The sequence below is a fragment of the Pleurodeles waltl genome, chromosome 1_2, assembly GCF_031143425.1.
Source record: "Pleurodeles waltl isolate 20211129_DDA chromosome 1_2, aPleWal1.hap1.20221129, whole genome shotgun sequence".
Lineage (NCBI taxonomy): Eukaryota > Metazoa > Chordata > Amphibia > Caudata > Salamandridae > Pleurodeles > Pleurodeles waltl.
This window is the reverse complement of record NC_090437.1, coordinates 1067831463-1067975641: the sequence shown is the minus strand read 5'-3', so window position 1 is coordinate 1067975641 and position 144179 is coordinate 1067831463.

The following is a 144179-nucleotide window of genomic DNA, read 5'->3' as shown; positions in this document are numbered from 1 at the left end:
GGAAACAATCATCAACTTACTGCATGTTAGATGTGATTGGCCCCCCCTCCCCAACCTTGCAATATAGCACATGCTCTCATCTGTCGTGCGTTGCACTCCTCATTCGCCCCCCACCAACGTACATCCACCCCACTCCACACAGGCATCGCCCATTCCATGTGCACCCGGTGTACTCACCTGTTGGTCTGGAGGACCGTAGAGTAACGCATACTGGGGGAGGACCCCATCCACGAGCTTCTCCAACTCTTCAGACGTGAAGGCAGGGGCCCTTTCCCCAGTCGCAGCAGCCATTGTCACTTCCAGACCGAGTTCACAGCAGCACTTGCAGTAAAGGTCCTCTCCTGTGGATGATCAGGTCTCGAGTGATTAAGCAGATAGAAAATGGCGGTCACGCCCGCGGCGGTGCGTACCGCGGCGGTGCGTACCGCGACCGCCGGCGCACCTCGTCATTGGCTCCTGAAACCCATAGGCTTCAATGTTATCCAATGCAGCTCCGTATAGCGGTCTTCGACCGCCTACCGCCACGGTGTGCTCCGCCAGCGCAGTGACCTCACATCCCATTGTCCCACTTCACAGGTCAGGCAGCCGCCATTTCAAGGGCGCACATGGCATAATTTCTACTGCGACACACAGGCCTAGGCCTGGCATTGCCACACATACACGCCTTTCAATACCTAGATAACTGTGTGCCATGCAAGCAGTGGTGAACGTACCAGTGATTATCTTGACTCTGTGCTCCATGTTGTCCTTCCTAGGCACCGTCCGCTGGGATTTGCGAGGAGAAGGATGAATCCTCGCGTGTACCGACCGCTGGTGGACCTGTCGACAATGGAAGAACGCCACATCATACTACGATACCGACTTGACCGTGCCACCATCCATGAACTGTGTGCCCAGCTGGAGCCAGCCCTGATGTCCCCCATCCGCCAACCCACAGGAATTCCCCCTCTGGTGCAGGTGCTGTCAGTCCTCCATTTTCTTGCAAGTGGCTCATTCCAGACAACAGTGGCCATGTCATCTGGAATGTCTCAGCCAATGTTTTCTAAGGTGTTGTCTAGAGTGTTGTCTGCCCTGACGAAACACATGCGGAGTTACATTATATTCCCAGAGGAGGTTGATTTGCCCACTGTGAAGGGTGATTTTTATGCCCTTGGACATATTCCCAACATAATTGGTGCCATTGATGGGACCCATGTAGCCTTAGTCCCCCCAAAAGACGATGAGCAGGTGTACAGAAACAGGAAGAGTTACCATTCGATGAACGTCCAGGTGGTCTGTTTGGCTGACCAGTACATCTCCCATGTGAATGCCATGTTCCCTGGGTCAGTGCATGATGCGTATGTGATGCGTAATAGCAGCATCCCTTTTGTGATGGAACAGCTACAGAGACAACGTGTGTGCCTAATAGGTGACTCTGGTTACCCCAACCTGCCTTGGCTATTGACCCCAGTGAGGAATCCCCGGACCAGGGCTGAGGAACGGTACAATGAGGCCCATGGGCGAACTAGGAGGGTCATTGAAAGAACCTTTGGCCTCCTGAAGGCCAGGTTTAGGTGTCTGCATATGACAGGGGGATCCCTGATGTACTCACCAAAGAAGGTGTGCCAGATCATCGTGGCCTGCTGTATGCTTCACAATCTGGCATTGCGACTTCAGGTGCCTTTCCTGCAGGAGGATGGTCCAGATGGTGGTGTTGAAGCAGCTGTAGAGCCTGTGGAGAGTGAAGAGGAGGAAGACTCAGAGGACGACCCAGACAACAGGGACAGAGTTATCCAACAGTATTTTCAGTAGCACACAGGTAAGAATCACACACGCCATTTTAATTTTCCTGACTGCCTCGTTTTTCTCAACTTTGTCTATGACCCCCCAGTTATTTGAAACTGATGTTTGATTCTCCCTTCCCTTTTCAGTGCTGTATGACCCACTGCGTGACTTCTGCTTGGTTAGCCCATGGACTAATGCTTATTGATCTCGGTATGTGTTCAGCACAAAGTTTACAGAACATAATTGATCGGTAATGTTTTTTACATTTGTAAATAATACAGCCTGACTCCAGCATGATTTCAGTGCATTGAGTGATTTATTTTTGGTGCTAGATTATGGTACATGATATAAACACGGTGATGGGTGGGGGTGGAGTAATGGCCATGGCAGAGTCCAGTTCTCAGTCTCACAGGTGCATTGTCCATATGCCTGTGGAAGGATGGAGCAGGGGCAGTTCAAGGTTGGACAGGGTGGCAATGTGGGACAGTGGGATGACTTCAGGGGGTATCTCATGCTGGCGGGGGTCTTGACATCCTACTCTGTCGATTTTTTTGATCTCAGGCTCCTCTTGCGGGGTGGTTGTTTTTCAGCAGGAGGTGGGGTTCTGGTGGCCTGTCGTTGTGGTGGGGCCTCCTGTCCACTAGCGCCGGCGGAGGTGGTAGGCTGTTCCTGGTCCGGGCTAGTGACAGGGGCCCTGTGTGGTGCCACATGGTCCTGCAACGTGTCTTCTATCCGGTGGAGGGCCTGGACTAGGCTCCCCATGGCGGTAGAGATGGTGGTGAGATGATTGTTGAACCCCATGTAGCGTTCCTCCTGCTGTGCCTGGATCGCCTGGAACCTGGCCAGTACCGTCGTCATCGTCTCTTGTGAGCGGTGGTAGGCTGCCATGATGGTGGTGAGGGCCTCTTGGAGAGTCGGTTCCCTGGGCCTCTCCTCCCCCCCCTGTCGCACAGCAGCCCTCCGAGTTGCCCTGTTTCCCCCGGACTCTGTCCCCTGGACGGTGTGCCCACTACCACTGCCCCCAGGTCCCTGTTGTTGTTGGGGTGGTGGGTTAGCCTGGGGGCCCTGTAGTGGCAGACACACCGCTGATTGACCTGTCCTAGAGACAGAGCCATGGGCCCGCTGGGTGGGAGCTGTGCTATTGTTCCCAGAGGGGGTTGGGTCTGCTGTGGCCTGTGTGTGGGGAACTGACTGTCCAGAGGTCCCCGATGGTCCGGGCTGGTCGTCAGGTTCCAGGTCGACAGAGCTGCTGTCATCACTGGGTGCCTCTTCCGGGGGGGGGGGATGGACATTTCTGGACCCTCCTGGCCGGTGTGTTGGCGTTCGGGTCCTGCATGGGGTAAGAGAGTATGGTTATTGTTTCTGTGTGTGCTATTGTGTGCGATTTATGGGTGCCCTTGTCCCCCAGTGCTGTCATTCCCTTGGGGGAGGTGTTGTGGGGGTGTTGGGGGGGGGTATGTGCAGTGGTCATGCTTAGGTGATGGGTGTCCATAGTTTGTGGTGGCATGCAGGGGTTGGTGTTGGGTGGGTTGTGCTGGGGAGACATTCTCAGGGAGGATGTGTGATGGGGGGTTGGGGGTGAGGGTGGTGGTGGGGGTTGGCATGCTGGGGGGGGGTGAAGTTGTTGAGATTGTACTTACCAGAGTCCATTCCTCCGTGTACTCCAGCGAGGCCATCAGGATGCAGGATGTTTAGTACCTCTTGCTCCCATGCTGTGAATTCGGGTGGTGTGGGTGGGGGTCCCCCGCCAGTCTTCTGCACTGCGATGTTGTGTCGCGAGACCATCGAGCGCACCTTTCCCCGTAAGTCGTTCCAACGTTTGCGGATGTCCTCTCGATTTCTGGGATGCTGTCCCACCGCGTTGACCCTGTCCACGATCCGCTGCCATAGCTCCGCCTTCCTGGCTATAGTGGTGTGCTGCACCTGTGAGCCGAAGAGCTGGGGTTCGACTCTTATGATCTCCTCCACCATGACCCGGAGTTCTTGGTCCGAAAAGCGTGGGTGCCTTTGGGGTGCCATGGGGTGGTGTGGATGAGGTGTGGGGTGGTGTATATGGTGAAGAGTGTGTTGGTGTGTGGTGTTTTGTGCTTCTATGTGGTGTGTGTGATGGTGTAGTGTGCCTCTGTGTGATGTAGCTCTCTATTCTGTGATGTGTCTCTCTCTCCTTCGTCTATGATCTTCGGTCGTAGGGGTTTGTGGGTGATGTGGGTGTGTGTTTTATAGTTGCTTGGATGTGTGGGAGTGTTGTTTGTATGTGTGTCAGGTGTGTGTATTTCGAATTGTCCAATGTGGCAGTGTTTTGGAGCTGTGTGTGTATTTTGACCGCGGCGGTGTGTCCCGCCAATGGAATACCGCGGTTGAAAGACCGCTGCGTGGATTCGTGGGTCAGAATGGCATGGGCGTGTTTGTGTTGGCGTGGCGGTGGAGGTTTGGTCATCTCCAGTTTTCCGCGGCCCGCTGATGTGGCGGCCTTCCTTGGATGTCGGGATTTTGGCGGTTCCGCCGTTGTGGGTCAGAATGACCGTGGCGGTTTACCGCGGCCGCGGCGGTAGAATGGCGGACTTCTGACCGGCGGTAAGGGCCTTTTACCGCCGAGGTCAGAATGACCCCCTAAATGTGTTTCCGGAGTCTAGGATTCTCAGAGGGTGATTGGTAATTGATATTCCCTAATCATTGATCATTGAACATTGATTATCCGTTGGTCATCCACCAGCCGCTTCATGGGCTCTTCAAGAATGGGCGCCAGACCTCCTCAAATTGTTCTGCTTGGTCCTGTAGGTTATAAATCACTCGTTCATGGGTAGCCGTTTGATACATGGCCGTCATCCATTCTATGGGTGTGGGGGCAATGCTAGATCTCCAGTGCCGGAGTATGCATATTTTGGCCGTGGCAAGCGCCGTGTGGATTAATCGTTTATGTGCCCGCGATAGGGAGGGATACGGACGAATGTCATGTAAAATGATAAATGCTGGTGGGGTCGGTTTTGGTATCTGTATGAAGTCCGATAAGGCGAGGCGTACCGCGTCCCATAGTGACTGTACCGTTGGACAGTGGCATAAAATATGGAGTTGGTCACAATATGGCTCTGTGCATCTCCAACAGTTCGCGTGAGGTATCAGCCCTGCCCTGAAGAGTTTAACGGGGGTCCAGTACCACCCCTGAAGGATTTTAAATAGGCAAAATTTCAGGCATGCTTCACGTACGCCCCTGTCAAGGGCTTCTAGTATGTCTGGCCATTCTTCGTCCGTGTAGGTTATCTCTAGAATATCCTGCCACTTTAAGCGTAGTCGTTCAAGTAAAGGCTGAGAGTAGAGGTGGTTAGTTAATTCAGCATAGAGGCCAGCCAAGACGCCTTTTTGTCGGCCCCATTTCTGAAGATAGGTGACGATGGGTGAGGTTTTGAGCATCCACGGGGGGTTCCTAATGTTCTCCGCATACAGTGTTTGAGCTGTAGATATCGCCACTCCTGGTTACTTTGGATGCTGAATTCTTCCTGGAGGGAGGCGAATGTGTGGAAGCTATCTCCATCTATTATGTGAGATATATTGTGGATACCTGCCTCGGACCATTGGGGCCATCTGAGAATATTCCCTCCTATTTTAATGCTTTTATTCCCTGTTATGGGAGCCTGAGTATGCAGGGAGGGGTGTACTCCTAGTAGTCGATGGGCTCTGCACCACGCTGTGTTTGTAGCATTGAGGATGGGGTTAGCTAAGGGAACATGGTCGGCGTATGTTCCTCCCATCTCCGTATACTGTCCATATAGGAGTTTCTCTGTGATCACCCATTGCGGTGGATCGGCTATATCCGGAAGTGTATATATTAGCTGTGAGAGTTGTAGGGCCAGAGAGTATTGTTCTACCGAGTGTAGTCCTAATCCTCCGTAGAGCCGCCGTGCCAGTATTATTGCAGGTTTCAGTCTTGGGCGTGAGGAGCCCCAGACGAAGGCCCTTATGGATGCGTCTATTAATCGGAGTGAGGAAAGAGGTATCTGTAGGGGGAGCATGCCTAGCACGTATGTGAAGCGTGGTAAGGTGACCATTCTGACCGCCTGTGTCCTGCCCCACATGGACAGGCCTAGTAGGGACCATTTGGCAAAGTCTTGTTTCATTTTAGATATAAGGGGGTCTATGTTGTCCCTGACCATATGTTCTAGGCCTCTGTTAATGAACGTTCCTAAATATTTAAGGCGGGTCGGGGTCCATTTGAATTGGAGGCCATGTATCGCTGCCCTCGTCGTTATGCGGGATAATGGTAGTGCCTCACTTTTATCCCAGTTTACCCGATATCCGGATAGGGATGTGAAGTCTTCTATAGTGGAAAGTAGTGCTGGGAGCGAGGTTTCTAGATCGGACATTGTTAACAGAATGTCGTCTGCGTAGAGATATATTTTGGATATGCCCCCGGTGATATGGATCCCTTTTATTTGGTGAGAATTTCGTATGGTGGCAGCTAGGGGTTCCATAGCCAATAAAAATAGAAGTGGCGACAAGGGGCATCCCTGGCGTGTGCCCCTTCTGATAGGGAATGGGTCTGACATGATGATCCCCACAGTTAACCTGTGCTGTGGGATGGTCATATAATAAACGCACTTTAGAGATAAATTGTTCGCCCAGGCCAAAATGCTTCATGGTTGTGAATAGGTAGGACCACTCAATGCGGTCGAATGCTTTCTCCGCGTCTAGGGACAAGGCTAGGGCTTCGTCAGGTAATTGTATGGATTCTAACAGTGTATGGCAAAGAGTTCGCATATGATTTCTGGAGGTACGGCCTGGTACAAATCCTACTTGGGTATTGTGAATCAATGATGGTATCACCTTGCGTAGCCGCGCTGCTAGAACACTGGCTAGGAGTTTGACATCCCCATTCAAAAGGGAGATAGGACGGTAACTGCCGCAAAGAAGGGGGTCTCTCCCTGGCTTAGGCAAGATGACAATCGTGGCTTTATTGGATAGAGCGCCCAGGGAGCCTTCTTGACATGCTTCCGTCAGTGCTTCATGTACTGCGGTTATTGCCTCTTCCCCAGCCCATTTATAGAATTCCGCAGGGAATCCGTCCTCTCCTGGTGATTTATGGTAGGGGAGGCTTGTTATAACTTGGGTTATCTCTTCTTTGCTTATGTTACCGTCCAAGAGGGCCCTGCCTGCCTCAGACAGACGGGGCAGATTGGCCGCGATAAGGAATGTCTCCATTTGTGTTTGATCTGTCGTTGTTTCAGGAGTGTACAAATGTCGGTAGTACTTGGCGAACTCGTTTACAATGTCTTGTGGGCGAGTTAGCACTGCTCCTGAAGAAGATGTTATGGCCGCAATGACAGAGGCTGCCTCTCTTTGTCGGAGCTGTGCCGCTAGGAGGCGACCTGCTTTTTCCCCTTGTTAGTAATGGCGGCCTCGCAATTTTTGCAGTGCGTATTCCGCCTGAGATGTATAGAGTTCATTGTGTGCCATACGGGCCTGTTCTAAGGCGTGTCGCAGCCTAGGGGATGGTTGGGCGGTATATTGTTTAGTGAGGTCCTGTATCGTGGTCTCTAAGGTGGTTTGGCGGGCTATTCTATCTTTGTTGGCCAGTGCTGCATCTCGCATCATATTCCCTCTTAGGGTTGCTTTTGCTGCCGCCCATAGGATCCTTTTTGAGGATACAGTGCCTGTATTCTCGGCCATGTATGTAGCTACATGAGCTTTTAATTGTTCCTTCCCTTGGGGAGAGCGATATCTGTGTACAGCCAATCGCCATGGTTTACGACCAGAGAAGGAGAGTCCCACCTGGATCCGGATTAGTATTGGGGAGTGATCTGAGAGCCCGCTATCTAGGATGCAGGTGTCTTGTATATGAGGGATTACAGCGTGTGATACTAAGAAATAATCCAGATGCGATTGGGTGCCATGGACGGTGGATAGGAAAGTATATTCTTTATCTTTCGGGTGTTGTATTCTCCAGCAGTCCACCAGACCGACGTCGGTGGTCAGGTCTGTCAGAAGCGCTCTGTCGTGATTGTTACATATATCAACAGGGCCTGTCCTATCCATTATGGCGTCTTGGACGAGATTCCAGTCTCCCCCGATTATGTATCGAGTAGTTCCGATTTCTGTCAGGAGGCGATTTAGCTGGAGAAGGAATGGGCGTTTTGGGCCGGTTGGTGCGTAAATGGATCCCACGCATAAAACAGTGTCCCCTAGTTTTAGCTTAGCAAATATATACCTTCCTTCCGTATCATTCCAGGTTTTAATGATAGTGACTGGGAGGGATTTACGTACTAGTATCGCCACTCCACATTTGCGGGGTCCGTTACTTCCAGATTCCTGACTCGTCGGACGGCAGCTGAAGGCAACCCTCCCTACCCAATCCCGTTTAAGTTTACTGGATTCCAGAGTGTCAAGGTGAGTCTCTTGAATCAGAGCTATATCTGTTTTTTTGGATTGAAGATAGGACAGTATCTTTTTCCGCTTAACATAGCTCGTCATGCCGTGTACATTCCAAGAGAGTATGCATAATGGTCGCGTCGCTTGAGGGTGGGATTTCGACATATTGGATAATTGTGAATAAGCACCCTCGTTCCGGGGTTGGTGTTGGTGGGGAGGGGAGGGAGGGTGGGAGATATTGACTTAGTTGGTAGAGTGGGAGTTGTGTTTCGATGTGATACCGTGTTTTATTTTATACGAGGGTTAGCGGCTGGTGGAGGCCAAGGGAGTCCTCTGGAGAAGAAAGTGAAGAGAGAGGAGAGGATGAAGGAAGAGAGGCAATATAAGTAGGATGAGAGCCAGATGGAGGGGAAATATGAGGGGAAAAGAAGACAAGGAGAAATGAGAGGGAGAAGAAAAGAGGGAGAAGGAGGGGGAAGGGATGGATGCGTGTGCTGAAGTTGAGATTGAGAGTATAGCAAGAGAGCGTGCAATTTGGGGGAAGAAGTGGAGAAGGATAGGGATGAGGGAGGTTAGGAGTCCAACCTCCTTCGTTCGTTAGGTCTGTAAACGGCGGGACCGATTTCTCTCGGAGCTCTCGTGCCGTTGGGCGATCTCGATCGGGGGGGGCGAGGGGGGAAATAACAGACAGCCAGTTATCAATATGTCGGTGATAAGGAGGGGTGGAGGGGGTACACAGCAGTGCTTATGTTTATGTTTATGTATCGGGAAGTGGGTCTGTTCATCAGTGGTTAGTGGCTAGTGTATTCGTTATATAACTAAAATGTATATTGGCAGAAGTAATGGACGGTTAATAACTATAGTACCTGGGCGGCGCCGGAGAGGAGGGGGGGTGTTGATGGGGTATGGTGTTTAGGATGTTGTGCCTAGTACTTGATGTTGTATGGTGTCGTAGGGTGTTTAGGAGTTCAAAAGATAGGGTCGTAAATCAAAGTAGGGACTGGGCAGACAGAAAGACCGAGACCGGCTGGCGAGGGGGGGGTAGGGCGAAGGAGGGGGGGGAAAGAGCTCAAACAGAGTATTACAGTTCTCGCGTATGCATGGGTACATAAAGATACCAATATACAGTATAATATAATACTTCCTGAGCATTTCTATTCAACTATAACACTGCCTCGTCTCGTCTCGCCTTACAACTTTTCAATGACATATTAGGTTGATCAACATAACATATCCTGGTATCTTATCACATTATCATGTTAGGAGCCATTATGCCAAGCGTCTCTCTATTAATCGTAGGATAGGTAATGAGTGCAGCTGAGCCCCGGCTTACGCAAGGATAATGCGTATCTCATCCTATTGCTAACTCCTTGCCGTGTATTATTACATCATAATACTGACCTACTAAGGTCTTACTTGGTATGTGCCACCATCATAGTCGTTCTATTGTAGATGGTAGGTTAAGATAGTAATAATGATTAGGATGGGGGTAGGTACGAACATCTGGGGAAAGGAATAGCTAATAGTTTATAATTTACATTGTGATGTTATAATGTGGTGCGGAGTGGCAGTGTAGAATGTCATATTATTTCGTTTCGTTATGCAGTATTATGTTGTATTATGTCCTCGTGTTCTATTTTTTTTTTTTTTTTTTCCCCAGTTACTTATTGTAGAATAAAGTAAAGTCAAGTAATGGGAGCTTTGATATGTCTCAGGTTATATCATATTGTGTGTCCCTGTATTGGAGTTAATTGATCTTTACGCGGTCTAGTCCTATCCCTTGGGGTGATAATGGGGCTAAACGGTTCTAATGTCAGCGCTGGTCGAGTGTGGTGTGTATTAGGGAGGTTTCACATACTTTGTTATTTACTACCATGAGATATTTTGTAGTGTGTGGAATATAAGGTAAGTTCCATGATAGTTAATTAGTGTTTATGTTTGTTATCTGTTTAATGCCCCTGTTACCTTGTTACCTTGTTATAGGGTTATAGGGTCGGGACCGGGCCCTTATTCAACATACAGGGAGTTGGTGGGGTCTGATCCCTGTTCTAATAATCATCATCTGTTGTGTACTGAGGGCAAATAATGATTTACTGGTAGTTTTCCATTATAGGGCCTCGGCTCTAGTCATAAAGAGCATAAGTATTTTCATGTATCTGGTTCTAACATTGATATTAGCAGTCTTAGACAATTACAATAGTAAAACACGTATGATCTGGAAAGGTACTCATCCTTCCGCAGAGTCTATAGTTGTTATTTTCGACTCTCTAGCGATAGTCCCACAAGTCGTCTTGTCGCGTTACCTTCTCAAGAAGACCCAGTTGTAGGCTTTAAAGGGGAGCGGGATTTGTCTCTTTCCGATAGTTGGGTGTGGGTTACTACTGCGTGTAAAATCTGACCCCTGTCATCATATGATCTGGTTAGTCTCTCCATGTCTCTACCTCTATGACTGGCTCCGGTGTCGTGTAGAGCCGTCTTCACCTTTTCTATTCCCGAGTGGGGGGTTTCGGCCCTATCACAGCCTCCTACAATGTCATGCTCACTGTCTGTGTTGAGAGAGTCCATAGGCTGGGATTGGAAAGAGTCAAGGAAGAGTCTCAATTCGTCGGGGTTATAAAAGTCCTTGGATACTCCATTTTTGGTAACCCACATTCTTGCAGGGTCAAAGAGACCGTATTTCATCTCTAGTTTGCGAAGCCGGGGTCGTAGGGCTTTGGAAAGCCTTTCTACGTTCGTTGGTTTCCTTGGAGTAATCGGCGGTTATTCGGATCTCGTGCTGGTCTATTCGGAAAGGGCTGTGGTTGCGTGCTACTTGGAGTATTTGTCGGGTTTGATTATGCCGCAGCAAGCATGCGATGATTGGGCGGGGCCTTGAGGAGTTGTCAGAGCGTTTTGGGCCTATCCTGTGTGCCCGTTGGAATTCTAGCGGCGGGTCAAAGTCCAATGAAATCATTTTTGGAAGAGTGGAGGTCAGAAAAGCCTGCATATCCGAGCCTTCTTTGTTTTCCGGGATCCCAAGTACGCGGATATTGTCTCTCCGGCTCCTGTCCTCCATGTCCGTTAGTTTGCTCCTGAGGTAGATGAAGTCTTGTTCTCGCTCCTGAGACGTGTTGATCTGCGTCTCTAGTGATCCCATGCGTTGCTCTAGTCCTGTCACTCTAGATTGAAAGCCTGCAATGTCAGATCGCATGGATTTGCTTTCTAGTGTCAATGAAGTTATAGAGGCGTCCATCCCCTCTATGCGGCGGCTGACGGTTGTGATCTCTTGTAGTATCCTGTCCATAGTTGTGGATTGATCTTTATCAGACATCGCGGTGGACTCGTTTAAAGGTGGAGATGTTTGAGGGTTTATCTTCGTGGGGGTTAGGCGTTTGTGTTGTAGCGCTTCTGAGAATAGTAGTTGTCGTGCAGGCTTGCTGACAGGTTTATGGTTCGGTTTGTTGCCGGGCATCGCCTCAATTGTCCACAGAGTCTGGCCACGCGGGGCCCGAGATTCCCTCCGTGGATTCCGATAAGGATATAGATGTTCGGTGGCTTACACTGGTGCCAATCCTCTCCCTTCTCCTGTATCTCTGTTCTCTTGGCTCCCTCTGCTCTCATCATCTCCAATGCCCCTCCAGTCGCTCACCCCCCCGTCTCCTCGCCCCCACGTGCCTCCCGTCGTGCCCCTCTGCCCTCCTCAGTATTAGTTGTCTGGAGGGAGGGGGGGCGAAAGTTTATTATCCTAGCGGGAGGGTTTTTGTTGTCCCTCTGTGATGGAAAAGAGGGGAGAAGTCGTGCCTCTACCTCCAGCGATGCCGTTCTTAGTTTGGAGAGATTCGATCCTACCTCTCTGACCGGGTTTCTCTCCCGGCTGTCGAAGGGGCCGCACCCCTTTGCTGCGTCTCCCCGTCTCCCTGTGGGGGGTCAAAGGTCCACGGGTGTTTGTTGGCGTTGTAGGGAGATGGATGCGGGTCGTCACGGCTCCCGCAGTCCCTGCGGCCTGTTCAGCTTGCTCCTTGCCGCTGCGGGCACGCCGTCCCCGGTCTTCCAGAGACGCGACTCCGCCCCTTTTGTCAGGCCTTATCGGCCTGGGGCGAGTCGCGAGTTTCCTGCCTTGCGTCCTGCTCCTACGGGGTCCCCGGACATGATTCCGTGTCGCCGCTGTTGTAGGGGTGGAGGGGCACCGAACCCGGTGTGTTGTCCGGCTGTCTTCTCGCCCCCGTCGCCCCTCCGGGACCGCCTCGGCACGGAGCTCTCGCTCTAAGCGGCCATCTTGTTTCGTGGCCCGGCCACGCCCCCAAAACAACTGCATTTTAGATAACAAGGCGTGAGCCGCAATAACCAGAACCATACAACACAGTAGGATTGAAATAGTAACGAGAAGAGTCAAACATAAGAATAACGCTAGCATAGTGCAACTAGATTACGTTCTCTCTTCTAAGTTCTATTTTGAGCACACCATGTTAAGCTCTAAGCCTGCCTTTCAGGTTCCCTGTGATCGGGATCAGCATCTGCAACAGGGCAGTCAGCGTCTAGTTGTGGGCTCCTGGTCAGAATCTCCCTCTTACGTGTACCAGGACTAGGAAGTGTTTTTATAACAACACGCCAGTGTTCTAAGAAACGTCCCTACGTAAGAATGTGTACTTTCTACGAACCCTAAAGACTAAACTTCTACCACGTCTATCAGCAATGTACCAGACTGTATCCTTGACTGAAGCACAGAGCGAGCAAGAATGTATTGTTTGAGAACTTCAGTGCTGAAGTAAGCTAAACAGTGTGATAGAAGAAAATAAAACAAGACCGTGAAACTGGTTATTGTAAAATAACAGTGCGAGGCTAAATAAAATGCATCTAGGGCAAAGTGCACAGAGGCCTAATACTTTAAGCAAACATGCAAAAAGCTACATTAAAAATGGCTACACTACAACAGTAATACAGTGAAACACTACAAAATGAACGACACACCAGTTTAGAAAAATAGGCAATATTTATCTAACTCAAACAAAACCAAAATGACAAAAATCCAACATACACAAGTTAAAATATGAATTTTCAAAAGAATACAAGTTTTACTCCTTAGAAAATAATGAAAATGTTGATTTTGCACAAAGTTAGTGAAAAAAATGAAGCCGCACGGACGTGGGTGCATCGGAAAAGGCAGCAATGGGGCAATTCCTTCCTCACAATGGAGGCTGTGTATCGTTTCTTTTCCAATCCGGTCACTGATGAGTTGTTTTACTCCCTGGAGCGTCGATTCTAGCCTCAAAGCAATTGGTGCATCGGAAATTTCACTGCATGGCGTTCTGTTGGATTTTCAGCTCTTGTCTGCCAACTTCACCTTTCAAGTGCCCAGGGACTGGATAGGGCACCACTTGGCAGGGCAGGAGTGTCAGCAGAGAGTCTAGATGTTAGCAGGGGAAGTCATTGATGGCCTTGAGACTTCAAACCAGGAGGCAAGCTCAGTTTAAGCCCTTGGAGATTCTTCTCAAGCAGGCATGCACAGCAAAGTCCAGTCTTTGTCCCAGAAGCAGCAACTGCAGGGTAGCCCAAAAAAGCACAGACACAGGCAGGGTCAGCACTTCTCCTCAGCTCTTCTTTTTGGAAGAGGTTCCATTTTAATCCAGAAGTGATCTTGAAGAAATCTAATCTCTGGGGTTTTGTGCCCGCTACTTATAACCCTTCCTGCCTTTTGAAGTAGGCAAACTTCAAAGAAAAGTCTCTATTCTTTACAGGAGCCTGCCTTGCCCAGGCCAGACTCCAGACACACACCAGTGGGTATGAGACTGCAATGTGAGAGGGCAGGCACAGCCATTCAGGTGTAAGTGACTATTCTTCCATCCACTCTAGCACAGTGGGCTCATCAGGATATGCAGGCTACAACCCAGCTCCCTTTGTCTCACTGTCTATAGGAGATTGACAAACAGCCAAACTGTCAGTATGACCCAGACAGGGAATCTAAAAACAGGAAGAGTCAAAGAATGGTTTAAGCAAGAAAATGGCTACTTTCTAAAAGTGGCATTTTCATACTAACAATCTAAAAACTTCATTAAAAGATGTATTTTTAAATTGTGAGCTCAGAGACTCCAAACTCCACATTTCTATGTGCTCTCAAAGGGAATCTGCACTTTAATAATATTTAAAGGCAGCTCCCATGTTAACCTCTGAGAGGGATAAGCCATGCAACAGTGAAGACTGAATTTAGCAGTATTTCACTGTTAGGACATGTAAGACATATCAGTACCTGTCCCACCTTTAACATACACTGTACCCTGCCCATGGGGCTACCTAGGGCCTACCTTAGGGGTGCCTTACATGTACAAAAAGGGAAGGTTTAGGCCTGGCAATTGGGTACACTTGCCAAGTTGAATTGGTAGTGCAAGACTGCACTCACATGTTTACAGGGCTACTATTGTAGGTGGCACAACCGGTGCTGTAGGCCCACTAGTAGCATTTGATTTACAGGCCCTGGTCACCTCTAGTGCACTTTACTAGGGACTTACTAGTAAATCAGATATGCCAATCATTAATAATTGAATCAACAATAAAATTTACACAGAGAGCATATGCGCTTTAGCACAGGTTAACAGTAAGGTGCCCAGGGTCCTATAGCCAAGAAAAACAGGTCAGAAAAAATAGGAGGATGGAGGCAAAAAGTTCATGGATGACCTTGCAAAAAGGGCCATTTCCAACAGTATAGAATATGGGGTAGGATTCTGAAGTAGAGGTTGTTTCCATTGTCACATCTACTAAGATAAGAGCCTGATTGCCTGTTCGTCTGGTGTTAAGTGGGACCCACCTGAAAATCTTGGATAGCATTTGCAGGATGTGGAAGCATGATGAGGCAATGGCGTTGATCTATCTGCTCATTGAAATGTCTGTGTCCAGGATGATTCTGAGGTTCTTGGCATTGTCTGCAGTGGTGGGTGGGGGGCCAAGTTCAGGGGCCACCAAGAGGCATCCTGAGGGAGTGGTTGCTGCAAAAGATAAGGACTTTGGTTTTGTCTGTGTTGAATTGGAAGCAGTTGGTTTTCAAACAAGCAACGGCATTGCTCATGCAGTTGCAGAAGTTGGCTGTGGCTGTACTGGTTGAGTCGGTCAGAGAGAATGAAACATGTGTCATAGGCAGAGCATACTATGTTGATATTCTGGGCAATGATAGTGGCAGCAAGGGGCGACATGAAGACACTTCAGATTGTTGGGCTGAGTTTCGATCCTTGAGGGGCTCCACAGATAAATTGCTTGGGTACTGAGGTGTAGGGGGGAGTCTAACACATTAAGTTCTGTCTGTGAGGAAGGAGGATATCTATTTGAGGGCCAGTCTGCAGATACCCAAGTCCTGAAGCCTTCTGATGAGTGAGTTGTTGGAGACTGTATCAAAAGCTGCAGAGAGTTCGAGGTGAAAAAGTGTCCAGTTTTACTCAATTGAGGATCCTTCTGTCATCAGTAGCTGCAATGAGGGCAATCTCTGTGCTGTGGGTGGTGTGAAAGCCAGATTGAGAGCTGTTTAGGGCTTGATTGAGTTCTAGGTGGTCTGCGAGCTGTGCATTGATGGCTTTCTCCTCAACTTTAACTAGAAAATGCAGGAGCTGGATTGATCTGTGGCTACTGAGAGTGTTGGGGTTTCACTGTTTCTTCAATAGGGTATTGACTTCTGCATTTTTCTAACAAGTTGGGATGGTGGCAGTGGTTATGGAGGTATTGGCGATAATGGTGAGTGCAAGAGAGTTGATAGTTTATCAATAGTTGCATATGTAGTGGGGGCATGGGTCTGAGGGGTCTTCTGAGTGGATGGTATTCATCAGGGTGGTGGTTTCTTTATTTGAGGGGGCTTCCAATTGCTTAGCTGCTGCTTTGCAATGAGAAAGGTGTCCTGCCGGGAGATTGCATAGGTATGCTGTGAGCCAAAGGTGTTGTAGATCTTGGAAATCTTCTGTTTGAAGACGTTTGGGAGGTCATTGCAGAGTGCTTGGGATGCAATAATGTTGTTGGCAGCTGAGGGGTTACAGAACTCCTTGATGATGGTGAATAGGTCTTTGACACTGTTGGGGCTGGCTTTGAGTCTGAGAGTTAGGGCCTTTTTCTTTGCATCTCATAGTTGTTGGTGGTAGAGGTTGAGGGCAGTTTTGTATGTGGATCTTCCAGTGGTGTTTTTGTTGAGTCTCCATTTTCTCTCAAGTTGTTTGGAGTGCACTTGGACACCCTAAAGTCAATTGTGTACCAGCTGGGTCATTTGTTGTGTTTGGAGGTCTTTCTGGTGGGAGTGGTATGGCTGAAGTGAACCATTTATTGAAGAGCTTGGTGTCGACGTCTAGGTTCCTGGTGTGGTTGAGTGGGCATTCTTGTAGGGTCTTGGTTTCAGTTTTCTTTGGATATTTTGCTCCAGCGTCTTGATGGTGCTTTGAGATTTTCAGGTGGGGTGTTTTGGTTGGGGGGTATCTTAATATGTATGATGTAGTGGTAAGATCACTTGAGCATGGTCATGGGGGTGGCAGTGATCTTGCTGTTACAGGTGAAAATAGGGTTGCGGTTGTGATCTTTTATGTGGGTTGGTCCTTGGACGAGTTGGGTGAGTCGAAGATTGCTGAGGCTGTCTAGCAGGGCTGTGGAGTTGGGGTCTGTGGTGTCCTCCAGGTGGAAATTGAGGTCCCCAAGGAGGACGTAGTTGGTTGAGCTGATGGAGAGGGGAGTGATGAAGTCTGCAATGTGGTTTCAGAATTCTGCTCTGGGGCCCAGGAGATGATAGGCAAGGGTTCACTTCAAAGTGGCTGTTAGATATTGGGTTTCTGCTTGGCCAAAGTATGTATCCTGCCCAAGTAGGAACCACAATCCTAATCAGGGTAAGTCAGATACAAACGCTTATTTAACCTGTGCTTGCCCTCTGGTAACTTGGAACGGAGCAGGCAGGCTTAGCTTAAGAGACAATTTGTGCAACACTTCCAACAATAACACAGTGAAAACATGACAAAAAGACTCCATGTCAGTTTAGAAATATACCTTATATTGCTAAGAACAAAACAAGACGACAATGACAATGACAAAAATCCAATGAGGATAGCCGGAATTATGAATTTTTAAAGATTAAGTGAAATAGCAGTCCTTAAAAGCTTAAAGAGCCAACAGGGTAAATCCAAAAGTTCAGGTCAACCGTGAAAGAGCGCAGGTGGGAAACAGGGACCACCTTGGCCCGCTGGCCTTGACTCTTTGGCTGCATCAAAGTCGAAGCTGAGATGCGGGGAGCTGAGGAGGTGATGAATCGTCATTGATCCTGCAGATGTAGGTGATGTGTCGGTTCCGAGCAGAGCAAAGTTGGATATGCATCTGAAGCTGGAGATGATGCTCTCTGCAGTCGCTGATGAGGTGATCCTCACAGCAGCGGCAATACATCGGAGTTGAAGAAAATTAGCTGGTTCCGATCAGTGCAACGGCGTCAATGCACATGTTCTGACAGTTGCAGCACCTTTTAATTACCCAGGACTAGATTGATACCACTTGGTAGGACAAGACTTGCAGCAAGCAAAGTCCAAGTACTATTGTAGGTGTATGTCACTCAGATTTAGAGCAGGGGGCAAGTCAACATGCCCTTGGAGTCACTCTGGGTTCAAGTGAGATGGGTCCAGTCCTTCTTCAGCAGAGCAGGGGGTAGAAGGCAGAAGGGCAGCACAGAAGAAAAGCAGTTATTCCAGAGTAGCAGTCCAGAGTGGTAGTCCTTATAGCAGCACAGCAGTCCTTCCTCGTGGCAGAGTTCTTCACAGGTCCAGTAGTGTATTGAGTCGGTATGGTCAGAGGTCCAATACTTATAACTAGTTGTGCCTTTGAAGTTGGGAAGACTTCATAGCAAGGTCTTTGAAGGGCACAGAGGTAATTTATTCCTGTCCTGTCTCCGGACTTACTACAGGGAAATATGCAGGTCTTTGTGTGGGAACAGGACACAGCCTATTCAGGTGTAAGTGTGAGGCTGTGCCCTGCTCCTCTTTCCTATCCTGCCTAGGATGGCCTGTCAGGATGTTGATGGCATATCACTCATACCTAAGGTCCCTTTGTGTGTAAAGGTATCTAGAGGGAATGCACAAAGATCAGCCTACAGCCATCCCAGATGTGTATTGGAGACAGGCTGCAGGCATACAGGGCTAAAAGCAGGAAATTTTAAACTTTCTAAAAGTGGCATTTTCAAAACTGTAACCATGAATCTGTCTTCATCATTAAAGTGGATTTAGCATTACAATTCCACAGGTACTAAACATAACAGATCTGCTTTCTCTCTATTAGGAATTACATCTTTTTGGTTTTAGTAAGGCATTTCCAATGTTAGCCTATGAGAGGAGTTGGACTCTCAATAGAGGAAAATAGTGAAAAACAGTACATGTCCTAAGTTATGCTTACATAGCACCCTACCCTATGGGCTACCTAGGGCCTACCTTAGGGGTGACATATGTGATAAAAGGGAAGTTCAAGAATTGACCAAAGTTTTTAAATACCTAGTCCACATGGAAGTGTAAACTGCACAGGCTCTGCAATGGCAGGCCTGAGACATGTTAAAAGACTACTTCAGTGGTTGGCACAAGCAATGCTTCAGTCCCAGTAGTAGTACTTAATTTACAGGCCCTAGTGCCTGAAGTGCACTTACTGCGAATTTATAAGTACATTAAGTATTCCATTTGTAGATGAACAAGCCATACCATGTTTACGGAAGAGAGCACAAGCACCTTAGCACTGGTCAGCAGTGGGAAAGGGCTCAGGGTCCTAAGGCTAACTAAAGGAAATCTGTAAAATATGATACAAGCAGGCAAAAAGTTTGGTGGAGGCCCAACCTAAGGCTGTCAGGTCTAACCATGCTGTTGAATTCCATTCATATTTTGAAGTGGAGGTGGTCTGTGGAGTTAGTGCAGTTGATTGTGTTTTTGTAGATGATTGCTAGTCCTCTGCCTACTTTGTGGTTTTGGTCCTATTGTATGATTTTGTAGGCAGGTGGGATTGTTGTGGCAAAGTCCAGGTTAGAGCCTGGGTTGAACCAAGTTTTCAGTCAGGAAGAGAACGTAGGAGGTGTTGCTGCTGAAGAGGTCCCAGATTTTGGTTGAGTGTTTCCTAAGGCTTTGGATATTGAGGAAAATGGCAGACAGTTGGAATAGGTGGTGGCATGTGTAAGTTGTTTGGAGGTAGCGGTGTTTGTGTCTGAGGTGTCACAAAAGAAATTGCAATGGGAGCAGTAGAAAGATCATACTGTGGTGCTGGGGATGTACAATATCAGCATATTTGCTGATTTGTGCTGATGAGGTTAAAGAGGAGTAGTGATGGCGTTCATTGCCGCTGGCAGAGGTTACGGATGTGGTGTTGTTTTGGATGGTCACGGGGCAAGGGTTCCTGGCTGTGCAGGCTTGGATGGGAGTAGATGGGTATATCTTTGTGTGCCTTCACACACCAGTGGTGCACCCGAACAACAGCATGCATTAAGTAGGTGTTGGGGTGGTCAGTACTTCTGTAGATAGAAAGAACAGTGAGTGGGAAAACTTAGGCAGCTGTGGTGTCACGCTGAGACCTGCAATAAGTTGGTCCTGGGGTAGGCAGAGCTTCTGTAAGTTGAATGAATGGTGAGCAGGAAAACCCGGGCAAGTAAACCTGGGCAGTGCAGTGTCACTTGTTCAAATGGTGGCAACTGGCTCAGACTGGAAAAAACAGGAACTGGAGGCCATAGGCAGATGGAAGGCTAGATGTGGAAGGCTAGACTCATACCTATTTAATTGTATGGCTTATTGAAGCTGAAACAATAAAGATCTATAAATACTGGAAGGGTACCATTTGAGTAGCAAACCTATGTTCTATAATATGCAGACACTGCTGTATATTTGATTAGCTATGGCACTTTCCTGCTCTCTCCTTCTCTCACTGCACACTGCAGTAACTTTGAGTGCTGGCCTGCCCTGAGTGATGTCTTTTTTAATCTGGGCCGAGATGGCTAAATTTCAAATATATAACTCAATATTTCTCCAATTTAATGTCTGCTCTTTAGACCGAATAAGTCAGAAACAAAGAGAATCTGTCTCTACTCTGTTTCTTGTTCTATTTAACCTTCTTGATGTAACTCGAAGACATTCTGAATGAAATGTTTAAACATCAGACAACTTACATGGAAAAACAGGTACTCTGTTCTGAGCATAGCCATCATGATACAGCCTCTATGTATAATAAATGTCGATCACCATAGACATTAGTCCTCACCAAAGCACCAACGTTGACTTAACTAAGCAAGGAATATGTGTCACCATGCTGTCATTAGGAAACTGTCACTTCTGAATCAAGCGTAGATGTGTAAGCAATGGTGAAGTGTTGACAAGTCACATGATTGCAGCAAGTATGCCATTTTTGTTCTATTGATTGACACCCTTGTATCTTCCAACCTCGCATATATGCCTTGTCCCAATGTTCCCCAGACAACTGGAAATATGTAGCCGATATACGGACACAAAATATAATATCAGGTGTTACAGAGACAATATTAAATGGAGTGTGAAGATTCAGAAATATCTGCGCAATTTTCCTCCTCAAAGTTCAAGAGACAAACTGCTTTTCTCTATTATCAGGCATAATTGGAAGCATGCCTTAGAAAAACCCTGATCTCTGTGCAAAGTCGTCGTCCATTTCAGCTCCAAGGACCATTTAACCCATTCAATATTTATTTGACTGTTTTTTTTTTTTTATTTGCCCCTGTCCAGCGCTCCTCTGCACATCAGATAGGTGACTGCTTTTTAAACACCACATTCATACACATGTACATATTTAACAGGCTTGCTAGTGAAGATGTTACCAGTGCAGAATACAACATAATGGCTTGCAGTGCCATTGTGCAGATACAGCACCAGCGCCAGATACATATGCAGACACTTTCGGTGACCTCTATGCACCACACCTGCTGTAAACCCAGCAGCATTCATTTTTATTGCATAACTGTCTGTTACTCGTGAATGTCAGTTAAATCGCAAGGTGAGCCACACAAGTCAAGCCTCCAGGATGCTGGGTCAGCTATGCAGCGAAGGACCAAAATCCCCAAAAGATCAATTGAGGACCGTTTGGTCTTCCGTGTTAAGTTGTTTAACATAAAGAATTGTCAATCAGCTTACGTTTTTTACGTTTACTCGTTTACACTGAAACATATTTTACATGTTTCGAAAAAACACTTTCAAATTCGGCACTTTGCCTCTCAATGGCTCCCAATCCTTTTTTTTCTTGATCTAATTATGTGTGTAGGACATTGCCACCTCGTTTAGTGCGCGGGTAGCATAATAAAACACCGTGATGCCTTAAGATGGCTTTGTATCATATTTTCTCTTCAGCATCTATATTAGAGTCCTGTCCTGCCTTACGTAACACACTGACTTGAAATGTAGGGGAGGAAGTACCGTCGCTTTAGTTTACTTGTGAAAACAAAATTGTGAAACATTAACACATCATGGGCCCGTATGTACAAAAAACAATGCAAATACATGTTTTATTTTACGTTCACTGGGTAATTTAACAACCATATTTGTTTCACTAAATCAATTATTGTTGTATACTATTAAAGGAGCACAATTTCAATTACATTGCTTAAAAATGAATGTGTGTTGGCGTATGTGTGTAGTATCGCAGAGTTTCGCGTGAGTTCTTCATTATTACTTAATATGATCTGTATAGGGCCTTAAACAAAATCAAATGCATAGAACAATTTCAAAATTCAAGCATAGCATGTAGGTTTTTTTTTCTGATTTGTGTCATGTCACGGTGTAGCCAGCTGTCATTCTCTGGTCACTGCTGTGTTGTATTTATCACTAAGTGTCGCAACACAATGTCTGACAGGGAGGTCACACATGGCAGAAAATCACAGGGCTCTAGTACTCTGCGGGAGCCCCTCTTTCCACAAATGTAACAGCATTACATCTCCTTAGGAAAGTGGAATCTATCATCATGTTACTAAGCAACTCTACTGCTCTAAAGTACTTCTTGGAACTCACTTGTTTCCCCTAATTGATTCAGTCCACATCATTCTGAGCATAAATGGGACATCATGTTTAGAAATATGCTGCGCAAACTACTTTTAGCTAGACTGTCTCGCTGCTACTGCATATCTAAATCAAGAGCTGGCATATAAATGTCATAGAGGAAGCAAATTTTATCTACCTCCCGAGTTGCGTTGACATTTAATACATATAAATTATTTTGACAGCCCGAGATTCTTTCTGAAGTTATCTTCGATCTGTCAGAAAAGAAGGAAACGCTGAATAGCGATTCTGCAGTTTCAACTTTGAGCAGGATAAAGGTTTAATTAGTGATTCTGGCTTACTGCTGTCGTACAAGTTCAAAATGCCCTCCACTTTTGCTATGTTTTCATATATTTGAAGTCGGCAAGCACTGAGGCAAAAGATGCGTTTTAAATATCTAAGGAGATGCTGGAGATCAAAGGCCCTATGACACGCACCGCTCGTGCAACTAAGGCCCATATTTATACTTTTTGACGCAAAACTGCGCTAACGCAGTTTTGCGCCAAAAAAAATTAGCGCCGGCTAACGCCATTCTGAAGCGCCATGCGGGCGCCGTATTTATTGAATGGCGTTAGCCGGCGTTAGCTGACCGGCGCTGCCAGGTGTGCGTGAAAAAAAACCACGTACACCAGGCAGCGCCGGCGTAGGGAAAAATGGCGTTTGGGCGTCCCAAAATGGGGCAAGTCAGGCTGAGGCAAAAAAATCGTCTTAACCCGATTTGCGCCATTTTTTTTTGGCGCCCAGGCGCCATTAACATGACTCCTGTCTTAGCAAAGACAGGAGTCATGCCCCCTTGCCCAATGGCCATGCCCAGGGGACTTCTGTCCCCTGGGCATGGTCATTGGGCATAGTGGCATGTAGGGGGGCACAAATCAGGCCCCCCTATGCCACAAAAAAACTTTTAAAAAAAACTTACCACAACTTACCTTTTTTTCCCTGGGATGGGTCCCTCCAGCCTTGGGCGTCCAACTGGGGTGGGCAAGGGTGGCAGGGGGTGTCCCTGGGGGCTTGGGAGGGCACCTCTGGGCTCATTCTGAGCCCACAGGTCCCTTAACGCCTGACCTGACCCAGGCGCTAAAATCCGGCGCAAATGCGGGTTTTTTAGTCCCGCCCACTCCCGGGCGTCATTTTTGCCCGGGAGTATAAATCCGACGCAATAGCATCGGAGTCATTTTTTAAGACGGGAACGCCTACCTTGCATATCATTAACGCAAGGAAGGTGTTCACGCAAAAAAATGACGCTAACTCCATGAACTTTGGCGCTAGACGCGTCTAACACCAAAGTATAAATATGGAGTTAGTTTTGCGTCGAATTTGCGTCGAAAAAAACTACGCAAATTCGGCACAAACGGAGTATAAATATGCCCCTAAATACCTTATTTATGTTTGGAGACAGAATTAACCCTAATCTGGCTAAAATGAGACAACATACAAAACATTCGGTAGAGCCTCTGTATAAAAATTAAGCCGTTGCCACCCATTGCCCAGTAGTGGCAGGGAAGGAGGAGGAAGGGTTGGGGGCTGTGCCAGAGAAGCTTACTGCTCTTCTAGTGATTCCATGATCAATTGCAACTGTTGAACTATGAAAGTGGTGGGACGTAAGAGGGTTGCTGTGAACAGTGGCATCTGGTGAAATTCTATCATGCAGGTGGCTGTACCATATTGTACTGAGTGTGCAAGAGCAATGCAGGAGTACCGACGGAGGAGTGTGCTCGATTTGAATCTGAGAATTTGTTTGCAAAATTAATGCTACACAGTCCATTTTGAAGTATACTTTTTGCCCAAATGAGATCAAAAGTAACATTTTAAATAGAACTCATGAAATCTTTAAAAAATTTAACGTGTCATGATGGGGAAGTTGGAACTGAATCTAAATATTGATAAGGAAATGCATGGTAACATTTGTGATGCATATTTTCTTTTGTGTTTCATGAATCAATGATTCTAATAAATGACACCAATGAAACTTGAAGATGGCAGGGTCTTCACTACAATATTACATTTTCATTTTTTCAGGCTTGCGACTCCTAGTGCACTTGGAAGGGACTGCATGGAACAATTAAAAGTAGCACACAATTCACCATCTGATGCCTGATTCACAAAGAGCCTACACACTCTTATTGGAGGGTCTGAAGTTGTTGTGAGATCTCTGCAGTCAGGGTGTGATTGCCGCATCAGTGGCAGGATCTTTGCATTGCAGTTTCTCATTGTGGAGAACCCACCACAAGGGCACAGATCTCACAGTGACTGCAGAAACTTCACCAGGAGTGTTGAGGCTTTTTGTGAAGTGGGTTCTCAGGTATGTATGCCTGACGAAGGAGACTTGTTGTCTGGTACAAAAAAGCCATCAGCATTGACTCCCCAAACTCAAGGTGACTTTTCACATATCAGATCTAAACATAATTCCTCCACTTTTAGAAAGTGTGAAAAATCCACCTCTTCAAACAGTATGTTCTCACAGTGAAAACTAGAAGTCACTTAATCCCAATGAAAAGCTTACCTCCTTCCTCTTTCTATCTTTACCTTCCAAACAGTTCCTTCTTTTCAACTGTATCCCTTAATCCGACCACTGAAGGTGTTATACGGTTCTATGAATTAAGTAGGACTGTGTATCAGGTCAACATAAACTACATGTTACAGGGACTCAGTCCTTCTATACCATCAGAAATGTTGACATAATTACTAGCTCATTCACAGTACCCCATTTGAACTCCTAAACCTACCAGGGTAACAGATGGTATCTGCAACCTTGAACATGGCTACTCAGATTCCCAAGGAAATCGTGAAACCAGATCTACCCTTTCTTTTGTTGTCACTCTGTGTACTGAAGATAGGACACAAGAAAGATACAAAAATACCTCTTCATGCATTTATTGCAGCAATCAGATTTTAGCATTGAAAAGCATGAGCTGTGATTATTACACAGATTAAGTAAAGCATGATAACAAGCATAACAAAAATGGTGAAAAAGATAAACAGTTCATCCATGTTAATGTTTCTGTATGGATACACTCCTTTCCGTTACTCCCTTCACTACTGAGAACATAGTGGGCGTACCCTTTCCCAGATCTATTGGGGTTGTCTAACCCCCATATCTAGGAAAGAGGTACTGGGAACCTAGGAAGCTGGTCTGTTGTAGTGCAGGCTATTGTCCCTTGTAGGATGGAGGTCAGAGTCAAAAGGGCTGCATGTCCGTCATAGTGCACTGCATTCCAGAAAAATCCAGGCAGAAGTGCTCCTTTGCCAAATTTAGCTCACAGGCAGTTTTTATAATCAAAGCACCATTTATATCACACTATGTCAGAGATGCAGAGCTGATGCAATGTTATGTCTGCAAGTAAGGGGCTTTCTCCAGCAAACAATCATACTAAGAGGGCACCGCTTTCTGTGTGCCTAGCCTTGGATGGAGTGCACAGACGTCATGGCAGCAACACTTCCAAGGAATAGCAGCATGTACAATGTTCTCTCAGTATATTATTGAATGAGTGAAAAACAGAGTAAAAAGTAACTATCAGAAATAAAGGCTAAGTTAAAATGTGCAATATAAAATGGAGGCTCTATGCAGGCCGTATTGTGTTTTACAAAAACAACAAAGTGATGGATGGAATGCCTAAACTAATCTAAGCCACTGGTGATCCTCTGAACTGTGGCCCAAATTATTGTTTTTTTTGCCTACCATGCCACTCCAGTTTGGACCCTGCTATATACAAATCAGTCTTGACATTGTTCCTCATGGGGACAATCCAGCCTGAACTGTCAGGCAGGTCCTCTATGAAATGGAATTCAAGCGACCCTGGACAAGTTTCCCCCTAGTTTGGGCTTTTCAGCCAGGTATATATTGGTTCTAGTGGCACAGTGAGCTTGGGTCCTTCATCACATAGGGACACCTGTATCTCCCAAAAAAAGAGAGCTCTCATCAGCCCTGTTCTCATCTAATTTCTCTTATGACATGACAATCCCCTACCTCAAAGCCTACCTCAATGCTGTATTCATCGTGTGTTCTCTCCCTTCTATATCACATTTTTCAATGCAATAATCAACCTTTGGCCATTTCTCTATGACCCACAATCAGCAATTATCAGTCTTCTGCCCCAGACATCATCCTGACTAGTATAGTGTCCTTTTGATGATGTTACAGGCCTTCAATAGTGCTCCAAGGCTATTTTCACTTTCCATAGTTTCCATACACACATACATTTAAAAAATACTGTTACTGTGACCGCCAATGCAGCTTGCATATTTATACAATATTTTAATACCTATATCCGGAGGAACATTTGCAGTTTACCTATCAATGGAATATATTAATATATATTTTTTGAGGAAAGGATAACTGAAAGTTGATTCCTAGACCATTACACAATTACCAGTTTTCTGACCTAGTGACATGGGTGGGGAGCATCATCCAGGTTGTACGGCCAGATGAAAGCACAGCCTCTAATCATACTATCCCTATGTTTAGCTCTTCTTCCTTTGATCCGTTCAGTCAAGATAACTTTCATTTATCCAGAAGCAGACATTGTTAAGACATTCCACAATTCTCTTGAGCATCTGCATGCTATTCTTTAAACGCAAGTGAATATTGGTATCAACCTCAATATCTGGAATTTCCTCTGATGTCAAAAATGTTTGCAAGTGAAGAATGTAAATAATAATGAGAAACAAGAGTATGAGAAAACAGGGCTGATTGCAGAGGCCCCCTAACTTTTTGCTCCCATTTTTCACTTTTTCCTAGTGTTTTCCTGGCTCTGATGGTGCCCTGAGTACTGCTAACCACTTCCAAAGACTGTGCTCTGTGTAAAACTGAGTATGCAAATTAGGATAATTATAATTGGCTAAGTCACCTTACCTATCAGGTCCTAGTATATGGTAGGGCATGTAGGTTTAGGGGCCCCAGAATAGGTAGTGCACCCTTAGGTGCACTGCTGAGGTACCCAGGGTCATTTTAAAGGTAGGCCTGTCATGCTGGCTGCTTTTAAATTGAAGTTATGTGCAAATTCAACTTTGAAATAAAAAGTACTTCAAAAGTCTTAAACTATATTATTTTTACATATAAGTCACCCCTAAGATGTGCTCTATGTGCTCCTAGGTGTGGATACCATGTAACTATAAGCAGGGAACTTATAAATATCGTTTTACAAGCCCTGGTGAGGTAAAATAGAAAAAAATCATATTTCTGTTACTGTAGTGAATATTCTACATAGGCTAAAATATGGGGACTTTATTTTAATTAATAAAGTCCCCTTAAGTGTCAGATACCTTGGGTTTGGTATCAAATTAATTGCTATTATAAATCCCACAACTTACAATTGTTGGATCTAATATAACTAGTTCAGGTAAAGAGTTTTACAACTCTGAAAATTGCCAACGTCACCTCTGTAGTGCCCTTGCCTTAATGAGGTGTGAAGTACCTGGGATGAACACAAAGGATGCGCCTGGGGGTTGAGATCTGCCTCAGAAGATGGGGAAGCTGGAAGGGGGGAGGACGGCCAAAATGGTCTTAAAAGGCAGGGAAGGTCATTTGGAGCAACCCAGCACCTCCCTCACATCGGGCAACCCCAGACAATTATGTGTTCTCTTGATTAGATTAGGAGAGGATTTCAAGTCTCACCAGTGGGTGGGCTCAGCCAGATCTAACCTCCAAAATTCACTTTCAGCCAGGCTGGATTTTTGAAGAATGTTGCTCCCTAGGATTGATTTTTGCCCACTTTCCAGGAAGTGGTCATCAAAGCGGGAAGTAGCTTGCCTGTGATTGGATACCTAGGACCCCCCTGTTTTTCACCCAGGAGCAAGGATAAATATGGCAGAGCTCTACTCACACTTGAGATCCCTACAAGGAACAAGACAAAGAAGAAGAAAGACTGCCCTGCTGGACACCTGACCTTCACCTGGACACTGCACTTTGAAGGACAGTATCAACTGCACACTTGGGCTTCACCACTAAAAGGACTTTGCCTGTATTCTACTGCTTCAAGAAGGGGACTCCCTGTTTGCTACAGGTACAAATGAGCTGCCCAGTGTCCCCTGCATCAAGTCCTGCAAGAAGAACCCCGCTGACCAGTGTCCAGTGGCCTTCGAGGATTATGACAAGGTGCATTCTGAGAATTGTAGTCCCAACTCACAAGGAGCAACTCAGAGCTTCTGGAAGCTTGGATCAAGTTGTGGACGCTTCAATGACTCAAAAAGGACCTTTGGAAGAAGGTCCAGCAGTTTGGAGATGTTTGGAGCAACTCCATAAGTTGAAAAGGTGCATTGTGGGAGTTGTAGTCACAGACCCCAAGAGGCAAACCAGAGCCTCTGATCCTTGGTTCGTGCTGTGGACTACTTTCCTGAATTAGGAAATACTTAAGTGTAGTTACCTCATTGATGGTCCGAACTCTGGACTTTGTTCCTGTCCAGTGTGACATTTCTTTGGCCCTTTGAGTGCTTGTTGCTTCTATGCACTAAAAAACATTAATTCTTGAAAAATGTATATCTCTGGTTCCCCTTAACCAATTCTAATTGTTTTGGTGTCATTTTAAAGATAAAAATGTAATCCATTTTTATCAACCAGTTTTGGATTTTTATTGTGTTTTGTGTTTTACTTATTTACTGTTTTGTGATTTTTAAATGCTTTACTCACTTGTCTCCTAAGTTAAGACGTGTCACTTGTTGTCATGCTACCAAGGATTCAGCTGGGTTTAATTTCTTGGGCCCTAACTGGACCTAAGTGCAGGGTTAGTAGCCTATTGCTAGGTGTAGGTAGTTACCTGCCCTTACCAGTAATCCACTTTCCAACAATAAGTCACACCTAAGGTAGGCCCTAGGTAAGCCATACAGCAGGTTGCAATGTCGGTAAAAGGCAGGACCTGTAGTGATGTGTTTTAGATGTCCTATTAGTGAAAAAAAACCTAAATTCATTTTCCACTACTATGAGGCCTGCTCCTCTTAAAGGCTAGCATTAAAATCAGCCTTAATATATCCTTAAGTGGTAGATTCAGATCTTGAAGGAGTAGCCATGTCTTGTTTGGTATTGCCATACTGGTAATAGAAAAATCTACTTAATGGTGAAGTTGGACTTAACATTACTATTTTAGAAATGCCACTTTTAGACAGAGGGCATATCTTTGGACTTGCTGCCATCTGTGACTTACAGCCTTTCTCCAATCCACTTCTGGTCTGTGCTGGTTGACAGCTCCCCTTGTGCATTCCACCCAGGCAACCATAAACACAGGACACTCAGTCACATCTGCATTCATCTGCATACTGATTGGGACTTGCTGGGCAGGAAGGATGGATGGACTCACATTTGCATATCAAAGGCCACCAGCCTGCACTCACTCAAAGGACTGATAACTCCCACAGGGATCCTGGCAGACAGGACTGGCTGAAAGGGGAACGTGTGCACTTCAAAACCTCTCTTTAAAGTTTCTCCCACTTCAAAGGCATTTTGGGGTATGTAAACGGGGTCTCTGACTCCACCAAACCAGACACTTCTGGAACTACACCGGAAATCTGTCAGAGGAACTGTCTGGCTGCCCATAAAACTCATCTGGACTGCATTGTTAAGAAGGACTGCTGCTCTGCTTGTTGCCCTGCTGCCCTGCTGGTCATTGACTCTGCTGGAAGGACTCTGCCTTCCACCTGAAGTGCTCTCCAAGGGCTTGGATTGAGCTTGTCTGCTGTTTTTGAAGTCTCAGGGCCAACAAAAACTTCACCTCTTCAAAGAAACTCCTTGTGCATCGAAAATCTATGCAATGCCTGCAGAAATCAACGCAAAGCCTGCATAGCGGCTGGGAAATCACCACACCTCCAACCGGAACGTGGCAGCATCGACTTCCTGATGGAAAATTTGATGCATTGCCTACCGGATCGACGCAGCGCATGCTCCTTCTACCAGTTTGTAAAGGATTTTCACCCCATAATCCCTGGTGTCAAAATAGCCCTGCATCGCATTGAGGAACCAAGACTGCGTGCCGAAAAACAACGCAAACCCTTGCAGCGTGGTCAGAAACAACACATTGTCTGTGCCATGCCAGAAAATCCAATGCAACACCTTATTTTTCCACGCATCTCCTCTTCTGCAGTCCCCATACGTCATTATTTTTCACACATCCCAGGTGCTGTGTGTTACAAAGAAACAACTATTGATTTATAAGAATTAAAGCTCTTTTAAATCTTTTAAAAATTATATTTCAATGTGTGCTTATTGGACCTTTATCATTTTGAGGTTATCTTATTCAGATAAATATTATCTATTTTTCTAAACCAGTGTGGTGTATTTTTGTGGTGTCTTCACTGTATTACTGTATGATTTATTTCACACATTTCCTTCTAAGTTAAGCCTGACTGCTCAGTGCCAAGCTACCGGAGGGTGGGCACAGGATAATTTGGATTGTGATTTGACTTACCCTGACTAGGATTGTGGTCCCTACGTGGGCAAGTGTGTTTAGCTCTGCCAATCAGAGACCCCATTTCTAACATTAAGGTTATCTTTGCCCAGTCTGGGTATACCCATGCTTTTGGGTTATTTGGTGGTCTTTCAATAGCTTAAAGTTATTTCCCAAGTTTTGGCAATTATCATCAGCACATAGATACCAATGGGATACACTTTTGAAATAGTGTATTCATTGAATAAGGTTGTTTTACGCTATTAAACAAGTAGACAGTAGGATCTGCTAGTAGGCTACTTGACAGTGTTGTAAGAATTTGCTAAAAATGTTGAAGCTTTTTTGAATCATGAGAAGTTGATCACTTAGTATGTAATGAGAATTCTTTTTTTCTAAATAATGAAAGATTGCCTTTTATTTGTCTACAAAGTGATGTATGAAAGAATAGGGGGCAGGTGAATTGTAGCCACAGAATCATAGGTTTCTGGAACAATATAGTTTTTTATAAACCAGACAGCATATGATTATGTTTTTGATTTTATTACATATCCCATTCCATCATTTTGTTGCCTATGTACAATTGTAAAAGCAACAATGTTACATGAGAAAGGGGAAAATGCTATGAGTATCTTTCCTATGTTCATTGTTTGCTTTTGTTTTTTAAGGAGGTTGTGCACTGAATTCGTCTTTTGGACTTTAATGATACTGCGAGGTCAAAATGCATTGCCAATAAAATCTTTCTTCATGCTTCAGTGTTTTGCATATTGACGCACACACGACTGAAAAAAAACAAAGATTATTGTGATATTATAGTTATAATATAGAATTAAAAAAGCATTGACATTTGCTCCCAATTTTAAATGTACAAAACCATGGAAATTGAGTTGTTATACTTAGAGTTATTTCAAGTAACTATAACTCGTGCCCTGAGGGAACTACAACTCACGCCCAACTAGGCACAGAGTGGTGTAATATTTGATGTAATTAGCAGTTCATGGCAAGGACATGAGTTATATTTACCCTAGGGAATCAGTTATAGTTACTTTAAATAACTCTACCTAGAACTGCTGAATTTTTATATACATAAACAGAATTTCCATAGGAAAAATGTTTTTGACTGTCTATATCTTTGCCACTGTTTAATGAATCTTCATTACATTTTCCAAATAAAGTGTCCTCTAGGATTATGCTGTACACAGAAAGTTTCAGAGTGATCCGTGAAGGAGGGGCAGAGAAAAAGAGTCTAAAATTGTTTCCCATGTTAAATCCTATGTAGATTTCAGACACACCTACAGCCTGAACCGCTGGACACAATTGCACCAAATTTGTCAGAAAAGTAGCTCTTTGTCCAGAAAGTACCCTTTTTGTTATTTGATATAGATCCATTCAGTAGTTTTTGAGAAATTCAAATTTGTATATCTATGGTTGTGACACATTTGTGACTAGTCCCGATCTAGTGCAGAGAATAGATTGGCTGCCAACACTTCAACCAGGAGATGTTAGCAGCCATTTTGGGACTCACTTTCAGCTGAGTCAAAATAATATACACAAAAAAAGGAAAGGGGGCAGAGTACAACTACCCTAACCCTCTATCCTTGGTCCTGTGGTCCCCCTTGGAAGTTTTTTTTCTTTAAATTTGTGGCAACATTTGTGAATATCCATGAAATGTTGCCATTAATTAGAAAAAAATTGTAGTCTCCTGTGCTTGTTTTTCTCTTAGCCCCCGGGTGGACACGGTTCTGAGGGCAAGCTCTACTTCTGTAAAGTACAAATCATTCAGGTGGGTTTTCTCTGCAGTTCCACCTTGAAAAGTTATCTAATGAAGATGTTCAAGGGACAATCACATTGGCAAAGTTACTGACACATAAGGTCACTGGAGACATTATCTTGGCGTCCTTTATGCTGCTGTAGTATTGGAGATACAACATACATACACCCAACGAGATAGCCCTCACTAATTAACCAGTGGAAAGTACTCCTGTTATGTAGACATTCTGCACAAAACAGTGGTCTCTTCTTGGATAAATACCCAGGGCAAGATTCATTTTGGCACAATGCTCATTTCACAGAAATTAAACTTCAACGGCAAGCACTGAAGATATCAACAAAGCAGGTGCCCAAGTTGAAGCTCCACTTCTGTGAAGTAATAACCATCCTAATTTCATGTACAAGGTCAAGGCAAAGCAGCTGTTTTTTCTCTGTATTTCTACCTTGAAAAGTTATCTATAAAACTTGTTGGAGGTCTTTGCATTCTTGCTTTTTTAGAGTGCAATACCTCATGTAGTGAGTATGACTATTGGGTTTTTTCTTGTGATCTGCTGCTGAGACCAGAGATTGTGTTCTCCCTTTTAAAAATGACAAGTGTGTAAAATAGCCTAGAAGCTCTGGCATTTTGGCCCCACCCCATATATATTTGTGGCATGCTACGCCTTTCTGTCATTTCCCCAGGATGATGGGCAGCTTATAAAAAAGCACCCCCTAAGCTAGTTTGCCACTGAGCTTGGAGAAGAGTTCTTGATGACACAGGAATATGATTACATCTCCACCAAACGAAGAAGCACTTCATGAGTAGTGAGGGGTTGCACTGCCGAAGGCCCTGTGTGGCACAGGGTTGGGTGGTTATAGGTGGATGGCCACAGGGCCTGGAGGCAGGCGGCTGTGTGGAGGTTAGATCAACGTGAAGTTTTTTACTTCATGTTAAAAAAACATAGATATTTACTGAAAGAAACAAAGCTTACAAGGACATTATAGCTGGAGAAGTAGAATTTAAAAAACATAGAAATATATATATATATATATAAATATATATATATCTCAAATAAAACGATTTCCTCAATCTAGGAAAAGGAATCCGAACACCATGGCAATGCAGTCTTATTTTATTGACGCTTTTCGGCCGTAGCCTTGTTCACAATAACATTCCAAGTCATTCTAACCACATAAATACACAAGTATAAAAACATGGACAAGGGACCAATTTCGAAAACAAATTCCACGGGACAAGCTACTACGGCAGCCATTTTGGAGTGCTGCCTGTCACATAACAAGCCCACCAGAGATGGCATATTATTATCAGAGCTCCATCATAAAATACTATAACATTGCATTCATATTATATTATTCATTTAAATTTTGTTCATTTTTAGAATCCAAATGCAATATTATATTTTCCATAATATTTTTAATAATATTTTTAAAAAGACTTATGTTGAAAGGAAACCTAGTTGGCTTAATTACTTGTTTCAAACTAACAATTCTTCCACTGTGCCTGTTTTTCAAATTGTCACCTAAAACAAATGTCTTCTAATTTGGTCACAAGACGTCTACTCATACTAAAATTCTTCAAAAATGCAAAGAAATACCCAAAGTGTAAAATTTCCAAAATACTATAACCCTAAAACTTACTAAATATAAATCCATATAGAACTATCCTATCCAATTCATTATTTTCTTATTCCATTGATACAACATCACGCCTTAAACAATCTTCTATTAATGTATTATCCAGACTCCTGATAGATAACAGCACATGAATAAACATATATGAATATATGTATAAATATATAAATAAATATAGGACTAAATAGGTATATAAATGGATCAGTTCTTTCATAAAACACCAGTGCTATAAATACCTGCAAAAAAAAATAATAAACCCTAATATTGATCACTTATCCCACCGTCCTATTATGAGATACTAATACACACTTATATACATTCAATATTCTGAAGTCGTGTCAAACTGAAATATGATTTGAACTCATCTTATTCTCTCAAATGTACAGCTAGTTCCTCACTCAGATTTAATCCTTGTGGAGCAAGGGTTTCAAAGTCAATAATATATTTTGACTCTAGAATCCTCAATTTTACAACTCTATCACCACCACGTGGATCCCTTTTCACCTGATCGATCACTAAGAATTTTAACTTTTTCTCATCTCCATTATGCATAATGTGAAAATGTCTTGCCATCAGGTATTTCTGATCATTGTGTCTGATGGCTCTCATATGTTCAAGAACCCTCTTTTTTGCTCGATGAATTGTAGTGCCAACGTACAGCTTACCAAAAGGGCAGACTAAACAATATATACATTAATTAGTGTTGCAGTTAAAAAGACCTCTGATCTTGAAATATCTATCCCCTATCATAAGGGTGCTACAGTTTTCACTTCTTCCACATGCTTTGCAATTCATGCAACATACAAAACCTAAACTCTTGTTCCCGCTTACAGAATCATTTGATGTAATCATATTGTAGTTTAAATTATCTTGTAAAGACTTGCTCTTCCTAAATGTAATTTGTGGTGTCTCATGCACATATGGTGTCAGCACAGAATCTGTATGAAGAATATGCCAGCTTTTACATAATATAGATCCAACTTTGTTAGATTGTTTGGAAAAAGTGGTAATGAATCTTATATTCTCATCCTCCATAGATTTAGTATTACGGGTATTTCTCTTGTAATCAAACTCACTTTATCTATAGCTTGGGCAACCAGCTGTTCACTATATCCTCGTTCTTTGAATCTTTTACACATACTTTTTTGTTGCTGCTCATAATCTTGCACAGTACTACATGTACATTTTGCCCGTAGAAGTTCCCCATTCGGAATACTGCGTATAAGACTACCCGGGTGTGAACTTTGTGCACTGAGGAAACTATTCCCTGATGTTTTCTTTCTATACAGCTTTGTGGTAAGTCCCTCTTCCCCTACATCAATCTTCACATCCAAAAAGGTATTACTAACTGCTCAACTAAAAACCAAATTACAATTGTTCACATTCAATTTCGATATGAAATTATCAGCTGAGATCTTATCACCTCTCCAGATGACAAATACGTCATCGATGTACCTGCACCATAGGACTACATGTTTCTCAAACTCGGGCAAACTGATGGACATCTGCTCCTCCCACCAGCCCATGAAAAGATGTTATTTGCAAAGTGCCTACCTGTAGATTTTGGCCTCTAGCTCAGCCGGCAGCTAGGAAAACCTACCAAACCTGTGCATTTTTTAAAACTAAAGACGTAGGGGAATCCAAGATGGGGTGACTTGTGGGGCTCTGACCAGATTCTGTTACCCAGAATCCTTTGCAAACCTCACAATTTGGCTAAAAAACACATTTTCCTCACATTTTGGTGACAGAAAGTTCTGGAATCTGAGAGGAGCCACACATTTCCTTCCACCCAGCAGTCCCCCAAGTCCCCGAAGTCTCCCGATAAAATTGATACCTCTTGATACTTGTGTGGGAAGGCCTAGCGCCCGCCACAGGAAATGCCCCAAAACACAACGTGGACACATCACATTTTTTTACAGAAAACAGAGGTGTTTTTTGCAAAGTGCCTACCTGTAGATTTTGGCCTCCAGCTCAGCCGGCAACTAAGGAAACCTACCAAACCTGTGCATTTAGGAGGAGTGGCTGCCCCTCCCCCTTGGAATGTGTGTGCACTGAGTCAGCTGTTATGGCCAGTCGAAGGCTTAGGCCGAAACGTGTTGCCAGTATTTTCCTGATGGGTATCACGCTTTTGTTTTGATAACGTAATAATTTTTTGAAACATCGAAACGGAGAGTGCTGCCATCTTTTGTGGGTTTCTGTGAGGTGATAGTTGTAAGTTAAAATGAAGAACCTCACAAAGCCCGCTTTGACTTTGTTTCACTATATATATATCTATATATATATCTATATATATATATATATATATATATATATATATATATATATATATATATATATGTATATATATCTATATCTATATATATATGTATATATATATATAGATATAGATATATATATATATATATATATATATATATATATATATATATATATATATATAGATATATATATATATATATATATTATTAATGTCCTGTCTTAGGAAACAAATGTATTTATTGAACAGCAGAGTTTGGAATTCTCTGATGCATTTCAGCTGTGAAACAGCTTTTCTCGCTTGTATATATACGATGTATTTTATTGGCACTGCTCCTGCTTCTTCTAGTATACACACTAGTATTTCAATTCCAATTTTCTCCATTTATATCTCCTGTATAATGCTATGAACCTGTTCAGTAAATATGTCTCTTTGTAGTGGTTAACCAAAACAATGAAAGCAAATATGAACATAAAAAGAGATAGCCTTACTCATGACACCAAATTGCCACAGTCAAACACAGACAAGGGACTAATAGTCTTCAATATTGAGCTCCAGATTTTCAACCTTCCACATCTAAATAGCGAGTGGGCTTTGAGACATAACCTCTATTTGTAATTCACTTAGGACTAGTATTGTGTATCACAGGAAACTTGTGACATTTCCAAATTCAGGGTTCATATGTATGAATGGCATAGAATATGTTACATTCAAAAGATACGTTTGGAGCCAATCAGGATATTGGGTGAAAGGGTCAATATACAAGTAGCTGCAGGCCTATTGACCTTATCAAGGGGTCAGGATATCATCATGTAAATCAAGTAAATCCATGGGCTGTGTTAAAAAGTCAGTAATAACTATAATCATTTGTAGATTTCATAAATCCACACATTGTGATGTTTGATGGTAGTGTTTATCTCTCTTAAATCATTTTTAATACAGCTTTTTTTTTATTTTTAAAGCATGTGCTTTTAACTTTTTTCAAGCCACGAAGTGCAGCCATAGGACCAATCTAACAAAATGACGCCAGACTTGTTAAATGCATAAAAAAATGCTGTTAACCTGCCTAGCATAAAAAAAAAGAGCAATACAATAATTTCAAAGATAATATTTATAATGTGTGTATGTACATAAAAACAAACAAGAATATCTTCACTTTGGAAATATACAAATATTATACAGGGAAGTGAACATAACTGGACTTGAATCATATCTACAAAAATGAAAAACAGTTCAATACAAAAAATACAAATAATCTGCAAATATAAAAACATATAACAACATTAACTCACAAGGACAAAGTGTGACACAAGACAAGACAATATAATTGTGATATCTCAACAGTTAACAAACATGAAGCTTTAAACCTCACAAATACATTTAAATACAATTAAATACAGTTAATATAAATAGTTCTTGTTCTGCTACAGCCGTAATACATCTCAAACTGATATAAACCTATTATTTTGATGACAATTGTCATTTAATCTTGTCCAGTAGTAACCAAAAATCATTCATGGGTCATCCACACAAACAGAAGTAGGAACCAAGCCTACGTGCGTTTCGGCGGAGATCCTCTCATTTAGGAGGCCGCCTTTATCAGGGCAGTTCCTTTAATGCTTCAATACAATATACCATAGGCTCTACCAATTCTGTGATCCTTCCCAATGATGCATAACCTGACAAGAAAGTACAACAAAGGATATAGAAGATAATAAGATAAATATAAACTCTTGAGATACAGTGAACCACCAGTGCCGAGCCCGTGTCAACGCCATCACCAAAGCAGATAAAATCAAGAATTAAAATCAAAAAGTATACGTGCTCATATAGACAGTCCGTACAAACACCACGTGAGCAAAAGATCCCAACTTCCAACTACCTAGGAGTAAATACCTGGAACAAAAGCAAAGATGGAAGTTAATTCCAAACAAGGGGATGTAGACACATCAACTTTCTAATTCAAATGCTGATTCGCGGAGGCTCCTTATGTGAAAAACATAAAATACCTAAAATTACCAATCCACATTGAAACACTTCATAATCACATTCAAACCCTCACTATGTTAACCAAAGATAAAAAAAGAAGAAAAGAAAAAAATGTGTCATAAACATTCATACCTATATAGATAATGGCCTTCTGATTCAACACCAATAGTAACTTTTACGGTAATGAAATATATCAGGGCATCTTTCTCATAACTTCTATTCATCGGGCCCTTCCATCTCTGAAAGAGGGGGAGAGAAAAACACCACAGGGGGGCTGAGTCCAGAAAAACTTTCCAACATTCATATTTCATATTTTCTAACGTCAAAATATAAATATGGAGTTGTGTGCACCGAATTTGCATTAAAGAAAATTACGCAAATTCGGGGCAAACATAGTAAACATATTTCCCTTACTGTTTTTTTTTTTTTTTTAAATGTTGCCTTTAGGCTGCATCATTCCAAGCAGTACACCACAAAATGAAAACAAAAGGTTGGTACTTCCCCTACTCGTTCTACGAGCACCACCAAACATATAAAATAGATATTTTTTAAATCAGCTTTGTAATTTTGGGTGCTCCTTCCAAAGAACAGTGAATAAAAAATGTACGGCTCCTACTGCTCATTTATTATTATTTTATTTCCTTTTCTTTTCAAGTGGGTATCCTGGACCCCACCTGTGGATCACACATGTCTTTATTTGAATGGATGAAAATGGTCAGATGCCTGATTTCTTCTTTTGTTTTAACTGGTGTCATGGATCTTAGGCAAACCAGCAGCACTGATTAAAAATGATTAGGTAAATTAAGTATTTGGCCCCAGGGACCCAACACCAGACTTACAGGGTCAGGGAATCCCTGCCCTCACATGTTTTTTAACGGTTTTGATAGGAGAGGGGACTAAGCATAAAAATCATAAGATGGCTGCTGCCACATCTTTCTTGATATGGTAGTAGCCAATCAGATCTTACCTAGAGATCTATCAACTTTGCAGATCCTCTGCAGTGTGAATTGTTTTTTAACCTTAGGGCCTGATTTATACTTTTTTAGCGCTGCATTTGGGGCATTTTCTTATGCAAAAGCGGCACAAACTTACAAAATACAATTATATTTTATAAGTTTGTGCCACTTTTGCGTCAAAAATGATGTAATTGCAGTGCTAAAAATGTATAAATCAGGTGCTTAGTTTCTTAAAAACTATTGAGCAAATTCATGCAATATCACAAAAAGCATATTTTCTGCACCAAGTTGTAGCTTTCTTTTAAATTTGGTGTAATTCCCATCAGCAGTTTCTGCAGTAATAAGGCTAAAAAAAAAATTGGAGATCTGGACGGTTAGGATTGAGGAACTCTTGCGAGAGTCTCTCGAACTCAGTATAAGAAAATAGAGCTTTCTGATTGGCCCAAGTGGTTATTTACGGAACAACTTGCTTCCACAGAAGGTTCTAATTAGCTGCCTGCAACATGAGAAAAAATGTCACAGGCAGCCATCACTGGACTCAGGAATTTGGTCCCATGTCCTGTATCTAATTTTATAGAAATCTAAGGTGTCAGTGTAATGCTACTCTTTCCCTCTATGCCCTGTGGAGGATCCCAAAGAGAACCCTTAACCCCTGGGGCTAAAATATATACATTTTTAAAAATGTTGTGACTTAAAAAAAAAAGGTTTAACACCAGTTGGCATATTTAATTACATAATTACATAACTATGTGCAACAGGTGGGCCCCAGACACCTCATCCCCCATGGCCAAAAGTTATTTAAAGGGGAGGGGGCATGTTCAGTCTGTGCCACAAATGGGCCCTCGGGACCCCATCACCCAGGACCAAAATGATTAAAAAGGGAAAGGTGGGAGTCACCCCCTTCAATGAGCCTCTTTGGGCCGTAGGCACCCTATCCCCAAGTTCAAAAATACAAAACAGAAGGGGGCCCCTCCCTGTGATGGTATCTACCCTGGGAACCCAATTATCTGAAGCACAATACATTACAATGTCCTGGGAAGCACACTCCTAGCATTGTGTGGTTCCTTGCTTCTGGACAGACCCTGCCCACACTCTCCCAGGGAGGGTACATTAGTTTATTTTTGTCTAGCAGTAGAAAAATGCTGTTCCTGCTCGGGCAGAATCAAACTGAACTGCTGGATCCAGGCAGCACCTAGTATGGTGCTGGCTGGGGAGATGGCTGGGGCTGTGGTGGCCCTGAGGCTCCCCCATGGTTCCCAATGTACTGGTTTGTGTGTGCTTGGAAGGGCACTGGGGCATCCACTACAGACCCCGGTTGAGAGAGTCCCTAAACCCATTATGCCTCTGAGAAGGGGGGCCCTTGGTGGAGCAGGGAGGGGGGCTGCAGCCCCCTCCGGTTAGTATAGAATGAAGGTCCATTCACTGTGTCAAATAATGTTTAAGTTTGATTGGGTTTCCATCACATGTAAAAAGATAGATGAATATTGTTTAGTGATTGATGTGAACAGCAGTGTCTCGTGGTGCCCAGATCCTTGTGTATCTCTACCATGTTTAGTGATTGATGTGAACAGCAGTGTCTCATGCTGCCCATGTCCTTGTGCATCTCTACAGTGAGAGTTCTGAAATCTCATGGGACCGCTACAAATCTCAGTGGCTATCTTGGGTGTCATAATATTTAAACGATGCCCAAGGCTCTGCATGGGGTTTGCCATGAAGATATTGAAAGAGAAGCATCTTCAACGACTTACCTGCAGCTTTATGGATCTTCTATGATCACCCTGTTCTGCCTGGAATCATCAGTCATGGAAGGCATTATCCTGAAATAGAAATACAATTTCTAAATAAGCACTTACCCTCTCTTCATGGGGACATTATCAGGTGCTTTACAAACAAGTGCACAAGGATTATTTCAATCAATAGAGAGAAAGACTCAGTTGTGATAACAACTGGTGTGATGACAACACAAAAACTTTTTTAGGCTTAACATTTTGTTACTGATGTGTGCATGCTTGTATAAGTAACAACAGATATTGATATGCAGTGTTTAATGGGCCTTTGAGGGGCTATACTAGCATAGTAAATATTTAATATTTTTCCTTTGTAAATACACACATACACCTCTAAATACCAAGGCAAATCTGAAGTAAATAAGGAAATATTACTGTGCCATTCAGGGCATTGAGTAATCAAGTGTCATTGTTTTGCAAGGTTCGACAACCAGAAGCAGAATAGAGGAAAACTCAACAGACGACCCTCCTCAACATGCTTGATCCATTTTACTGGCAGTAATACTTCTTCTTTAGAAGGATTGTTAGGGCATAGAGGAGATGGGTTCATGTCATGTGTGTGTCGCCGCAGTGCAAGTCCATAAGATGAGAGTTTTAGCCATAAACATTGCATTGGGTGAAATATTGAAATATACATTTGATTACAAATATTAGTGATTTTTGGAGAAAGATTGTAGATCTGTCTTATATATCTTGATATGCTCACCCCTTGATAAAGCCAAATAAGCTCACTTTTTATATTTTGGTGTTGCAGAAAGCGGCATATGTGGGAGGGTTGGCTACTCACAGGTCAGGACCTGCAACCAACTCCCCTGCCATGCATGGCCTTTGGCTGTAGTCACCCAACACAGTGCTCAGAGGAAGGTTGGCTTTAGGTATGGTAATAAAATATTACTTTACATTAAAAAAAAAAAATAGAAATTCACTCAAAACAAGAAACATAGTTTAAAGTGATGTTTAGTTAGTTGAAAATTTCAGTGACAAGTTATCGTTTTAAACTAAAATATACACTAAAATTAACCAGTTACAATAATCTCTAGTAACAATAATGTGTGCCCTCATCATGCACTGCTAATGGTCTATAACTATTGATGAAGCCTCTATATATGCTTCTAAGGAAAAAACAAGTCTACAGCAAAAGAGGAAACAATGCGGAGAAGAAGAGTTACCAAAAATAAAGTGAATGTAAGATGCGAGTCCAAAGAAGATCGGTTGAGGAAGGGGCCCAGCATCAAAAAGTGTAGTATGACATACCTTGCAAGCGAAGTAAGTAACTCCCAAGACCGAAGTTGTACAAGCATATGGAGAACCTTTAGTGAGCCCCTCAGCAATCTATAAAAACTAACAATATAATTTTATTGGGAGTTATTTGGTAACTCTTCTCCCCCCTGTTGTCTCCTCTTGAGCCATAGACTCGGGTGGTCATTCCGAGTTTGGCGGAACCCAGACCACCACACTGGTGGTGGTGGTGAGACTGCCGCCAGGGTGTCGGTGCAGCCACCCATATAACGAGTAAGGTGGTGAACCCAACGCAACACAGACAATTTATCGCCAGTACTGCCACTACAGACGAGCATCAGTCAGCGGCAGTAGCCAACTACAGGCTGGTGAGCACCAATGTTCCACCCGCCATATTACAAGTCACCAGACCAACAGGATATGTGGGGTGGGCTGACCGTGATAAAAATATTGGCGGAAACAGAAAGTATAAAAGGACACACTCACCTCCAGGCACACAGAGGTGTCTGCGGCTACCATGGCAAACACACTGCAAACAGTGACAGCGAGGAAGACGACAATCATAAGTACGCCTAACACATAGTGGAGGAAATAGCAGTGATACACACCCACACATAACACACACTCCCGACACGGACAGCGAGGGCCACACACACATGCAAACAATCGTACCGTACACACAAACACGCACACACAAAATACGTAAAAGCCAAGTACCCAATACACACACAAAGCCAAGCAATAACGTGCCAAACACACAGCACAATGCACAAAAACACCAGCAACAGTTATACACATCCATACACAATACCCCATATTCACACAATGAGAACTAGACACAAAAACTTCAACACAGTCATAGACAAGCACGTTGTGAAACACCATACATCCACACAAACAAAAAACTGTATGTGGCAATGCTACGTAGTCAATAGCAGTGAACACACATCCAAACAATGACACAGGTGACACATCACGTACACCTAACATACAAAGAAATCCATTGATGCAGCACCATATACATGGACGCACACAACACCTGATACAATACTACAAGCAAGCAGTCAGACACATTACAACATGCACATGGCACAAGTCATCTACCTAGTGCATGCAACACAGACACACACCATACACAGACCTCCCACACCGTTGCACACAGATGTCACACTACCATGTAGAAGGAAAACAGGACACGCATCTCATCTTGCCAACCACAGCAATGTGGGCAGATGTTATAGAAAAATAACAATTTATATGAACTATATACAGAGGGTGCTAAATGGCAAGTCCAGTGTGCAGAACTGCATGACACATAGTCCACATATCTTGGCCCCATCGTGACTCCTGACAGCAAATAAGCCTCCATGTCATATGGGCATCAATTGGACATACAAGCACCTCACAGATTTGGGGGTCTTGGTGATGGGGGTGGCGTTTCTCTGTTTGGGTTTGGGAGGAGAGGCTTTGGCTCTGGGAGGGGTGGACATTTTGCTGGGCGGAGGTGCAGGGGGAACACCAAAGGGGGCACTAGAGGAATGGGAGGTAGAAGGGCCTTGGTGGGGTGGGGGAACATGACATTTAGGAGCAACACCGTGTGGGACAGGAGTAGGGAAGTGGTCAACGGCTGCAAGGAAGACTTTATTAGGTCTACGGGGCAGTCACATGAATGAGTGATGGGAGTGGCAGTAGAGGGAGTGCTTGTCTGATGTGTTGGTGTTCTGTACGTAGATGCTGGTGTGTGCAATGTGTGTGGTGGGTGTATGTTGTGTAGGTGAGTGGGTGCATGTGTATATCTTGGGAGGAGGGGGTAGAGATGGAAGGAAAGGGAATGGAAGACATGTGAGTGAATGTGGGGTGGTGTGTGCAAGTGTGGGAAGTGTCTGTTGTGTATGCAGATGTGTTTTGTGTGTGCATGCATGTGGGTTTTTTGTGGTGCTTATGTTTGTGCACCTTGTCTGTTGTGGTGGGTGGATGCTGCTCTGTAGGTGTCCCCTGGATGAGTGAAGAAAGAGGGGTTGTGGATTGGGAACAGGTAGCTGGAGGGGGGACGGAAGAAGAGGGGACACTGGCTGCCATTGACGAGGTGGACAGAGCCTGCAACGCTCTCTGTAGGCCAGACAAGGCACGCTGAATGCCTTCCAGGTAGGCATTGGACTGCTGCATCTGAGATGCCAGTCCCTGGATGGCATTCACAATGATTGTCTATCCCACAGAGATGGACCTCAGGAGGTCAATAGCCTCCTCATTGAGGGCAGCAGGGTTGACTAGGGCAGGGGCAGAGGTGCCTGCTGTGAAGGAGACATCCACCTTCCTGGGTGAGCGGGCACAGGCAACTGGGTGGGGAGCTACAGGGAGGACGGTGCAGGTAAGGGGGGTGTCAGACAAGGATGGTGCTGGGGTGGTCCCAGAGTGGTCCGCCACCACCAGTGAGCCACCATCAGAGTAGGAATCTGAATCAGATGTTATGGTAGCGCCAGTCTTCCTCATGGTACTCTCCTCACCCTCTGTCCCCTCAGCTTCACTGGTGCCAGCCTCATGGGGCCTGTGGGCTGCTGCATCCCCACTCGCCGATGCTCCTTCTCCTTCATCAGATGCTAATGCACACATAGACAGAGGTGGACAGGGAAGGATGGTAGGAACAAAGAAAAAGGGAGAAAATGGTGAAAACACATCTACTTCACATACAAACAATACACACATTTGCCCCTGTTGGGAAAACAAGAGCCCATTTTGCAGTCATTAACAATAGAGTCCTGCTAGCCATATCCAATCTTATCACTGATTACCTCATCCCTGCAGCCTAGACACCTAATTGAAAAGTCCTACATGACTGTCAAGTGGCTAACTGACTAATCCAAAAATTTAGTCCGTTTACATACCCAACTACATGTCAGTCATGACAGGATGAAACAAATCTGACCTCAGAGGAACTGTGCACACAAACTAAATGACAGGTATATGTGGATTACATTAGGTACAGATGGCCATTGATATTGCAATTAAATTTATTGCAATGTTAACTAAACATACCTGTCAATAGCCATGTACAGTGCCAACAAGATCACTTTGGACTACTACAGCATTTGCAGGGATGGAGTATGAAGCCAGCAAAATGTGAGTAACCCATATGTACAGTTGAATGTGTGTTACAGTACCATCACGTTTGTTCCTGCATTGCTTTACATAGCTAACGTATCACACTCCAACATGATTGGTGTGACAACCAGGACTGTACACTCCCCAAATTTCATCTGACCACGTAAATTCCAAGTCCAGTGAGGGTCACAGTAGACAACAATGCAGAAGTTACCTAACAGTCTACACTTACCCATATGTGGCTACTGTGCTGCCTTCAAGTGCCCATCCAACTCTGGGTAGGCCACTGCCAGTATGTGGGTCATTAGGGGGGTCAGGGTCCAACGGACACTCCTTCCACATTAGGAGGCCATCCCCAGCAGGGCCCCTGTGGTTTTCCGTGACCAGCATCTCAGGTTCTCCCCGCTAGCTTCCTGCAGTGAGTGTTCTGCCAGCTATGGACCCCTAGGGTCCGCACTTCCTTGGTGATGGCTCTCCACAACCGTTTATTCTGGTGGGTTCTGACATGCATGGGAAACATTCAGAAAATGGAGAACATGATATAAATGATGCCAATACAGCGACAAAAGACTGCCAGTGCTTTGAAGACCTTGCTGGCCACATTACTAACATTCCGCTGGGCCGGCAGGCGGCAACAGTGTTTCTGCTAGCCCGCCCAGCAGAATGCAGGGCCTGTGCATTGACGCTGGCTCCACATGGAGCCGGCAGCAGTGTAGCAGTGCGGTGGGTGCAGCAGCACCCATCGCGCATATCACTGCCCGTAAATCGGGCAGCGGCATGTGCGACGGGGCTGGACAAGGAGGCCCCTGCACTGCCCATGCCAAGTGCATGGGCAGTGCAGGGGCCCCCAGGTAGGCCCGAGGCAGCCATTCCGCCAGCCTTCCCTGGCGGAGTAAACCGCCAGGGAAAGAATGGTAAAATCAGGTACATTATCCGGCGGGCATCGCTGCTTGCAGTGCTGCCTCGTCGGATATGTAACTCCGCCACTGCAAGGCTGCCTGGCAGCGGTAGCCTGTCGGTGGCAGAGTTACACCAGTGGCGGTTCTGCCACATATATTATATGGTGGTCTGGGCCACCATGCCGGTGGTGGTAATTACCACCACCGCCGGCATGGCGGCCCTCACTGCCATGTTCATAATGAGGCCCAAAGTCTGCAAGATCGTTGTTGCATGCTGAATGCTCCATAGTCTGTCCCTCATTAGGCACATCCCACTGTTGGAGGAGGGGGACATTGATTCTGGAGCAGTGGTTAAGGATGGTGACTCTGATCCTAAGTAGGAGGTAGATGAGGATGAGGCACATGACAGCAGGACTGACCTGATTTGTCACTACTGTCGAAGATAAACAGGTATGTGTGATTTGGATATTATGTGCATTTGGACTATGTATTGGTAAAGCTAGTCTGTACTCAGATTTTGCATGCATCAAGATGTGTCTGGAGACTACTGCCTTTCATTTTGGTTTCCGACCCTGAAAGGTAGCTGACTTACCATGAGGGGTAGTGGAAATGCATTGCTACCAATTACATATGTGAAATGCTGGTGCCATAACGAAACATCCTTATGGTTATACCAAAGGTTTTGGATCCTCAGTCTGACTGTTTGGGTAAATGTAAGGGAATCAGTCTTATCCTGCTGTGCAGGCCTATCATGCTGCAATGTCAGCTGCTGTGTGGCAACTACCTGCTCCTGACTATGCAAGAAGGTGATCGGTCGAGGATGTGACCTTTTGCAATCAATCAATGTTAGTAAAACACGGATACTGACCCGTGAGGGTATCAAGGCACTGGGGGAGAGGAGAGGCCTCATCCTAAAAGCTACATCTTGGGTTATTCCTGAAGATGGTAGGCGACGGGCTTTGTCTGAGGCACAGAGGGAGGTTTTTACAGCTCTTTGCTGCAATGTAGGTGAAAGATGATCCTCCGGTGGTGGTTTTGCGGATGCGAGGCATGGTGACCAGGGCCATCTGGGCAGAGCGGAGGAATCTGGGGTGTATGGAAGGAGACGCATTGGTTCATGTAGGCTGGCCCTGCGTTGTGTATGGCTTTATACGTGGGGGTGAGAAGCTTGAAGGTGATTTGATTCTCGACCGGGAGCCAGTGGAGGGCCCTCAGGTGTTGGGAGATGTATTCTCGGTGAGGGAAGTCCAGAATGAGTCTGGCAGCAGTGTTCTGGATGAGTTGAAGTTTTTTGATGTTCCTAGTTGAGGTGCCAGCATAGAGGGTGTTGCCGTAGTTGAGCTTGCTAGTGACTAAGGCGTGGGTGACTGTCCTGCAACAGTCTGCTGGGGTCCATCTGAAGATCTTCCAAAGTTTGCAGACAGTGGTAGGTCATGGATAGAGAGGAGTCGAGGATTATTCCTAAGTTGTGGGCATGCTCAGTCGGTGCAGGGGGGGGGGTGGTGAGGGATGTGGGCCACCAGGTGTCATCCGAAGCTGTGGCGACGTTTCTGAAGATGATGAGCTCAGTCTTGTCAGAGCTGAGCTTGAGGCAGATTTCTCTCATACAGGTAGCAAAGGCTTCCATTCCTGAGTGGAAGTTCCTTTTGGCTGTGTCTGGGTCTTTGGTGAGGGAAATGATGAGGTGTGTGTTATCAGCATATGACACGATGTTCATACAGTGGCTTCTGACGATGGCAGCATGAGGGGCCATGTATACATTGATCAGTGTGGGTCTCAGTAAGGATCCTTGGGGGTCTCTGCAGTTGACTGCTGTGGGTCTGGAAGTGTAGGTTCAGGAGTCTGACACTCTCCATCCTCCCGGAGAGGAAGGAGTAGATCCATTCCAGGGATCTTCCGCACATTCCTCTTTTGTGGAGTTTGGTGCACAGAGTGCTGTGGAAGACTGTGTCGAATGTTGCTGACAGGTCGAGGAGTACTGCAGTGTTGCCAGAGTCTAGGAGTAATCAGATGAAGTTGGTGACTGCTAGGAGGGCTGTCTCCATGCTGTAGTTGCTGCAGACGCCAGACTGGGAGCATTTCAGGGAGTTGTTTGCCTCAATGAAATTCTGTAGTTGTGCATTGATTGCTTTCACCAGTACTTTGGTGGGGTAGGGAAGGAGCAAGATGGGCCAGAAATTCTTTAGTTCTGATGGGTCGGCTGAAGGTTTCTTGAGGAGATGGCATAGTTCGGCGTGTTTCCAGTACCCGGGGAAGGTGCCCGTAATGCTGAAGCAGTTGATTGTGTTCCTAAGCTCTGGGGCGATGGATGAGCTGGCTCTGATGTATATGTGGTGCACGCAGGGATCTGAGGGGGCTCTGGAGTTGGTACTGTTCATGATGTTGTTTCCTCCTTGGTGAGTGTGGACCAGCTGTGGATGGTCTGGGTGGATTCTGGGGGGATGGGTCAGTCACAGGTTCCGGTGCCAGGATTTTCCGGGAGGAAGCTGTCATAGATGTCCTGGATATTGTGGTGGAAAAAGGAGGCGAGTTTGTCCCAGAGGTCCTGTGATGGGGGAATGCTGGTGGCTTCAGAGGGGGGATCTGTGAACTCTTTGATGACTGAGAAGATTTCCTTAGAGTCAAGTGTGGAGGATTTGATGCGATCCAGGATTGCGTCCTTTCTTGCGTTCTTAATTTTTCATCGGTAGTGTTGCAGGTCTGAATGAGGTGAGGTCTTCGCTGGTTTGGCTGTTCCTCCTTTGGCTGTTTGTTGGCACACTTTGATTCTTGGAGTTTGGTGGTGCAACAGCTGGCTTTCTTAGAAAGGCAGGAGGGACTAGAGTGTCGGCACATTCAATGATCAATGCGTTGAGATTGGGCACTGCTGTGTTGGCGTCGTCGGATGGAGGAGGAAGGGATTTGGCGAGCGATGCAGTGAGTTGCTCATTGGTGATTTCGTTCCATTTCCTGTGGGGGGGTCCTGGAGGTGTGGGTGCGGCTGCTCGATGCAGTAACTGTGAAGTGTATGTAGCAGTGGTCGGACCAGTCTGTGGTGGAGATGGACTCAATAGTGATACGGTTACTTGAGGTGAAGATGGGATCCAGTGTCTGTCCTGCGATGTGTGTGGGTGCGGAGACCAGCTGTCTGAGGCCAAGGGTGGTGAGGCTGTCGAATAGAGCGGTGGTATTTGGGTCGGTGCGGAGCTCGAGGTGGAAATTGAGGTCACTGAGGAGGAGGTAGTCAACTCATGCCAGGGCTTGGGGGGTAGCGATGTCTACAACGTCATCTATGAAAGCTGGGGGGGGGGGCTGATGACCTGCACACCAGGGTGCCGAAGATGGAGGAGTTGTGGTTGGAGTGGACCTGGAAGTGAAGGTGTTCCATGGTGGTGCAGTGTTCTTCTGGGATGGCCTTGACAAATAGTGAAGACTTGTGTATGGTGGCGAAGAATGCACCTGCAACTTTTCAAAGGTTGGTGAACACAGTCCTTCAAGGGTTGGAAGCTTTTAGTGCAGCATATCTGGATGATATAGCTGTCTTTAGCTCCACCTGGTATGATCACCTGGTCCACCTGTGGAAAGTTTTGGAGGCCCTGCAAAAGGCAGGCCTCACTATCAAGGTCTCAAAGTGCCAGATAGGGCAGGCGAAAGTGGTTTATCTGGGCCACCTGGTAGGTGGGGAACAGATTATACCACTGCAGGGGAAGATCCAGACTATCATGCAATGGGCTCCCCCTACAACCCAAACCCAGGTGAGGCCCTTTTTAGGCCTCACAGGGTACTACAGGAGTTTTATTAAGAATTATGGCTCCATTGCAGCTCCTCTTAATTACCTCACAAGTAAAAAGATGCCTAAATAGGTATTGTGTGGTTAAGTTAAAAGGTCAATGCAAGGGGGAAGTAACCTAGACTTCCACAGTGATTAAATGACTAAAGAAATTCTCTGTGTACAACTGATGTAACATCAATAGAAAGTTATTAAGTCAGATATTTCTTTGGACATATTATTGCAGACATTTGCATGTAATTATTGTTTGAACATGTTATTCTGAACATAAAATTTGCATTCGTCAAATAGGTGCTCCTAATAAAAAGAGTGAAGGTGATGAAAAGGTGCAGGTAAGTGATAAAATCTTGGGCTCGATTTATCTAAAAACCAATGGTGGTATATACTAATTATAATAAGTGTTACTCAAGGAGTAAAATTGAATTAAAATAGAGTGAGTGTGTGAACACTTACTTATCAGGCAAAGCTGATGGTGTTACATTAAGCATGCCTGGGTGAGTCATGAGCGAATATTCCTCTATCCAGGGCAATTCAAAGACTCCTGGATATGCACACAATGTATCTTGTATTGCAACAAATGAAGCCGCACGTATGGTGGACGTATCGACTTAAAAATGCTGCCCATCTATTTTGGAGCGAGCATTCAGTCTAGTGATTGGTCCTTAGAGCAACCAATCACAAAACGAGGTCTTGGATGGCAGGGCGGTGACAGGAGAATACTGCCGGCCGCCGGAGCACCGTGAAGGGAAGGTTTGCCTTCTGGTCCGCACACCTTGATTATGCGCACGTGTGGGCTGCGAGATCTGTGAAGGTCCCGTACGGCCAAGGTTTAACGAACAAGCAAAGAGAATTTCTTTAGTCATTTAATCACCGTGGAAGTCTAGGTTACTTCCCCCTTTCATTGACCTTTTAATTTAACCACATTAATTACCCTGGTCATAAGGGTTAGAGGGTACTTGCCTCATTGCTTTACATAAAAAGGTATTGTGGACAGCTAGCTGTCAAAAAGCTTTTGATGAGCTCAAACAGGCCATGTGCTCTGCACCTGTCCTAAAAAGCCCTTGCTACTCCAAAATGTTCATAGCCCAGACTGATGCTTCTGAATTGGGGGTTGGGGCAGTGCTATCACAGCTTAATACTGAGAGCCAGGATCAACCTGTTGCTTTTATCAGCAGAAGGTTGACACCTAGAGAAAATCATTGGTCTGCCATAGAGAGGGAGGCCTTTGCTGTGGTCTGGACACTGAAAAAGTTAAAACCATACCTGTTTCATACTCACTTTATTGTTCAGACAGACCACAAACCTCTATTATGGCTAAAACAAATGAAAGGTGAAAACCCTAAATTGTTGAGGTGGTCCATATCCCTTACAGGGAATTGGCTATACAGTGGAACATAGACCTGGGAGTACCCACTCCAATGCAGATGGACTCTCCAGATATTTCCACTTAGACAATGAAGACTCCTCTGGGCAAGGTTTGCCTTATTGTCCCTCGTTTGTGGGGGGGGTTGTGTACCATCTTGCCTGGCATGTTACCCCCATTTTCACTGTATGTATATTTGCTTTTGCCTCTGTCATTGGGATCCTGCTAGCCAGGACCCCAGTGCTCATAAAGTAATGCCCTGTATGTGTTCCCTGTGTGGAGCCTAACTGTATCACTGAGGCTCTGCCAATCAGAACCTTAGTGTTTATGCTCTCTCTGCTTTTAAAATTGTCACTGCAGGCTAGTGACTAATTTGACCAATTCTGATTGGCACACTGGAACACCCTTATAATTCCCTAATATATGGTACCTAGGTACCCAGGGTATTGGGGTTCCAGGAGATCCCTATGGGCTGCAGCATTTCTTTTGCCACCCATAAGGGGCTCAGACAATTCTTACACAGGACTGGCACTGCAGCCTGAGTGAAATAACGTCCACGTTATTTCACAGCCATTTTACACTGCACTTAAGTAACTTACAAGTCACCTATATGTCTAACCCTGACTTACTGAAGGTTAGGTGCAAAGTTACTTAGTGTGTGGGCACCCTGGCACTAGCCAAGGTGCCCCCACATTGTTCAGGGCAAATTCCCCGGACTGTGTGAGTGCGGGGACACCATTACACGCGTGCACTACATATAGGTCAACACCTATATGTAGCTTCACCATGGTAACTCCGAACATGCATATGTAACATGTCTAGGATCATGGAATTGTCCCCCCAATACCATTCTGGTATTCTGGTATTGGGGGGACAATTCCATGCATCCCGGGGTCTCCAACATAGAGCCCGAGTACTGCCAAACTAACTTGCCGGGGTTTTCACAGCAGCTACTTCTGCTGCCAACCCTCAGACAGGATTCTGCCACCCTGGGGCCTGGGCAGCCCAGTCCCAGGAAGGCAGAACAAAGGATTTACTCTGAGAGAGGGTGTTACACCCTCTCACTTTGGAAATAGGTGTGAAGGACCTGAGAGGAGTAGCTTCTCCTGGCCTCTGGAAATGCTTTGAAGGGCACAAATGGTGCCCTCCTTGCATAAGCCAGTCTACACCGGTCCAGGGATCCCCCAGCCCTGCTCTGGCACAAAACTGGACAAAGGAAAGGGGAGTGACCACTCCCCTAACCAGCAGCTCCCAGGGGATGTGCCCAGAGCTCCTCCAGTGTGTCCCAGACCACTGCCATCTTGGATGCAGAGGTGTGAGGGCACAATGGACACCTCTGAGTGGCCAGTGCCAGCAGGTGACGTCAGAGACCCCTCCTGATAGGTGCTTACCTTTCTCTGTAGCCAATCCTCCTCTGAGGGCTATTTAGGGTCTCTCCTGTGGGCATCTCACCAGATAACAAATGCAAGAGCTCACCAGACTTCCTCTGCACTTCCCTCTTCGACTTCTGCCAAGGATCGACTGCTGACTACTCCAGGACGCCTGCAAAACCGCAACAAAGTAGCAAGAAGACTACCAGCAACATTGTAGCGCCTCATCCTGCCGGCTTTCTTGACTGTTTCCTGATGGTGCATGCTCTGAGGGCTGTTTGCCTTCACCCTGCACTGGAAGCCAAGAAGAAATCTCCTGTGTGTCGAAGGAATCTCCCCCCTGCCCATGCAGGCACCAAACTTCTGCATCACCAGTCCTCTGGTTCCCCTCTCCTCCTGACGAGTGTGCTCCCTGGAACACAGGAGCTGGGTCCAAGTGTCCCTAACAGTCTAGTGGCCCTTCTGTCCAAATTTGGTGGAGGTAAGTCCTTGCCTCCCCACGCCAGACAGTAATCCTGTGTACTGCGTGAACTGCAGCTGCTAAGGCTTTTGTGCACTCTTGCAAGACTCCCTTCGTGCACAGCCTAGCCCAGGTCCCCAGCACTCCATCCTGCATTGCCCAACTCGCTGAGTTGGACTCCGACTTCGTGGGACTCCCTTTAGTTGTGCTGAGTCAACCGCCATCATCAGATCTTCTACGCGCCTGTTCCAGTGCTTCTGCGGGTGCTGCCTGCTTCTGCATGGGCTCTTCCTGGTGCTGAGTGCCCCCTCTGTCTCCTCCTCCAAGGGGCGACCTCCTGGTCCTTCCTGGGCCCTGGGAGCACCCAAAACCTTCAACCGTGACTCTTGAAGCTAGCAAGGCTTGTTTGCGGTCCTTCTATGTGGAAACAACTCTGCATCCTCCAGCACGCCGTAGGACATGTTCTGACCAAAGGAGAAGTTCCTGGCAACTTCCGTTATTGTAGAATCTTTGGCTTCTTCCACCCGGAGGAAGCCCTTTTGCACCTTCATCCAGGTTTTAGTGGGCTCCTGTACCCCTGGACACTTGAGTGACTCTTGGACTTGGTCCCCTTCCTTTACAGGTCCTCATGTCCAGGAATCCGTCTTCAGTGCTTTGCAGTCAGTTATTGTCTTTGCAGAATCCCCTATCTCGACTTTACTGTCTTTCTGGGGTAGTAGGGTAACTTTACTCCTACCTTTCAGGGTCTTGGGGTGGGGTATCTTGGACACCCTTAGTGTTTTCTTACACTCCCAGTGACCCTCTACACACTACACTAGGCCTGGGGTCCCTTTGTGGTTTGCATTCCACTTTTGGAGTATATGGTTTGTGTTGCCTCAGGCCTATTTCTCCCTATTTCATTCTATTGTGTTCTACAGTGTTTGCACTACTTTTCGAACTGTTTAATTACCTGATTTGGTTTCTGTGTGTATATTTTGTGTATATTACTTACCTCCTAAAGGAGTATATTCTCCGAGATACTTTTGGCATATTGTCACTAAAATAAAGTACCTTTATTTTTAGTAACTCTGAGTATTGTGTTTCTTATGATATAGTGCTAAGTGATATAATTGGTATGGTAGGAGCTTTGCATGTCTCCTAGTTCAGCCTAACCTACTCTGCTATAGCTATCTCTATCAGCCTAAGCTGCTAGAACACCTCTAATCTACTAATAAGGGATAACTGGACCTGGCACAAGGTGTAAGTACCACTAGGTACCCACTATAAGCCAGGCCAGCCTCCTACAGCGGAAGGGTGGGAAATGTACTTTGGTGGGCAGAGGAAAGAGGGGAGAAAAGAAAAAGGAATAGAGGAAAAATGAGAGAAGATAGAGAAAAAGGCAGAAAAATAAAGAGTGAAAGAGCGACAGAGAGAAAAAAATACTTACTTGTGATGGGCACTAGACCACCAGGGATTAGAAGACTCTCAGTTTGTCCTTTGGCCCAGCAAAAGGCAGAGGCAGTAGCAGCAGTAGCCAGAGGAGATGGGGAAGGCAGAAGACGCTGACTAGGAGATCAGTGCAGTTGCCCTCTCACAGTGCGAGAAATCTTCACTTTACTATACATGTGTGTGAGTGACAATGCAGGCCCTTACATATGTGGTATCATAGCTGCTTCGGGAATCACCCTGTATTTGTGTTCTATTACTGTTGATATATATATATTGACTACATGCCTTACAACATTGAGTCTTATTCCATGTCATTTTCCCTCTTCAGGTCACATGTATGTTTCAAAGCTGATTACTGAAATGCCTGTTGGCACCCTTGACAGTGGATGTTAGTACAATATGGATGTACTTGCACACCTGCTGGAGATTTCTACTACATCTGTCAGTTTGACATTCTTGTAGAGCCAATATGTGTATTTGATGGTTGCTTGTAAACAGAAAGGTAATTTAAACAATGAAGACACATCCACCATGACTTGTGCTAATTGGTGTTTATTGAGTGTTTTACATTATAGTCCAGAGGAGTGGAGACTTGGTTTAGGTGAAGATCAGAGTGGATGGTCCAGCTGTTTGTTTCACGGGCCCTGTATCCATTAGCTTTGGGATGATGGGAACTTGTCATTGGACAGCCAACAGGGTGTAACTGTGGCACAATGGGATGACAGTTCAGGAGAGGGATCACTTCTTGGTTGGGGGATTGCTCTTTGCCTCATGTTCTGCAGGATGTCCGAATGGCCAACCTCTTTTATGGGGGGTCCCTCAACTGCAGGGGTAGGGGTGCTGTTGGCCTGTGGGTCCTCCTGCTGGGCCTCCATCCAGTAGAAGGTGCTGATGTAGAGGGCAGTGGTGTTGTGTGACTACTAGATGGGGCCTGCTATTGGGTGGAGGATGTACGCAGGATGGTGTTGAGTTTCTTGAACTCCCCTAACATGGAGACCATGGTGCCATTGAGTACCTGCCACTGCTATATGGCCTACTTGTGGTATTCCCGATGCAGCCTTTGGGCCTCCAGGAAGGTGGTGAGTATCTGGCCCATCTTGTCCTGGGATTGCTGGTAGGATCCCAGGAAACTGGAGACAGCCTCCTGGCCAGTGGTGTCTTGTTACTGCCTTGTCCTTTGGCCCACAATTGCCCCCCCCACTGGCTGTAGGAGGCTGGCCGGGTTTTTAGTGGGTACCTAAGGTACTTACACTGTACACTAGGTCCAGTTACCCCTTATTAGTGAAATGTAGACAGTGTCTAGAGGCCAGACTCTCTAAGGGTAGTGTGGATGAGCAACCAAGTCCTAAGTAGAGACATGCAAAGCTCATGCAATACCACTGTAGTCACGAAGTACTCACACACATGAAAGAAAATACTTAGTGTTACAAAAAAAAGGTACTTTATTTTGGTGATACAAATGCCAAAAATACCATAGAGACTATACTCCCTTATGAGGTAAGTAATATACAAATTATATACACTAGTATGCATAAATAACTGAAAAAACAATAGTTAGAAATGGGGCTCAGGGAACACAAAACATATACTAAGAAAGTGGAATGCAAAAATTGGTTTCCCATCTAGGCAAGTGTAGTGGGGTGCTGGGAGTATTAGAAAACATCAAAAGTAAGTAATGGAACTGTAGGAGGCTGGTCTAGTTTGTAGTGGGTACCTTGGGTACTTGCACCATACACCAGGTCCAGGTATCCCTTATTAGTGAAATGTGGTAGTGTTCTAGCAGCTTAGTCTGATAGAGGTAGCTATAGCAGAGCAGCTTAGGCTGAACTAGGAGACCTGCAAAGCTCCTGTACTTATACACAAGTAAAGACAATATTCAGTGTTACCAAAAATAAAGGTAGTTTATTTGGGTGACACAAGGCCAAAAATATCTTAGAGCAATACTCCTTCTGGAGGTAAGTATTATACACAATATATACACTAGACACCAAAATAAGGTAAGCAATTAGATATAGGATAGTGCAAACAATAGGAAATGCTATAGAATGCATTAAGAGAATATAGGTCTAGGGGCAACACAAACCATATACTAAGAAAGTAGAATGCAAATCACAAATTCCCCCCTAGATAAGTGTAGTGTGTAGAGAATTGCTGCGAGAATAAGAATGCAGTAAAGGTAAGTTATTTACCCCATCCCAGAACCCAGGAAAGTAGTGATAAAGTACTGCAAGTTTCCTCAGGACATACTACAAGTCGTGATTGGAGTTATTGCAAGAACCAAGCAAGACTGCAAACAACAAATGGTGGATTCCTGGACCTGAAGACCTGCAAAGGCAGAAGATCAAGTCCAGAAGTTGGAAGAAGAGGGTACAAAAGTAGAGTCCCCGGTTGGACAAAGACTACAGAAATGCACCCAAGAAAGATGTCAGTGGGTTCCTGCATGATGCACTGAATGTCCTATGAAGGGAAGTTGGATGCAGGTGAGTTTTGGCGCTGGATTCGTCCAACAAGCCTTGGTTCTGGCAAAGTTGCATTTTGTGTCAAAGTGGTGCTGTCTGGACCCTGCTCTATATGAGCAGGAAGAGGGGGGTCTCAGCACTTTAGAGAGCCCTCGGAACACCAGACAGCACCCACGGGAGTCCCAGTACATGGGGAAAAAAGAGGTGCAAATTCTGGTTGGTGCAGCACTACAAATAAAGGTCCCACGCCGCTGGAGATCTACTCAGTGAGATGAGCATCGCAGGATAGAGTGCTGAGGACCTGGACCAGGATGTGCACAAAAGAATTTTGCAAATAGTGCATAGAAGCCTCACAAGGTGAAGAAGACGCAGTGCACAGGGGTACTGTCATTCTCAGGGAAGGCAAGGTCTTACCTCCTCCAAATTGGGACAGTGGGTCATCAGGGCAGTCTGTGTTGAAGGGGTCCATGACCTGTGTTCCAAGGAGCAGGCTCGTTGCCAGGAGAGGACTCCAAGACAACCAGTCATCGACTTAGAAGGTTGTGAAGAAAAGGGGGGGAAATTATAGGGATAGGCGCTAACAGAATATCACCAAAACATTTCTTTAACAATAGATAGTAAATACGGTGCTCCCGAACGGAGGGTCCTCCCAGCACCTCCAGTGTTTCTCCAATAGGAAAAACCAAACTGATTCAAAAGGCTAGGGCACTCATAGGATATAAGATAAGAGTCTGTGCAGTTAGGTTCTTGGTCTTCGGAGAATCAATATATAATCCAAACAGAGTTAAAGTTCAGTGTCTTTATTCTTGTGCGAGGTTTTCATACATGTTCATCACATCAGAAAGATTCCATATGTGGTTATGTTTCTTACAGCCCTGAGGAAGTCAATGAGATTAATTTCTCTGAGACGAAACACGTGTTGGCTGTTGGATGTTGTTGTGATGACCACATATGGAATCTTTCTGATGTGATAAACATGTATAAAAACCTCGCACAAGAATAAAGACACTGAACTTTAACTCTGTTTGGATTATATATTGATTCTCCGAAGACCAAGAACCTAACTGCACAGACTCTTATCTTATTTTATACGAATGCCCTGGCCTTGTGAATCATCGACTTAGAAGGTGCTTGCTTGAGCAGGGAAGTGGCTCTGTCACTCCATGGGAGATTTATTCGGTCCTTCTGGTGCAGGGTGACGACAGGGAGTCCCCATAACATAAACATTGTGGAAACTGTTGCAGTTACTGGTTGGAGCTGAAGTTACAGAGGAAAAATAGCCCTTCTGGATACTTTGTTGCTGTTACAACAGTTCCTTGAGCAGTCTGTGGTTGATCCGAGGTCAGAGGATGAAGTAGTAGCTGCAGAGGATTTGTGCTGGAAATGTGCAAGTAGAATCTGAAGAGAAACCCACAGGAGAGACCCTAAATAGCCCTGAGAGGGGGATTGGCTACCTTATCAGGAAGGGTCTCAGATGTCACCTGCTGGCACTGGCCACTCAGAGGCCTCCAGAGTGTCCCCACACCTTGGAAAGCAAGATGGCTGAAGTCTGGGACACACTGGACACCACCCCTGGGGTGGTGATGGACAGGGGAGGGGTCCCTCCCATTTCCTTTGTCCAGTTTCACGCCAGAGTAGGATCGATGTAGACTGGATCATGCAAGGAGGGCACCATCTGTGCCCTTCAAAGCATTTCCAGAGACTGGGGGAGGTTACACCTATTTCCAAAGAGAGAGGGTGTAACACCCTCCTTCCAAATGAAATGCTTTGTTCTGCCTTCCTGGGACTGAGCTGCTCAGACTCCAGGAGGGATGAACTCTGCCTGTGAGGTGGCAGCAGCTATAGATGAACTGCAAGCCTCAGAGAGCTGGTTTGGCAGTACTGGGGGTCTGTGGTGGAGCCCCCAGGATGCATGGAATTGGCTCCCCAATACCGGATTTGGAATGGGGGAGAATTCCATTATCTTAGACATCTTACATGGCCATATTCGGAGCTATCATTGTATTGACCTATATGTAGTGCAAGGGTGTAATGGCGACCCCACACTCACAAAGTCCTGAAAATTGGCCCTGAACTATGTGGGGGCACCTATGCTAGTGCAAGGGTGTCCTCTCACTTAGTAACTGTGCACCTAACCTTCAGTAAATGAAGGTTAGACATATAGGTGACTTATAAGTTAATTAAGTGCAGTGAAAATGGCTGTGGAATAGTGTGTGCACTATTTTTCGCAGGCTGCAATGGCAGGGCTGTGGAAAGGTTTGTCTGAGCTCCTTATGGGTGGCAAAAGAAATGCTGCAGCTCATAAGGATCTCCTAGAACCCCAAAGCCCTGGGTACCTAGGTACCATATGCTATGGACTTATAAGGTGGGTCCAGTGTGCCAATTGAAATTGGTAAATGAAGTCACTAGCCTATAGTGATAAATTTAAAAGCAGAGAGAGCATAATCACTGAGGTTCTGGTTAGCAGAGCCTCAGTGACACAGTTAGGCACTATACACACACACACAATAGGCCATAAACTATGAGCACTGGGGTGCTGAGCAGCAGGATCATAGTGAGACAGGCAAAAACATACTGACATACAGGTAGAATTGGGGGTAACATGCCTAGAAAGATGGTACTTTCCTACAGGAACCCACCCCAGAGCCCAGGAAAGCAGGAGTGAATCACAGTAACTTTCCTAGAACACACAGGAACATGAGAAAAGACACCAATGATGGATTCTTGAACCTGAAGACCTGCGGAAGAAGTGGACCAAGTCCAAGGAGCACTGAAGAGTCCACGGAGAACAGGAGCCCCTGCTAATATGGATGAAGGTGTAAAACAGTAACCACGGGTGAGGAACAACAGTCAGTATTGCACCTAAGAAGAAAGATGCAGGTTCCTGGTTGGTGCAGAAGATGTCCCACGCTGGATGGATGAATGCAGTCTGGTTTGCATTGCTGGATTCCGCCAACAATCCTTGGCACACACAAAGCACATGGTTAGCAGAAAATGGCTCTGCCCGGGACCAGGAAAAACCTGGTGGACTCTACCCAAGAGCGGAAGTCAGTGCGGGCTCTCAGCAATTTAGAGAGCCCTCTGAAGACCAGGCAGCACACACAGGAGTCCGACAACACGGGGGCAGAGAAGGAGCAGAAAGAGGCCCATACAGCACACCACTGGAGAACCACTCAGGAAGCTGTGAATTGCAGGATAGTGTGCTGGGAGATGGAGCTGCACAGTGGGCGAAGAATTTTGTGGAAAAATGCTAACAAGCCTTGGCAACTGCACGGGGTACTGTCTTGCGTGTGAAGGCAAGCTCTTACCTCCACCAAAGTTGGACAGTTGAACTTCAGTCCACCACCTGTGTTGCTGGATCCACACACTTCATTAGGAGAGGGGCGCCAAGGCACCAGTTGTCTTTGCAGAGGAGTGCATGCTGAAGCAGGGAACTGACTTCTTCACTTCAATGGAGATTCCTTCATCCTTGTGGTGCAGGCTGAAGACAGGCAGTCCTCAAAGGATGTACAACCTAGACAAAGTTGCAGATGCAGTTTCGTCTGTAAGAAGGTGAAGTAGAGAATGCAGAGGATTCCTGCTTGAGTTTTGCAATCCAAATCTGAAGAACCACCCAAGAGAGAGACCCTGAATAGCCTTGAAAGGGGGGGGTTTGGTCAGCTAAACAGGTAAGCACCTGTTAGGGGAGGGCCCAGACATCACCTGCTGGCACTGGCCATTCAGATACTCCCAGATTGCCCTGCCAACTTGGAATCGAAGATGGCAAAACCTGGGGATCCTCTGGAGAAACTCTGAGCACCACCCCTGGAGTGGTGATGGACAGGGGAGTGGTCACTCCCCTTTCCTTTGTCCAGTTTCGTGCCAGAGCAGGGAATGGGGGTCCCTGAACCGGTGTAGACTGGATTATGCAAGGAGTGCACCATATGTGCCCTTCAAAGCATTTCCAGAGGCTTTGGGAGTCTACCCCTCCCATGCCTGTAACACCTATTTCCAAATATAGAGGGTGTAACACCTCTCTCCCAAAGGAAATTCTGTGTTCTGCCTTCCTGGACTCGAGGTGCCTGAGCAACAGGAGGGCAGAAACCTGTCTGTGTGGTGGCAGCAGCTGGGGCTGCCTGGAAAACATCAGAAGGTTTTATTGGCAGTACTGGGGGTCCTCTAAGTAGCATCCAGAGTGCATGAAATTATATAACCAATGCTTGCAAAAGCCTTGGGGTATGATTCCAACATGTTTGATACCAAACATGGCCATATTCAGAGTTACCATTGTGAAGCTTTACATAGACAATGACCTATGTCAAGTCCATGCATAAATGGCGTCTTTACACTCATGAAGTCTGGGAAATGGTCCTGGAGGTTGTGGGGTCACCTCTGCCAGTGCAGGGGTGCCCTCACACACAGGTACTCTGCACCCAGCCTTCAGGGCTAGAAGGTCTGCAATGTGGGTGACTTATAAGGGACCCTGTGCAGTGTAAATGGCAGTGAAATGGTGCATGTACCATTTCACACAGGCTACAATGGCAGTCCTTTAGAAGCCTTCGCATGGGCTCCCTTTGCATGGCAGAAGAAATGCTGCAGCCCATAGGGATCCCCTCCAACCCCAATGCCCTGGGGACCTAGGTACCATATACTAGGGACTTCTAAGGGGGAACCAGTATGCCAATTTATGATGATATACTGGGTTACCAGTATGCAGTGACAAAATGTAGAGGAGAGACCGCATAATCACTTGCGCCCTGGTTAGCACGATCCCAGTGAACACAGTCAAACACACTGACATCAGGCAGAAATGGGGGTAACATGCCAAAAAGAGGGTACTCTCCTACACTGGCCCTTGACCCCTGTGCCTGTGCCCGTGGTGCAGTGTGCCCCCTCCCACTAACACCAGGACCGTCATTGTCTTGGGATTGCAATGTTGACTCATGCACCTGTACTATAGGACACACTGAAGGTTGATGTGACCTTGGGACACACATTTGGGAAGGTGGGCTCTGTTGTGCAATGAATGCCACAGGGTGGTGGTTTCAGTTATGGGGAGGGTGAGTCTTGTGGTGGTGGACTGACCATTCCTGCCTGATGGGCCATGTACGTCATCCCTACCAAGACATTCAGGGGATTCCTCCTCTATTGGATCTGCTTCCAGGGCTGGTCTTTCTGTCACTGACATCCCCTGCCGTGTGGCAATACTTGGGAGATCTGTGGAATGAGAGGTATTGTGTCACATGATGGTATTGTACAAGTGATACACATGGTTGTATGACATCATTGTCTGGATTTGCATGGTAGCAATGGCATTAACAGCTACTAGACTACTGTTTGTGTTTGCATCAGTAGGTTGCAATGGTCCTATTTTGATCAATAGTTGGTATTGGTCTTGCTACTTTCATTGACATGTACTGATGGGCATTCCAATTACTTGTTGAGAAAGGGGTAGTGAGATGATTCTGTGTGCAGGTGTTGCATTGTAGTAGTTGTAGTACTTGCTGTAGTGTGGGGGTATCCATGTACTAGGTGGGCATGTGAGGGAATGGTTTTAGTAGGGAGCTATGGCATGCAAGGGTAAGTATTGGGTCAATGGTGAGTTTGTGTATTTTAGGGTGGTGTGAAGGGGTGAGAGGATGGTGGGGGTACCTTCTGTGCAGGGTTACATGTTGACAGGGAAGTGTAGTTGACTTACTATGTGTCCAGTCAACTAGGTATTCCCGTCAGCCCCTCTGGGTGTAAGATGGCCAAGACCTTCTCCTCCCACGATGATAATTCTGGAGGAGGTGATGGGGCCCACCAGCAGTCTCCATGATGGCAAAGTGGTGTCATGATGCCATGGCCCCTACTTTCTGCCATAGGTCTAGCCACCTCTTCCTAATATCGTCCCTTGTGTGAAGATGGCTTCCCACTGTGTTCATCCTGATTATGACCCTCTGCCACAACTCTGTTTTCAGGGGTATGGATGTCTGCTGGACCTTTGCTCCAAACAGTTGCGGCTCCACTCCGACTATTTGGTAGACTATGACCCTCAGCTGCTGATTTGTAAATCGTGTTTTTTATGTGGTGTCATGGTGGTTGTGTTGTGGGTGGCAGGCTGTGTGTTGTGCAGGGATGCTGGGTGTTCTGTTTGTTGATGTGGTTTGAATGATAGGATGTGCGTGTGGTTTGTGGTGTTTGTGTGCAGTGGTGATGTGCATGTTTTGTTTCTCTTGATTTTGTGTGTTGTGTGATGCATGTTCAGTGTGATATCTAGGTGTGGCGCCTTCTGTCAGTGTTCTCTTGCCTTGGTATGTCAAACTTTCTGGGTGCAAAAGATTCTGGGTATGCGTGAGGGTGTGTTTTGTAGTGCTGTTGTCAGGTGTGGGTGGTGTGTGTGTATGTGTATCATGTGTGCGATATTGATATTGTTTATTGTGGTGCAGTGTTTTGGTGGAGGTGCTTTTTACCCACCGCGTTTCGGACCCCCAATAGATTGCTGCCGTGCTAAGACTGTGACGCTGATTTGTGATTCATGATTTGGAGGATGGGATGTTGTAGGCGTGGCAGTGCTGGTGGTGCAGACGGCTCTTTCACGCCATCTTTCCGGCAGGCGGTATCGTTTCTTTGGTATTTGTTTGGCGGTGTTGTGTTAGTGACTCATAATACATCAGTCTTCAGACCGCCATCACTGGTGATCTTTAGGTGCCCACTTACACGGCAGTCTTCGGTAAAGACCGACAAAGTCAGAATGACCACCAATATATGCTCAGTGTTTAATTCGAAGCATATAAAGAGGCTTCATCAATAGTTGCAGACTCAGAACCTATATTGCCTTTTGTACATCACTCTGACTTTGTCAACATTTGACCAGTATCAATGCTTTGCGTAGGTAAATGGTTATGTTACGATCCTTTTTGCCAACTTTTCACTGGAGCCCTTTAACCACGCTGGGTGTTTTTTTTATTGTTCTTCGTTCAATGTGTCTCTCTCCCTCTGGCTGGACAACTGGGGTTCACTTTCTGTGCACCTTTTTTTCTTTCTTGGACTGTCTCTACTTCCTATTAGCAATAATTGTACACACTTTGGGTCATTATTTCACTTTTTTGTCTTGTGGGTTCATGTATACCTATGACACCTATGGGCGATGTTGAGTATATTTTTGCCTCAGATAAATATGTTTTTTACTTACTGTGTGTTTTGCAGCCTTGAAAAAGGCTTCATAGACAAAGCACATGATGGTTGCTTGCTTTTTCTGGAATAAATACTTTAACTCTACCAATAGACTGCCATGTTCTTGTGTGTTACGTGGACGTACTTCATGTCTTGAAAATTGTTTTGACTTCATGTGTTCTGGTCTGGGTACTCGACTTCCCTTTTTGTTCCTGTTCTACTTCCAGATGTCTAAACCCTCTTAAGCGGCTGGCTGCTGGCATCACTACTACCTTCCTGGGTCCAGAGTCCAATCCATTGTATTTTTGTTGCAGGGATCATTACCTCGCAGCCATAAATGTTTGCTGAGCTTTTGAAGCAGAACCGAGAGCCAGACAGCACAAATTGCAAATTAGAAAAGTGAAAAATATTTTTTCTGGTATTTTTCTATGCAGAAATAGGAACTATGCACACATTTAGGACTGTTTATTTACATAGAGGAAACAGCTTTTAGATATTTTTTCACTCCGTGGGCACACTACTCCCATTAATAGTATGCCACATTTTTATATAACACGTACCCAGCCATGTGGGCTTATAAGGCACAGTTTATGAGTGAGACTCATATATTTAGTAAGTTATTTTACATGGCAAAGGCACATCTCTTAGCTATGAGTCTTTAGATTGCTTTTAAACTGCATCCCAGCAAGAACACAAAAGTGATTTTAGGTCACTATTAAAATGATCCCTTGAACCATTTTTCTAGCTATTCCCAAACTGGAGTTAGTTTTTAATAAGTGCAATAATGTAAATTATTAACCACTGGAAGAGCCAGCCTTGCCACAGTGAAACATGAATTTGGAGGTTCTTCACCATGTTAACAATACATATAAATGCCCTATCTTTTAAATGCCATGCACTCTGCCCTATGGGCATTAAGGGCCTACCTTAGGTGTGACCTTCATCATTAAAAGGGAAGCTTTTTAAAAGGGAACAGAAGGCTTATCCTTTTAGTCCTTCCTACAGAGACTTTTGCCACTTACCTCAAACAGGCTGGAAGATCCACCAGTCCACATAAATAGAACTCAAAGAACTTCCCCACCAGATGGCCATTCTGAATCTCACCAGACATAATTATGAAAGTTCACTTTTTAAGGACAAGGAAGAAATCATGGGGCTAATTTGCAATTAAAACACTAGCGTGTTCAAAGTACACATACTAGCCTGTTGTGGACTTCATAGAATGGATGTTTCTGGGAGTTTTGCCATGGTGATTGTTGGAAAGTGGGTTATTAGTAGTGATAAGCAGGGACCTACCACTAGTAATAAGGCCACAATCACAATCTAAGGTTCAGTCAGGGTCTCAGTAAATGAATCCCTTGCTAGCTGGCAATGAGCAGGCAGGCTAAACTTAGGAGACAGGTTTGTAAAGCATTTAAACACACCAGTATGTTAAATAAGTAAGTCACAAAACACAAGAAACATTCAGCAAGAATTTACAAAAAAAATGGAAATATTTTCATCATTAATATGACACCAAAATGAATACAATCCAATGTAAGGAACCATAGATAAGTATTTTTAAAGACTAAATCAAACATTTTGCTTTCTACTGCCTTAAACCAGTAGCCCCAACTGGGACAAAGTCACAATTTGAGGTTGACCCTGATGAAGCCCTGCTTGGATACACTGAGTGGTAGGCCTGGGTCAAAGTTTTACTTCTGGACTTTGTATTATTTTTTAGCTTTTTCTCTTGTGGTCGGATGAGGCTCCTCTTCTGGTTGGGATTCAATGCAACATTGTAGACTTGGGTCAGCTTGGTTCCCGGTCAACTCCTGGAAGCCTTGTTGATGGACAAAAGCTCTGGAGCTTCAGCGGGTCGAACCTGAAATTCAGGCTGGGTTGCTGTTTGACACCGGTAGCTTGACTCTCGTCAACCGGTCGGTCACCTTACAGAGCTTTTTGCCAAAAGTTCTCCAATATTCTCCATACATCTGGATCTCCTTCCAGAAATCCTCCTTTGGCTTCCAGTCATCTACAACAACAATCCAAGGGTCTAGACGCCCTGATATGCTCCTTGAGATGTTGGGATTACGTTTCTCAGAATGCACCGGGCAGATCCTCAAAAGTCCAGCTCAAGGTGGTCAGCTGGGTCTTCCTTGGTAGGGATGTTGCAGGTGGAGCTCTTTTAACCTGCTGCTGTCAGGGAGTCCATTCCTTTCCTCTCTTGAAGCCAAGCAAAGTCCTTAGAGCTGTAGTTCCTCAATGTGCAGTGGTGCAGTCATGTAGAGTGCAGTCCCTTGGGGTGGAGACCAGGGCTCTAGCAGGGCAGTCCTTCTTCTCCTTGTAGTTAAAATCTGGCTGAGTCATTCCACTGGTGTGGCTTATTTCTCTAAACACACCTACTCCAGTCTATCTGCTAATCTCATTATTGGGGCTCCATCTGGCTGGGCTGGCAGGAAGAGGGGGTGAGCCTGTGTCCTGTCCTAAGTGTAATTATGCATTTGAAGACCAGTTTGGCTACCCATCCCCTTCCATTTGTTTGCTCTGCAACTGCAGATCTTCCCTCACTAGATATCCCATTGTCTCAATGCAGGCCACTTCACTCCTCATTAGGGCAGCTTGGCTCAGCCTGGCATAGGCTGACTATTGGAAATGGCCTTTCTGCAGGGTCACCCCCAAACGTATTGCCTTCCTCCTGCTCTTTTTCTGACCTCATTTTTTCTGGCTTTAGGACTCTGCGCACTTTACCACTGCTAATCAGTACTAAAGTGCATATGCTCTCTCCTTAAAACATGGCAACATTGGCTCATACCCAATTGGCATACTTAATTTACTTATAAGTCCCTAGTCAAGTGCACTACATATGCCCAGAGCCTGCAATTAAATGCTACTAGTGGGCTGAAGCACTGGTTGTGCCACCCACATAAGTAGCCCCCTAACCATGTCTCGGGCCTGCCATTGCAGGGCATGTGTGTACAGTTTCACTACCACTTCGACTTTGCATTTAAAAGTACTTGCCAAGCATTCCCCATTTTCTACATATAAGTCACCCCTAAGGTAGACTCTTGGTAGCGCATAGGGCAGGGTGCTATGTAGATAAAAGGCAGGACATGAGCATGTGTGTTCTATATGTTGTGGTATTGTAAAACTCCTAAATTCGTTTTACACTACTGTGACACCTGCTCCTTTCATAGGATAGCATCAGGGCTACCCTCATATACTGTTTAAGTGGTAGATCCTGATCTGAAAGGAGTAGCCAGGTCATATTTAGTATGGCCAGAATGGTGATACAAAATCCTGCTTAATGGTGAAGTTGGATTTGATATTACTATTTTAGAAATGCTACTTTTAGAAAGTGAGTATTTATCTACACTTAAATTATTTTGTGTCTTCCAATCCACCTCTGTCTAGGTTTAGTTAAAAGCTCCCTTGTAGATTCACTCCGACAACCCCAAACGCAGGATGCTCAGTCACACTTTCACACATCTGCATATTGAATGGGTCCTCCTGAGCCGGGAGGGGGGAGGGCCTGACACTTTCATGTCCAAGGACTGTAGCCTGCCCTCACACAAAGGACTGGCACACCTCCTACTGGGATCCTGGCAGACAGGATGAAACTGAAAGGGGACCTTGTGCACTTCTAAGCCACTCTTTGAAGTCTCCCCCACTTCAAAGGAACATTTGGGTATTTAAGCAGGGTCTCTGACCCTACCAACCTAGACACTTCTAAGGCAGACACTTCTACTTCACAGGCACTTCTAGACAAAGTACTACTGGTGAAGAATCCCTGAACCAGAACCTGCAACCTGCCAAGAAGAACTGTCTGGCTGCCCAAAGGACTCACCTGGACTGCTTTTCTGAGAAGGACTGCTGCCTTGCAGTTGCCCTGCTGCCTTGCTGTCCTCTGGCTATGCTGAGAAGTGCTCTCCAAGGGCTTGGATAGAGCTTGCCTCCTGTTCCCTGAAGTCTCAGGACCAAAAAGACTTCATTCCTGCAAAATAACTCCTTTTGCGGCGAAAATCGATGCACAACCTGCAAGAAATGATGCACAGCCTGCATCGCGGTGAAAAAATCACTGCACGCCGGACCAGAATGACGAAGCCTGACTTCCTGTAGCAGGATTGTGAGAACCCTCCGGTGGAACAAGGAAGTAGAGCCGATATTATCTTACCATGGGGGTTCTGGGGAGAGAAAATAGGGCCAGACTCTACTCACAAACCCGGATATCCGGGCTAATGTGGGGAGAGAGCGCGCCGGAGGAGAGGAAGATGCGGAGGAGAAGGAGGAAGCTGAGCACAGCGGGGAAGAAGTAGGAAGACCGACCAGCGGAGAAGACGAGGTTACCCAGACAGAGATGGCCAGGATGAGCGAGGACGAATGATCCACAAAGAAATTACCAATGCGGCACAAGGCGAAAGAACCAGCCATGTCCCTGGAGGGACGTGGTTCATATAGGTAGGTGCCTGTCTACAAAATCCTACGGGATATTGGTGGAGGTGGGGAGGAAGTAAGAACAAATTGTTGGAAAAGAACGAGCAGGCCTGAAGCAAGAGAGAGAAAGGATTCCTGTACACCTGGGCTTCACCTTTTCTCTCCTTTTTTTTCATAGGAAGGAGACTTCACTGAAGCACTATTCTGCCATAAGAGTATATTATCCTTACGCGCACAACAAGGTGCCCACACTATATTTTTTCCTTATTTCTTTTCCCACACAGGATTTTCCCCTCTCAGTATTTTTCCTTTCATCCCCACCCCATTAATAAATAATGATAAAAGAAGAGAAAAGAGTCCACTTAGCTTTATCTCCTGTTTTTAATTGTGTCCGCATGGTCCCGCCAACATTGGAGGTGTTTCAAGAAGCTCTAGCCCTAAAGGAAGAGAAAAACAAAGGGACATCAGAACAAGTAACTAGAGAAACCCAAGTCTAAACAAGACACGAGAATGAATGTGAAAAGAGATAAAGAAAGGAAATGGACTAAGACCACTTACCTGTACATACACCACTTAAATAAAATCCACTCAGTATAAGATTTGGTTGAGTCTATTCTTGTGCCTTCCACAAATTTCCAAAAGAACCCCCCATCACACTTCCCGACGAGGAGATTGACGCAGCACCAACATTGCAACCGGAAATTCAACGCACGGCCCACTAAATCAGCTCACAGCCGAACCGGAACAACGCAGCCCAACTTCCTGAGAGGAATCAATACAGCGCCTGCCATGCAGCAGAAATTTCCATGCAACACCCACAGGATTGATGCAACCTCTGTGACTTCATCCTGCACGCCCAGGATTGAAATGCATCACCCTTGGTGTGTCTGAAAACCCCGCAACCCGAAGAAGATCCCAGTCTACACGCCAGAAATCGACGCAAAGCCTGCCCTGTGTGAAAACTCACCAATGCATTGTCTGTGTTCGCCGGAAAAATTGATGTACACATTCCCATTTTCCACGCATCTCCTCCTCTGCAATCCCTTGCGGAGAATTTGAACAAAAAACAGGTGCTTTGTGCTGCAAGAGACATTTGCTGATTTTTTAAGAACTAAAGACTCTTTATATAATTTTCTAAGTGATATTTCAACATGTACTTATTGACTCATGTTTGTTTTCACCTGCAACTTACCAGATAAATATTATATATTTTTCTAAACACTGTGTGGTGTATTTTGGTGGTGTTCTACTGTGTTTTTGCATGATTTATTTCACAAATACTTTACACATTGCCTTCTAAGTTAATCCTGACTGCTCAGTGCCAAGCTACCAGAGGGTGGGCACAGGATAATTTGGATTGTGTGTGACCTACCCTGACTAGAGTGAGGGTCCTTGCTTGGACAGGGGGTAACCTGACTGCCAACCAAAGACCCAATTTTTAACAATACAGCACTAAACACACATGAACAGACAACAACACTTGTGCCACATGCCACACAACACTGCGACTTTATTGCAAAAAAATTAAAAACTGCTTTTTAGCCCTGGTGAGGTTCTAGGGGGACCCTAACACCAAGGCTAGGGGTCAGGGTAATATTACCCTGCTCCCATTCTTTTTCTTAAACTTTTTTTTGCACCGTGGCAGAATCAGACCTCTGCACAAGATCCGGATTTGCAATGTGTCCACACCTCTTGATATACATTTTTTTTAAATATCTTAGAAACTACTGAACAAATTTACAACAAATAACATAAAGGGTGCTTTATAGATGAAGAGCTACCTTTGTGCCCACTTTGGTGTAGTTCCATCCAGAAGTTCGGGCTGTCTTAAATCCGTAAAGGAAATTACATGGCCCCCGCTTGATGAATCACACCAAAAGAGCAGCTGAAGTGACTATCATACGAACTTTTAAAATTTCCTGAAGCTTCATCAACAAGCCATCCCCCTGGGATGACCTCATCACCACCAGCCTTTACATGGTGGTACTACCACCATGTAACCACTGGTGTAGGGGGATTCGTAATCCCCAGGGCAGCGTTGCTTGCAGTGCTGCCCTGGTGGATTAGGACCATTGGCATCGCCAGCCTCTCCTGTGGAGGTAAAGTGGCAGTGCTGGTGGTCCGACCATGGCACATCCGCCACAGTTGTAGTGTGGTGGTCGGACCCCCACATTGGCCTCGGTTTGACCGCCATCATGACCCTGGCCCAATGTGTCAGTGGTCATTTCCATCCTTCAACTTTAAGGTACATGCCAAAAGGTGATCTCACTCTTTTTACCTCACAAATACATTTTATTTTTCAATTTGTCCATAAATAGCTCTTTATATTATACGTCAGAGTTTTTAAAAAACTCCCTTTCTCCTTCTCTCTCTCTCTCTCTCTCTCTCTTTCTTTCTCTCTCTCAATCTCTTTCTCTAATTCTCTCTCTGTCTCTCAATCTCTCTCTCTTTTCCTTCCTATAATGAGTGTTTATAGGGGATTGCCCTCAAGGCCTGGCTGCAGGACAGGCACTGGGACCTATCACTGCCATGCATGGCCAAAGGCCATGTATGGCACAGGGTTGGCTGGTTATAGGGACTTGGATGCAGGGCTTTGGCTTCATGCCCAATGGTCAACACCAGCAGTACACAACCAAAGTCCATGTGAAGTGGTGGTCGGATGAACGTATAGTAATTAAATTTAAATTACTTTGGGGGTCATTCTGACCTCGGCGGTAAAAGGCGCTTACTGCCGGTCAGAAGACTGCCATAACAACGCTGCGGTCGCGGTAAACCGCCACGGTCATTCTGACCCGCAACTGGCAAACAACCCGACATCATTAAAATTCTGCCACACCAACGGCCAGCGAAAACCTCCACCGTCACGCCAACAGAAATACGCCCATGCCATTCCGACCCAGAAATCCCCACAAAGGTCTTTCAACCGCGGTATTCCATTGGCGGTACACACCGCCGCAGTCAAAATACACACACCTTTACAAAACACTACCACATTGGACAATTCAAAATACACACACCTGAGACACATACACACACCACTCCCACACACCCAATACAATATAAAACACACACACACCCTTACGACCATAATTGCGACTGAAGGACAGAGAGAGACAGCACAGAATAGAGTAGACCATCACACAGAGGCAAATCACAACATCACCCACACAATATCCACGCACAAAACACCATACACCACCACACTCACCACACTCTACAACACATACACCACCCGTCACCTCATCCACACCACCCCATGGCACCCCAAAGACACCCAAGTTTTCTGACGCAGAACTCAGGGTCATGGTGGAGGAAATAGTTCGGGTAGAGCCCCAGCTCTTCGGGACACAGGTGCAGCACACCACCATTGCCAGGAAGATGGAGCTATGGCAAAGAATAGTGGACAGGGTCAACACTGTGGGACAGCATTCACGAAATCGGGACGACATCAGGAAGCGGTGGAACGACCTACGGGGGAAGGTGCGTTCCATGGTATCAAGGCACAACATCGCGGTGCAGAAGACTGGCGGCGGACCCCCACCTACTCCCCCAGAATTCACAGCATGGGAGGAGGAAGTCTTGCACATCCTGCATCCTGAGGGCCTCGCAGGAGTAGGCGGAGGAATGGACTCTGGTAAGTCAAATCTTCACTACTTCATTCCCCCCACCCCACCTGCATGCCAAATCATACCCCCACCCTCACCCCCACCCCCATCACACCAACTCCTTGCAAATGGCTCACCATCACAACCCACCCACCCATCCCAAAACCTAGCCCTGCATGCGTCCCCAAAGCATGGACACCCATCACCAAAGCATGCCCACTGCACATACCCATCTCCCCCACAAGCCACCGTCACAAAAGCCCCCACAAGGGAATGCCAGCACTGGGGTACACAGCCACCCACCCATTACACGAAATGGCACACAGAGAAGCAATAACCATACTCTCATACCCCTGCAGGACCCGAACGCCACCACACCGCCCAGGAGGGTCCAGAGATGTCCATCCCACCCCCAGAAGAGGCCCCCAGTGATGACAGCAGCTCTGTCTCCCTGGACCCAGATGACCAGCCCGGCCCATCGGGGACCTCGGGACAGTCGGTTCCCCACAGACAGCCACAGGCTACAGCAGACCTAACCCCCTCTGGGAACACCAGCACAGCTCCCACCCAGCGGGCCCATGCCTCTGTCTCCAGGACACGTCAATCAGCGGCGTGTCCACCACTACAGGGCACCCAGGTTGACCCACCACCCCAACAACAACAGGGACCTGGGAGCAGTGGTAGTGGGCACACGGTCCAGGGGACAGAGGCCCAGGGAAACAGGGGAACTGGGAGGGCTGCTGTGCGACAGGGGGGGACAGGCCCAGGAAACCGACTCTCCAAGAGGCCCTCTCCTCCATCATGGGAGCATACCACCGCTCCCAGGAGACGAAGGCTACGGTAGTGGCCAGGTTCAAGGAGATCCAGGTACTGCCAGAGGAACAGTACATGGGGTTCAGAGAGGAACTGAGAAACATTAGTTCCGCAATGGGGACCATCGTCGTGGCTCTTAACCAGATAGTCACCACATTGCGGGACCATGTGGCACCACAAAGGGCCCCTGTCACTAGCATGGACCCAGACCAGGCTACCACCTCTGCCGGCGCTAGTGGACAGGAGGCCCCCACACAACGACAGGCCCCCAGAACCCCACCTCCTGCAGAAGAAGAACCACCCCGCAAGCGGTACCTGAGATCTCAGAAGAAGACAGAGTAGGATGCCAAGACCCCCGCCAGCAAAGGATACCCCCTGATGTCATCCCACTGTCCCACATTGTCACCCTGTCCAAACTTAAACTGCCCCTGCTCCATCCTTCCACAGGCATATGGACAATGTACCTGTGAGACTGAAAACTGGACATTACTCCACCATCACCCATCACCGTTTTTCAATCATGTCCCTAAATTTAGCACTTTAATAAAATCACTTATTTCACTTAAAAAATCTGGAGTCTGCTTATATTTTGAACAAATGTATTAGACATAACGGTGCCAAAATGTTCAGTTACATTGTGATGACAACATACCACTGTCACACAGCTGTAGTCCATGTGCAAACAAAGCAGAGGTCACGCAGTGGGGCCCACAGCTCTGAAAACGGAAGGGAAAGTCACAACTCAGTTAACAGGAACTGGGGGGAAACACAGACAGTAGAGAGGCAGGAGACTTTAAGTAAATGTAAAATGGCGGGGTTGATTCGTACCTGTGTGCTACTGAAAATACTGTTGTATCACTGTGTCCCTGTTGTCTGTGTCGTCCCCATCGTCTTCCTCCTCTTCACTCTCCACAGGCTCCACAGCTGCTACAACACCACCATCTGGACCATCCTCCTGCAGGAAAGGCACCTGGCGTCGCAAAGCCAGGTTGTGAAGCATACAGCAGGCCACGATGATATGGCACACCTTCTTTGGTGAGTACATTAGGGATCCACCTGTCATATGCAGGCACCTAAACCTGGCCTTCAGGAGGCCGAAGGTCCGCTCGATCACCCTCCTAGTCCGCCCATGGGCCTCATTGTACCGTTCCTCTGCCCTGGTCCGGGGATTCCTCACTAGGGTCAGTAGCCACGACAGGTTGGGGTAACCAGAGTCACCAATTAGCCACACACGGTGTCTCTGTAGCTGTTCCATCACGTAAGGGATGCTGCTATTTCGCATGATGTACGCGTCATGCACTGACCCAGGGAACTTGGCATTTACATGGGAGATGTACTGGTCAGCCAAACAGACCACCTGGACATTCATCGACATTTTTCTGTTCCTGTACACCTGCTCACTTTCACTGGGGGGAACCAAAGAGACATGGGTCCCATCAATGGCACCAATGATGTTGGGGATATGTCCAAGGGCATAGAAATCACCCTTCACTGTAGCCAAATCGCCCACCTCAGGGAAAACAATGTAGCTCCGCATGTATTTCAGCAGGGCAGACAACACTCTGGACAAAACCTTGGAAAACATAGGCTGAGACATCCCTGATGATATGGCCACTGTTGTTTGGAATGATCCACTTGCCAAAAAATGGAGTACTGACAGCACCTGCACCAGAGGGGGAATCCCTGTGGGTTGGCGAATGGGGGACATCAGGTCTGGCTCCAGCTGGGCACACAGTTCCTGTATAGTGGCTCGGTCAAGTCTGTATGTCAGTATGACATGTCTTTCTTCCATTGTCGACAGGTCCACCAGCGGTCTGTACACGGGAACATTCCTCCATCTCCTCGCAAGTCCCAGCGGACGGTGCCTAGGAAGGACAACATGGAGCACAGAGTCAAGCAACCCACAGGTACGTAACCACAGCTTGCACATTCCTCCATCTCCTCGCAAGTCCCAGCGGACGGTGCCTAGGAAGGACAACATGGAGCACAGAGTCAAGCAACCCACAGGTACGTAACCACAGCTTGCACATAACGCTATGCATTGAATGGCTTGTATGAGTGGCAATGCAACGCCTAGGCCTGTGTGACGCAGTAGAAATTAAGCCATGTGGGCCCTTGAAATGGCAGCTGCCTGACCTGTGAAGTGTGACAATGGGATGTGAGGTCAATGCGCTGGCGTGGCACACCGTGGCAGTAGGCGGTCGAAGACCGCGGCGCAAAGCAGCATTGGTTAACATTGAACCCTATGGGTCTCAGGAGCCAATGACGATGTGCGCCGGCGGTCGCAGTACGCCATTTTCTATCTGCTTAATCACTCGAGACCCGATCATCCACAGGAGAGGACCTATACTGCAAGTGCTGATGTGACCTCGGTCTGAAAGAGACAATGGCTGCTGCGACTGGGGAAAGGGCGCCTGCCTTCACATCTGAGGAATTGGAGAAACTTGTTGATGGGGTCCTCCCCCAGTATGCGCTACTCTACGGTCCTCCAGACCAACAGGTAAGTACACTGGGACCATGCTTTGTGGGCAATGCCTGGGTTGAGTGGGGTGAATGAACGATGGTGCGGAGGGGAGCGTATGAGGCATGCATCAAACGACAGATGAGAGCATGTGCCACATGGCAAGTGTGGGGATGGGGGGACACTCACATCGAGCATGCAGAAAATTCTGATATTGTATTTTCTCTCCCTGTACGTGTCACATAGGTCAGCGCCCATCAGAAAGTCGACATTTGGCGTGGATTCGCCAAGGACGTCCGGACCCTGGGGGTCCACAACAGACGGGGCACCCACTGCCGCAAGAGGTGGGAGGACATCCACCGCGGGAGCAGAAAGACCGCGGAGGCTCTGCTGGGGATGGCCTCCCAACGTAGGAGGGGTGCCAGTCGTCAATTGACCCCTCTGATTTCCCAGATCCTGGCGGTGGCCTACCCCGATTTGGATGGGCGCGTGAGGACATCACAGCAGACACAAGGGGGTGAGTACACTCTCATTCTGCTGAATATGCGTTCAGTGGAGGTGTCTGGGTGGGGGAGGAGGGTTGTGGGTATCCCTTGGCCAGGGCGATTTCTGTAGGCTAGGCCCCTCCGTAAGGCATGGCCCTGTGCCCCCGCCCCCCACCTCTGTAGGGTGCCAAGTACAGCTGTGCATGGCCCTGTGTCACCTATGTGTGCAGTTGTCGTCCATAGGCTTGTAGGCCATGTCCCACTGATTGAGTAGTGTACCCCAAGTGCGCGGCGTAGTGCAGGGGGCCTCTGTGTCTGTCCACTCCGCCAACTGTGTTGCCAATGCATGCACTCAACATGTCTTTATTCTTCCCCCCCCTTTTTTTGTCTGCTCTTCCTGTTCATGTGTGCATTAGCATCATCTGGCGGAGGAGAAGTGGCATTGGAGCACGAGGGAGCTGCATCTCACATGGCCCCGGAGGGCCATGCAACGGACTCTGATTTGACCAGTGAGACGGAGGGCGAGGGGGGCTCCACAACGGGGACACGTGGAGACATCAGCGACACCGATACGTCCTCGGAAGGGAGCTCCCTTGTGGTGGCGGCAACATCCGTGCCCACCGCAACAACAGGTACAGCCGCCACCAAGCGCACCAGCTCTGCCCTCCCATTAGCCCCTCAGCGTTCGCCCCGTGCCCGCTCGCACACCAAGGCGGGCATCTCCTTCGCCCCAGGCACCTCAGGCCCTGCCCCAGTTACCCCTGCTGCCCTCAGTGAGGAGGTCATCGACCTCCTCCGGACGCTCATTGTTGGGCAGTCTACCCTTTTGAATGCCATCCAGGGGGTGGAAAGGGAGGTGCATCGGAGCAATGCATACCTGGAGGGCATTCATTCGGGTCAGGCTGCCCATCAGCGATCGTTCTACGCTCTGGCCTCAGCACTGACGGCAGCCATTGTCCCTGTCTCCTGCCTCCCTCCTCCAACTCCCTCCACCCAGTCCCACTCCCCTGTTCCTCTGCCTATCCTAGACACACCTACAGACCAGCCTGCACACACCTCAACACCCAAGGTCAGCTCATCCAAACATAAGCACCACACATCACAGAAGCATTCACACAAGCAACATCCACATACAGGCATGCCAACAGCCACTGCCTCCTCTGTGTCCCCCTCCTCCTCGTCTCCCTCCTCCCTCCCTGTGACATCCCAACTCACACTTGCATGCACCACTTCATCAGCCACTACGACCATCACCAGCACACCCACCAGAACACTCCGCACACGTACAGTCACCACCCCCACTGCCATTTACACGTCCCCTGTGTCCTCTCCCAGTGTGTCTGTCACCCCCTCTTCCAAAGCACACAAACGCAGGCAGCCACCCACCCAACAGCCATCCACCTCACAACAGCCTCCGTCACAAGCACCTGCACCCATAGACAGCACACTTGACTCTCCTACAACCACATCTTCTTCCTCCACTCCCATACCCACTGCACCTACCCTTCCCATTGCTCCCAAAAAGTTTTTCCTGTCCAAAATTAACCTCTTTCCATCACCTGACCCACCCCCTCCATCTCGTAAAAGTCCAATCTGCACCTCAGCCACCACAACCCCTGGACCTACAAGGACCATAGTCCAGGGATATTGGAGTCCCCCACCTTAGAGGGCGGCCACATCGGCCAGCAGCAAAGGGACAGCCAGCCCAACCCCTGGGAAAAAAACAAAAAAAGCCAAGGGCCGGCCCGAGAAAACAGAGATGGCAGCCTCCACAGGCACCACCCTGGCACCGTCAGGGAGTGGGGTGCCACCTGGCACATCTCCAAAGGGAGGCAAGGGCCACAGAGGATCAGGCAAGGATGGCAAGGGCAGCACGGCCGACAAGTCCGGCAGCAGGTGAGCTGCCCATGAGGGCCCCACCAGCCCCATTCCGGGGGGTGAAGGAGGACACCCACAGGCACGGGCCACCAGCACAGGAGGGCCCAGCAAGCGAGAAGTCGGATGGCGAGTGAACACCATCTATTGGCTGGATCTGGTGCCCTGGAGACACATGTGAAGCACCGCTGAACAGGGCCCTTCAAGACAAGCACCGCTGAACAGGGCACCGCCGTCTCAAGAACCGCTGAACAGGGCCCTTCAAGACAAGCACCGCTGAACAGGGCCCTTCACGACAAGCACCGCTGAACAGGGCCCTTCAAGACAAGCACCGCTGAACAGGTCACCGCTGTGTCAAGCACCGCTGAACAGGGCCCTTCAAGACAGGCACCGCTGAACAGGGCACTGCCGTGTCAAGAACCGCTGAACAGGGCCCTTCAAGACAAGCACCGCTGAACAGGGCCCTTCAAGACAGGCACCGCTGAACAGGGCACCGCCGTCTCAAGAACCGCTGAACAGGGCCCTTCAAGACAGGCACCGCTGAACAGGGCCCTTCAAGACAAGCACCGCTGAACAGGGCACCGCCGTGTCAAGAACCGCTGAACAGGGCCCTTCAAGACAAGCACCGCTGAACAGGGCCCTTCAAGACAAGCACTGCTGAACAGGCCACCGCCGTGTCAAGAACCGCTGAACAGGGCCCTTCAAGACAAGCACCGCTGAACAGGGCCCTTCAAGACAGGCACCGCTGAACAGGGCCCTTCAAGACAGGCACCGCTGAACAGGGCACCGCCGTGTCAAGCACCGCTGAACAGGGCCCTTCAAGACAGGCACCGCTGAACAGGGCACCGCCGTCTCTGCACCGCTCCGCTTGGCCCTTCATCTCAAGCACCGCTCCGCTGGGCCCTTCATCTCAAGCACCGCTCCGCTGGGCCCTTCATCTCAAGCACCGCTCCGCTGGGCACCGCCGTCTCTGCACCGCTCCGCTTGGCCCTTCATCTCAAGCACCGCTCCGCTGGGGCCTTCATCTCAAGCACCGCTCCGCTGGGGCCTTCATCTCAAGCACCGCTCCGCTGGGCCCTTCATCTCAAGCACCGCTCCGCTGGGCACCGCCGTCTCTGCACCGCTCCGCTTGGCCCTTCATCTCAAGCACCGCTCCGCTGGGCCCTTCATCTCAAGCACCGCTCCGCTGGGCCCTTCATCTCAAGCACCGCTCCTCTGGGCACCGCCGTCTCTGCACCGCTCCGCTTGGCCCTTCATCTCAAGCACCGCTCCGCTGGGGTCTTCATCTCAAGCACCGCTCCGCTGTGCACCGCCGTCTCTGCACCGCTCCGCTTAGCCCTTCATCTCAAGCACCGCTCCGCTGGGGCCTTCATCTCAAGCACCGCTCCGCTGGGCCCTTCATCTCAAGCACCGCTCCGCTGGGCACCGCCGTCTCTGCACTGCTCCGCTTGGCCCTTCATCTCAAGCACCGCTCCGCTGGGCCCTTCATCTCAAGCACCGCTGACACATTGGCAGAAGGGGCAGGCCCGGATCAGTGTCGGACAGGGCTGCACGATACACTCTGGACACCAAGAGTCCTCCAGTACCGCTGGAGTCTGTCATCCACTTGTGAGACTGTGGCTTTGCACTCCCCAGGATGGCACAGTGGGCAACCCACCCACTGTAGAGACTTGAGAGACTGTGGCTTTGCACTCCCCAGGATGGCACAGTGGGCAACCCACCCACTGTAGAGACTTGAGAGACTGTGGCTTTGCACTCCCCAGGATGGCACAGTGGGCAACATTGGCCGTGGAGGCCCCTCGTGGATCTGGCGTTGTGGACTCATGTGGCTGAGGTGGCCCCCCTTCCCTTCCCCCTGAGGTGCCTGTAGTTTTCCTATCTGATGCCCCTGCAGTGTTCTCTCCAATGGATTCGGGTCTCATGTGTGGGCTTTGCCCATGTGTTGAGGACCATTGACCCACGTACAATGACAGAAAGCCAATTCTGACTGGACAATATACATATGTGTATATAGTTATGGGATGTTCGTCTTACTTATTTACTTTGCCTTACAATATATTTGTATTACAATTACTTATTATTTTGTCTTTGCATTCTTCCGGGGGCTCTGGGGGGGTGTCACTCTGAGTTGTTGCTCTGCATTGGTGTGTAGGTAGTTGGGGGGGGGGGTGTTGCGTATGTGTGTGCCCGTAATCTTTTCTCCTCCCCCCTCCTGTGTGTCGTAGGTGCAGTACTCACCGTTGTCTTCTGCGCCGGCGTTCCTGCTCCTGGTAGAGGAGCAGGTAGACAATAGCTGGTAGGATGTGTAGTTCTGGTTCCATGCTGTCCAGATTCCTCGTGGAGTGTGTAGAGGTGAGCGTTTTCCCGTTCGTAGTCTGTTTCCGCCGTGTTTTTATCGGCGGGGCTCCCGCCCCGGAAAAGGTGGCGGATTGGTGAGTTGTGATAGGGTGGGCGGTACATTGTCTGCCGCCTGTCTGTTGGCGGTGACCGCCGCGCTGCTTGTCTGTACCGCCGTGGTGGTCGGAGTGTTAAAGTGGTGAGCTGTGTTGGCGGTTCCCGCCAGGGTCGGAATTCAATTTTTTTGGCCGCCTGCCTGTTTGCGGGTTGGCCGCCGCTTTAACACCGACCGCCAGGGTTGGAATGACCCCCTTTATGTTAAAAAAATAAAAATTCACTGAAAAAACAAAGGTTACAAGGACGTTATAGTTAGAAAATAGAATTTAAAAAAAACATAGAAATTCAAGTAAAAATACAAGGGGCACATTGAAGAAAAGTGGTGCTGCACACAGTGTAGCACCACTTTTCTTGAGCCCTTTAGCACCCCCCTACCGCCACCATGTGTGCGCCATATTTAACATACAGCGCACCATGGCACAGGGTATGGGGCAATTTTTTGTATCTGGTACAACATAAGTTTATCTACATTTTCCATTCCAGCAAGCCTGCAAGGTCTACATTTTCTAAAGCCCTCAAGGTCAGAAATGCACATAGACCTTTCTCAGAATTAATAAAGCTATGTATAAAGGTGCCTTTCAGAGTCCTTGCTCTCTTATATACTACATATGGTAGGGCCTGTAAGAAATTGGTTTATTGGTTGACCGGGATGTAAGTCCTATTCAAGAAGTAACCACAACCTTGTACGGGGAGGCACAAGCCAACCCTAAATTAACCTGTGCTCAGCCCTCTTGTAGCTTGGCACAGAGCAGTCACGTTTAATTTAGAGGTAATATGTAAATTGATCATACTACTCCCCAAACAATAATAAAGTGAAAAACACCTCACAAAAAGGTGCCCACACCATTTTGGAAAAATAGAGTTTTTTTGCACAAAAGAAGATCAACACAACAGAAACCAAATCAGTAGAAACTGAGTTATGCAGGTTTAAAGATTTCAGTGAAAATGGTGCCAAAAAGCAGCAACTGAGGACATCTGGATGCGCCATACCAACCAGTCACAAGTTCAGGCTGACCTCAATGAAGCGTGGCCTCGCTGCAGGGACCCAGTTAGGCATGCTAAACAAAGTATCTTAAACCCTCAGGGCATGCTGCAAGGTTGGAGGTAGCATGAGAAAAACAAAAAGAATATATATATATATATATATATATATATATATATATATATATATATATATATTTATTTAGAGAGGTAAAATTAAAGTAATACATTATTAATAATAACTGTTATGATTTATAATTAATTATGTACATACTAAAAAGAAGAAATTGACTTTAAAATAATCCTAAGCAATACAAGTATAATGATAAAACATAACAGAAAAACAGTTAACATATTTTTTTAATATGTTAACATGATTAATAAAATATTTAACTATGAAAAAGTATTAAAAAATCTATTACCACCTAACTTTTCTACAACCCCATAAACCCACATAAAAGTGAAAAAACATTAAATCAAAACTAGAAAGGTAAGAAAAGAAATGTAAATAATACATCTTAATCAAGAAAAAATTACAATAACAAGTAAAATAGTTGTATGCAACAATAATAAAGAAATACTTGTTTTATATCTCAATATATCCTTCTACAGTGCAAAAAAAGCTATCTTTGTTTTCAGTGTTATGTCTGACAATATTCTGAACATCATAGACTTTCCACATAATTGTATGTACTAATTATATTCTGGAGTCAATTCTAAGGTGAAGAAAGATGGGGAGGGCAATAGACGACATGTGATCCTGCACATGTGGAGAAAAGAATGACTGAAAGGGCATACAAAGATTAAGATGTATAGTTGTGGATAAAGCTTAGGTACAGGAAATGTAAAACCAATCGGTAATGTTTACTTAGTTGGCCTGATGTCATTGATAAGGAATGTGCCACATGGGTAATCAAATTGTACAGTGGGTCTAGGTTGGGACTAACCCAGTGTTTCCATAATGCTTATAGGGTGAATGAATGTTGAGACTCAACTGACATCTATTGGTGAGCATTGTCTCTTATCCGCGTCTCAGGAAGGGAGCAAAGATTTAATTGGGCCATGGTACTAAGAGGAACAAATTGAACCTATTTAATATTTCCTGTGGGGCTTACCTTCATTATCATCATTCCGTTGTGGTCCCAAGAAGTTGTATATTTTGTTGTACAGGTTGTACCTGAGCAGCTCTCATGTTAGGTATTGCTTCTGTTTGGCGAGAAGGAAAAAGTTGTTTGTATAATCCCCTTTTAAAGGTCATGTTAAATACATCATGAGGCAACTGTAAAAAATTGTGTTAATAGTTGGGGAGGAAATCAGTCCTTTCCATTGGACGCCACCATTTGGGAGTAACCATGCAAAAAGAAGCACAATTTGACCTTGTCCTCTCGTGCTAAATAGCCAAGAGTAACTATCCATTAATTGCTTTGTGTCCCACTGTAAAGTGTAATCAAACTGAGTAGTGACAGCTTAAAAAGAGACAATTGGAATGGAGAGGGGAGATAAAGTGTTTGTTAAGACAATATAAAAAAAATATCATGAAAGCTCGAGGGCAGCCAAAGATGTTTGCATTCAGTTGACATATACGAAAATCCCCATGGTCAAAATAATCCATTATTTTCCCACATAATGTGAGCTCGCAGTGGGTTTTCAGTGGTGATAGGGATGGTAGACTCTATTTGAACTGTTCTGCATTTGTGTCAAAAATCCGTAAATGAGCTATTCAAAATATAAATTCGGTCTGATTTCCACAATATTTTACTTCTTACGGGGAATGAAATACATCATTAAAATGTCTGCAAAAGACATTGTTTTTTCTACTAGACTCAACAGAAAAACAGAAATTTGGTTTCCCACCGTGAGTTTTAAAATTAAAAAGGGCTTTGAATGACAATTTTGAAGGGAAAAAATGCAAATACACGAGGCAATACTTATTGGTTTCTCAGTTGTTAAATTCAAACTATCTTTCATAGTGTACCATATTCCAAATATGTTAATAGAAAATATGTTTATAGTACTGAAAAATGTCAGAGAGCAAGATAAGAAATTAGCAGTTATATTTGGAGTTCTTCCAACTACATGCAGTTGTCTCATCAATATGTTTATTGCAAATGTTGCAGTAAGCATATTCTGTAGTACGTTTTAATGCACATCACTTCTCTTCCTTTCAATTTTTTTTTTCATATTAGTTTACACTCTGAACTCTCAACACATCCTTGCTCATCAATATAGGTTGCAAGTTCCTCCTAAAACATCCGCAGAAGCTTCAAGGTGGAAGGGGTTATAGCCAGCATTCTGATTAGTTATCACACCAGCGAGGAGGTTCCCTGCCTTAAACCCTTCTGGCCACAGACCCATGGGGTTTTATAATGATGTATAGAGATCTTATTGGTTGTCAGCACTTCAAACAAAAAGTAATGGAAGCCATCTTGGGACCAATATACATGATAGCACACCATTCAAAGGCATTGCTGTGAAAGGCAGGTTTTGATGTTCAAAAAAAGGAGACCCTATAAAGAGTGCTAACAAATTTTAGTTACAATATAAATCATTTGTTGGTAGTACAATGCTAATTTTAGGAATTGTGATGTGTTCTAAGGTGATTTTAACCTGCTGGGATTTCACTTATAGTAACCTTGGGACAAGAGTTATAGTTGCTTGAGATGATTCTGTCTATGACAAGTGAACTTCTATGGTTTTGTATGTTTAACATGTGAGCCTAACTACAACGTCCCTGTAATCTTTTGTTTTTTTAGTCAATTTCTCTGTTTTTTAATTCTATTTCCTAATTATAACCTCAATGTAACCTTTGGTTTATTCAGTGAATTTCAAAGTTTTTTTTAACATATAGTAAGTTTCATTACTATATGTTAATTCAAACACCACCAGGTCCTGTGGCCAACCCTCTATAACCACTCAACCGTGTTCCGTGCAAGCCTTTCGGTAGTGTGCGGTGGGGTTGGCCAGTCACTGCGGCTAACCACCCAACCCTGATAGAGAGAGAAAGTGAGAGATTGAGAGAGAGAATAATCTAGGCTTTGTGGAATGATACTTAGAATTAGATATTTCCGGATAAATTGAAAATAAAAATGTTTTCGTCAATTAAAAAGAGTGAGACCACCTTTCAGAGTGTAACCTAAATATTTAAAGTTAAAATAAAACGAAAGCAGGAAATGACCCTTAGCTCATCTAGGGTACAACCCTTAACCTTTAGGATGCATGTCTGAGACCCTAACCACAAGGCAATAGGTGACTCCTTTCAGGACCATGTCCAGACTTAGCTATCAACCCACAGATTCTGAGGGAAATAGACTTCAAGGCTCCATCACCAAGGATGTCTAACAGTGAAATCACTAGAAAATACACAAACACTGCCATGCGATACTAGGATTTGAACCTTCAGCCTACTGAAGGACAGTGCAAGACTTGCCCATTAGGCCAGAAGTGACTCTGTTCTGCTCTGCATCCGAGTGTAGCTATAACATTCTTACCAAGCATCTTACTAGTTTGACTCTTTGAAGTCATTTAATGGAGAGACTGCAATAACAATCTCTTTCTCATTTCGATTCCATTATGGGGTGGAGGAGAAAGAGAGAGTGATGGGACCGCAGGGAGAGACTTAAGGCCCCCCTGGTCTTAGTGGGCTCCCATGTCCTGCGAGAGCCAGCATTGATCCCACAAGAAGGGGGGGGGGGTGCTTTAAATAGCAGCTCCCTGATTGTGGGAGCAAAGTTTTCAACTGTTTCCCTGAACGCATATTTGTATGCAGGGAAACAGATGAAAAGTTTGTTTTCTGCAAGTGACATCTGTTTGACAGCTCTTACTTGCAGAAAGTGAAGTGTTTGGTCTGACTTTGCAGGAGCTGTCAAACTCCTGCAGAGTCAAAGCGAACAGCTATGTCCTGGGGGAGGACAACCATGGATATAGCAGGAGCTGCCACTGAGAGGTAGAGGTCCCCAGGGCCATCATTGACTCCATGTGGGAGGGGGCACACAGCCCATACTAGCACCGCCATCCCAACAGCCACTCATTGAGTTGCCCGTGCCTGCTCACCCAGGAAGGTGGGCATCTCCTTCGCCCCAGGCACCTCAGCCCCTGCCCTTGTGAGCCCTGCTGCCCTGAGTGAGGAGGCTATCGACCTCCTGAGATCCATCTCTGTAGGGCAGTCAACCATTGTGAATGCAATCCAGGGGCTGGCAGCCCAGATGCGACAGTCTAATGCATTCCTGGAGGGCATTCACACTGGATTGGCGGCCCAACAGAGATGAATCCAGGCTCTGGCCTCCTCTCTGATGGCAGCCATTGTCCCTGTGTCCATCCTCCCCCCTCCAACTTCCCCTTCCAAATCCCATTCCCCTCAATCCCAATCTATCCCAAACACACAGGCAGATGAGCATGCACACAAGACAACAGACAAGAAAAGCACAGGCAAACACAAGCACCACACATCATCCCACAGGTACTCACACAAACACCATCCAGATACAGACATACCAACATCTACAGTTTCCACTGTGTTCCCCTCCTCCTCATCCTCCACCTCCCTCCCAGTTACGTCTACACTCACACCTGCATGCACTACATCCTCATCCACTACCAGCATCACCACCACACCTAGCAGAATACACACCTCACTGGCAGACACCTCCAAATCATCCATGCACATGTCCCCTGTGTCCTCTCCCACTGTGTCTGTGCCCCCCGCCCAAGGTACACAAACACAAGCACTTAGAAACCCAACAGCCATCCACCTCACAACAGCATCCAGCCCATGCACCTGCACCCAAAATCAGCAGACAGATATCTCCTCCCCCCACCAGCAGCAGCAGCACCACCACCACCAGTGGGCAGTCATCCGAGGCTGCAGGGGATGGGATAGAGCCTCCCGGCACCAGCAGCAGCACCACTACTCATCAGCTGTCACCGCCAGCGGACGGTATGTAGTCCTGCCTCCATGGGCTGTGTGCGGCCTTCCCCCTGCAAATCCAGTGGGTATGACACCCACCTGAGAGACTTTGACCTTCTACTCCCCAAGATCAAGAGCACAGGGCACAATGCCCCCTCCAGAACCAGTGGGTAAGACACCCACCAACCCCAGCCTGCCCAGGATCAAGAGCACAGGGCACGATGCCCCCTCCAGAACAAGTGGGTAAGACACCCACCAACCCCAGCCTCCCCAGGATCAAGAGCACAGGGCACAATGCCCCCTCCAGAACCAGTGGGTAAGACACCCACCAAACCCAGGCTCCCCAGGATCATGAGCACAGGGAATGTTGCCCCCTCCAGATCCAGTGGGCAAGTCACCCACTTGAGAGACTGTAGCCTTGTACTCCTGAGGACCAAGCACAGGGTATGTTACCCCCTCCAGAGCATGTTGGCTAGTCACCCACTTGAGAGACTGTAGCCTTGCACTCCCAAGGACCAAGCACAGGGCATGTTGCCCCCTCCAGAGCATGAGGGCATATCACCCACTTGAGAGACTGTGGCCTTGCACTCCCCAGGACCAAGAACAGGGCATGTTGCTCCCTTCAGAACCAGTGGTGTTCTTTCATCTGCCAGCTGAGGTGCCTGCCTATTTACCAGCTGATGCCCCTGCAGTGTTCTCTCCATGTTGATGCAGGTGACAAGTGGGGCCTTGGACTTTGGCCTGTGGCCCTGTGGCCCTCCCACAATGAGGACTGGGCAGTGTCCCTTGAACTGTACATATGTATATAACAGTTACATTGCATTTTCTTATTTCTACTGTGTTGAACTTATTACACTCACTTTGGTACATTCCTGTTGTCCTTGCATTATTCATCAGTGGTATGGGGTAAATATGTTTTATTACTGCAGCTGAGTGTGTGTATGGTGTTAGGGGTGGAGGTGTGTGTGTGTGTGTCACTCTCTTTTTCCTCCCCCCTCCCCTGTGTGCTAGGCGGCTGTACTCACCATCGTTCTCTTCGCCGTTGTTGGTGTTCGTGATGGAGCAAGACTTAGAAAGTCATTGGGAAGACATGCAGCTCGGGCCATATGGCAGCGTGGTTGTCCCTGTGTCTCCAAAGGTGAGTCCTTTCCCTTCTGTGCAGTGTTTCCGCCAGGCTTTTGACGTTCCGTCCTGGAAAAAGTGTCTGTTTCCAGTGTCCTTATATGGTGGGCAGAACATTGGCTTTTGCCTGGCTGTAGGCAGCTACTGCCGTGGTGGCTGTTGTTTCCGCCCTGGCAGTCAGTGTCGTAAAGTGCTGTCTATCTGAGTTCTCACCGCCATGGTCATAATTTGGCGGTAGTTAACTCCAGCCTGTTGGTGGTATTACTGCCACTGTATCACCAACTGCCAGAGTTGTAATGAGGGCCTATGGGCCTAATTTTGACATTGGTGGTCCGAGGATCACCAATGCTGAGGTGGCTGCCGGACCACCGCACTCCAGGACATCTGACCGCCACATTACGACCCTGGCAGCCGGACTGCCAGGTGACCACATAGCCCCAGAAACATGGTTCCCGATGGGCTGACAGTGGTTGCAGTCTTGGTCAGCCACAGTGGCACTGAATTAAGCAACGCTGTGCTGATCACAAGTCCAGTTTTCACCAGCCTTTTCATGATGGGGACCCTGTGATGAAAAGGCTGGCGGAAACACAGTGCAGGGGGCCCAGGAGGGTCCTGCACTGCCCATGTTATAGGCATGGGCAGTGCAGGCCTCCCCTGCCCAGCACCCTTGTAATGCACACTGTCTGCTTTTCAGACAGTGTGCATTTCCGACGGTGCTGGTGTGCTATGGTATTAGCCTCGCCTCCCTTAAGGGAGCCCCCAATGAGAACATCGTAATATGATGTTCCTGCCAGTCAGCCTGGTGAGAACATTGTAATACAGCGGTGGGTGAGGCAGCCAGGTTGATGGCTGCCTCATCCCCACGAGTTTGGCAGTTGGCTCATCCAACTGCCAGACTTGTATTGAGCCCCTACATTTGTGTCTATTGTCACCGCACTAACTACAATAGCCAAACTTGTAAATTAATTGTATTTTCTAATATTAAGGAAGAACAAACATAGATAAATGGCAGGGATTTGGTGCATATCTATTTTTAGAAGAATGCTCTGATTTAGTCACAAAGCATGCAATATTTAAGTATTGATATGATGAATTATAGGATAATAAAATGTCAGCTAGAGAAATACATAACAGGTTAGAATTGGTATCGATCTCTGTACAACTTCAACATTTAAATGTTTATGAATCAGTTCTCATTCAAACTATACATCCATTTCAGGCAATAGTTTGAAAGGAACCAAAGACAGGGCACTACCACCAACCGAGCTACAGAAAGGACTTGAAGGAAGTATACTGTACTTACCTCTAGATTAAAAAAGAAACATTGAGACTGTGGGCATTGATAGAGCTATTGACAAATCACTCATCTTTCTAGTACATGGTGTGCTCACCAAAAATAAAAAATATGGCAAGGATTTCTTGCAAAGAAAGTAATGTTTTTTTACATAAATACTGATAGTATTGGAAATGTAACATGTATTGATGATGAAGTGTTCAATCAAGTGGACAAATTGAAAAGGTAGATAAAGAAAAGTCAGAAGAAATTCATTCCAAGGAAGCTGTTGGGGATGCTGTTGATCTGTTTGAAAAGAAACAAGCTAGAGTAGCACTGGGGAGTGTGGGGAAAAAGATTAGAGGTTCACTGTTTTTTACAGCTATTTCCTACAAGTGTAGGTGGGCAATATGGTGAGTGGCCTGTACAGATACCAGCAGCTGAATACACGTCAACAAGACTATATTCAGAGGACCTAGGTTTTGCCAGTTTATACCTTATATATTCCATCTATTATTTGAGAATGACTTGTCAGTTACACTGTGAATCATATTCTAAAGATAGGACTTAGGGGGTCATTCCAACCCTGGCGGTCGGAGTTAAAGCGGTGGCCAACCCGCCAACAGGCAGGCGGTAAAAAAAATGGAATTCCGACCCTGGCGGGAACCGCCAACACAGCCCGCCACTTTAACACTCCGACCGCCATGGCGGGACAAACAAACAGCGCGGCGGTCACCGCCAACAGACAGGCGGCAGACAATGTACCGCCCACCCTATCACGACCCACCAATCCGCCACCTTTTGCCGGGGCGGGAGCCCCGCCGATAAAAACACGGCGGAAACAGACCACGAACGGGAAAACGCTCACCTCTATACACTCCACGAGGAATCTGGCCAGCATGGAACCCGAATTAAACATCCTACCATCTATTGTCTACCTGCTCCTCTACCAGGAACACGAACGCCGCTGCAGGAGACAACGGTGAGTACTGCACCTACGACACAGGGGAGGGGGGAGGAGAAATGATTACGGGCACACACATACGCGACACACCCACCCACCCCCCCAAATCTACACACACCGATGCAGAGCAACAAGTCAGAGTGACACCCCCCAAACCCCCCAGAATAATGCAAAGACAAAATAAAATGATCATTAAAATTGAAGTATATTAAAGCATATTTGAACTTAAGTGAAATATGAAATCCATAAAATAAATATATTACAACATGAACAATGTATACATAGTCCAAAAGTACGGCACATATTGGCTAAATGCCATTGTTCGTGGGCCAATGTGCATAAACACATGGGCAAAGCCCACACACGAGACCCGATTCCATTGGAGAGAACACTGCTGGGGCATCAGATAATAAAACCACAGGCACCTCAGGGGGAAGGGAAGGGGGGGCACCTCAGCCACATAAGTCCACGACGCCAGATCCACGAGGGGCCTCCATGCCCACTGTACCATCCTGGGGAGTGCAAAGGCACAGTCTCTCAAGTCTCTACAGTGGGTGGATTGCCCACTGTACCATCCTGGGGAGTGCAAAGCCACAGTCTCTCAAGTCTCTACAGTGGGTGGATTGCCCACTGTACCATCCTGGGGAGTGCAAAGCCACAGTTCATCAGGTGGATTACAGACTCCACTGGTAATGGAGGAGGCATGGTGCCCAGAGTGCTTCGTGAAGCCCTGCCCAACACAGATCCGGCCCTGCCAATGGGCCAGCGGTGCTTGAGATGAAGGGCCCAGCGGAGCGGTGCTTGAGATGAAGGGCCCAGCGGAGCGGTGCTTGACATGAAGGGCCCAGCGGAGCGGTGCTTGCGATGAAGGGCCCAGTGGAGCGGTGCAGAGACGGCGGGGCCCAGCGGAGCGGTGCTTGAGATGAAGGGTCCAGCGGAGCGGTGCTTGAGATGGAGGGCCCAGCGGAGTGGTGCTTGAGATGAAGGGCCCAGCGGAGCGGTGCTTGAGATGAAGGGCCCAGCGGAGCGGTGCTTGAGATGAAGGGCCCAGTGGAGCGGTGCTTGAGATGAAGGGCCCAGCGGAGCGGTGCAGAGACGGCGGGCCCTGTTCAGCGGTGCTTCTCTCGGCGGGGCCCTGTTCAGCGGTGCTTCTCATGGCGGGGCCCTGTTCAGCGGTGCTTCTCACGGCGGGGCCCTGTTCAGCGGTGCTTCTCACGGCGGGGCCCTGTTCAGCGGTGCTTGTCTTGTGTTCCTAGGGAACCAGATCTGGCCAATTATTCTCGCTCAGTCGCCATCCGACCTTTCGCTTGCGGGGCCCTCCTGTGCTGGAGTCCTGGGCCCATGGGTGTCCTCCGTCACACCCCAAATGGGGCTGGTGGGACCCTCCTGGGCAGCTCGCCTGCTGCCGGACTTCTCCGCCCTGCTGCCCTTGCCTCCCTTTGTGGATGGGCCAGGTGACGGTGCAAGGGTGGTGTCCTTGGGGGCAGCCGTCTCAGGCCTGTCGCGCCGGCCCTTCCCTTTTTTGGTTCTTTTCCCAGGGGGTGGGCTGGCTGTCCCCTTGCTGCTGGCGGATGTTCCTGCCCTAGGAGCTGGTGGACTCCAATAGCCCTGAACGATGGTCCTAGTAGGTGCAGGGCTTGTGGTGGCTGAGGTGCTGTTTGGACCCTTACGAGATGGAGGGGGTGGGTCAGGTGATGCAAAGAGGTTAATTTTGGAGAGGAAAAGCTTTTTAGGAGCAATGGGAAGGGTAGGTGCAGTGGGTATGGGAGTGGAGGAAGAGGATGTGGTTGTAGGAGAGTCAAGTGTGCTGTCTTTGGGTGCAGGTGCTTGTGCTGGAGGCTGTGGTGAGATGGATGGCTGTTGGGTGGGTGGCTGCTGGCGTTTGTGTGGCTTGGAAGAGGGAGTGACAGACACACTGGGAGAGGACACAGGGGACGTGTAAATGGCAGTGGGGGTGGTGACTGCACGTGTGCGGACTGTTCTGGTGGGTGTGGTGGTGATGGACGTAGTGGCTGATGGTGGTGTGCATGCAGGTGTGAGTGGAGACGTCACAGGGAGGGAGGAGGGAGACAAGGAGGAGGGGGACACAGAGGAGGCAGTGGCTGTTGCCATGTCTGCATGTGGATGTTGCTTGGGTGAATGCTTGTGTGATCTGTGGTGCTTATGTCTGGATGAGCTGCCCTTGGGTGTTGAGGTGTGTGCAGGCTGGTCTGTAGGTGTGTCTGGGATAGGCAGAGGAACAGGGGAGTGGGACTGGGTTGAGGAAGTTGGAGGGGGGAGGCTAGACTCAGGGACAATTGCTGCCGTCAGTGCTGAGGCCAGAGCGTTGAACGATCGCTGATGGGCAGCCTGACCCGAATGAATGCCCTCCAGGTGTGCATTGCTCCGATGCACCTCCCTTTCTACCCCCTGGATGGCATTCAAAAGGGTAGACTGCCCAACAATGAGCGTCTGGAGGAGGTCAATGATCTCCGCACTGAGGGCAGCAGGGGTAACTTGGGCAGGACCTGAGGTGTCAGGGGCGAAGGAGATGCCCGGCTTCCTGGCCGAGCGGGCACGGGGCGAAAGCTGAGGGGCTGCTGGGAGGGCAGAGCTGGTGCGTTGGGTGGCGGCTGTACCTGTTGTTGCGGTGGGCACGGATGTTGCCGCCACCACAAGGGAGCTCCCTTCCGAGGACGTGTCGGTGACGTCTCCACGGGTCCCCGTTGTGGAGCCCCCCTCGCCCTCCATCTCACTGGTTAACTCCAAGTCGGTTGCAGGGCCCTCCGGGGCCATGTGAGATGCAGCTCCCTCATGCCCCGATGCCACTTCTCCTCCGCCTGATGATGCTAATGCACACATGAACAGGAAAACCAAAAAACGGGGGGGGGAGAAGAAAGAAAGACATGTTGAGTGCATGCATTGGCGGCACCATTGGCGGAGAGGACAGACACAGAAGCCCCCTGCACTACGCCGCGCACTCGGGGTACACTACTCAATTATAGTGACCAGGCCTACAAGTCTATGGACGACAAATGCACACATAGGTGAGCCGGGCCATGGATAGCTGTACTTAGCACCCTACAGAGGTGGGGGCACAGGGCCATGTCTAACGGAGGGGCCTAGCCTACAGAAACCGCCCTGGCCTAGAGATAGCCACAGCCCTCCTCCACCACCCAGACACCTCCACTGTGCACTAATATAGCGGAATGTGCTGATACTCACCCCCTTGTGTCTGCTGTGATGTCCTCACGCGCCCATCCAAATCGGGGTAGGCCACCGCCAGGATCCGGGACATCAGGGGGGTCAATTGACGACTGGCACCCCTCCTACGTTGGGAGGCCATCCCCAGCAGAGCCTCGGCGGTCTTTCTGCTCCCGCGGTGGATGTCCTCCCACCTCTTGCAGCAGTGGGTGCCCCGTCTGTTGTGGACCCCCAGGGCCCAAACGTCCTTGGCGATGGCACGCCAAATGTCGATCTTCTGATGGGCGCTGACCTATGTGACATGTACAGGGTGGAAAAAGAAATATCATCACTTTTCTGCATGGTCGATGTGAGTGGCCCCCCTCCCCAACCTTGCCATGTGGCACATGCTCTCATCTGTCGTGCGTTGCACTCCTCATTCGCTCCCCTCCCCACCATCTTACATCCACCCCACTCAACACAGGCATAGCCCATACTACGTGCTCCCAGTGTACTTACCTGTTGGTCTGGAGGACCGTAGAGTAGCGCATACTGGGGGAGGACCCCATCAACAAGTTTATCCAATTCCTCAGATGTGAAGGCAGGGGCCCTTTCCCCAGTCGCAGCAGCCATTGTTTCTTCCAGACCGAGTTCACAGCAGCACTTGCAGTATAGGTCCTCTCCTGTGGATGATCAGGTCTCGAGTGATTAAGCAGTTAGAAAATGGCGGTCACACCCGCGGCGGTGCGTACCGCGACCGCCGGCGCACATCGTCATTGGCTCCTGAGACCCATAGGGTTCAATGTTAACCAATGCTGCTTTGCGCCGCGGTCTTCGACCGCCTACCGCCACGGTGTGCCACGCCAGCGCATTGACCTCACATCCCATTGTCACACTTCACAGGTCAGGCAGCCGCCAATTCGAGGGCCCACATGGCTGAATTTCTACTGCGTCACACAGGCCTAGACCTTGCATTGCCACTCATACAAGCCATTCAATGCATAGCGAATCGTGTACTGTGCAAGCTGTGGTTACGTACCTGTGGGTTGCTTGACTCTGTGCTCCATGTTGTCCTTCCTAGGCACCGTCCGCTGGGACTTGCGAGGAGATGGAGGAATCCTCCCGTGTACAGACCGCTGGTGAACCTGTCGACAATGGAAGAAAGACATGTCATACTTACATACAGACTTGACCGAGCCACTATACAGGAACTGTGTGCCCAGCTGGAGCCAGACCTGATGTCCCCCATTCGCCAACCCACAGGGATTCCCCCTCTGGTGCAGGTTCTGTCAGTACGCCATTTTTTGGCAAGTGGATCATTCCAAACAATAGAGGCCATATCATCAGGGATGTCTCAGCCTGTTTTCTAAGGTTTTGGCCAGAGTGTTGTCTGCCCTGATGAAATACATGCGGAGCTACATTGTTTTCCCTGAGGTGGGCGATTTGGCTACAGTGAAGGGTGATTTCTATGCCCTTGGACATATTCCCAACATCATTGGTGCCATTGATGGGACCCATTTGGCCTTGGTTCCCCCCAGTGGAAGTGAGCAGGTGTACAGGAACAGAAAAAGTTATCATTCTATGAATGTCCAGGTGGTCTGTTTGGCTGACCAGTACATCTCCCATGTAAATGCCAAGTTCCCTGGGTCAGTGCATGACGCGTACATCATGCGAAATAGCAGCATCCCTTATGTGATGGAACAGCTACAGAGACACCGTGTGTGGCTAATAGGTGACTCTGGTTACCCCAACTTGTCGTGGCTACTTACCCCAGTGAGGAATCCCAGGACAAGGGCAGAGGAACGCTACAATGAGGCTCATGGGTGAACTAGGAGGATTATAGAAAGAACTTTCGGCCTCCTGAAGGCCAGGTTTAGGTGCCTGCATATGACAGGGGGATCCCTAATGTACTCACCAAAGAAGGTGTGCCATATCATCGTGGCCTGCTGTATGCTTCACAACCTGGCTTTGCGACGCCAGGTGCCTTTCGTGCAGGAGGATGGCCCAGATGGTGGTGTTGTAGCAGCTGTGGAGCCTGTGGAGAGTGAAGAGGAGGAGGACGACGGGGACGACACAGACAACAGGGACACAGTGATACAACAGTATTTTCAGTAGCACACAGGTACGAATCGACCACGCCATTTTACATTTACTTAAAGTCTCCTGCCTCTCTACTGTCTGAGTTCCCCCCAGTTCCTGTTAACTGAGTTGTGACTTTCCCTTCCGTTTTCAGAGCTGTGGGCCCCACTGCGTGACCTCTGCTTTGTTTGCCCATGGACTACAGCTGTGTGACAGTGGTATGTTGTCATCACAATGTAACTGAACATTTTGGCACCGTTATGTCTAATACATTTGTTCAAAATACAAGCAGACTCCAGATTTTTTTTGTGCAATAAGTGATTTAATTAAAGTGCTAAATTTAGGAACATGATTGTAAAACGGTGATGGGTGATGGTGGAGTAATGTCCATGGCAGAGTCCATTTCTCAGTCGCACAGGTGCATTGTCCATATGCCTGTTGAAGGATGGAGCAGGGGCAGTTCAAGTTTGGACAGGGTGACAATGTGGGACAGTGGGATGACATCAGGGGGTATCGTTTGCTGGCGGGGGTCTTGGCATCCTACTCTGTCTTGTTGTGAGATCTCAGGTTCCGCTTGTGGGGTGGTTCTTCTTCTGCAGGAGGTGGGGTTCTGGTGGCCTGTCGTTGTGTGGGGGCCTCCTGTCCACTAGCGCCGGCAGAGGTGGTAGGCTGTTCCTGGTCCAGGCTAGTGACAGGGGCCCTTTGTGGTGCCACATGGTCCCGCAATGTGGTGACTATCTGGTTGAGGGCCACGACGATGGTCCCCATTGCGGAACTAATGTTCCTCAGTTCCTCTCTGAAACCCATGTACTGTTCCTCCTGCAGTACCTGGATCTCCTGGAACCTGGCCAGTACCGTAGCCATCGTCTCCTGGGAGTGGTGGTATGCTCCCATGATGGAGGAGAGGGCCTCTTGGAGAGTCGGTTCCCTGGGACTGTCCCCCCCCTGTCGCACAGCAGCCCTCCCAGCTCCCCTGGGTTCCTGGGCCTCTGTCCCCTGGACGGTGTGCCCACTACCACTGCCCCCAGGTCCCTGTTGTTGTTGGGTGGTGGGTCAACCTGGGTGCCCTGTAGTGGTGGACACACCGCTGATTGACGTGTCCTGGAGACAGAGGCATGGGCCCGATGGGTGGGAGCTGTGCTGGTGTTCCCAGAGGGGGTTAGGTCTGGTGTAGCCTGTGGCTGTCTGTGGGGAACCGACTGTCCCGAGGTCCCCGATGGGCCGGGCTGGTCATCAGGGTCCAGGGAGACAGAGCTGCTGTCATCACTGGGGGCCTCTTCTGGGGGTGGGAAGGACATCTCTGGACCCTCCGTGGCGGTGTGGTGGCGTTCAGGTCCTGCAGGGGTATAAGAGTATGGTTATTGCTTCTGTGTGTGGCATTTCGTGTAATGGGTAGGTGGCCGTGTCCCCCAGTGCTGGCATTCCCTTGTGGGGGCTTTTGTGATGGTGGCTTGTGGGGGTGATGGGTGTGTGCAGTGGGCATGCTTTGGGGATGGGTGTCCATGCTTTGGGGACGCACGCAGGGCTAGGTTTTGGGATGGGTGGGTTGTGATGGTGAGCCATTTGCAAGGAGTTGGTGTGATGGGGGTGGGGGTGGGGGTATGATTTAGCATGCAGGTGGGGTGGGGGAATGCAGTAGTGAAGATTTGACTTACCAGAGTCCATTCCTCCACCTACTCCTGCGAGGCCCTCAGGATGCAGGATGTGCAAGACTTCCTCCTCCCATGCTGTGAATTCTGGGGGAGTAGGTGGGGGTCCTCCGCCAGTCTTCTGCACCGCGATGTTGTGCCTTGATACCATGGAACGCACCTTCCCCCGTAGGTCGTTCCACCGCTTCCTGATGTCGTCCCAATTGCATGGATGCTGTCCCACAGCGTTGACCCTGTCCACTATTCTTTGCCATAGCTCCATCTTCCTGGCAATGGTGGTTTGCTGCACCTGTGCCCCGAAGAGCTGGGGCTCGACACAAACTATTTCCTCCACCATAACCCTGAGTTCTGCGTCAGAGAACCTGGGGTGTCTTTGGGGTGCCATGGGGTGGTGTGGATGAGGTGAGGGGTGGTGTATGTGTTGTGGAGTGTGGTGAGTGTGGTGGTGTATGGTGTTTTGTGCGTGGAAATTGTGTGGGTGATGTTGTGATTTGCCTCTGTGTGATGGTCTACTGTATGCTGTGCTCTCTCTCTCTGTCCTTCACTCGCAATTGTGGTCGTAAGGGTTTGTGGGTGATGTGGGTGGGTGTTTTATATTTAATTGGGTGTGTGGGAGTGGTGTGTGTATGTGTCTCAGGTGTGTGTATTTTGAATTATCCAATGTGGTAGTGTTTTGTAAAGGTGTGTGTATTTTGACCGCGGTGGTGTGTACCGCCAATGGAATACCGCGGTTGAAAGACCGCTGCGGGGATTTGTGGGTCGGAATGGTATGGGCGTATTTCTGTTGGCGTGACGGTGGAGGTTTGGTCATCGCCAGTTTCCCGCTGACCTTTGGTGTGGCAGACTTTTGTTGATGTCGGGTTTTTGGCGGTTTGCCAGTTGTGGGTCAGAATGACCGTGGTGGTTTACCACGACCGCGGCGGTGTTATGGCGGCCTTTTGACTGGCGGTAAGCGCCTTTTACCGCTGAGGTCAGAATGACCCCCTTAATCTGCAAAATCTCTCTGCAAATGAGTTTGTTATCAAAGTACAAGGTAAGGGCAAAAACCTGGAATGTAATTTAATTAATTTGATGGCATGTCAATGTGATACCAATGAGTATTGGTATTGTTGTCATTGAGAACTTAAATGTATGCTTCGGAACATAGGTGTGCCTCTTTGATTTCTCACATGTAGTTGTGCAGAGTATGCTTGGGATGGTTTGCTTGAGTTTATAACAGAAGCAAGCTCTACCATTAAGGATATTAATTTCAAGACAGCAGGAAAACTTTGCTTTTTAGATCCTGCTACACAAGTTTCAAATGATTCTGGGTTTCATATGCAATGAAACAAGTCTTCCGCTTGGGGATGTTATAGATTTGTTGCAGCTTAAAGAGTACAGGCAAGATGTGCTCCTCATATACACATGCTTCTATGGATGAACAATGCACCAAAACCTGAAACTGACAGTGATGTCTTGGTACTGTGTTTTATTGAGCAGTATGTTACATGCACTATTCCAACAGACAAAGATGACTAAGGCCTAAGACAACACGTTCTACATTTCCAAACACATAGATATGATAAGTAATGTCAACCAACATAAAGATGTGAAGGAACATTTTATACAAGGTGCCATTTTAGATTTCCAAGACCTATAATTTCCAAAGGAAGAATGAACTGCTTTTTATCTGCAGTCAGGCATACACTGACATGAAAAACACCAAAAAAAACATGTAATCAGAGAAGTTCAGAGGCCTGCAAGTATACTATTAATTATAATTATGTTGTTTTAAGGATATGTAATAGAAATATAGACCTACAGTTTGGGGCAGACAACTCTGTAGAAATTTGTAACCAAGAAATTGTTCAACTTCAGCTTGAAAATGCTTTCACACAGGGAGATAAGTTCCTATGAGTGCTGTGATAGGTTGAGTTCAACTAGCTTCCAGTGACACAAAGGGAGCTGGGGTATAGCCTGCATATCCAGATGAGCCAACTGTGCTAGGAGCGAGGGGAGGAGTGGTCACTTACACATGAAAGGGCTGTGCCTGCCCTCACACAATGCAGTCTCCAACCCTCTGGTGTGTGTCTGGGACTTGGCCTGGGCAAGGCAGGATTTCACAAACAAGGGAGACTTTCCTTTGAAGTAGACCTACTTCAAAGTCCAAAATGGGAATAAGAAGAGCACCCAAACCCCTGTAAAATTAGATCCCTTCTGGACATCAAGAGGAATCTCTGCCTGGAGAAGAGCTGAAGAGCTGAGGAGAAGTGTTGCCCTGCCAGTGACTGTGTTTTGTGGAGCTATCCTGCAGTTGCTTCTTCTGCCTATGCAGGGGGACTAAACTGGACTGTGTTGTGCATTCCTGCTTGTGAAGAAATCTCCAAGGGCTTGTCCTGAGCTTACCTTCTGTTGTTGAAGTCTCAGGGGCATCAAAGATTTCCCCTGCTAGCACCTGGACTCTCTGCTGAGAGTCCTGCCCTGCCAATCCAGTTCCTGGGCCATGGAAAGGTGAAGCTGGCAGACCTAGATTGAAAATCCACGCACAGACCGCCATGTGGGGAAAATTAAGATGCACTTTCTGAGACGAGGCTGAGAAACGATGCGCCGCTAGCTTCGCAGATGAAATCTATACTTCACCTCCATCGCGGCTTGAAGATCGACACAAGTGGCTGGAGAAACGACACGGGACACCCGCCTGATGGAGGCTGATAACATCGCATCCCACACAGCGCGGTTTTGCTGATACTGTGCGGCTGGATTTTTGACGCAAACCTTGCTGGGCGTGGAAAAACAAGGCAAAGCCTGTCCAGACCTGAGGTGCTTGTCCGGATCTGCCGAGAGAAGAAATGAAGCACGCCAACCCGACCAGAGGAGGAACAACGCATGGTCTTGCTTGCGGGTGTAAAATCGATGCATTGCTGCCCTTTTACAACAGACACTCACCCATGCTGTGTTATTTTGATGCTACCCAGGTACTTTTGAACGCTAACAGTGTTAGTACTGTTTTCTAAGGATTTAAGACTCTATTTGCTTTTTAATTCATAACTTGACTTGTATGTGTTGGATTTTTGTTGTTTTGGTCTTGTTTTGTTTATATAAATATTTCCTATTTTCCTAAACCTGTGTTATGTCATTTTGTAGTGTTTTCACTGAATTACTCTGTGTGTTGGTACAAATACATTACACCTAGACTCTGAAGTTAAGCCTGCCTGCTCGTGCCAAGCTACCAAAGGGATAAACTGGTGTTAGCTGAGGGTGATTCTCGTTTACCCTGACTAGAGTGAGGGTCCTTGCTTGGACAGGGGGTAACCTGACTGCCAACTAAAAGACCCCATTTCTAACAAAAGGGGATGACTGCCATCTATCTAGGGTACTAAGAACACCTTTATAGTTAAACCAATGGTGTGTCCTAGCCCCCTGCTGTTTAATCTGTTATCTCTGACCTATCACCATTCCTTGCTGAAGTGGTGTTGCACACACTGAGCCTCAGTGGCCAAGAGCTGTGTAGCATTCTATGTGCTGATGATCTGCTAATTGACAACAGAGTAGGCCTTTAAAGACTAATCAATAGGCCAGCAGAGTACTCGGCTAAAAATAAGTTAGAAATTAATCTGAAAAAGACCAAAGTTATGTGTTGGAAAACGGGTTATTGGTAAGGGCAGGTAAGTACCTACACTTAGCAATAGGCCACTAACCTGCCCTTAGGTCCAGTTAGGTCTCAATAAACTAAACGCAGCTCAACCCTTGGTAGCTTGGCAACGAGCGACAAGGCTTAATTTAGGAGACAAAGCAAAAAGCATTTCAAATATCAAAAAACAGTAATTTAATAAAACACAGGAAACAGTTTAAAAATCTGAAACCAATTGATAAAATAGAAAATATTTTTAGCTTTAAAATGACACCAAAATGAATAAAATCGGAAAAAGGGAACTGGAGATATGAATTTGTAAAGAATTAAAGTTTTTTAGCGCTTAGAAATTAATAGCGCCAATCTGGTCATCTGGTCGCACCTCGACCGGGCCAAAGTCAAAGCTTAAGGCTGACCACGATGGAGCCCTGCTTGGCTACAGCCCGCAACAGGCCTAGTTCGAAAGTTTACCTTCTGACTTAGTCGTTTTCTTGAAGATTTTCTTGAGCGGGACCAAGTCGCCAGTCCAATCCGACCTCCTGGAACTCTTTTTCGGATACATGTCTTGCGAGCCCTTGGTGGAGATTTTTACCTTCGGACTTAGGCCCATATTTGTACTTTTTTTGCACCGCATTTGTGTCATTTTATGATGCAAAAGCGGTGCAAACCTACAAAATACAATTATACTTTAAGGGCCATATTTATACTTTTTGACGCAAAACTGCGCTATCGCAGTTTAGCGCCCAAAAAATTAGCGCCGGCTAACGCCATTCTGAAGCGCCATGCGGGCGCCGTATTTATTGAATGGCGTTAGCCGGCATTAGCCGACCGGCGCTGCCTGATGTGCGTGAAAAAAAACCACGTACACCAGGCAGCGCCGGCGTAGGGAAAAATGGCGTTAGGGCGTCTTAAAATGGGGCAAGTCAGGTTGAGGCAAAAAAATCGCCTCCACCCGATTTGCGCCATTTTTAACGACGCCCAGATGCCATTTACATGACTCCTGTCTTAGTAAAGACAGGAGTCATGCCCCCTTGCCCAATGGCCATGCCCAGGGGACTTATGTCCCCTGGGCATGGTCATTGGGCACTGTGGCATGTAGGGGGGCACAAATCAGGCCCCCCTATGCCAAAAAAAAAACAAAAAAAAAAAAAACAAATTCTACTTACCTGAATGTCCCTGGGATGGGTCCCTCCATCCTTGGGTGTCCTCCTGGGGTGGGCAAGGGTGACAGGGGGGTTCCCTGGGGGCATGGGAGGGCAGCTGTGGGCTCATTTTGAGCCCACAGGTCCCTTAACGCCTGCCCTGACCCAGGCGTTAAAAAGAGGCGCAAATGCAGGGTTTTTTTGCCCCGCCCACTCCCGGGCGTGATTTTTGCCCGGGAGTATAAATACGACGCATTTGCGTCGCAGTCATTTTTTTAGACGGGAACGCCTACCTTGCATCTCATTAACGCAAGGAAGGCGTTCACGCAAAAAAATTACGCTCATTCCTCATACTTTGGCGCTAGACGCGTCTAACGCCAAAGTATAAATATGGCGTTAGTTTTGCGCCAAATTTGCGTCAAAAAAAATGACGCGAATTCGGCGCAAACGGAGTATAAATATGCCCCTAAGTTTGCGCAGCTTTTCCGTAAAAAAATTACGCAAATGCGGCACAAAAAATGTATAAATATGGGCCATAGTTGTTTTTTCAAGAGGAAAATCCTTCAATCGGGGTAAACCTGAATCTTGATCTGACGTCCCTGGAGCCCTCTTCGGATACACTGCCTGGGAGGTCCCGGTCAACTTTCTACATTCAGGCTCAGTCATTTTTCCGAGATTTTCTTCACTGAGATGAACCTGCAAGTCAGGCCAGGTCGTGGTTGTGGCAAGTCGGCTACAGTTGCCCCAGCAGGTCGGTGCTTATGGAGATTTATGAAGCTTTTTTCAAAAAGTTCTCCAAACTTCTTCAAACTTCTGGATCTTCTCCCAGATGTTCTTTTAAGGTTCTTTTGAGGTTCACAGCTCATCCCAAGGTTCAGACGCTCTGAGATGCTCCTTGAGGGTGCAGACTACAACTCCCAGAATGCACCTGGCGCAAACTCCAAATTGGCTACTGCACAGTGGTCAATTGGTCAGTTTCTTCAGGAGCCGCTGTAAGGGACTCTGATTAGAATTTTTTCACCTGTAGCAAACAGGGAGTCCCTTCTTGAACCACTTGAAGCCAGGCAAAGTGTGCAGCTGGTACAGTCCTCCAGAGTGCAGTGCCCAGGTGCAGGCCAGGGGTCCAGCAGGGCAGTCCTTCCCTGCCTTTGAAGTCAAGTTTGGCAGCCTTCCCCTGTTCCTGCCTCTCCATCTGCTGAGGGAAGCTCACCTCCCCCAGGCTCCTCTTTGTGTTTAGCCCAGGCTACTTCACACCTTATCACCTTATCTGATTGGCCAGGCTGCCAGAGGCTGGCCAATCAGAGCAAAGCACTACAGGGCTGAAGTTGGCAACTTTTTAGGTAAAGTTTAAAACTCTTTACCTGGACATGTTATATTAAGTCCAAAAATGAAAGTTGTGGGATTTATTATAACAATTAACTTGATAACAAAATTGAGGTATCTGTCACTTACGGGGACTTTATAAATTAAAACAAAGTCTCCCCATTCTAGCCTATGGAGGCCATTCACTACAATGAGGGAAAAAGGAATTCGGTTGTTTTACTTCACCAGGGGTTATAAAAGTATTTTCTATAAGGTCCCTGCTTATAATTACATGGCAGCCAATTCTAGGGGCACATAGGGCACACATTAGGGGTGACTCATATGTAAAAATAAGGTTGTTTAACACTTTGGAACTACTTTTAATTCGAAAGTCTAATTGGCATGTAACTTTAATTTAAAAGCAGCCATCAAGGCAGGCCTGCATTTAAAATAACACTGGGCAACTCAGCAGTGCACCTATGGGTGCACTACGTATGATGGGGTCCCTAAACCTACATTGCCAATTATAATTAACATAATTTGCATATCCACTTTACACAGAGCACTGGCCCTGGGACTGGTAAGCAATTCCCAGGGCACAGCCAAGAGTCAGTAACCACCAGTGTGTGTCCAAAAGGTTTGGGGGTTACCAGGACAAAAAGGAGGACTTTCCCACATTATGCCTTTAAAATGTCAAATTTCAAAACATGGAAAATGGCACCTCAATGGGTCAATGATAGAGGAAACATCACCATATACATACCTAAGGTTCATACTAGACTCATGAGGGTCTTTTTCAGCCCAGAAAAACGCCATAACAGCCAAAGTAGATGTGCTAAACTTAGACTTTTCTAGCCGAAGGAAATATGTTGGGTCAGAACCTCAAGGTACTACTCATGGTGATAAGATCACAACTGATCCAACCCTATCGTACGGAGGGGAGATAATACTAGGGGAGCACGCTGACATTCTGGAGAAGCTCCCAGCCCAAGAAAGAGTAGAGTTCTGTTTGCCAAAGCAAACATTAGCCAAACAAGGGACTTTCATGAGACGCCACCACAGCTTGGGGAATTCCCCCAAAGGTACCCTTGCGCTTTTAACCTGGGATGAAATTTTCCTTGGACAGGAAAAAAAGACACTTTACCATATATCTGTAGAATAATTCACAGAATTTTGGTCTTTCAGACTTATGGCAATTAAATGTTAGTGACTCCATCTTTAATAAAATTTTGAACAAATGTATTCAGCAGAAAAGCCATTTGGAGGATAAAACATTACGGGCAAATTATGAAACCCAGAAGGAGCAACTCCACTTTGATTCAGCTTTCTTTAACCATCAAGAAGGAACAAATGAAAATACATTTTATCCTCCTCTCAACACTAGAGTTTACACCCAAATGGCAGACCAAGGGGAAACTAGAAGACAAACTGTGCTGGATGTGCCATCAGTTAAAAGAAACATTCATGCACATACTAGGTATATTCCCAAAGCTATTAGCAGATCAAAGTGTCCTGCTCCATAAAGAATTCCTAGCCCTGGGAGTAAGATCTTGCAGGGGGGCAGTGATAGAGTCCCTCAATCCTCAAAATCTTATGCTGAATGTTCAGCTGGTGCAGTTTCTAGCAATTTCTAATAACCTGAAAACATTACTATCTGGGGCCTTAACTGTGTAGTCAGAGTTGGGAATCAAAGGGTCTTTCAATGCTGTATAAAGGGCAGTTATGAGATATATTAGAACTACCCTTCCCCTTTCCACAGGTACCAAACCAAATTCCTACTACTTGGAGTCTGTAATTTGGCATGGCCACTTATGTTATTGTGAACCATATGTATAGTCAAGCTGCTAGGGGAAGGGTGTGAGGATTATAATCCCTTATCTCAACCATCCAGGCCACTTAGCCCAGGGGTTCATGTCCCCTTAGTAAAGTAGGCCTGTTTTTATTGTTTGCGCAATGCAATTTTTGTACGAATAGCCGTGCAATGCTTCATCAGCAATGTGTGCACCATGCACTTTTTTACTTGGTTGGCATGTTTGTGTGTTCATTTAAGCCACGAGAGGCTTGGTTCTTTTTTACCTTGTTAAATAATGCTCTTTTGCACCAGTGATTAGACTGAAGCAGGACCGACAATGGTTTACTCAACCAGTTGAAAATTATTTTTGAAACTCAAATAAGATTGCACAAAATATGGTAGAAATAATATGAGTATGTAAGGCCTCATAGTTCTGCCAAATCTTGATGCTATGATGTCGAACGCTTATGCTGAATCATGTGATGTTTTAGTTTTTATTGAATGCATGCTTTTAAGATTACTGACGTCTGTATTTTTATAGTTTTTATTAACTAACAAACTCCATTTTCCATTCATTCACTCATACTAAAAAGGATGCAAATTTAAAATGATTTCATGTGTTGACACCTGCAACACATTTTTAATGTGTGTTAATTATTGAATGAGCTCACAATTATTAGTATACATAGCCATTGATCAATATGGCAAATTTAATTAACGTTGCACAACTTACTTGATTGTAACATGCAACATTTCTGGAGACATCCCGGAAGGGTAGCAGTTTTTTTGGGACAGATACTAGTGTTTCATCATGAATTATTATGGACCTGCTCTCATTCTTTCCTACCCCATCATGAGTGCTACTTTGATTATGACTCCGGGCTGAGTTCCGCACTCCATTCTCCAACCAAAATAATTATTTACAAATACTTTTTATCTTGGCTATGGGGCAAGTAAGTGATAGTGTAGGACAAGGTAAGTTAAGAAGAGGTCCTGGGTTATGTTTATGTTTGGCTGTAGACTGGTTGGGTGTCAATCAATCAGTGGATTTGTAAATTGCATTTGTCACCCATGAGGGTATCCAGGCACTGAACGCTGGTGAGGTCAGTCAAATAGCCAGGTCTTGAGGCCCTTCCTGAACTCCTGGAGGGACCAAGATGTTCTCAGGTGGGATTGGAAGCAGTTCCAGGCTTTGACTGCGATGACAGAAAAAGCGCAACCTTTGTTGGAGCTGCAATGGATGTAGGGGGTGCGAGCAAGGGAGATTGTTGCTGAGCGAAGGTGTCTGTAGGCTTATTAGAAGTTCAGATGCTGGTTGCTGTAGGTGGGTCCAAGGTTGTGCTGGGCCTTTTATGCATAGGTCAGGATCCTACAGACAGCATGAAGTGTGGTACAGTGTGACCATGTTAAATGTGTGTGTGCTGACTGTATGATTTTAAACTAACGTACAGTACAGAGAAACTCCAGTACTGAACAGGGTGTGCAGAATGAATATGTGTGCTGCATGTGGGTATGCTGGTGGAAGCACGATACATGAGTCTCACAGCACTGGGCAATAAGTGTGATGTGGATGTACATGGAGTGCCTGCTGTGACAGACATCCTTCAGGAGGAAGAATAAAGGGGAAAGCTGCCCATTTCAGAGAAGCAGAACCCCAACATAAAACTTTAAAAACCCAGACACTAAATTACATTTTGTAGGAAAGTAGCCTCTTTCTAGCAAAGTTACCCTCATGTTTGCCCTGTTTGTCAGTGTGTTTGACTGTCTACTGGGATCCTGCTAACCAGGACCCCAGTAGTTAGGCTCTCTCCCTCTAAATGTGGTTGTTTGATACTGTTAACACAGTATTCCACTCATAATTGGCATACTGGTGCCCCCTTATAAGTCCCTAGTGTATGGTACCTAGATACCCAGGGAATTGGGGTTCCAGGGAATCACTGATGGCTGCAACATTACTTTTTTTGTCACCCAAAGGGAGCCCATGCAAAGGCTTTTACAGGGCTGCAATTGAAGCCTGCGTGAAATGGTGCATGCACCCCTTTGCAGCCATTTACACTGCACCAGGTCACTTATCAGTCACCCACATACCAGGCCTTCCAACCCTGAAGTCTGGGTGCAGAGTACCTGTGTGTGAGGAACCCCTGTACTAGCAGAGTTGCCCCCACGTCATCCAGGACCATTTTCCCGAACTTCATTAGTGTGGGGACGCCATTTTACGAGTCCACTGGACATAGGTCACTAACTATGTACAGCTTCACAATGGTAACTCTGATTATAGCCATGTTTGGAATCAAACATGCTGTAATCGTACCACGCATTGGTTGTATGATTCCATGCACTGTGGGGGCTCCTTAGAGGACCCCCAGAACTGCCATTCTAGCCTTCTGAGGTTTTCTAGGCAGCCCCAGCTGCTGCCATCTCACAGACAGGTTTCTGTCCTCCTGTTGCTCATGCAGCTCAAGCCCAGGAAGGCAGAACAAAGCATTTCCTTTGGGAGAAGGGTGTTACACCCTCTCCCTTTGGAAATAGGTGTTACAGACATGAAAAGGGTAGCCTCCTAGAAACTCTGGTATTGCTTTGAAGGGCACAGATGGTGCCCTCCTTGCATAATGCAGTCTACACCAGTTCAGGGACCCCCAGTCCCTGCTCTGAGGCGAAACTGGACAAAGGAAAGGGGAGTGATGCCTCACCTGTCCATCACCATCCCAGGGTTGGTGCTCAGAGCTTCTGCAGAGTGTCCCTGGGTTTTGCCATCTTGGATTTCAAGTTGGCAGGGCACTCTGGGAGCATCTGAGTGGCCAGTGTCAGGAGGTGACGTCAGAGCCCTCCCCTGACAGGAGCTTACTTGTGTAGCTGACCAATCTCCCTTTCAGAGCTATTTAGGATCTCTCCTCTGGGTGTTTCCTCAGATTCGGATTACAAGACACAAGCAGGAATCCTCTGCATCCCTTACTTCACCTTCTACTGTAGAAACTGGATCTGGACCCTCCAGGAAATCTACAAACTGCAACAAACATGCAAAGATGACTTCTGCAACATTGTATCTTTAGCCCCTGCTAGCAACTGCAACTGTTTCCAGGTGGTGCATCCTCCGAGGACTGCCTGGCTTCAATCTGCACCAGAAGAACAGAGAAATCTCCCTTGAAGTGAAGGAGTCACTTCCCTGCTTCAGCAGGCACCCCTCTGCAGTGACGACTGGTGGCTTGGGTCCCCTCTCTTGAAGCAGTGCGTGGATCCAGCAACACAGGTGGTGGACTGAAGTAGTTCTTATGGTCCAGACGTCCAGCTGTCCAACTTTGGTGGAGGTAGGGGCTTGCCTCCCCACTCAAGACAGTACCTCTGTGGACCCCTTGCTCCCCTTGTTTTGAAGTTGCCATGTCTTGTTGGCATCCTTCAACAAAGTTTTCATGCACCGTGCAGCTCAAGTCCCCAGCACTCTATCCTGCGATGCACAGCTTTGTGAGGGGTAAACTCACAGCAGTGCCAAGAGGAATCTTGCTCTTGACATCGAAGGCTGCTGCAAGCAGAGTGGGCATGGACAGGTCGGCACAGGATCAAACGATATTGCTGGGCTGACTAAACTATGTGGTAACAAAAGGCAAGGTTTGCAGCATAATATGACACATTTTGTGACTGTATTACTGCATTATTTTATATTTTTTACAAGTTACTACTGTATAAGCTTAGCCATGCCTTACTATTCCAAGATTCAGATTGATTTATATTTCAAATAATGGCAAAAAATAAAGCAGCCACTCACCACTGGCCACCAGGGCCTAGAAAGCACACTCTGGGCAGTGGAGATGACAAATACTGATCTCTCCTGTAATCCCACCCGCATACTTCCTTCTGAGCACTCATCATCACATGTCACTGCAACTCCAATTCACTGCTTTAAAAACAACCAGTGAGTGCCTTGCTCTCATGCTGTTTTTACTACTAAACAGAATGAGGGAAAAGCAACGGTTGGTGTGAGCAAGTGAACCCAGTATAACAAAGGAGACTGGGGCAGCTGTGCTGCATTTCTCCATGGCCTAAAGTATGAATTTCTAGTTAGTCACAGTAACAGACTTGTCCATCTCGACATGCACATCAGGCTTTAGCAACTGACTGCAGTCAGCAGGACTGGCCACACCCTGCCCTACCCAGAAATGGGCAGACAGACATGAAAAATGCACCACGGCTTCAGTAAATAAATAATCTATAGAAATGAGTTACTTTCAATTGGCAATGAAACTGTGAGGGCAACAGGGGTGGCAGGTCAAAGTTAAAACCCCACACCTCAATGAAAAAAATACAGCTGGTTTCTAAGTAAATGTGTCAAACATGGCAGAAAAGCTATATGTTTCCCAAAGGATCAGGAGCACTAATGGGGGAAGTAATTGTAAATTCCATTTATGGCATGCACTGTTGTGCAGCTTCAATTCATGTGTAAATGGCAAATCTAGATACATGTGTGATAATAAAAATACAATGTACACATATGTCTCAGCCATCCTTACAGTGTAGGCCCAATTATATACATAGTTACCAGCTCACAGAGACGTATTTCACCAATGTGATAGACGGCCAGTTCCGTACCTCACGTTGCCTAAATTTCATGCATCTATGTCCATTAATGTAAAACTGGCACAGTCAGTTAATATGCTGTCAAACATATCATTCACCAGTAAATAACTTAAATGCAACAATGGTAAGGTATTACAGTGTACTCAGGATCCTAAACTCAACACTCTCTTGCCACATCAATGATGTCATAATCAATGCATATAAGTACTGAATCCCCTACAAGTCAAATTCACATACATACATGTGAAATCTGAAATTGCAGTGTATAGTTGTGTAGTATAAGGTTACCTTCAGCTACATAAGTTTGTCCCATATAAAAATGGCCTACATTCCCATACCTATCTGTCAATCTAAGTTCAGCATGCCACCTTGCTATACAAAAAACAGTAGCATTGTTTGAAAAAAACGATATACCTACGCATATCACATGGTGGAAATTCGCTACATGTACTGCGCAAATAGCCATGCTAAATTAAGTGACCACATCAAAGGCTGTACTAATGTCATGTAGGTAAGCAAGAACATCATATGTGACAAAAGAACAAACATATATGTGTGTGTGTAAAAACATGTTGACACTGTCACAACCTACATAGGGCTGAATATATGGCAGAGATTCTGATCAAAAGTTTGTAACTTTTCACATATAGTAAGTGCAAATACCAGTGCTGTTAAGAACATTCCAAAGTAGAAGTAAACTGCCCAAACATGACAGTCAGCATGTATGTGTGTCCTATGTCTTAGGACGTGGACAATATGTGTGATGAAACATAGAACTTGAAGATACACGTGTAAAGCAATGGTCAAAAGTATCTAACACACATGTTTAAAAGTGAAAGAAATATGTATGAGTTTGTCAGCATACATAACACACATAGGGGGTCATTCTGACCCCGGCGGGCGGCGGTTGCCGCCCGCCTGGCGGGAACCACCATTTGGCCGCACCGCGGTCAAAAGACCGCTGGTGACATTCCAACTTTCCCGCTGGGCCGGCGGGCGCTACCCAAGGTAGCGCCCGCCGGCCCAGCGGGAAAGAGGCCTGCAACACTGAAGGCGGCTCCGAATGGAGCCAGCGGTGTTGCAGGTGTGCGACGGGTGCAGTTGCACCCATCGTGCTTTTCACTGTCTGCTAGGCAGACAGTGAAAAGCAGGCTGGGGCCCTGTTAGGGGGCCCCTAGACACCCGTTACCGCCAGCCTCTTCCTGGCGGTGTAAACCACCAGAAACAGGCTGGCGGTAAGGGGGTCAGAATCCCGATGGCGGATTCGCCCAGCCGGGGGAAATTTGGCGGGAAACCACCGGACCCGGTTTTCTGACCGCGGCTTTACCGCCGCGGTCAGAATGGGCAGGGAAGCACCGCCAGCCTGTTGGCGGTGCTTCCGTCATCCGCGGCCCTGGCGGAATGACCCCCATAGTCAGTTATGTCTAAGTAACAATGTGCAAATTAATGAATTGTTTTCTTTTTGTTCTTTCCAGGTGATCAAGGATATGGTTTGCAGGCATGTGTCATTAATCCATTCAACAATCCTCAGATAGAGGCTAAAAATAATTTAACTCTGCATACATCAAGAAAAGGAACATTGTTGAAAGGAGCTTTGGGGTCCTAAAGTACAGGATCTGATGCCTTGATATGTGAAGCAGAAGACTATTTAATCCACCCCCTATGGTGTGTAAAATCATCCTGGTATGTGCAATATTGTACAATGTCCAGTGGGACTATGGCCCACAAAATCCAGAGGAACACGAAGAGGATGAACACAATGATGGAGATATCCAGCACACAATGGCAGGTAGGTCGCGACATTCCCACATTTTTACTTAGGCAATATCACCTTATGGCAATACTGACAGAAAATATGTCAACTTGTGAATACCTTTTGTAAATCATTCATTATGTTGCATATATGAGAATGTCAATGCAAAAATATAGGCCCTCATTAGGACCCAGGTGGACGGCGGTATTTTGGAAAAAAGTACTACCAATAGGTTGGTCGTACCATTCCCCAAAATATGGCTCAAGCCAAACCGCCAATATACCACTACTTCCGCAGGGTGGTAACAGCCAGGTGGCCATCACTACCCTGCCCACGGGATTATGAATCCGCCTACCGCGAATGGTTTTCGTGGCATCCTTGCCGCCACGAAAACCATGGCGATAGGCGTTAACAGTGACAGGGAATCCCTTCCCTGTCACTGATAGGGGTCTTCCCCGCCCCCCTTCTCCCTCCCCAGGTTTTCCCCCCACCCTCCCACTCCAGCCCCCCCACAACATACATGCACATGCACGCACCATTGCACACACGCATTCACACACATACCCACATTCACCCACGCATGCATACACCCATTTACACACATATTCACACACACTGACATACATACAGGCACACACACATTCACACAACACAACATACATGCACACTCACAACCATACATGCACACATGCATTCCACATGCCACACACCCGCATACACGCTCACACCAACATACATACACACCCCCACACACAAAACACCACATCTCCCCTGTAAGAGCACCCGACTTACCTGATTTCAGGGGGTCCTCCAGCAGGAGACGGGACGGGTTGCTGCTGCCAGCAGCAGCTTCCGCCAACAGAACACCACCAGACCGTATCATGTGTCATGATACAGTCTGTGGTGGTCTACTGGCGTGGCTCGGCTGCTGGCAGCAGCAGCACCTTACCGCCATCTGCCACCATGGCCGCAGCTGGAATCCTACCTTCCTTCTGGTGGAATTCCAGCTACCTTCATAATATGGCACATTTTGGCGGCTGTCGCCGCGGTGGTAGGCAGTCTACACTGCCATTGTTATTATGAGGGCCATAGTCACATGCATCTCCATTAGATGTAGGCCATAACACATAAGAATCATGTTGTCTGAGCTGTCAATCAACATGGGGCCATACCTCTAAATAATAAGAAATCGACACAGCAACCCAATGTGATGCAGTAAACTACATGGAAGACACAGGGCAGGATTGCCACATATCTAGATATTACTTGGCCATTCCTGTCCTCATGCACTTAAGTAGTGCAGTGCAGCACATCAAGCTGTCCTGCTGTGCTCTGCAGCAGCAAAGTGTTTTTCGTATGGTACTCAGTGTATGATGGATCATAAATCTCCCAAAAAATCAGTCTCCGAGGCTACCTCTTCAAACTCCTCAAACCAGCATGCATCTAGCACCTTTCCGGGAAGATTGATGTAAATGCCACATCTGGCCACGGTTGACAGAATACATGTTTATAATGTTTTGCACAGCAATGCAAGGATGCTGAAAGGCCTGTAACAAAACAAATTCAACTGATGAAGTAGCAGTGTCTGTCATTTACCAGAGAAGTAACACAAGGGAAATGTTTGCCAATCACATCACATCAGGAAGACTGAAATGGTTAATGTGTGAAGCATCCAGGTAAACATTCAATCACTAATATATGTGTATATACACAATTTAATTGAACATGGTGCAATGGAAATGTCGGGTAGGATTTTACGACTGCATGGTAAGAGTAGTCTATCCCTACCTGAGTGCCAAACTGCATAGTTGTGTGGCTCACTAATACTGCCAATGGATTTCAGTCTTCTTGGACCAGAAGACCCACTGTGAGTAACACAGAGCTAAAGTGGGGGTGGCAGCATGTTGTATGGTGATCAATGGTAGTGAACCTGACTATTTAGCCCTTGTTCACTGCAGTGAGTCCTATAGGATCACATCTGTTGCTGTGTGTTATACTCACCCAGCCCAGCATCACTTTGATCGGGAAATGTGAGTATGATAAAAACATGTGCAGGATGCATGTGCCTAAGGAAGACATACACAACACATACGTTGAAATGTATAACAGTGTGAACATGGTTAAAGTGTGCGTGCTATTAGTATGTGCTCTAAGTGATACTCTATTACAGTACAAGGGATTGTAGTACCGAACAGTGTGCACAGACTATGTATGTGTGCTGCATGTCAGTATGCTGGTGGTAGCACAAAACATGTGGATTACGATATTGGGCACTGATTGTGTTGTGACTGTACACTGAGGGCAGAAATGCCTGCACTGCTAAATAACATGGGCGACTTTGAGTTCCTTTCTGGGCAAGGTCTTAGCTGCCTGGGAAAAACATGAGGGGTACAGGAATACAACAAGAGGAGTTTGATAGTCCAGCAAAGCTGCAAGCTTGGTGGGATGTATACCGGAGCATGGGAGAGCCAGACTGTCTCTGTGCCTTCCGAGATCTGTTTTGATTCAGTGATAAAACACAAAGAAATGGCCTGTACACATCTCAGGAAAAGAGTGTTGTTAATACTTTAATGCACACATGACTGTGGCTGACATCCAGGTGTGTACCCTGCTCACTCATATGAATATTGTTGCAGGATTAATCAGGATTGGAGTCCTGTCTGCTGTGACAGACTTCCTTCAGGAGGAAGAAGAAAAGGCAGAGACAGCCATTTCAAATTAGCAGAACCCCAACATACTAACTAAAATACTCTGACACAAATGTACTTATTTACTTATTGTGTTATGAAAATAACTATAAACAGGAGAGTTTGAGATAAAAAATGTTGTCATATGTTGAACAGCCAATCTGGCTACATGAGGAGGGGAAGCACTGCAAGACTTCTGCCTGTGAACAGGTCTATGTGCCCAGCCTACTAGTCTAACCTGCTGGGTGAGGGGACATCATCCAGGGATACTAAGAACACCTGCACTGGAACCTTGCCAAGACTGGTATGCCCGTGAGGGATAGGAGAGCTTTGGATAAAGCAAGCCCTGGAGGGGAGTCTGCATGTGTCTCCCAAGCAAGGTGTGAGGAACTGGGCACCACTAATTGCACCACTGATTGAGCTGTTGATTGAGCTGTTGCATGTATGCTGGATGTTGTCTGCCAGACCGTATCCGAAGAGGGGCTGCCTGACATGCTTAGGGCTGAGGCCCAGGTTGTGGGCTGTGACCTAGGAACAGCTGCTGCAAGCAGCTTGCATGCTGTGGATTGCACTAAAGGAGGCCAGCAACAACAAGGACACAATCCCCTATTCCCCAGGAAGGTAACACAGAATTGCTGCCTATTCAGTGGAAATGCAGCTACTCTGATAGTCAGGTCCACTAGTAAGCATGACTCAAATGGGAGAGAGTCTGTGCATGCCAGGTGCTGATATGCGTGATTGCACACAGGTGAACTTTGTTGATCCAGACCGGAACTGTGCTGCATCGCTGACAGGTTTTGTACAGCCAGAGCAGGTAAACTTGGAACTGTGCCTTTATGGCCCTAGTGGACAGAATGCATTTGCCTCCACAACCCCACTGATTATAAGTTACTATACCTTACTAATTGATTCCAAAAATGGAAAACCTTGACTACAGACCAATAGCTTACATTCACTGAATGCTACATAACTGAATGTATAATAATAGCAAAGCTGTTACAATAGGATATGGGAAGGAAAGGAGTGGCCTGCAACTAAAAGTGCCCAAACTCAAGGAGAATGTCCGTAATTGATACATTGTTAAATACAATATTGCTAAATATGGGGAAATCAAATATTTGACTGGTCATATATATTTTTGCAGACTCTGCCTGCACGTTGAGGTATGAGTCCTGTTTACTGACCTGTAAATACACTTCTCTTCAAGGGAAGCTTGGCTTTTCATGCTACGCTACTCAGCTGAGAGTCAGGGATCAAAGGGGGTACTTAACCCAGTCTAGCAGGGACCACAGTAGGATGGGCTACAGGATATCAGAGGTTCAAGTTATCATCCACCTTGGTTGGGCACTTAAAGCCCTGTTTGCCTCATGGCCCTTTGGCTTTAGACATCTGGGTGTGTGGACACATGAATCCTATACCAATAAAGTGATTTAAGGAGTAATCATTGATGGCATCTGTAGAATGAATAATTTGCATATGTGTCACGTTAGCTTATTGATAGAGATCAATGAGTTAATCATTTCAATGTTGTGATGGTAATGCTTCCTTAAACATATGCCCCCAAAAAATGCCATTACATAACTATCATAGCCCCTTGTGTCAAATATCCCTCTGTTGAGGCAATGTTTTAAGTATTGTCACATCACTAAAAGGTACCTAAGTTAAATGTTCATACAGTGTAAAGTAAGATGTGACAAGTGTTTTCAAACATTGTATGCCGGGAATCGAAAATAATGCATACCAACACACTTACATTGAAAAATACCAAGGTTCATAGTGTATCAATAGATTATCAAGGCTCCTGCATAAAAACATAGCAAGGTGCGTAGTGTATCACATTAGTTGTCAGGCCTTTATGTGGACAAATACCAAGGTGTGTAGTGTTAAAAATTACTTGCTAAGCCCTTGCATTGGAAAATAGCAATGCGTGAAGTCTTTAAGATGCCTTGCGAAATCCTTTTGTGTCCAAATACCAAGCTGTGTGGTATTAAAATGCTTTGCACTGCCCTTGCTTATTGCAAAACATGACACAAAGTAATGCAAATCAGAAGGATACACCCAGGAAATGATGTAATGGGTGTGGCAGCATACAAGGATTATTATGAATACAGTTTTACATTCTCTTACTGTATGGTGGTTGTTTGTACTGTCTGACGGTTTTAGGAGATTTTGGAAAGCAATGCAGTGTGTTTGGAGTGTCATTTGTGTCCAGCTTGTCCCATTTTTGTCAAATGGTGCTGTTGGTCCCTCATTTATGTGTATATAAATGTGTAATATTGTGTTCTATGTAATTCTCTGTTTGTAGAATTTGGGGTTTATTCTTAGTAGGTTAGTTCTGGTGTGGTAGGGGAAGTTGTGTCTTTTGGGTCTTAGGAGTTTGTGTGTGGGGTTCATGTCTGGGAAGGGGAGAGAGAACAACTGTGACGCGAGGGAGGTAGGAGTCTTAATTTGGCTAATTTTCCACTACCTGTCTCAAATGCTTGGGCCTGAAATACACAATTGTGGTGGGGTGTGTGCGCCAAGGGTTGGCATGTGTGAATTCTGTGGAACAGACCATAAATCAGATACAACACAAATGGGTGGGTATTGTTGTGAGGGAGGAATATTTTCTGGACCTCCTTGTGCTGGAAATTGGTGGACCTGTAGGTATCTATGAGCTCGTACTCAATATCACATGATTAGGTATGTCAGACTTAATTCTTCAAATAATGATATGACATTCTCACAAAATGATGCTGTACATTTATCTGTGGCAGGTAGGTGTTCTGCGGAAGGGCCCGTTCATACCCATCCACACATTGCTTTTGACACATCAGTGGTCATGCAGGGATGCACTACAAGGTGCCTGCATTGCCCTGTGTGAAAAAATGAAGCATACAGATCGAGGTTTGTGTACATATTTGTGCATCATTCCTCTATCATTAGGTTTGTCCATATAGACCACGTGTGTTATGTCAAAGGGGAGTGAATGACTCGAGATGTATATAGGAACTGTGTGCAGTGTCAATCATGACTTTATGATGTGTGTGGAAAGTACTAGTGCTCATAACTCTAGAAATCTGTGTGCATTGTACAAGCAGACCTGTGGATTACTCAGACTGGTCCCAAGAACCCACAAACATCTGCCTGCACCTGCATACATGAACACTCAGGCCCAGATTTAAGAAGGCCTTGCACCTCCTGGCGCCAGATTAGCATAATTTTTTAGGACGCTAATGACACTAATGTGGCTCAATGAGACCAAATTCACCACACCAGATTTACAAAGTGACAACATTCATGCATTGTGCCACTTTGAAACCCTTTGCGCCACATTATACATGTGCCAGTCATAATGTATGCAAGGGGGTATTCTACTGCTAGGGGGACCACACAAAATGGCACAGTGGAATCTATGAGATTGCATTGCATGATTTTTTGTGACTATTTTTAACACCTGCACAGAGCAGGTGTTAAAAGGGGGCACACTATTTTTCTTAATGGGCCCCTATTGGTGTTAATCCTGCAATGTACTATAATAGTGTAAAAAATTATGATCCTATTATCCCTAACCTGCGCCATGGTGCGCCATATGTTAAATATGGCACACACATGGTGGCGTTAGGGGCGCTAAGGGGCACAAGAAAAGTGGCGCTGCATATAATGCAGTACCACTTTTCAGAAATCTGGGCCTCAGTCTCTTTCCTTGCCTGTAAGCGTGTCTCTCTAACCACCTCCAGTGCATGCATTTTGCTAGGTACAATGCATAATGCATTCTGGCACACAAGCAGGGACTATTTTCATTTGATTGCTGTGTCAATATTATTGCTAAGTATTTAGCAGCCCTGGCTCAATGGTAAATCAATGTTCATAGAGTACAAAGGCCCTGTCTGTGTAAGACACCATTCTTACAAATAGGAGTTCCATGATGCAACCAGCCCTACTGGTAAAGTGGACTGTAACATACACCTTCTGGCACGAATAGGCAACATAACAGTCTGTACCACATACAATCACCTGGAAGTCAACAGTATTCTAAATGCGGAACTTCAGTTCCATTCATAGTCAGATGAGGTGTACGCCACTGAAACTTGTGTGAGTGTTGCATACATCTCCCCAATATTAAATCAGCTGTCAATACCTAGTACTCTAGCAGCTTTGAATTACCTGATATACTTGGAAATGCACAGCTATTCATGCAAAGAAATTCTGCTAAAAACCTAGTGATTGGACCTATGCAACACATTGTATTTGGAAATGAAACTAGCTACTGTGGCAATCTTCTGTTCTTGCAAAATGTAACTTTTTACACATATCATGTCTTTCACATTGACAAAAAACATTTGCTGGAGGCATGTGCTATGAATCCAGAAGTGAATGATGGGAAGCCTCATTATAGCTGAGGTCCGGTGCACTGATCTCATTGCTTTGTGAGCGGAGGAGTGGTACTGAGCCCCTCCCCTTCCCGAATTTACAGCTGAAAGTGGCTGTACAAGCCACAGATGGTGACCACAGGAATTCTGTGCTGGGCTGTGGTGGCCGGCGCACTCTGGAACCAGCATGCTACACAATGGAGGTCGCAGGGCAGGAGGTCACGTCCAGGGAAGCAGCAGTAGAGCCAGCACAAGGTGGAATTGTCAGATCGAAGGGGTAACTGCTGGATCAGGGAAGAAGAAGGAAAGCAGAGAGTTGCAGCGAATAAAGCTTGCAGGCAGTGCGGTTTTTAATGGAAAATGACGTCTTGCACTTAGACGGTGAGCAGAGCCCAGGTGCAGGGGCAGGCTTAAATCTTCAACATGCTGAAAGTGTATCTCATAGGAAGCAGGGAAGAAATAAATCCATACAGGGTTGTGCGGATAGATATACTTTGAGGTCTTTACAGACTCCAGGAGGGTGGTGGTAAAAATGATGTTGGCTCAGAACAATTGAAAGCAAGGGTGCCCGCTAGAATAACTAAATCTCAGCAGAGAAATTCTTCAGCTAAGACTCTCCACTTAAGAAAATTCTTCCGTGAAAACAGTGGTAGGGGCTCTCCCAGCTGGGAAGTAGGCTCCGGCAGTTAAAAATCCTTGGAGAATTACTCATTACCATTCTAATGACCTATTTCAAAATTCAAACAGATATGAATAGCTGCGCTAATGAGGGCAAGGTAAAGCATAAGGAAATAACAGAGCACAGCCACAAAATGGGAGCGATGAAAAGTGGGAGAACCGGCCCCGTGGAGGCATCTACCACTGTGGATCTCCCAGTGATAACAAGGTATAACAAATTCGCAGATTTGTCTGTGGATGCCTCTGATTCAGCTAAAACGGGGGGATTTTACAGGAGAGAGCAGTACGTAGCATGACCGCTTGGAAGATACAGATATACAGAATGAGGGGTCTGATGGTTGGGCTCTGGTTCAGCAGACTCTCACCCAATTAACTCAAGAGATTAAAGAATCCGAAGTAAATCAAAAAGGGATTCAGGCTACATGTTCTAACCTGGAAACTAAAATAGAGAACCTAACCCAGCTCACTCAGGAGCTGGAAGAGGAGTTTCAGGATCTTCAAACGGAGGTGCAAGAGAATGCCCAGAAGGTGACATGTTTGAAGTCAAGACTGGAAAACAACGCCAGAAGAAACAACACCAGGAACCTGGGGCTGAAAGAAGGGATAGAAGGGGCAGATATTAAATCATTTGTAGTCAATGTGTTGAAGGGCTCTTTTCTGCAAGATAGTTTGATAGATAACCTTGAGGTACAGATTCAGTGAGTGCATAGAGTCCCTTTTAAACAACACTCATGGTGGAAAAACCCTTGGAAAATCCTAGTGAATTTTCTCCCATATTCTGTGAAAGAGAAAATAGTGGGGTTAGTTCTGAAATCAGGTTCACTGCAAGCTTTATGGGTAACTTTCAGGATCAGATCTGATATCTTTAAAGAGACGGCCAACAGACAGAGGGAGCTGGGAAAAAAATTGGAGCATCTGAAAAAGTTAGGAGCTACGGCACAATTGAGGTTCCCAGCCATCTTGAAGGTCATGTGGCAAAATAGGATCATAATTGTATTGACCCAGCGGATACAGATGATGTTTTTGCTCAGATAAGGAGGGGGGGGGGCTCCCAAGTGGAAATTAATATGCAAATTAATGGTGGCGGGATCCTTGAGGGTTAGGCGAAACAGGCATCAGGAAATGCCTAGCAATTTAGTTGGGAACATTCCTATGGGGTGACAATTGTAGTGGGGAGCAGGAGGAGAAGAAAAAGTGTCCTCAGTCTTAGCCAGGTATCTAGCTACCAGAGCGAAGCACCAACTATATATATAGGTTATGGGCTATGGGGGGGAACTGGGACGGAAGGAATGGGCTAGGGTGAAGTAAATATGTCAAAAAGCTAGGCAATCCTCAGCTGGAATGTAAACGGTTACGTGTGGCCAGAAGGCAGAGATTAGTTTTACAATATTTAAAAGAAAGTGATGCTCAGATAATCATGCTTCAAGAGACACATCTTTTGAGGCAGGAATGTAAGGATGGTTTCTTGAAGCAGAGATGGGTAGAGAGTATAGTAGCAACATATCAAATACATTGTAGTATAGGAATTGCCCTGGTACTTAAAGTAATATCAGGGGAGAGTCTAGTCCGGTATAAGGGGGATGAAGAAGGGCGATAGGTAATTGCAGAAATAAAGGTTCATGTCACCTTGTATATGTTAGCAAGCTACTATGGTCCAAATGTGGATGATATCATTGCATTATCTCAGCTTTTCACAAAGCTTCTCCATTTTAAGGGCCCTATTATTTTAGGAGGGGACTTTAATGTTCTACTAGATAATACTATAGATATGTCCTCAGACAGGATACAGGTTAGCTCCCCAAAGATGGGAGCTTATCTGTTGGATATGATGGAAAATTTTGACTTATGTGATGTTCTACGGCAAATGAGAGGGAACTGTAGAGCATATGCATTTAATATAAAAAAGAAAGGGCAATATTCAAGGTAAGATTACATTATTATGGAGAGAAAAGAAATGGAGAAAATCATGGGACAGGACCATCTCCCAATCCATCTATTATATCATTTGACCTTGTTGTTAAGGATTGAACAGAATAATGTATGGGAAGATGAGAGGTGGACAATTGAAAGAAGGATGTTGATACAGACAGAGTTAGTTGATAAGATACTATAACAATCTATGGAGTATTTTTCCTGGAATCAGTCTTCCCCCCTAAAACATGTGATATGTGATACATACAAGGTTTGGTTAAGGGGGACAAGAAGTAGTCTGGTGGTCCACTGGGGAAGAGGGGAGAAATTACATTGGGTCCAACTGGAGGAGAAGATTTCAAGGGTGGAAAAATAAGATAGAACGGGCAAAAATGTTGGAAGATGTGCAAGACTTACAGCTAGATTTCAGGGTCTGGATGGAAGAACAAGTAACACAACAATGGGAAGTTAGTAGAGTGCGTGATATAACACATGGCAAAAGCTGCAGAAAATTGTTGGCTTGGAAATCCAAACCGGAAATGCACCAGAATAATATCAAGATCATGGTTGGAGACTTGGGGTTGGTTGTTGAAGATACCTCTTAGATAAAACGTCACTTTAAAAAACTTCTTTCAAGAGTTATATAGTGAAACTTTGGAGGTGGATATAGAGTCAGTAGAGGTGTGGCTAGGGCAGAAACATCTACCAAAACTATCCAGTGAGCAGGATTAATTTCTGTGCCAGGACATTACAGGTACTGAGATATTGGCATAAATTATAAAGGCTAAGAAAGGAAAAGCGTCAGGGCCTGATGGGATTCCCAGTGAACTTTACTCTAGTGGAGGAAGTTATTGTCCTAGTTTGTGTACAGTTGTTTAATGCCATGTACGGTGATCCAATTCTGAGGTCTTGGAATGAGACAGTAATCTAATTAGTATTAAAGCCAGGAAAAAATCCTCTTCAATGTCAATCTTACCGCCCAATATTATTACTTAACTGCGATTATAATGTTTTTACTAGCATTCTAGCAGCACGTTTAAATAAAGTTGTGGGCCATTTCATATATCAAGATCAGAGGGGGTTTTTGCCGGTTAGGAATATGCAAGATCTTAATCACACTTTAATTGGCCCCATAGATCTGGCCACAAATCTGGACTTACCATTAGCAGCTGTAACGGTGGATGCCACCAAGGCATTTGACCATGTGAATTGTCATTACCTTATGACAGTATTAGCCCATTTTTGTATAGGTAAATCTATAATAAAGGTGTTGGCGATAATTTACAGCATGCCAACTGCAAAAATCCTGGTGAATGGTAGTCTATCTTCAGAAATGAAAAAAGAAAGAGGGATGAGACAAGGAAGCCCTCTCTCACCTATCCTTTTTGATCTTTATATTGATCCTTTTGCAGAGAGTTTGAGATTAAATAAGCGGATAAAGCCCTTTGTGGTAGGTGAATCTTCTAAGAAAATTCTCCTATATGCTGATAATCTGATGGTATATACCTCTGATGTTACCTCTGCCCTCCCAAAGCTTGACGATTATGAAGTAAATAAAGAAAAAGCTGAAAGAATTATATGGAATCACAATAGTGGGGATCCCAAAAGGGTTTCCGAGATGATGTATTTAGGTATAAAAATCACACATGATCTGGGAAAAATGGCAGATATCAATTTGGAGAAGGTGGTTAGTGAGGTTGGGGCTTTGTTAAAAAAATGGGGTAATCTTCCACTTACTATATAAAGGGCCAATTACTTTAGTGAAGATGTCTATCCTACCCAAAATTAGCTTTCTGTTTGATAAAATCCTGCTAACGTTTGATAAGTAGGCTATTGTAAGACTGCAAGGGAAGATAGCCTCATTTATCCGGGCTGATAAAGGAATCCGCTTGTCCTGGAAAAAGTTGAGGAGGAAGGTTAGTGTGGGAGGACTGGACCTTCCGGACCTGCAGTTTTATTATCGTGCCCACCAGCTGAAAAACAACAGGATGTTGCTAATGAATCCAGACAAGATGCCATTGGGAGTTATGATTAAAACGATGATTGCAGTACTCCCCAAGGAAGGTTTCTCCTATAAATTTGGACACATAGCACACTGCAACCATGTGTGTTGCTGTTTTGTTTGGACTCAAAAGATATGAGTATTTGACCTTCAAATAACAATTTTATATAAACCAGCCCACACGATGATGTAGTTAGAAAGTTCACTAGCTGTGGTGTGTGCATGTATTGTACACTTATTATGAATTTTTGCAGTGACTGCTGCAATAGTTGATGCTCCACTGAAGATTGTATGCATTTTGGATGGCCGTATGTGAGAAGTCATCCTTTTCCTTTTTGCCCTGAATACCCCCAAACCTTTTGACTGGTACTGATGGTTACCAACTCTGACTTTGCCCTGGGCACTGCTAACCAGTCCCAGGGCCAGTGCTCTGTGTAAAATGGTATATGCAAATTATGCATGTTGGAAAGTGGATTATTGGTAAGGGCAGGTAAGAACCCACAAACGCCCACTAGGTCCAGTCAGGGCCTCAGTAAATTGATCCCAGCTCAACCCTTGGTAGCTTGGCAACTAGCAGTAAATAATTTAATAATCGCAAAACAGTAAATAAGTAAAATACAAAACACAATAAAAATCCGACACCAATTTATAGAAATAGATTATAGTGTTATTTCTAAAATGACACTAAAACAACACAAATCCAATAAAGAGAACTGGAGATATGATTTTTTAAAGTTTTGGGGGCTGATTTAAGAAAAGTGATGCTGTACCCAGTGCAGTGCCACTTTCTCTGCACCCTTTAGGGTGCCCTCCCACCACCATGTGCGAACAGTATTTAAAATACTGAGCACCATGGCGTTGGGTAGGGGGCAATAGTGTCAGAATTTCTGATGATATTGATGTTCTCTACAGGATTCACACAGTCTTTGGTGCTACTCTGCAGAGTACATATGGGCCCATTGTATTCAATGGCATGCCCCCTTTTAATGCCTGCTCGTAGGAGGCGTTTTAAATGGCATACAATGGGGCAAGGAAATCTCTTAGCTTTCCTTGCACCATTTTGTCTAACAGGGGAGCATCTCCTTTGCCTACTTTATGCCTGGCGCAGCCATATTGTGGCGCAAGGATTTACAAAGTGGGGCAATGCATGCATTGTGCCACTTTGTAAATATGTCTCATGAAAAAAGCCACTTTAGCGCCACCTTAGCATAAAAAATGACAGTATGGCAGCACTAAGGTGGCATTAGGGCCTCTTTAATCAAGCCCAAAATGTTTTCTAGTGCATAGATATCAAAATGCTATTCAAGTCAAAAGTTGAGGCCGACTGCGATGGAGCCCTGCTCGGCTACACTGAGCGGAGGCCTTGGTTAAAGTTTGACCTTTGGACTTAGATGAATTTGTGAAGATCTCTCACCAACCTGGATAAAGTCACAAGTTGAATCCAACCTTGTTGGACCCCTCTATATGCATTGCTGGCAGCCTCGGTGAAGAGTTCTACATTCTGACTTAGATGATTTGTCAGGATGGAAATCTTTGTCTGGGAAAAAGTCGAAGTTGAAGCCAACTTCGCTGGAGCCCTCCTCGGGTACCCTGCACAGGAGGCCTCACTCTTGAATGACCACTTCCTGGGATTTGTGGCAAAAGTCAATCCCAGGGAGCAACATTCCTCCAAAATCCAAAATGGCAAAACTCCAATCTTAGAGTTTAGATCTGGCTGAGTTCACCCACTGTTGTGACTATGTTTCCCTTAACATGCCACTTTCCAGCCCTCTCTTAATTTAATCAGAGGACACCTGGTTGTCTGGGTTTTCAGGAAACAGGGGAGGTACAGTTGCTGTCCTGAATGTCCTTCGGTCCTTTGAAGTCCAGTTTGGCAGCTCTTCCCCCATCCTGTTCGGCCATCTGCTGAGGCAGATCTTCTCTCACCTGATGCTTCATTTGTTACAGCTCATGCCACTTCTCACCTCATCAAGGCATCCTGGCTCAGGCTGCCAGAGGCTGACGAATCAGAGAAGGGCACTACAGGGCTGAAGTTGGTAACTTTTAGAAGAGCTCTAAAACTCTTTCTAGGTACAAGTTTTATTAAATTCAACAGTGGCATTTATTATAACTTTTAATTTGATACTAAACTTGCCATATTTAGCTCCTTCCTATGTTAAATAATACTTTATTATTAAAACAAGTCTCTCCAGGTTAGCCTATAGAGGCCATTCACTGCAACCGTGAAAAACAAATTTAGCTATTTTTCCCTCACCAGGGCTTATAAAACATCTTTTATATTGTCAATGTTTATAGTTCCACTCCACTCAACCCTGGGGGCATTTAGGGCATACCTTAGGAGTGACATATGTAAAACTAAGGTAGCTTAGGACTTGGGAAATATTCCAAAGTCGAATTTGGGGATAACTTTAAATTAATAGCAGCCAGCAAGGCAGTCCTGCCTTAAAAATGACATTAGGCACCAAAGCAGTGCATCTATGGGTGTACTACCTACTCTAAGGTCCCTAAACCTACCTGCCCTACCATATACTGGGGACATACAGGTAGGTTTATACAGTCAATTATAATTAACCTAATTTGCATAATCCATTTTACACAGAGCAGTGGCCCTTGGACTAGTTAGCAGTACCCAGCACAGTCAGCCAGTAACCACCAGTATCAGTCAAAATGTTTGGGGATGACCAGGGCAAAAAGGAAACATTTCTTACAAGGTATACTTATAATTTGCTCTGACAACCTCTCTATAAGTCCCTTGTAGATGGTAGATGGTAGGGCATGTAGGTTTAGGGACCTCAGTGTAGTTAGGGCACCATTGGGTGTCCTGGTGTGGTCTCTGATATCATTTTAAAAGCATACCTGCCTCGCTGGCTGTTTTTAAATTAAAGTTAACCTCAAACTTGATTTTGAAATTAAATGTACTTCCAAAGTCCTGAGCTACCTTATTTATTTTTACATATGCCACTCCTGAGGTATGCTCCAAATGCCCTCAGAGTTGAATGCAGTGTAAGTAAAAGCAGGGACATTTTTAAATATTTTGTATAAGCCCTTCAGAGGGAAAAACAACCTAATTATTTTTCCCCACTGTAGTACATTAGCTCCATAGGCTAACATTGGGAAGCTTTATTTAACATTAATAAAGTCTCATTTCTGCTAGAAAAGAGCTAACTCTGTCAAGTTTGGTAATTAAAATTTGGAAGAAATCCAAAAACTTGCGATGGTTCTATTTATTATAACTAGTACAGAGAAAGAGTTTTAGAACTCTTTCTGAAATTTATCAAAATCAGTCCTGTAGTGCCCTTTCCTGATTAGTTAGCCTCTGAGAGCCTGAGACAGGCTACCTTAATGAGGTGTGAAGTGGCCTAAGCTGAGGCAAAGAAAGCATCTGGTGGGAGGAGAACTGCTGCAGTATATGGCAGAGCAGGATGGGGAAATAGCAGCTAAACTGGTCTTCAAAGGAGGGAAAGCCACTTTGGACAGAATCTGGACCTCCCCGTTTTCCTGCTCCTGAAAGATGGGAGCTCCGAAGATTTGATTAGGAGAGGGGCTAGAAGGAGTTTGTTAAGATAGATTTATCCACACCAGTGGGTGGACTCAGCAAGATCTAATCTCCAAGGATTAATTTTCTCCATGTTGGATTTTTGGAGAATGCAACTTTCCGCGATTGATTTTTGTCACACTTCACAGGAAGTGGCCACCCAAGAGTATTGTGGCCTGCACTCTGTTCAACAGGAGCACCTCCCTGGCAACCCAGGAGCAAGGATAAATATGGCAGAGGTGCCCCGCAATTCAGATCCCTGCTGGAAAAAGATGCTTGAGAAGTAGGACTGCCCTGTAAAACGCTTGGTCTGCACCTGAAGGACAGCACTCACAATGACTGCACCACCTGCACACTTTGGGCTTCAACAAGAGAAGGACTTTGCTTTGCTTCTGTAACTCCAGGAGTGAACTCCCTGCAAACTACAGGTACAAAGTAGCTAACCAGTGTGCCCTGCATAAAGTCCTGAAAAAGAGACCCGCTTACTAGTGTCCATTGGCCATTTCAGGTGTATTCTGGGAACTGGAGTCCCAACTTCCAAGGAGCAACTTGGAGCTTCTCGAACCTTGGATCATGTTTGTGGACACTTCCCCGACCCAAATTGCTTTCTGGAAGAAGAACTAGCGTTTGAAGAATTTTTGAGCAATTGTGAAAAAAACTCCATGAGTGGACAACCCAGCGTCATGAGTCAAGCCGGCTACCTTCAGCCGTGGCACAGCCTGAATTTCAGATTTGTCCCATTGAAAGCTCCGGAGCTCAAGACTTCAAGAATTTTACTGGGGGCTTGTGAAAAGGCAATCAGAGGGCGTCACATCAAAATCGGCTTGCTGGAGAGGACTGCACAACCTCTAGGGAGAAAAGCTCCAGAAATGTTCCTCAGTGCAAAGGTAAAACTTAGACAGAGGCCTCCTGCTCTGTGTATTCAAGCTGAGCTCCATTGTAGTTAGCCTCAACTTTTCACTTTGCCCTGGTCAAGCATGACCCGATGTCCTGGATTGGTGCTTTTTGTTTTTAGGCACAAGAAAGCATTAATTTACATTAAATCTTTAAAAAATCATATCTTCTGTTCCCTACTTTGACTTTTTGCCATTTTGGTGTCATTTTAAAGAGCAAAACATTTCCTATTTTTTATAAATCGGTGTCTGATTCTTTTGTGTGTTGTGTTTTACTTATTTACTGTTTTATTGATACTACATACTTTACATAACTGTCTCCTAAGTTAAGCTTAACTGCTCGTGGGCCAAGCTACCAAGGGTTGAGCAAGGATTAATTTATTGAGACCTTGACCGGACCAAGTGGGAGATTGTGGCCTATTGCTAAGTGTAGGTACCTAACTGCCCTTACTAATAATCCACTTTCCAAGACTGTATGTCATACACTCATGCATAGTGTATGCCAGCAACAAGGTTTTCATATGATGTATGTCTAGTGGATTTATCACTGGGTATGGACATGTAGGTTTCCTCAAGGACGTTTACATTACCATTAACGATTCTTCTCTGTTATAGATAGATGGGTGCCAATGGCATATGAGGACATAATAATACTCATTGCATATAATGGCAGAAATGCATGTTGAAGCATACCATAGGATACAGTTATTAGTGGTCGAAATTTACTTTCTGTAAGCTTCATAATTCTGTATTCCTTTTCCTCATATTTAGTGTTATGATAGGAGAAGAGAAGTTTGCAACACAGAATGCACATTATCATGAAATCCGGAAGGTGTCAAAAGCATTCCGAAGAATGGCCAAGTATTATGGAGATGCAAGGGACAAGGGCACATGGGCATGTACATGTACACCCAACATGCCAACAACATCCACTGGCATAATCACATCTCAAGCCACACAGAGATGTCTTCGCAGATGGAACAACAATGTCAGCAAGGAACAGTCAATGAGATGGAGAAAGAGAGCACAACAAATTGAATTGAGAAAGCTGAAGTGCATAAGGTTGAATCATGGGAGCATGTAGCAAATAAGTTAACATTTCAAATCAATGTGTGGATGCAATGGATTCACAGACACATGCATTCATTCCTCCCGGTGCTTACAAAGTAGTAGTGGGCTCACTGCTTCTCCCTGTTTATATATTCCCTCTTCTCTGCCCTCTTCTTGCATGTAGTTGTTTTAATATGTAGGTAGATAGGTATTATGGGTGGTGCAGATGTAGTGTACTTATAGTGTTAGGTAGTTAGGTTTAATGAGTATGTCATCAATGTAGTTTATTAGAGAGAGGTGGTAGACTTTTTGTTGGTGTAAGAGAGTGATTTTACATGTTAAAACATACCAAAAATATATAGTTGTTAGTGTATGTGTAGGGAATAGTATATGTAGGTCTTGTGTCTATCCATGTATTGCAAGAGGGTGGAGAGCAGATGTTTACTAAGGCTTGTGTCTAAGATTGCTAAGTTGTAGGTATAGGCCAATGTAGAACAGAATAGGTAGTATGGTGTTAGGTATTTTTAATCTGTGTGAGTACGTTTATTATAATAAATATGTGTCTATTTAACTTGGGTGTTCAATATTTTTCAACTCAGTAACATTTTTTGCAGTTCTTCATTGATGGAAAATCATGTTTTTGTAAAGAGGTAGACATTGATCAGTGATGACAGCTAAATGTACATTCACATGTGCTGCCACATCATCAAACCATGAAAAGAGATGTGATATTCTACAAAATGTGCCATGGTAAATACACACTAAGCTACCTATTTGGTGTATGTGATATTTATTTGTAAATCCTCAAAATTAACACAGTATTTGAGATGAACATTCAAAAATGGAAGCATGGAGGATGATGTTTAATTGTGCTGCAACATCTATCATCATTCTCAGTTTGTTCATTTTAAGTATGCCATATCATGACGCTCAGTTACTTATAGCAAACAATATAATTTTCAGTCAGTATATTTCCATTTGTCACCTCCCCTGAGGGACGGGAGCATTGTTACAGTTTCCTTAGTCCTTCCACTTATGCAAACGTGCATGTGAAAATTATGTAATGTTTGTCTGCACTCACAGTCAACTTGTGAGGTCTGTCTGGCACAGAGTAATATAAGTCGGCTATTTGGCCTGTGTTGCCTTACACAACACTTATCAGTATACACATGGTGGGGCAAAGTGCCCTTTTATACCTTGGTTACTGTCATTCACAGTTTTGAGCTGCCCTTGTGCCTCCTTCTGTGGCACAAGTACAATGCTAATCTTTGAGGACAATGGCAATGGGTATCTGGCTAGTATTTGTTCAACAATCCAGAGTTATGTATTGTTGATTATCTTTTATGTAAGCAGTGATGTTTTCACACTTGTGAATAATGGTATAATCTTTACACTGGAACAAGAATGTTGATATTGGCTACAGTGTGTTGTCCATACATGCCTGACACATCCCATGTATAGGTGATATGTTTGTGTGAACTTTGCAAGAACCTTATCACTGTATATTCATCAAGAACATGTTTTTTGTTGATGCTCTCTGACATATTGTTTACGTACACATTGGTCTTCATAGCATTGGAATAGATGTAACTGGTGTATCTGTACATACAAAGGTAGCATGTGCAATAAGGTTGAGCTCACTCTTTTGTAGCTTTAAAATAATATGACATTGTATTTTATAGTTACACTCTGTTTGTAGATATTAGGGGGGCAGCCATAGTTATCTCACAATGGCTTCAAAAAAGAGAATTTACTTGCTTCCGGAGATTTTCAAAACCTTGGATTGCTACATGTGAGACACATATGTAAATTTATTAGGTATTGTGTGTCACAATACATTTACATGTGTATGGTGAGCTCAATGAGAAGCAAAACATTGCCATAATCAGCTGTTGCATAGGATATAGGAGTACAAGTGGACAAAATCAAGTACAGCACAAGGAGTAATGTCCTGGCTTACAAAGAGGGTGGCCTTATGTCTTACACAGGACAGATAGGAAAACTGGTCAGGGGCAGTTCATTGGGATGTTCTTTTGAAGACTGGGAAAATAAACATCTCCCTCCTCTGATGCATATTCGGCCTCCTCTGGATGTTGTGGGGTTCAAATGGGAGGCACACATACGTTAGAGGCAGAAGATGTGACTCCCATGTTACCAACAACATTTGTGAATTCAAGTAAGGCAGCATGGTGGTCCATGACAAGGGTTTGTTGGTTTGACAACAATGCAACAACGTTGTTTTTGAAGGTACTCGTTGCTATGAAGGAGTCTAACTTGGACACCAGGGACTGGATTTAGGTACTAATGCCACCCAGCTGCCTGGCAAATTCACTGGTGTCAGGTGTAGAATAATAATAACACTAGTGCGACTTGTATAGTGCATGACTACTTCCAAAGAAGTGCCCCTGTGGTGAAAGTTAAACTCCCGGAAGTCCTGTAGACAGCTGATATATTGAAAAATCAGCCCAATATAAAATAACAAGGGGCCAGATGTAGCAAAGTATTTGCACGTCGCAAACGGCGAAAATTGACGTTTGCGAGGTGCAAATGCCTCTTTGCTATGCAGAAATGCATATTGCGAGTCGGTACCGACTCGCAATATGCATTTCCGACTCGCAAATAGGAAGGGGTGTTCCCTTCCTATTTGCGAGTCTGAGTGGTATGCAATACCATTTGCGACCGCGTACGCGGTCGCAAATGGCATCGCAGTTACCATCCACTTCAAGTGGATGGTAACCCACTCGCAAATTGGAAGGGGTCCCCATGGGACCCCTTCCAGTTTGTGACTGGACCCACAACTATTTTTTCAGGGCAGGGAGTGGTCCAAAGGACCACTCCCTGCCCTGAAAAAATACCGAAACTAAAGGTTTCGGTTTTTTTTTAAGTGCAGCTCGTTTTCCTGTAAGGAAAACGGGCTACACTTAAAAAAAAAAAAACTGCTTTATTTAAAAGCAGTCACGAACATGGAGGTCTGCTGATGACAGCAGGCCTCCATGTTTGCGAGTGCCTATACTCGCTATGGGGCCGCAATTTGCGACCCACCTCATGAATATTCATGAGGTGGGTCATTGCGACCCCATAGCGAGTTGCAGTCGGTGTCTGAGACACCGTACTGCATACTAATTTGCGAGGTGCAAAGTGCGAGTCGCATGGACTCGCACTTTGCACCTCGCAAATTTTTAATTTGCTACATCTGGCCCAAGGTTTTTAACTTTTTATGGAAAAGTGATTCTATTAGGGCCTGCCAAATTAGAAGAGGTAGAGAGTTCCATGATTTTGATGGTAAGCTCCGAAACGTACCGCCCCCAATGTGCACTCTGTTTACTGTGAGGATGCTAGGCAACATGGCCCCAGAGAATCTGAGGGTACTTGCATGGAGGTCAGGCTTGATGAAGGGATGCAAGTAGCCAGGGCCCTTATTTGTGAATGCCATGTGGTAATAGTACAAGGCTTTGAAGGAACGTCTCTGCTTCAGACACAACCAGTGCAGCTTTGAGAGTGCAGCCCACATTGGAGCCCATCTGAGAAGATTCAGCAGAAGGCGGGATGCCGCATTCTGAACTTGCTGAAGTCTATTCAACCAGTATTGTGACATCCCTGTATACAGGATGTTACACTAGTCCAGTCTGGATGTGACCAGTGCATGGACTACTGTTTTTTTGAAGATTCCAGCAACAAGATGAAGCTTTTGAGGGTCTTTAAGATCCCAAAGCATTTGCCTAACAGAGCAGTAATTTGACAATTGAAAGGAGCTTCTCATCAAATCAGATGCCCAGGTTTTTAACCCTGGGCTTGGGCAAAGGTAAAGGACCAACAGAGTATGGCCACAATGTGGAGGACAGATAGAGGGTTGTTTGATCAAAATGAGAACCTCCATTTTCCCTGCGTTCAGATTCAGACAGTTGAGGTCCACCCACTGAGTGATCTCTGCAAGGCAAGACCTCAGCGAGGAAGCCATGTTGACAGAGTTCTGTGACAGGGTGATGATCAACTGAGTGTCACTTGCATATGTAATGATGTTTAATGTGTGACACATGATGATCTCCGCCAGGAGGCTCATGTATAAATTAAATAAAATTGGACATAGGGAGAAGCCCTAAGGCACTTCCTACTGCAATGAGAGAACCTGAGAATAGAAAGGTTTTTGAAACACCTGTAAGGTGCTTTCCTGCAAAAAGGAGACAACCCATTAAAGGGCTTTGTAGCTGACTCCACAAATGCCCAATCAGGAGGTTGTGGGGTGCAGTGTCAAATGCCGCACTGAGATCCAGCATGAGCAGTGCTGCAGTGCCACTTCTGTCCAGAATTTAGTGAATCAATTCTGTGGCAAGCAGAAGGGCAGACTCAGCATTATAGGAGAGGCAGCAGCCCAACTGCGTTGTGTGAAGTATGTCATTAGCCTCAATGAAAGTAGAGAGCTGCTGGTTAAAATACATTTTTGTAACTTTAGAGGAGAAGGAAAGCAATGAGATGGGCTGATAATTTTCAGGTTTTGTATGGTCTAGCAGAACTTTCTTAGTCAATGAGACCACTGTAGCATGCTTCTATTACTGTGGAACCTGGCCTGATGCTAGGGAGCTATTACATAGCTCCCTAAGCACAGGCTGAAGAGCTTCTACCCCAGCTCCAAACTAGAGGAGAATGCTGGGTAAAGCAGAGAACCAGACTTGACTGATACGATAAGAGGAGACAACTCATCAGGTTCAGTAGATTTGATTTGTAGCAGCCTAGAGCTGTCATGCGAGGGTTCATACCATGTCTTTGAAACCTGGAGTCTCTACGGAGCTCACTTAGAAGGAGGAATAGAAAGTTGCTACCCTGTCAAAGAAAAACTTGGCTAGAGCATTACAACCATCCTCAGATGGTGAGGTGGAAGCTGAAACTTGGGACAATGAGGAGAGGGAGTTCATGATGGCAAATATTTCTCGAGAGGAGTACTGGGCAGCATGAATTTTGTTAGCATAAAACTGTCTAATATGGCCATGATATGCTTTGAGGGTTGTCAGATAGTAATCTTTTCTTTACAGAGTAATTATCTCTATGCTAAGAATGCTCTAAGTGTTTACAGTTCTTTTTTAGTGTGAGCAATTCCTCACTAAGCCACTTGGATGATGGTTTATATATTCAGACAGTCTGGTTAGCCAACGGGGCTGCTTGATCTAATGCATCTGGAATCCAACTATCCAATTGTGAGTTGTAGAAGCCTAGGGCCAGATGTAGGTAGATAAAAATTTGCAAATCGGAAATATCGACTCCATGCGAATGCGATACCACTTTGCGAGTCGCATAGGTGTCGCACCACAATTTGCAACCTTGCTAAAAGAGAGGTCACAAATTGCGAGAAGGGTGTCGCAAATTGCGACTGACTCGCAAATTGCCTGAAGGTGCAGCACAACAGTTTGGAAATCTACTTCCTGGCTCTTGGTGATGACATCAGAACCAGGAAGTCATCAAATACACCTGGGAGGAAGGAGGACCACACCCATTCCAAACTGCTGTGCCACACCCAGGAGAGAGGAGCTGCTGCAACAATGGAGGAGACAGGCAGTGCTGGCAGGAGGAGGAAAGTGAAGTTTTCCGACAAAGAGCTGGAGGTGCTGACTGAAGAATTCTGCCTGCACCAGGATGAATGTTTTGGGAAGGCAGCAATGAGTGTCCCAGACACTGAAAAGAAAGGTATATGGCAGCAGATACAAGACAAGATAAATGCCGTAGGGGTGAGCCACCACACCCTTGAGGAAATTAGGAAACGGTGGTACGACCTGTGCTCCAGGACGAAGGAGAGGGTTGCGGAGTGCATGAGGAAGATGAGGGGCACCGGAGGAGGCCCATCCACTGTCCCACCACCCAGAGCCCTGGAAAGCATGGTTGAGGAGACCCTGAGACCAGAGGCCGTCATTGGCATGGGAGAAGTGGACAGTTCAGCGCCAGGGACATCCAAAAGTGAGTACCATGAGATATGCTTTGACACCCACAAATGCAGCATACACACTATCCCAGTACACAGCAGCAGGCACCACCAGACTAGCTCCATTCCAGTCTAGCAACCTCCAGAATAGTGCATTATGGGCAATGTAGTACAGTAGTCAGCATATATGCAACTGTTTATTATGAGGCATAAAACATATGTGAGAGACTGACAGTGTATCCCCTATATCCTACAGGTCTCCCACAAGACACCCCCAGCAGCGACAACAGGCAGGGAGGAGAACATGGGCCTGAGACACTGCAGGATCCTGCTGGTGAAATTTCTGGGACCAGCAGGACACCACCAGGGTCCATAGAGGAACAACCACAGGACATGGGGGCAGCTGGCACAACCCCAGGGCCGAGCCCCACAAGGAGGCAATCAGAGCCAGCAGCTGGACGAATGCGCAGACGCCAGCGCAGAGTTCAGTCGGTGCCCCAGGAGGAGGTAGGGGAAGCAGTCTTCGCGGGCTTGGAGGCATCCCTCATCCATTGTCAGCGCATGCAAAATAGGCAATTAAGGACCATCACAAGAAACCTCAATAGGATGAAGAGCAGCAAGACACATGGGCTGGCGAATGTGAACAGTTAGTTCAACACAATGAATGAACATTTGGGGGATTTGACACAGGCCATTAAACATCTAGTGACGGAACTAGTGGCAGACCGATGACATGAAAGGCGCAGGGAGTGCCACACAGCGGCACATTTTGACCGCCTGGCTGCATCAATTGGGCATCTTGCCACCAATACTACAGGCCTCTCAAGACGGACAGTCAGCCTACAGGTGGAACTTGGGCACTTTGCTGGCCATGTGGCGCGAGGACCTGGCCGCATCAGCCATGCGGTGGACCTTATGGAAAGTAGGCAGGCTGCAAGGGGCACAGGGGAGACCCCTCAGGACAGCGAGGAGGGGGTCAACCATCAGTAGCGTGTCTGCCAGTGAGTCCTGTGTGCTATGGAGTGGTAGTGTACAGCAGGGTTCAGAGGACCCACCAGGGATGAGCCATGGTGGCCACTCTAGGAGGAGCGTGTGAGTCACCAGACAGCACTGTACATGAGGCACATGATTTATAATGTGTCTTCATTGCAATTACAGACTGTGATATACAACACTATTTTGTTTCCATATAGTTTAGTAATAAAAAGATTTTGTTTGTTTCACTACACAACTGGGCTATGTGTGTCTGACAGTGAGTGTGGTGACAGTTGCCACGTACTTTGCAAAGTATTGGGTTGCAATGTGGTTCCATCTCTGTCTGCCTTCATTTGTGGTGCTTCTATCCCCAGGCTGTCGGTGTGGTAGCTCTTGCTTCTCATCCTCTGTGTCTTCAGGGGTGAGATGTAGGCCACGTCTGGTGGCAATGTTGTGTAGGATTGCACAGGCGGTGACAATCTTGCATGCTGTTTCTGGGGCATACTGGAGTGCACCTCCACTTTTGTGGAGGCACCTGAATCTTGCCTTTAACAATCCAAAGGTCTTCTCAATGACAGTTCTGGTCCGCCGATGTGCACTGTTATATCGCCTCTCGTTCCCATTGCCAGGTGTTAGGTACGGGGTAAGTATCCATGGTCTCAGGGCATATGCACTGTCACCTGTTTGACAAAAATAAGCAATTTTAGCAGGGCATGAATGGTTTCCACAGTGACTTGTATGTAAGGCTTCAGGGTGTAGTCAGCGATACCTAATAGATATCCATCTCCAAACTCCCCACGTTCTAGGCGTTGCTGTATCCCAACGTGCCTGAATATGTATGAGTCATGTGTACTCCCTGGAAATTTAGCTACAATGTCAGTAATGCCATTATGTGCATCACATACCACCTAGATGTTGAGAGAGTGAGTACACTTCCTATTGCGGAAGACATATTCCAGATTCGCAGGAGGGCAGATTTGTATATGTGTCCCGTCCACACACCCTATAACATGGGGGAAGTTGGCAATTCTGTAGAAGTCCAATTTGGTGCTGTTAATTTCTGCCTCATTCCTGGGTAGGTATATATATCTGGACATGTGTGTGAGTATGGCATCTAAGAATGATCTGCAGAATCGTGAGAGTGAACTTTGGGATACCCCACCTGCCACAGCAATCACCCCCTGATAGCTACCTGAGGCTAAGAGGTGCAGTGAGCATAGCACTTGCACATGTGTAGGGATGGCGCTGCCGTGCATTGTCTGTCATTCAAGTTGAGAATTAAGTAGTTCAATTAATTCTAAAATTGCTGCACTGCTCAGTCTATATTTGTCATATATCTCCTCCTCAGTTTGTTGAAATAGTGTCTGTCTGGTTCGGTATATCCTCTCTGTCTCTGACTCCTCCTCCTCTGCTGGGCGGCCTGGACACTCCTCCTCCATGCTATCACATACAGTTCAGCCATTTTGAGTCACCCATATGCCTTCTGGGTCTCCTTTTATACTTTGGCTCTGGTTACCACCTGCTCTGAATCAGTGGTAATCTGGAAGTGCAAAATGGGCTTTTTGCGACTAGTCGCAATTTGCGTCTGGCTTTTGCATATGGTTTGTGACTCTCAATTTGCGACTTCCTATTTGCGGGTTGCAAAATCAGGTCACAAATTTTGTGAGTCAGTAATGGCTTGCATCGCTATTTGCATTTCGGAAATGGGATTTTTGCATCCCATTTCGGAATTTGCGAGGTCGCAAATAGTGATTCGGGCCATTTGCGACTTGCAAATGTTTGCTACATCTGGCCCCTAGTGTTTTTGTTCCATCTGCATCTTGACACCAGCGATGTCAGCTAAGGACTCCTAATCCCATGGAGCCAAGTGTATGTGTCTGTGATGGCCTTTGCCACCCCCTTATTAGGTCTGAAACCTACAGACTCAATCAAGAGTGCCCGCTATGGTCTCATCAGCCTTCCTCTGCTGGACTTCTATGACTCGCTGTTGAAAAGCACCTTGGGGGTCCTTAGTGTCCTCAGCAATAATGTAATTGGTTGATGGCACATGTTCTGTGTGTGTTGGTTCATCTGGAGACCTGACACCATTATCTACCCTTGCCATTTTTGAGGAAAGTTGTAAAAGATACAGACAATGTTAGAAAGTGTCATCATCCATGGGGGCCTGGTGGTGTTCTCAACAGGTTGGCCATCACGGACAGGGTGATCTCTAGGAGGTGGTGTCAGTCCCACTGTAAAGAAATGTGATATGTTTGAATGATTTCAGGAATGATTATGATAGAAGTAATTTTTGTAATGGTCAAACAGTATTTTTCTTCACTTTCAAGTACACAGGGACATGTGAAACATATGTTTCTACAAGTGTATATGACCATGTCATACTATAGGTGCTTTTCACATGGCAGGACATGCACGTTCTTCCCACAACCTCAGTTTTCACTAGCAGACCTACTTGTGTAACCTTCACACAACCCAACATAGCTCACCAGCTTGCTGGCCTGCCCTGCTTGAATGAGTGAGTGCAAGTATGGGGAACATTTTACATGTTTGTGCATTATGCTGCACTGTTTCATAATTGGCTTCTTGGCACCACTGCAAAGACCATTCCTCCATGTAGCAAGAGGGCCTGCATTTGCTCTACTCATCTGTTTGCAGGGCAGCGCTGACTAAGATGTCAATTATTATTTAAACTCACACTATCCTGCACTCTGCCATTCACACTGCACTATACACCAAGCTGCCTTGATGTACGGTCTTGCATGCAGTGTGATCAGTAGTGGAGCCTAGGGTTAATTTTTCAGATGCATCCACACAAAAATACAAAGCAAGCCACTTTGCTGCATTGCATATAAGGGGAAGGTCCTGTACACAAAGTCAACTCCAGACTCCACAACGCTAAGGACTAAGGAACATCACTGAAATGGATATCCTCCATTATATTTAGTAGTATAAAAGCTCATACTCAATCCATTCCCTCAGAACCCAAGGAATTCAGCTTAGGAATCTATCACATTTCTACCCCTCTTTCTTGGACATCTAGAGGACTCTCCTGGAAATCATTATTCAGACCCAGGCACTGTATTTAATCTCTTATGCCATGACACCAAAATCAGACATTGACACTCATGCAACACCACAACAGTAGTTCATATATGCCATTGATCAACATGGCTACCTGTATGTGAGATGAGTTGCTTATACGCAGCATGACAAGATAGCAGTGTTGATATTCTTCAACATGTACTCACTGTGGTGACCCACATGACTAGGCCCAAAACTCTCACCCTCTAACCACCAGGGACACCTGTCACATACATTACCATGACAATTCAAATTGTCAAAATCACCTCCAACTGCTTTCATTTTATTTGCATTATTAGACATTTCTATACATGGCTCCCTCCTGACACCTGTATAACCATCACCCAGGCTTTCATCAAATGTGGACTGAAATACACAATGACCTCTACTACAGCACCTCTGCACACATGCTACATATGAGTCAAAATATCCAAAATATCACTGTCAGACTTTTGCTCAGCCTACCTTTACGGCACACACATCACACGTCACATCTGAAATTCACATTGCCTGACCATTCAGACAAACTGGCAGTTCAAGATACTCAGCCACACACCTACAGGACACTACGTTACCAAAGATCCAACTAGCTCAGACACCATCTACGCCTCCACCAAACAATCATGACCCTCTACTGTGTGTCACTTCCACTCAACTGCACACTCAATATCAACATGATCATTCCAGGAAGTAGGGTGTTTTCATACATGGCAGGCCACACCTGGGCCAGTCTCCCCAGCACATCACATTGTGTCAAATATGGATTTATAGTAATACTGTGCACATGGCTATTTGAGTGATACTACTTGCAGTGTATACATTTCCTCAGCACCTAGAAACCTTGTTGGGTGACACATTAACCTTCTACATAGACAAATAGACTACTTTTACATTACAGTACACTTTGGGCTACCTGGGCCTGACATAAGCACAATTGCATGCCAGTGCAAGGAGGCCTGGATTGGCACTGGCATTTCAGCCAAGTTTCCCAGGTCCATGCATGATGTGCTACTGAAGTCCAGGTCTTGTCCTTTGTATTCTATAACTTGCAGTTCTGGTTGATGAAGGGTAAATGACTCTAAAAGTCTCTGTATTAAGAGTTATCTCTTGGCTGGGGCAGCACATCACACTTGAAACTTGGCAGAGCTGGCAGGCGGCTAGGCTGGTTACATAGGTACTGCCCATGAAATAGACAGTGATGTGCAGGTTGAGTTGACATATGGGGTATTAATGCCCTTTCCCTTCCACCCAGCACAGAGCAGCACAGAGTTCCGTGCACTAAAAGGTAATCTCTTGACTGGGGCAGCACATCATGCATGGACTTGTGAAACTTGTTAGGACTGGCCTGGGCTGGTAACATAGCTACTGTCCATGACAAGGACAGTGATGAGTAGGTTGATTTGACTCATGAGGCTTTCATGCCCTATCTCATACACTCAGTGCAGCACAGTGCAGCACAGTGCAATGCAGCACAGCACAGAATAGCATAGCATAGCAAAGTGTGTTGCTGCATTGGGCTGCATGTCAATTTGGGAATATATGATTCCTTTTTTTGACTCACCCTGTAGTTGTTCTTGGTCCTCTACTGTAGCACTTTATTGTCCTTCCACCTCAGCAACCAACTCTGTTTGGATGAGGGATGGCACCTGCTCCTCCAGTGAGTCCAGCTCATCCTGGACCATAGGCCCTCCTCCGGTCCTTATTACTGACTTAAGGTTCCTGGCAAGCTTTTCTTTTGTCCTGCAGTTATAGTCATGCCAACTCATGTTGCATTCCAGAATGGTCCTCTTTGTTTGTGCTACATAGTTGATTTTGTCCACCATGGATTGCCAGATGGCCTCTTTCGCCCCTAATGGCAAATATGATGTGACAAAGAGGAGATGTAATTTTTGTCACCTCACTTAAAAATGTCTGGTTCTCCTCCTCACTGAAGTTTGACTTCCTCTTCCCCAGGGATGCTGGTGTCTTCTGGGTTGGGGTAGTTACCCTCCTGGTACCCTGAGGCTCCTTCCATGGTTGTCAGCATTGCAAAATATTGCTGGGTTGGATGCATCGCTTTTTCAAGTGATCCCTGTTGGAAAGTGGGTTATTGGTAAGGGTAGGTAGGTACCTACACTTAGCAGTGGGCCACTAACCCCCACTAGGTCCAGTCAAGGTCTCAGTAAATTAATCCTTGCTCAACTGTTGATAGCTTGGCCCATGAACAGTTAGGCTTAACTGGGGATATGGGTGTATAAAGCTTTAAATATCAACAAAACAGTAGCTAAAATTCCAACACCAGTTTATAAAAATAGAAATATTTGTATATTTAAAATGACACTGAAATGACTGAAATTCAATGTAGGTAACCACAGATACTTATTTTAAAGATTAGAAGAAAATAGCACTCAAAGGGTTAAAAAATGTTGCCCTGGACATGGACAAAGTCCAGCGTTCAGGCCAACCACGATATAACACTGTTACACTTACTTTCAGAAGTGTTTCTTGATTCAGGAAAGTGGCATACAGCACCAGTCAAGTGTTCAGAGGCTCTGGGTTGCCTCTTAGGGTCTGGGACAACAACTCCCAAATGTACCTTTTTAACTTATGGAGCTTTTCCGAACAGTTTTACCAAATGTCTCAAAATTTCTTGATATTCTTCCAGAGGTTCTTTTTGGGTCCTTGAAGTGTCCACATGCTTGAGCCACGGTTCCAGAATCCCTGAGTTGCTCTTTGAGAGTTGGATTCTTAATTTGCAGAATGCACCTGGTCAGAATTCTGAAATGGCCACTGAATGCTGGTCAGCTGTGCTCTTCATGCAGCTCCTTAGTGTCTGTAGCTTACAGGGAGTCCACTCCTGGACTTACAGAAGAAGGCAAAGTCCTTTACTTGGTGAAGTCCAAAGTGTGCAGCTAGTGCAGTCCTTGTGAGTGCAGTTCTTCAGGCACAGACCAGGAGTTCAGTGGGGTAGTCCTTTTTCTCCTGTATGTTCTTCCAAGAAGGATCTGAATTGTGGGGCAGCTCTGCCATATTTATCCTTGCTCCTAGGTTTGGAAGCAGGACAGTGCTCCTGTCTAATAGAGTGCAGGCCACCATCCTCTTGGGTGCCACTTCCTGTGAAAATCAATCCCAGAAAGCAGCATTCTCCAAAAGTCCAACATGGAGAAAGTTAATCCTTGGAGATTAGATCTTGCTGAGTCTACCCACTGGTGTGGCTAAGTCTATTTTAACACACTCCTTCCAACTCCTCTCCTTATCAAATCATTGAAGCTCCCATCTGCCACTGAGAGCAGGAAATGGGGGAGGTCCAGTTTCTCTCCCACGTGCCTTTCCCTCCTTTGAAGACCAGTTTGGCTACTCTTCTCCCATCCTGCTCTGCCATCTTCTGCAGTAGTTCTCCTCCCACCAGAAGCTTCATTTGTCTCAGCCCAAGCCACTTCACACCTGATTAAAGGTAGCCTGGCTCAGGCTGTCAGAGGCTCACCAATCAGGAAAGGGCACTATAGGGCTGAATTTGATAACTTTTAGAAAGCATTCAAAAATACTTTCTTTTTGCTAATGATAGTAAATTCCACCTTGGTAAGTTGTTGGATTTCTTATAACGTTAAACTGATATGATATTGTATATATGTAGCTCCTCTCTGTCAGAAATAAGACTATTTTAAAATAAAGACCCCAATATGTTAGCTAATGATGCCTACAAGGGGGAAACATATTTGGCTGTTTTCCCCATACCAGGGCTTTTAAAGCATATTTTATAAAGTCCCTGGTTATATTTACACTGCACCCAACCCTTAGGGCACTTATGCCAGGGGTAACATATGAAAAAATAGGGTATTTTGAGACTTTGGAAATACGTGTTATGTTGTTATGTTAAAGTCATTTGACATATCATGTGAATTGTCCCAGAAGGGGTATCTTGGCATTCCTGGAATAGCAGCAAGTATTACAAGGCTAAAACTGTGTTGTCACCTGCTTTGGATTTTTTAACACTGGAATTATTCAAGAGTGCTTTTTGTTGGATCTCAGAGATCTCATTGGGCAGTAGGGCATGAGCCTTTTAAAACGATATGGCAGGCCTTTACCTTTAAGATCTTTATGGGTGAGACAGCAGATTTTGAAAATAACTCTTTTCCTAATCAGCAAACAATTTAATTATTGCAAAAGGAGAGATTAGGCTGTCCTCTATGACAAATTACAAATAAGACAGGCAGCTGTATTTTGAACTACTGGAAGTTTTGCAAGTAAACACTCATTGGCAAAGGCTAATAGGGCATTATATTAGTCCAATCTATTCATTATGAGTCCCTGCACCAACGTTTTCATTCCTTTTACATTGTAAGGAAAGGGGGGTCCTTCCTTAGCATATGCAGTAGATGGAAACAAGAGCAGGTCATTGCTGTTACCTGATTTTTCATGGTTAATGTATGATCCCATCAAATTTCAAGATTTTTCACTGCTTGTTTGGGGTTCAGCACAGGGCCCAGTTAAGCTGACCACCAGTCAACTGTCCAATACTGTTGGGCTTTCTTAAACAGCGGTAGCTCTGTCTTAGCAGCATTCAGTTACAGATAATTGAAAGACATCTACGCCACAATTTCTTTCATGCTTAATAAGAAACATTGCTTTGTTTTTTCCAGGTCTTTATTAAATTGAAAAACCAACTGCATTTCATTTGCATATGACTAGATCACCAAGCCATACACTCTTACAATGTTTGCTAATGGGTCAACATAGATGTTGAAAAGCATAGGGCTTAAGCAGTAGCCCAAGGCACTCCCTTGTCAATTAACTTAGTTGGAGATTTAAAGGGACCTAACAAAATAGTTTGAGGTCTATTTCTTAGGTAGTCCCTAAGCCAATTTAGGCCATCTCTTGGATACCACAGGCTTGTAATCTCTGTAATAACTTCTAATTTGACACCGTGTCGAAGGCAGCAGATGTGTCAGAAACCACGGTTTATCTGATGAAATCTATTTCAGCCACTAAGGCAGTTTCCTTGATATGTGCTGAGCACAACCCTGATTGCTAGGGATATTGGATATGGCTTTTCTCAAGGTAATCAATAAGTTGGTTATTGATTAAGCTGTTTGAAGCAAAGCAGGGGAAGGCAGGAGATAGGCCTAAAGTTGGCTAAATTGGACGCCGCAAGATGAGGCTTTTTTTGAGTAGGCCATTACAGATGATTCTTTCCACATTTTCTACATCTGGGAAAGTTTCCTGGTGATAATTGTTTAAATGAATAAAGAACAGATGGCAGGAGCTAGAGGCACTACAAGTGACTCCATAATTCTAGAGGGGCTTACTTTCTTTTTTAAGAGCCTTTACAATTTTCTATGAGGTAAACAAGGTAAAACTCAATAAGCCCTCAGTGTTACCATGCAGAAAAAGGATTGAGGGAGAGTCATGGGCCTTAGTGATCTTTGGAAAATTGGTATATATATATATAGTTTAATAAAAACAGTCTTCTAATGAGTCACATAAGTATTATGAATCAGGTAGAGCTGGATTGCAGACTCGTGGGGTGGCAAATTTATTCAGGACATTATATAAAGACCTGGAAGAAGTCCCAGCTGAATTAATTTGCTGCAAAATAGAAGGATTTAAGTCCTGCCTTGTCTAAAGGTACCTTAGCCTCAATGATGGCATTGAGTAACCCAGGCCTACGTTCAACACCTTGATCAGATACCACATGTCTCAAATATTCCACTTTAGATTTCAGAAACTGGCATTTCTCACTTATCCACACCATACCCTTTTCTTGTAAAATACTAAGGAACTGAAATAATGTTTTGTCATGTTTTTCAATTGTGTCCCCATAAATAAGTACATCACCTTGGAATACCACAACCCCATTGACATCTTTCAACATGTTGAGCATGATTCTTTGAAAGACCACCGCTGCTGATGCCATTCCAAAAGGCATTCTACAGTACTGGAAGGTACCAATAGGAGAAACAAAGGCTGTGATCTGTCTGGAAGATGGGTCGAGTACTACTTGATGGTAAGCAGATGCCAAATCCAATTTGGTGAACCATTTAGAACCACCAATCCTATTCAACAACTCTTAAATTTTAGGCAAAGGATGAGAATCTACCCAAATGTTTTTATTAAGGCTACAGAGATCCACACAGACCCGTAAATCCCCATTTGTTTTTGCTACCACCAAAGCCAGAAGGATGATTCAATGGGTTCAAGTATACCTCTGACACACAGCCCATTTACTTCTTTCTCTAGTTTTCCCTTACACTAAAATGTACACTTTTATGCTTAGCTTTAATAGCATGATCCTTAACCTTGATTTGGTGGGAAAAACCTTTGATAGTACCTAAACGTTTCCTAAACATGGTAGGAAACTGACAAACACTATTTTCAGTGAAGTCAGAAGATTCCACTACAGGCACTTGTTCCTTTGTTCCAGGTCTTAGAACCATTTGGAAAAATCCCTGGTGAAACCATCTAAGGATGGACAGAGCTTTAAATGTAACATAAACTTTCCCAAATATTTTCCTACCTTTGAATTCCAAAACATCTTCAAAAAACAGTTCCAGTTCTATCTTATGTCCTTCGTATGAAACTAGTGACAGATCTGGAGATTTTAATGGTCTGTTTTCCCATGTATCCTCAAA